At 40.6% G+C, this 144,179-nt stretch overlaps 2 protein-coding genes across 2 annotated transcripts in view; one reads left to right on the forward strand and one right to left on the reverse strand.

The window, feature by feature from the left end:
• Positions 1–8,964: 8,964 nt before the first annotated feature.
• Positions 8,965–73,466, reverse strand: LOC306865138 (very long chain fatty acid elongase 2-like). Its single transcript, XM_079409541.1, has 8 exons — positions 73,331–73,466; positions 60,996–61,059; positions 22,944–23,131; positions 22,756–22,833; positions 22,412–22,583; positions 12,144–12,268; positions 11,841–11,975; positions 8,965–9,325 (listed from the first exon to the last, which is right to left on the reverse strand). Exons 1-8 carry the CDS (start codon positions 73,331–73,333, stop codon positions 9,206–9,208), a joined length of 885 nt encoding a protein of 294 aa, XP_079265667.1. The 5' UTR covers positions 73,334–73,466; the 3' UTR covers positions 8,965–9,205.
• Positions 73,467–124,576: 51,110 nt separating this feature from the next.
• The window catches only part of LOC306864742 (guanine nucleotide-binding protein G(olf) subunit alpha-like), a 306,051-nt gene continuing 286,448 nt past the window's right edge, over positions 124,577–144,179 (forward strand). The window contains exons 1-4 of the mRNA XM_079408947.1: positions 124,577–125,053; positions 125,234–125,306; positions 126,046–126,100; positions 126,198–126,317. Coding sequence (XP_079265073.1) covers positions 124,915–125,053; positions 125,234–125,306; positions 126,046–126,100; positions 126,198–126,317 — 387 coding nt within the window. The 5' untranslated portion in view covers positions 124,577–124,914. The remainder of the gene's footprint in view (positions 125,054–125,233; positions 125,307–126,045; positions 126,101–126,197; positions 126,318–144,179) is intronic.

Genomic DNA, 144,179 nt, shown 5'->3' on the forward strand with positions numbered 1-144,179 from the left:
ATGGCTGGAACTGGGATTAAATGTGTTCAAATATTGGAGCCATGTCAATTTTATTGATGGGAGTGTGCCTTCCTCTACATTCTTGTGGTGGTGCTAGACTTGAGGAGATTGTATTTCCAATGACAGTGACTATCAGTCTATCATTTTTTTGGGGGGATGATAGACCAAGAATGTTAATGTTGTTTTACGGACTTCCTGTTGCTGGCCGAGGTCATCATTCAGATGATAAATGAGTGACTTGGTTCGTATGCTAGAAACAGCTGAGGTGTATTAGTGTGGCACATGGTCTGGCATTGTGAAACCATATGGAAAATAAAGCTCTTTTTCTCACTGTAGGACACATTCCAATATGCTGTAAATGATCTCTGGTGTGACTTTAAATGCAGACCTTGAGCCAAAAACTCATCACCAAACACCAATGACTTGTATAGACACTATAAGGACAAAAGTGTTGGGACACCCCCTTCTTTAGAACAGAAAAAAGGCACTAACAAAATTGTGGCAACAAAGATGGAAACAATGTATTTAAAAATTGTATTTCCATCTCTGTTGCAACAGTTTTGGATGGGTCTAAAATGACAGTACCCTTATGTAAAGTCATTGGTGTTTGGAGTTTTTGGCTCAAGGTCTGCATTTAAAGTCACACCAGAGGTGTTCAGCTGGGAATAGGACTTGGCTTTCTGCAGACCAGTCAAGTTCTTCCACACTGACTGAATCAATCATGTATTTTTGAACCGTGCCTTATACACAGAGACACTGTCATGTTAGAATAGAAAAGCGTCCTGTCCAAACTGTTGCTACAAAATTAAAGCACACAATTCCCTGGAATATCATTAAATGCTTAAACATTAGTCATTTCTAGGAGTACACATCTTAAAGTAGTCAAACATGCTCTAGAAGGGGGTGACCCAATACTTTTGGCAATATAGTGTACATTGTTCAGGAATGGTGTAAAGAAACCTAATGAAGAGTTCAAGGTGTTGTCCTGATCTCCTGGTTCTTCAGATGCTAATCTGATTGAACATCTGAGATGTGCTGGACCAACCAATTCCGCCACTGGTGCCCATTCTCTTCATTGATGAGAGCAGGTTCACATTAAGCACATGAGATAAATTTGAAAGGTCTGGAGATGCCGCACGGAACATTATATGCTACCTTGCAACATCCAGCATGACAGTTTTGGAACTAACCACTTTATAAATGCATCTCATCCAGGACCTAAGAGCAGAATGGTACTGCTGGCTACGTGGAAGTCTGTGCGACCCTCCATGGATATTCCTCCCCTGACAACACTGACGCTATACAAAAAGTGTTTCTTCTATCAACACGAAATGCATAACATTTTTTGTCAGCACAGTCTGAAGATGATCTGACTCTATTTTGGTGAAAATCAGACCAACTATTTAGGAGTTCGAAAAAGTAGTTTTCAACATGAATCAAAATGGTGGACAGGAAGTTTGGCCAATTTTGGCATAATTGGTATCGTTGTTCTCGGCATGACACTAATATATTGAGACCAGTTTCATTACAATAGTCCATTTCTTTAATTTCTTTTAGCCCAATGTTTGACCATGAGGTGGCGCTACCCCCAAATGTTTGAGTACTGTCAGAAATGGTGGCAAACGCATAGAGTTTTGTGATATGACAATGCATTTGTAAAATATAGCATGTTAAGATATTCATATAAGAAATTCAAAATGGCTGACACCCAAAATGGCTGACATGGGAAAATTGGGTATGGTTCGACTCGGCATGCTCCACAGAATCTAAAGAGACCAGTTTTGTGCATTTTAGAAGTTAACAAAAATATGCATTTTTCATATTTCCTGACCACTAGGCAAGGCAAGTTTAGTTATATAGCACATTTCATACACAATGTAATTCAAAGTGCTTTACATAAAAGTAAAATAAAAAACACAAAACTAGAAATATTAAATTTTTTAATTTATTTCAAATGAATTTAGAACAGTTAGAAATAAAAATGATTATACATAAAATACAGTGCAGTCAGTTTGGACATAGCACAGTGCTCATTCAAAAAATGCACTGCTAAACATGAGTTTTGAGTCTGGATTTAAATGTGGCTAATGTTTTGGCACATCTGATCTCTTCTGGAAGCTGCTTCCAACTGCGGGCGGCATAATAGCTAAAAGCTGACTCCCCTTGTTTTGTGTGAACCCTCTGTATTTCTAACTGACTCTATCTTAATGAGTGGTCTGTTAGGTTTATATTCAGTGAGCATATCTGCAATGTATTTAGGTCCTATGCCATTGAGCAATTTATAAACGAGTAAACGTACTTTTAAAATCAATCCTAAATGTAACTGGAAGCCAGTGTAAGGACCTGAGGACTGGTATGATATGCTCAGATTTTCTGGTTCTAGTCAGAATCCTGGCAGCAGCATTCTGGATGAGCTGCAGCTGTCTAATGGTTCTTTGGAAGGCTGGTGAGGAGACCACTACAATAATCCACCCTGCTTGTGATTTAAAGTCATGAACAAGTTTCTCCAAGTCTTGACAGGAAACAAAGCATCTAATTCTTGCAATGTTTTTGAGATGACAGTATGCTGATTTTGTTACTGCTTTGACATGACTACTGAAACTAAGATCTGTCTCCAGAATCACACCAACATTCTTGATTTGATTTTTAGTTGTTTGACCCCTAGAGACAAGGTATGTATTCAACTTGAACTTCATCTTTGTTTCCAAATGCTGAGTTTTCTTGTTTAACTGAAGAAAGTTCTGGCACATCCAACTGTTAATTTCATCAATGCATTAGCAGAGGGAGTCAATGGGGCTGTAGTCATTTGGAGATAAGGCTAGGTAAATCTGGGTATCATCAGCGTAGTTGTGATGGGCAATTTGGTTTTTCCTCGTTGTTTGACTTAGTGGGAGCATATACAGGCTAAACAAGAGCGGTGCCAGAATTGAGCCTTGTGGGACTCCGCACGTCAAGGACGTCCACTTAGACTTATGCTCTCCTATACTCGCATAATAACCTCTCCTTTCTAAGTATGACCTGAACCATTTGAGTACCATCCCAGAAAGCCTGAGCTAGTTTTCCAGTCTCTCTAGAAGCATGTTATGATCGACAGTGTCAAATGCAGCACTAGGATCTAGTAGTACCAGCACTGATATTTTGCTGATTTCATTTATCTTAATGAGTGTGGTCTCTGTGCTGTGATGCGTGCACATTGTCCAGGTATCCATTTGAGTTTTAGTAGTTCAGCTGATTTAAAAAACAAAAACACAAAAAAAACTACCTTTTCAATCTTACCTATGAAAGGAAGATTTGATATTGGTCTATATTTACTTAACATGGTGTTATCAAGATTGCGCTTTTTCAGAAGGGGCTTAACAACTGCAGTTTTCAGGGAGTTTGGAAAAGTCCCAGAAAGAAGTGAGGCATTCAACACTTCTGAGATCTGCTTCTAAATAGCTAAGCATACTTTTGAAAAAAGATGTGGGAAGTGTCAAGATAGAAGGTTGACTATTTAAGGTACTGTACTAGTTCTTCCTAAATTTTGCTATCAATTGCTTCAAAAACAGACATTCACTACTTTTTGAAATTGTGGTTGGATCTGTGTGACCTCTGCATAACACTAGGTGGTGCCACCCAAAACTGAGCTTTCCAAACAATTGCCTCAGGTCATGCTTGTTATAACACACACCAAGTTGTCCTCAATACGCCAAACTGTTGCGGAGACATACCCTCACATCTAGTTTTGTGTGCCCTTCATCAAATTCATGTTATTCAAAAACAGATTGACTAATCAACTTGAATTCCATAACTTTTTGCCAGCATGGTATTAAGTTGATCTGAGACAATTTTGGAGAAAATTAGACAAACCGTCTAGGACGGTTATTCTATCTATTAAAAATAGCTAAAAAAAACTAAACCTTATGATTTTTAAATTTTGGAGTCCACTCCGCATGAGCCAAGGATTCAGAGGGGAAACAAATTTCCTTCTAGACCTTATGGTTCAAAAGTTATTAGCATAAACATGAGCAAAATTTTGGACAAGTGGTAGCGCTAGATAGTTTGAGATTCCAAATTTGCTATGGTGACAGGTCAGACTCTCCTTTATCTGTGTGCCAAATTTCACAATTTTCCCGCAAGCGGTTCGACTCGAGTGGGAGAAACGGGAGAAGAATAATAAGAAATCTAAAGGATACAAGAGGTGCCTACGCACCTTCTGTGTTTGGCCCCTAATAATATAATCGTTGCTAAAATCTAGACAATTTTGTCTTTAAGTGTCCTGTGACCTGGAGCAAGAGAAACAGGAGTGGCTTTATTGCACTGTATGTCACTTTGCTCACAATATTGATAACACATGCTCCACGTCTAACCTGTTCCAGGGCAGGTTAGACGTGGAGTATAAGTTACTATGGCAATGAAAACTGCTAAAAGCTGAGCCATTTTCATGCAGCCTAAAACACAGAAGTTGGCACAAATTAAACTGGGGAAAAAACAAACAAACTGGCTAGCCCCTTAAAGTGGTTTCATGGGATAGGCAAAACTAATTTTATGGCTTAATATTTTAACAATGTACTATTTAGCCAGTAGGACAAAAAATGTTGTCGTTGCATATGACTCAAACATTGTACAAACTTATCTGCAGTTGTGTTAAATGAAAGAAGCAAAACAGAGGGACATACACGAGGGACATTTTTGGGTGAACCAACATCTGATTTGTTAAGTTGTATGGAATTCTTTTCTTTGTGATCCAGAGCAGATATAAGAAGATTGAAGCTAGATCCCTGCAATCTTTAACAGATTATCAGAGAAATGTGACTTCTCTTTTGGGAACTGTACACAATCAAAGCGCTAACAATGCTCTCTTTTAATCAACATGGTTGTAGCTGAGATTCAGAAAACAAACCATGCTGTTCTGCATGTAGGTTGGTGCACCTGGAGCAGTTCCAGAACACGGTGGTGCAGCAGTTGGCATGTTTGGAGCAGGACTGTCTGTCTCTCAAAACCATCGAGAAAGAGACTGTGGTCTGTCTTAGCTTCTTAGAGTACATTGCCTTCAAAAGCATATATAACCTGAGATGTTTATATATTCACCTGAACAATGCATATTTAATAGAACAAGTCAGTGCTGTTCTCTGTCAAATGCACTTGGTAATGTTTCAGAATTTCTGGAATTCGGAGTCTGACACAGTTCGGGCATTCTGTGATAGACAGCAGAAGAGGTAGTCTAAAGCCTGTTTTATGTTTGCATGAAGCGCACGTGCTGGTTTTGTCTGTATATTTGGATTTTTAATGTTGTTTTCTCCTCCCATTGTCCCCAACACTAGGCCAAATTTTGGCATTGTAAAACACCCTAGAAATTTTTTATTGATTAATGACATTTAATAACTTTTAAATGTACAACTCATTTGGTCAAACCATTCAAATATTAAAATGATGTAAGGCCCTTGTAATCTTTAGAGTTCAGGACTTCATAAAAAATTTTCAGACAAGGTTTTCTGGTCACACTTTATTTTAAGGGCCAGTATTTTCTGTTAAAGCATTAACCACGACTTTTGCCTCGAACTCCTAATTTTGTGCTTATTAATAGTAAGGTAGTTTAGTTTAGATATTGGGTAGGATTAGGGATTTAGAATATGGTCATGCAGAATATGCTTTATAAGTACTAATAAACAGCCAATATGTTAATAATAGGCATCCTAAAAAGGAACTAGTTATTAGTGAGAACCGGTTTTCTCAAGCCAAACTTCAAAGTGTGTGTGCGTGCGAGCGTGCACGTATGTGTTGATAAGGGCAATAAGATATTTGACCTAACTGCAGTTCATTTCTGAATTGTATGTCGTAATGTACGTTTCATTGTACGTATTGTTATATTTTCTTTTTTGTCCATTGCATGTTAAGCAGAAATCCATATGACCAAGGCAAGTTCTTGAACGTGAATTTAAAAAAGCCCTCCCATAACAGGTTGGATACTCTCCTCATCGCAAATGTGAGTGCTGAAGCGGCATTTAGTTTATCAACACGAAGAGACGACAATTACTGCGGTGAGGTTTTTTTTTTTTTTTTTTTTACAGCTTTAATTTACCAGCATTGTATGTAGACTTTAGACCTAGATTTATGGACTCTTTCCAGGTTGAGTATATCTGAAATTTAAATGTTAGCATGCAAATTGTTAATAAATACTACTCGGACTATGTGTAAGTCATTTAAAATTGTCATCTTCTCCAGCCCGCCTCTCCTCAAGGTGCCACCACTGCAGATCCTTTATAGGACTTCACACTATGATCCTTTTTTCTTTAAATTTATATCTATTGATTTTAAAAAAAAAAATGTTGTTTGACTTAAATGTCTACTCCTAATTAAAGTAATTTGTTTCTGGTGTGAAATGATCAGATTTATCATTTAACATTGTCTTTATTATAAACTAAATTAAGCACTTGCAAAACTAAATTAAGCACTTGCAATCATTAAGGTTTTCTGTGGTCATTTTAAAGAGCATAAACTTATAGATTCACAACAAAGTCTACCATGAAATGAACATTTAATCTTTGTACTGTTTTTTACCTATTAAAGTTAGTTAACATCTAGCAGATATACACCGTTATCTTCTAGCACAGGGGTGCTTAACCCTGTCCCTGCAGATCTACCTTCCTGCAGAGTTCAGCTCCAACCCTGATCAAACACAACTGAACCAACTAATTAGGATCTGAACAGTGTTGCCAACTGCTTTCAACTGAAAGTAGCTAAAACTGGTAGCTAAATGTCACTAGATGACATCCAGAGCTGGGTATATTACTTACAAATTGTAATCCGTTACTGACTCCAGATTACATGACAAAAATTGTAGTCAGTAACGTAATCCATTACATTACAAATTTTAAGTAATATAATCAGATTACTTTTGGATTACTTTTAGATTACTTTTGATTTAACTTGTTTATCACAATGATTTTAAATAGCATTATCTTGTACCATAATGATGTAAAAAATGCAAAGAGTAAGAAAACTTGTTCCATTCATTGTAATTTACAACATGATCGTGCATTAAACATTATATTAGATCAAGGTTTCTCAAACAGGGTTTGTAAAGGAACTGCAGGGGAATGTTGTTTCTTATGCTCAAATAGCATTTAAAAAGCTTATTTTTCAGGCTAGACCAGCCAATGCTCATGCGGAGTCATAATAACTTAAGACTGCTCATGTGCATTGGCTGGTCTAGTCAGGTTTCTATGGGAAATTTGGCTCTTTCATTTAGAAGGTGGGACTATTCCTCCATATTGTGCGTTGTAGTTTCTCCCATTCATAAGTATAGGAGTGAACCATCTTTGTATTTCTATAGTCTCTGTTTTAAATAAAACACTTACTAAAAAATGTTTTTTTGTTGTTTGTTTTTTTACCTGCATGCCAGGTGATCATTAATCAAAGAAACCGTGAACATGCAAATGTGATACTTAATTATTGAAATATTTATTTTAAAATCTCAGGGGTACTTAAAGCAAATATATTTGGTGAAATAAAGTTTAGATGGCAAAATTTTTTGGAATGCCTGCATTACATGTGACTAAGAAATAACGTGAATATGTGCATTTTAATTAGTTATAATAAATAATACGTTGTTAAAAAAAAAACAAATTCAAATAAAAATGAATGTATTCATCAGTAGTTGATGCAATGTTGAAACCCTTCTTAAACCTGAAATTATTTTTGTAAATCCAGTGGTCTTAATGCTGTCGCCACCTGACTAATGACTGCTCTTTGTGTGAATGTCCACAAAGCTGGACTATATATACATATATAATATGTATATAATCGGTAGGCTATTTTAGAAAGGAACATTTAAAAGATGAAAAAGAGAAATTAGGGAGAATCAATTAATGATGAATAATTTATTGCTATTGTGTGAATTATATGTAATCATGTAATCCATAAAAAAGTAACTCTACTCTGATTACGAGTATTTTAAAATGTAATTTACTCTAATTACAATACTTAATTTTTGGAATCTGATTACGTAATCCAGATTACATGTAATCAGTTACTACCCAGCTCTGATGACATCATAATGGAAAATGCACTGATCTATATAAAGATTAATATAGATTAGTGGGCAAGATGAGAACTTGGATAAGGTTTGTCCAAGAAGTTGCTATATCTGTCCCTAAACTTTTGAAAAAGGTGATGGGGAAGTCACTAAATCTAGCTACAAAATTGCTAAATTGGCAGCACTGGATATGAAGGAGCACTTGATAATTACAGACAGGTTTGTTTTATCAGGGTTGGAACTGAACTCTGCAGGAAGGTAGATCTCCAAGAACAGGGTTGGGCACCCCTTTTCTAACAAAACAGACCAAATACTCTGACTCAACCTATATATCTAGAAAAAAAAAAAGTGTTTTTTGTTTTTAAAGAACCAGTTTGTCTGTTAGCATTTGCCAAGACTTGCAATAGGGTGTAACAAATTATGGCTCGGGTCTGTACCATTAATATACAGGTTATTGGCTATTTAAACAAGTGGGCAAACCCTTTGCTATGCCCACTGGTTGCAGTAGGAAATATGTCAGGGGTGGGCAACTCTGGCCCTTGATCCACTTTCCTGCTGAGTTTAGCTCCAACCCTTATCAAACACACTGTAGCAAGCTAATCAAGTTGCCCAGCCCTGACACCATCAAAAAAAAAAATTGTCAAACATTTTCATGGGGTATTTAACAGGGTTACAAATGTATTTTATATAGCATTTTTCATGGGACTTGACATCTATACCTAAGAATCCATGGCTGATAATGAAGACTTATTAGTGCTATGACCTGTTATAAGATCCTACATCTCATTCAATACATTCAATAACACACTGAATGGTTTAATCAGCATGTCAGATTAAGATAAGGCGTCTTTTGTCGATCAATAAATGATTTTAGGGGATATTACAGAACATTTTCTTGTCATTATTACACATATTTGGCAATTCATCTCTAAAGTAGATACTGTACTCTATAACAGAGGTGTTTATTTTGAATCAGAGTATGACAAATGTTTTTCCACAATTATTGTTCAGCATTTACATTTGATTCAGAGGAACATATGTAAAACAAAGATACAAAACAGTTAAAAAGTTATATTCTAATTTATAAAATTGTATTTTGATTATCAGATTATTATGGCTGCTATTGCGCTAGTGTTCAGCATAAGTGAATTGAGAAGAGAAGAGCATTCCATTGGCCATATCGTGGCATCACTGCAGCTTCTGTTTGGAGTTGGCTCCGTTGAGAGAGGATGAAAGGCCATTGGAATGACTGTTTTTAAGTTCTCCAACCTTAGCAATTCTGCCCTCCAGCTTCCTCTTTCTGTATGTCTGCAGAAAAAAAAGCCATTTTTGTTTAACAGCTGATAAGACTGGAAGCATGATCCAAACAACAATAGGCAGCATTTTAGGCAGAGCGATTAAAATGTGCTGCTCTAACCAATATCAACTTCATAGGAAACCTAAAGGCCTTTTCACACCGAGCATGAAATGATTGCTCGCCTTCCGCTAATTCACGTCTGCACGCTAGGTGGCGCCGACCAATGCATTTTTCCTCAGATATGTTTTCTATATTAATTTAACATCACCCGCTGCTCAATATAGCATTAAATTAAGATAAACAAAGTTTGGTTCTATACCAGAAACACAAACTATCTATAATGCTTACAAGAAAATTCTACATCCTAAAATATAATTAGAAGTACAATTAGCATCAAGCTACACTTGAAAATGTAATTAATGTATTTGCTTACCCACTTTAAACTATCATCGACTGCTTGTAAGAACTTCCGATTGTGATCTATTGATTTTGATTCTATAATAAGCAGACACATGCACTTGCTAATATTTGTCATAAACATCCTTTATTGCTATAAAAATACCATGACCTGCATACAAAATGCATAAAGAAAATATATTGCCATAATCATGTCTATTTGCTTTCATATTTCATGTGTAGAAAAATGTTTCACTTTTTTTTATTTTTTTATTTTTTAATGCGGAAGATCTTGAGCGTGACTGGGCTCTGACCAGGTGTGTCTCACTCATACTGGAAACTGAAGCTGCGGGCTCTTTGATCGCCCCCTGGTGGCTGGCTGCAGTTCAGGTCATAAACCCCACCCTCTCCATGTAAACGAATGGGACTTGAGTCATAACAAAAAAATTACACTTCCAATACAATTTTCCAAAATATGATTTTGGTCATTTAAGGTAGTTATCACGCTGATATATATTCAATTGTTCGTTTTTGTGGTAAGTTTGATTTTAGCTAGTAATTTGATGCTATAAAAATGGGGCGTGTCGTTATGGTTGATTGGGTACGTGGGAGTTTGATTCCGCGGCTCCACCCCATGACTCTACTGCGCAGACTCGGGCTCCAAACGAATCTCTACTGCGCAGACTCGGGCTCCAAATGACGTCATTTACTCACGACGGCAACGGCCATACTGAGATGTTTTGGCTTCACTTTTCTATAGTGGAAGAAAGCGGAGGCGCGTCGTCCATCTCTTTTTATAGTCTATGGCTCTGACTCATAACACTCGCGCACGTGGAAGAAAATGGGCGCTGTTCGAGAATTAATAGAAATGTTATTAGAAATGTTATTAGAAATGTTATCACTCTTCCAGTGATTTTGGATTGACTTTACGGAGCCCTTCCGTGTTTTCTGAGTCTAAGTTTAAATCTAGTTTATCTCATTTACCGCCCGAGTCATTCGTATCTTTATCCTAGCCTGTGTATCTCGTTTCTTGTCTGATCTCTGCCTGCCCTGAAGTTTATAGCCTACCTTGGATCTCTCTTTAGTCTTGTCGTTTTGTACTCTGTTTGCTCCTGCCTGGACTATTACTCACATTATCGGATTACCCCTCTTGTCAAGCCCTCTGTATACTGTTCGCCGATCGGAGACCCACGCTTGCCCTAGGAATACACTTTGTCTTGCCTGATATGTACCTGTTTGCCACTGTTTGAACCAAGCCTGTTATGACCAAATAAATCCTCAAAGTCAAATAAATGCCTGCAAATTTATCTCGTTCGTCCTGTAACAATAGCACACGTACGTCTGCAAGATGTCTGTTAAAGATCGCTTTATCTGGAAAGCATCTGCTGTGTATAGACATCTAAAAGACACCTTTAAAGTCCGCGTGAACCGGAAGTTTGCGACCGTTTTTGCTTCCATATTGTGACGTACTTCCGAGAGAAACAGAATATTGAATGAGGAAAATAGAGGGCATGGCTTGTTTTTTCTACTGCGAATTGATTGGATGTAGTAAAGTAGGCGTTCCATTCAGAAATTAACTGACCGTTGGAGTGACGTGGTTAAGGATGTTACACTCATGCCCAAGCCTTCAAACTGATGTCATCAGAGAAGGCCCGTCATTTTAGAGGGGAGGAGTATTTTCAGATTTTGATTAAAGATTACCAAGACAAACTATTTTTTTCAGCGGTTTAACTTGCACGGATTAATTTTTAACATCAAGACTAGCAATGTGCGATAGTAAAGTAAATAAAGTCAATTTTGATTTCATGCCGACTTTAAGATGTCAGTTTTACATACATTCTAAATCTTAAAACATCTTTAAAACATTTTCTAAATGTCTATTTGACATCTAATAAGAAATGTCCTATAGACATATTAAGGATAAGCAAACACTCTAAAAATAAGTCTTGCTGATGTAAATGCACCACAGACGTGTGCAGCATTGAAACCCTCGTGGAGCTAAATTCTCCAGGACATTGGACCTTGAGGGCCAGAATCATCCTCAAGTTTATATTTACTAAAGAATAGGTCATTTTAGATTACAAAAATAGATTACAATTTTTTTAAATTAGTGGAAGTTCTGAGTAGTACCTGCATGTAGAAGTTGGCAAACAGGACAACAAGTGTGCACATGTAGAAGGTTTGAAATTTCAAACAACCCAGAGGGAAGCCACAAGGAATGACCCATGCGCTTACTGTGTGTGTAATAGTCAGTAAAAACTGAACCTGAGGTAAAAAAGAGAACATTATTGGGAGACAATCATAGAACACATGGAATACAATAAAAATAACAGAACAGAATATAAAGTCCCATGAGGACATAAGCATAAAAATGTGAAGGGCAATGGAAATGTAAGAGAATAGTGTAGTTGGATAGAACGGTTGCACACTGACCAGCTGAGCTTGCGTGAGGTAGCGTTTCCACCACAGATATTTATGCATGGATGGAATGGTTGACAAACCATAGTAAGAATACATGAGGATATGGATGAAACTGTTTAGCAGTGGCCCAAAGAAACCTGGACAAAGATTTTGCATTAAACAGTTTGAACTAAAAAAATAAGCTATATATATATATATATATATATATATATATATATATATATATATATATATATATAAAAAAAATACTTTAAGGGGTAACGGTGCACATATTTGTCCCAAAAATGTTGGTATTACATAGGGCTGAGTTTTGACACAAATTTCACGATTCGATTCTCATTCACAAGCTTTCGATTCGATTACCAATTTGATTCGATTCAATTCAATATCGATTATTTGGGATATATATCAAGTACAGTACATGCCAAATTTCCACAAGGAAAAAAGATCTCTCAACTAATGGTGTAAAATATACATGAGAGTCAGTTGGTACTAAAAACTGACTGATTTGAAGGCTATACAACTACTAAAATTACATTGAATGAAGTTTTTACAATAATAAATTTTTATATATATATAAATATAAATGTTTAAATGGTGGCTGTCATAAAACCTTGATGGATTTATTCAAACATAAATTAAACATTGAAGAATAGTAAAAATTATAATGAATGTTATATGGTGCATATATTTAGCAAAATGCCCCTTTCTACAGTTTATTTTTCTCTCTGACTAATGAGTTTATGGTCATAAAATATATTTTTTTCTGAGGTAAATGTGACGTTACGTGACATTGTTTAAAAGAGATTCATGTATCATACATTCATTATAGTAATGTCTTTGCGCGGCTGAAACAGAGATTGAGCGATTACATGAGACAGGATACAGATTGTAAAGTTGTACACTTTCTTTTAACTTGCCTTCGAATGTTTAGTTATGTTAATTTGTGCTGAAACTATGGCAAAACGGCTTGCCATACAGAAACTGGTATTAATGTGGAGGAGGTGATCAGTTCGAGTCTGTCCTCGCTGCAGCCTGTAGCACAATGACGTACTGGATCAGATCCAATACGTAGTGGATGTTTTAAGCGCATGCACAGTATTTGATTTTCATGCACATGCGCAAAGTGGGGCTGTCATTAAAGTTAGTATTACATGTAAATTAAACTGTAATTACGAAATATATAGGTGTGTTTCACAGGCTTACGCAAATTAAAGTATACTGTGATTTTAAACCTGTAGCGCAACTTTTTGTAGTTTTGAATGAACAAGTTTAATTTTTATTAGTTTGCTTCGTTTTGGAAATACAAATCTACTAATTACAATTTAGTTTGTTCTTTATGAAACAATGGGTTCTATTGTCTTTTTTTTTTCCATTATAGTCTTATAGCTCTGTCAATAATTTGTTCATGAATCAAATATTATTTTTCGTTCTCACTCTCTGTGCTATAGGCCTACGTGACAGAGTATAAAAGTTATAGGCCTACTAAAATATGCGGACATCTTTTTTTATAACGTATAAAAATGAAAAGAAGAAAAACAATCCTGTCAGTCAGGGTTCCGTTAGCCAGGTCAATCCTATGTCCTACAAATAAATACACACATGGTCGGGGACAAGCTAACAAAGATGACAATTTAAATATTTTGTGTGTTATTCATATGCAAGTTAAATCCCTGGAGATAGATCTAATGGCTAAAGACATATTTATTTTACTAGGGCCATTACTTTTCACGCTTTACTTGTTACTCTTGGGAGATATTATCAGGAGACATGGTGTTAGCTTTCACTGTTATGCTGATGATACTCAGCTCTATATTTCTTTGCGGCCCAGTGAAACACACCAAATTGAGAAACTAACGGAATGCATAGTCGATATAAAAAACTGGATGACGAGTAACTTCTTATTGCTAAATTCTGAAAAAACAGAGGTGTTATTTATCAGACCTAAAAAGCCCACATGTAATAACCTAGAACACCATCTAACACTTGGCGGCTGCTCTGTCAATTCTTCTTCATCAGTTAGGAACCTAGGTGTGCTGTTTGATAGCAATTTTTCATTTGAAAGCCATGTTTCTAGCATCTGTAAAACTGCGTTTTTCCATCTCAAAAACATATCTAAATTGCGACCTATCCTCTCAACGTCAAATGCAGAAATACTAATTCATGTGTTTATGACCTCAAGGTTAGACTATTATAATGCTTTATTGGGTGGTTGCTCTACACGCTTGATCAACAAATTACAGTTGGTCCAAAATGCAGCAGCTAAAGTCCTTACTAGAACCAGGAAGTACGACCATATTAGCCCAATTCTGTCAACACTGCATTGGCTCCCTATCAAACATTGTATAGATTTTAAAATCTTGTTAATTACTTATAAAGCCCTGAATGGCTTAGCTCCTCAGTAACTGAGCGAGCTCTTATCACATTATAGTCCTCCACGTCTGCTGCGTTCTCAAAACTCTGGCCATTTGATAATACCTAGAATATCAAAATCGACTGCGGGCGGCAGATCCTTTTCCTATTTAGCACCCAAACTCTGGAACAATCTACCTAACACTGTTTGGGAGGCAGACACACTCTGTCAGTTTAAATCTAGATTAAAGACACATTTCTTTAACCTGGCTTACACATAACACACTAATACACTTCTATTATTCAAATCTGTTGAAGGATTGTTAGGCTGCATTAATTAGATCAACCGGAACCGGGAACACTCCCCATAACACATGATGTACTCGTTACATCATAAGAAGAATGGCATCTACGCTAATATTTGTCTGTTTCTATTCTGTTTCTCAGTCCGTGTCCGGATCAGATGGTGGATTGGCACCGGGAGATGATGTATGTAGCCCTGATCGTCTGCGGAGGCCGGACACCTGGATGAGCCCTGGGGACATATCCCCAGTGAAGACCTCAGCTTAAAATACAATAAAACTTAAAATAAAACAAATAACTAAAAATATTATAAAATACCAAACTATATCATACTATTATTGTTAGAAATTGCAACAATATAAAAATAGAAATATAATACATTTATACATTTCAAATTTTAATTAAAACAATAAGTAAACAATAATATCCTGGCCAGAGGAGAACTGGCCCCCCGACTGAGCCTGGTTTCTCCCAAGTTTTTTTTTCCCCATTCTGTCACAGAGGGAGGTGTGGTTCCTTGCCACTGTCGCCTCTGGCTTGTTCAGTTGGGGACACTTAATTTCTAGCGATTATCGTCAATTTGATTTCACAGATACTATTTAAACTAAACTGAGCTAGACAATAACATCTCTGAATTCAATAATGAAATGCCTTTAACTGAAAATGTAATGTTTAATCTTATTATTATACATTACTGACACTCTATCCTCCAATTTGATACTGTTAAGTGCTTTGACACAATCTGTATTGTTAAAAGCGCTTTATAAATAAAGGTGACTTGACTTGACTTGACATACCATCCATTCCATTACGAGAGCGCTCTCTCTCTCTCTCTCTCTCTCTCTCTCTCTCTCTCTCTCTTTGAGTGTTTTGTATTGTATCATCAGACGATGTGTGAAAAGCAACTAATAAAACATTTATGTTGCCTGACTGAGGCGTTATTAGCGAGGTAAAGTCTTATTATAAATGTAATGGTTTTTTAAAAATTATTATTAGCCTATTGAAAATGTTTGTAATAGCTATATAAACAAAATGGATCGGCATTAATTTAATATCCCCTATGCAATTTAAATAAACATGACGGATACAATCAAAAAGACATTTAGTTAAGTCTGTCAGAGTGATGTATATCTTTATAATTAGCTATTTACAGTGCAACATCTGCATATTAAGAGTTCATTTGCAAAAACAGATAACTATGTTTTTAACAATTCTCAAAAATCATGTTTCTTCATTGTGCATTCCAATTAATGTCAATCAAACTGCAGTTGGGTTATTTTGACTAGGTTAAAAATAACAAAAAAAACCTGCTAATTAACACAACAAAACACAATAAAAACATAATATAATAAAAAACATGATTTTTTAAAATTTAAAGAAACGGAGGTATCTGTTTTTGCAAATAAACTCTTTGTATCATGTTACAGTGCTTATTGTATCCTTATAATAATGAATACAGCACTGATTTGGGCTTCCTGGCGATAACATATGAAATGAAAAAAAACAACACCAAAAAACTTTGAAGTCGCCAGTAAAAGCACCGTGGATGAATTTAGACATTAAAGTTTTAACATTGTAATGTAATGTAGGTCATCGCGTATTGTAATGTAGATCAAAAACCCTTAATTGCTACATGTACTGCGTTAGACTTCACTTAGACTAAGTCGCTTTGGATAAAAGCGTCTGCAAAATGATTAAATGTAAATAAAAATATGAATTTATTTGAGACCTATACAGCGCATGCACGTAAAACATCCACTACGTATTGGATCTGATCCAGTACGTCATCGTGCTACAGGCTGCAGCGAGGACCTCTTGATCAGTTCACGTGCGCCTCGCGCTGCCATGTCTGTTGAACTGAGACGCTACAGCGATCTGTCACTCCACATTTAAACAGCGCCAAAACGGCATTTATTGTTTGAATACTGCAATACAATGGACAGCATTTGAAATCTGAGACATTGTTTCATATTAAAAGTACCAAAGCACAATGCTTATTGCGATTTATTGGATGGGAGGTGCCCTTCAATGTTCAGTCCATTAAATGAAAACAGGCTAGACTAATTGATTCTTGGGATTTAAGAATCGATATCGTTCCGTAAAAATGAGAGTCGATTAATATCGAGATATCTATATTTTTTATCCAGCCCTAGTATTACAGGACTTTCAGTTCAGTATGCATGAGTACTAAACAAATACAGCACTGTTTTAACCACTGCACATGGAAATTTAGATACTGATATTGCATAATTGATATTGAAAGTCTAAGCTGTTTCAATTGATGCATGAATGAAACTTCTCTAAACATTTAGTGTGCCTCTCATCCAATTATAGCAATAAGATTTGTGTTTTGTTACTTTCAATAAGAAACAAAGTCTCACCTTTCAAATCCTGTCCATTTTATCAGGAAATTCACACAATAAATGCCATTTTGATATGTAATGTGACTGATATGTAGCGATATCAAAATCTCACGTACGATAATAGGAAAACAGACTTAACGAAGGGATTAAGTCATATTGTGCTTTTGATTTGAGTTCGTTTGACAGATACTGTGACCTTTTATGTTAGAATAAGAAGTTTAAATATATTTTAAAAACTACACTTTTTGCCTAGAAGACCTATTGTTTCATATCGTCATGTGGCCGCGATAATATCGAGACCGTTTTGTTATCGCGATATCACAATATTAATAATATTATTACATCCCTAGACATGACAGATCACTGTATAAGCTCCTTTGTTCAAATGGCAGCATATAAACCTTCTTGTTTACTAGAAGTTGTAGCATGAAACAAACATTAATAACTATCTCAGGTCTCATGAAATAACTCAATGGGTGTTTCAACCGTGGAAAGACATCAGTAAAACAGCTTGTAAACAATATGCCATGGTTATCAATATATATACCGAAAACATACTGAACCGTGACTTCAAAACCAAAGTACGTACCAAAACGTTTGTGTACCAGTATACCCTTTTAATATATATCACGTCAAAGATGAAAAGGGGTTTTCAAGCCTCAATATAATAAATTTAATACGGCTTCTACGGCATTAATATGGCTTTTTATGTACATTAGAATGTGTCCTGTTTAATTATAATTTTTTACTATGATTTACAGAAGGTAACAACTGTTACTAAATTTAACATATAATATAAAAAATGCTGTCCATTTATCAGCAACTTTTATATAATACATTTTGTATGAACACTTTTTTTGCATTTAATATGCTTTATATGTATATAAAATCACTTTAATAAATTGTATTTTATGTGGACACCAAAATGTCTTGTATTATAAACAAATAAAGTCTTCACATTTCTTTCAATACTATTCCAGAGAAAAAGAAAAACAAAACTATATAATGTATATCACAAAAAATACTTTAACTTTTTAAAAAAGTATTTATCATATATTAATATAAATATACACTATTAAAGGGTTAGTTCACCCACAAATGAAAATTCTGTCATTAATTACTCACCCTCATGTCGTTTCAAACCCGTAAGACCTTCGTTCATCTTTGGAACACAAATTAAGATATTTTTGAAGGACTCTGAGAGCTGTCTGACCCTCCTATAGACAGCAATACAACTGAAATGTTCCAAAGTCCAGAAACGTAGCAAGGAGATCGGTAAAATCGCGTCTCGTACTGTATCGCGTATCTTCTCAGTGTGTGCACTTGCTTGGCCATTTTTAGTGATAAACAGGAAAGTGGGTTCAAGCACCAGCAAAAGACAGTGTAAAGAAATAGTCTTTAAGAGAAGCAGTCTATCAGCGGAAGTTAAAAACAGCTCGTAAGTGTATTTACTTGTCTCATTAGTGTTTAGCGCATTTGCCGTTGCTAGGAAACGCTTATTTTGTTTACTGTATTGAGCCTTGCTGAAATCGCGTTTGGTCTCGTACTGTATCGCGTATCTTGTCAGTGTGTGCACTTGCTTGGCCATTTTTAGTGATAAACAGGAAAGTGGGTTCAGCTGAATTGTAATAGTGATTTGTTAGAAGGGGTATAAAATTGGTTATTATACCGCGGCAGCCCTTGTGTAAAGCCCTCCTAGTGTGAAGACCATCGACTCTACCGTACGACTCCACCGGACAGGGACACCGGCAGAGGACATAAGTATCGACTTTTAATTATCCTATATTATTCCTACTACTTGTTTCACTTCTGTTTTAGTTTTTATAACCTATTCTTACTATGTGTTTCCAGATCAATACTATCACTACCACTCGCAAGCCACGCATCACACACTGTAGACAGCACAATCCTATCAACCTGCGCACTTTGCCTATGTCTGCTAATACATTACTTTCTTTTTCTATTGGTCTCTGGAATTGTCAGTCTGCTGTCAACAAAGCTGATTTCATTACTTCCATTACTAGTCATTCAAGTTTAAATCTCATGGCCCTGACAGAGACCTGGATCAAACCAGAAGACAATGTTACACCTGCAGCACTCTCCAATAATTTCTCCTTTTTCCACCCCCCCACCCCCGTTTGACTGGAAGAGGTGGAGGTACTAGTCTGCTCATCTCTAATAATTGGACATTTACTCCTTTACCTTCTCTGAGTATCAACAGCTCTTTTGAATCACATTCGGTTACTATTACCTACCCTCTAAAAATAAATTTTGTAGTTGTTTATCGTCCTCCAGGATCACTAGGTAACTTTGTGGATGAATTAGATTTATTGCTCTCATCCTTTCCTGAGGATGGTACTCCCTTTGTCTTACTTGGAGACTTCAACATCCACCTAGATAAACCTCAGGCTGCAGACTTCCACACTCTGCTTCCTTGATCTCAAGAGAGTGCTAACTACGGCTACTCACAAATCAGGCAACCAACTGGACCTTATTTACACACGACACTGCTCCACTGATCATGTGCTGGTTACTCCACTACACCACTCAGATCACTTCCTCCTCACTCTTAACCTAAACATGATTCCTGACACATCACATACCCCTCCACATGTCACTTTTCGACGTAACTTGCGTTCACTCTCACCCTCCCGGCTATCTGCTATGGTTTCATCACTTCCTCCCCCAAAACAGTTATCCTCTCTTGATGCTAACAGTGCTACTGATACTTTCTGTTCCACTCTGACGTCTTGTTTAAATACTTTCTGCCCCTTATCTTCCAAGCCGGCCCGTACCACCCCTTCTGCCCCTTGGCTATCTGATGTTCTCCGCGAACATCGTTCTAAATTCATCTGCCCCTTGGCTATCTGATGTTCTCCGCGAACATCGTTCTAAATTCAGGGCCGCAGAAAGGGTATGGCGCAAATCACGAAATCCTTCTGACCTTAATTTATATCGATCACTCCTCTCTGACTTCTCTGCTAATGTTTCCACTGATAAAAGGACATACTATCATGACAAAATTAACAATTCGCCTAACTCTCGCATGCTCTTTAAAACATTTTCCTCCCTCCTTTGTCCTCCTCCTCCTCCTCCTTCATCATATCTAACAGCTGACGACTTTGCCACATTCTTCAGTAATAAAATTACAAACCTCACTGCACAATTTTCCACACCACAATCTATCAAACATATCTTTCCAGCAAACATACACTCGCTCACATCCTTCTCTCCACTCTCTGAGGCAGAGGTCTCTAAACTCATCCTTTCCAGTCATCCTACTACCTGTCCGCTTGATCCTATTCCATCTCATCTCCTTCAAGTCATTTCTCCTGCAGTTGTACCTGCACTCACTCACATCGTTAATACATCCCTTCACACTGGAATTTTTCCCTCAGCATTTAAACAGGCTCGTATAACTCCACTTCTTAAAAAACCCACTCTTAACCCAACTCTTTTAGGGAACTATAGACCGGTTTCCCTTCTTCCTTTCATTGCAAAAACACTTGAACGAGTTGTGTTCAACCAAGTCTCTGTCTTTCTCGCACAGGACAACCTCCTGGACAGTAATCAATCTGGCTTCAAAAGTGGACATTCGACCGAAACTGCCTTGCTTTCTGTTGTTGAAGCCCTAAGACTTGCAAAAGCGGCTTCCAAATCTTCATTACTTATCTTGCTGGATCTGTCTGCTGCTTTTGATACGGTCAACCATCAGATCCTCTTGTCAACCCTATTGAGAAAGGGCATCTCAGGAACCGCACTCCAGTGGTTTGAGTCTTACCTCTCTGATAGGTCCTTCAAAGTATCTTGGAGAGGTGAGGTATCCAAGTCGCAACATCTAACTACTGGGGTGCCTCAGGGCTCAGTTCTTGGACCACTTCTCTTTTCTGTCTACATGGCATCACTAGGTTCTGTCATTCAGAAACATGGCTTTTCATATCACTGCTATGCTGATGGCACTCAACTCTACCTCTCATTCCATCCTGATGATCCGACGATAGCTGCTCGCATCTCAGCATGTCTAACAGACATTTCTTGCTGGATGATGGACCATCACCTTCAACTCAACCTAGCTAAGACAGAACTGCTTGTAGTTCATCAATTTGCACTGGCTACCAATAGCTGCTCGCATTAAATTCAAGGCATTAATGTTTGCCTACAGAACCACCACTGGCTCTGCACCCCTTTACCAAAATTCATTAATTCAGACTTATATGCCCTCTAGAAGCTTGCGTTCTTCAAGTGAACGACGCATTATTGTACCATCCCAAAGACACAAAAAAACACTTTCACAGACTTTTTCATTAACTGTTCCCATCTGGTGGAATGACCTGCCCAATTCAATCCGTGTAGCCGAATCCTTACCCATCTTCAAGAAACGGCTAAAAATTCATCTGTTCCATCTTTACTTGACCCTCTAACTCTAGCACTCTCTATTCTAATTTAATTTTATCTGTCTTTTTATAAAAAAAGAAAATAATAATAAAATAAAATAAATTAAAAATAAAAATAAATAAATAAAAATTAATAATAATAATATGTATCTGTACTGTGTTAGGCTAACTGAGACTTGTAATAGCACTTGCACGTTGTCGCACTTTTGTTGGTTTTGATTGCTTCTTATGTCCTCATTTGTAAGTTGCTTTGGATAAAAGCGTCTGCTAAATGACTAAATAAAAAAAAAAATAAAAAAAAAAAAAATCCATGTGACATCAGGGGTTCAACCGTAATTTTACGAAGCTATGAGAATACTTTTTGTGCGCAAAAGAAAAAAAAAAAGACTTTATTCAACAATTTGTCTCCCCAGCGTCACCCTAGCGGCATTTTGGAGAGTATCTGCTGGACGTAAACAGTGTTTGCGGTTCTGTGTCAGCTGCGTCATGGCAGCATGATCTCCTTGCTACATTTCTGGACTTGGGAACATTTCAGTTGTATTGCTGTCTTTAGGAGGGTCAGACAGCTCTCAGATTCCATCAAAAATATCTTAATTTGTGTTCTAAAGATGAACGAAGGTCTTAGAGGTTTGAAACGACATGAGGGTGAGTAATTAATGACAGAATTTTTATTTTTGGGTGAACTAGCCCTTTAATTTTTACATTATTTGCATTATTATTTTATACTGATTATTGCTTAAACATAAAACAAAATCTAAGCTCATTTTTTAAATATCCTAATACTGTTTGACACATTTCCTCACATCAATACTGTCTCTTAAACCTGTTACCTTTCCTTGATGTAACTTTGTCCTTCCCACTCACTTACTCTGTCCACAGGGTATCCAGTTAAGGACACACCACCAGATGTTAAACATAGAGGCATGATGATACACATGCAGGAAACTGATCTGGATGTTTTTCTTCCTCAGCACAATGAAGATGGTGTCCAGAAATTCAATCAGCTTGGAGAAATAGTACCACCACAGAACTTTTGCTACCTACCCATGCAAAATGTGACATTTTTAGTGCAGGTTAAATGCAATGACATATATATGACAATGACTTATTCACATAGTGTAATCTGTATTATTACTGTTTTTGATGTATACCTTGAATATTATTAACTCTACAAGTATAGACAGATAGATATATGCTGTTTTTCTTACTCACCCTGATATCTGCTTCACCAGCTTCATGCAGTCCCTGACATTGAAGATGATAACCGGCCGACCAAACTGATGATATCAACTACCAAACATATGAAACACAACTTTAGGTAAGAACAACAGACACCAACAGACCTACGTTGCTACTGTGAGACACAAACATACATGTAAACATACTGTATGCGCACTTACCTCGACCAGCATGTATAAAGACAACATAGTAATAGAAAAGTTGTACAGCAGTAAAACATTTTTCAGTGAGTATGCTGGTCTGTTTCTCATATATTTTGTTCCCAGGTAGATTGTTAGGAGGTAGGTGATGGTGAGCAAGAATGTTGGTGTGTAGGAATCCAGCAGGAGCCATCCTCTCACACGAGTATCTGACATCAAACACACACATCATATACTGTTTACAGCATCTTTATTATATTTTATAGAATTTACTTAAAATTATTATAATAACTTTGGCTTAATCTAGTTAACAAAACTGATTCTTCTTCTTTAGGTGACATGCCATATTGTTATATTATAGGCATTATATTTGGTGATGTAAACCAGGTCAGCTTTAGCATTTAGTCCCTGCTGGCAGATGACTATATAACCATAAGTATATGACTACGGAAGCCAAAAAGCTATTTCTTTATCTTTAAATGATGTAATTTGGTAGAAGACGGACCAAATAAAAGGTAAAACTATAAAAAGATTAAAAAATACTAGCATCAGTCGACATTTTTTACTAATAATCTAATCTTTACAATGTTCACACTCCAGAGAAAACACATTATTTTTAATTATTGTTTTTTAGATGATAACATACTAATAAGTCTTCTTATGTCATATTGACATATAGTTTGAGTAACTTGAGCACACTTTATTTGTATTGGCAGTGAATAAGTGAATGTTTAATCTCTTTACACCTCACCACCTGGAAGATTTCTTTCTTCATAAGAAATATCCTGATTTTCAATCGTTTTCAATAATTTATAGTTATTTTAAGGCCCCCTTTAAACTATGCTGAGGCCTCCTAGCATCCCTAGCCTCCTGGTTGAGAATTGCTGATTTATTGTCAGATTAGATCAGATTTGACCTGCCCTGTTGCTTCAGTGTGGAGAAATATTAAGAATGTTAAAAAGAAAAGATTACCTACATTTCACTGCTGGTTATACTCTGTATAATTGTGTATGTGACAAATAAAAAATCTTGAATCTTGAAGAAAAAAATCATAAAAAAAAAAAAGTGTAGAAAGAAAATTCATGTTTTTGGTTCATCATGTAATATTTTTGATTGTTAGGACGATGATCACTTTTTCACCATGTTTGATGTTTTCCTCCCTTATTTGTTGAGTTAATTTCCATTTTGTTTAAAGAGTACAGGTCAAGAGCATGGTTTTATGTTAAATGAGTCCATGTTTCAAATACAAATATAACTGCACAATTGTAAACTGTAGTGACTGATAATTTGTTTTTGTTTTTTGTTTTTGTTTTTTTAAATACAGCTAAATCTAACAATTGAATATTTTATTTTCCAAATGACATTGTTTATTGAAAAATGCAGAAAAATGATTGTTTAATGTCAAATGATCTAATCGGGTTTTGATACGTTTTTTAAAAGCTATGCTACTCGCTTACCATATAAATGGGTAGTTTTTAGGTGTTGTGTTTTGTTTTCCTCAAAAACAAACAAACAAACAAATAAAAAATGCAGCTTTTTAATGTTTAAGGTCTGTTTCAGTGTAAGTCACATGGATTTTTAATGTTCTTGTGTTTCCTGTTTTCTTCCTGTTTACATTGCTTATTGCTTTGTTCCCCTTACTTTTTTTACCCCATGGTTAACCAATATGTTCACCAATATGTTCAGAAAGGATTGCAGAACTAACTGTGACATCAGACTCTGAACTTATGTAAATTCGGATATCATCAGCATAAAAATAATGCACAAGACCATATTTCCTAATGATTTGACCCAGAGGAAGCATATAAATACTAAATAGTATGGGACCCAAATCAGAACCCTGAGGGACACTGTATTGGACCTGACTAATGTATGATTTGTTGTTTCCCAGAACAACAAACTGGGATCTATTTGTAAGGTAGTATCTCAACCATTCAAACACAGTGCCAGAGATACCGAGCCATGTCTTTAGTCCTCTTATGATCAGTGGGACCCCTGTGGAGAGGGTGAGTAGCTTCAAGTACCTCGGTGTAAACATCTCCGAGAACCTGACTTGGACTACACACATCCAAACACAGGTTAAGAAAGCCAGGCAAAGACTGTACCATCTACGACAGCTGAGGAAATTCAGGGTCTCACCAGCAATCCTGAAAACTTTCTATTCAGGGACCATAGAAAGTGTATTGACTCAGTGCATCTCAGTGTGGTATGGAAACAGCTCAAATCAGGAATGCAAAGCTCTACAGAGAGTTGTGCGCTTAGCTGAGCGCATCTCAGAGTCTGCTCTCCCCTCTCTGTAGGACATCTACCGCAAACGCTGCAAAAATAGAGCTGTCAAAATCAAGGACTCAAATCACCCTGGTAACCGACTATTCACTTTGCTTCCATCTGGTAAGTGCTTCCGTAGCCTGGTGGCAAAAACTGAGAGACTTAGGAGGAGCTTCTTCCCCCAGGCCATCAGGCTCCTAAACTCTAACTCTGTGTCATAACATCACTTGACTCCATGTAAATCTTGAATCTAGTCTTTCAAGTAATATAGAGTGACACAATGTGTCAAATGCAAACCAAAGCAGTCTCAGTACTGTGCCCTGATCCAAAACCAGATTGGAAAGGTTCTAAAATCTTGTTTAATGACAAATGAGAATGTAGTTGTGCCATAACAACACATTCCAGGACTTTAGCCAAAAAAGGAAGATTTGAAATGGGCCTGTAATTTGTAAGATCAGACATATCACATCCAGGCTTTTTAAGGACTGTGATAGCTGCAGCCTTAAATTCACACGGATCAATCCCAGTGATAAGAGAAGTGCTAACAATATTTAATATGAGGGGACTGAGACCTAAGAATGGTAGTTGGAACAGGGTCAAGAATACAAGTGGTTGAATTCATTGTCAACACTAATTTTGAGATGTCATCAATGGTAATTGTTGCAAAACTAGAAAACAAAATCGTAGGAATACTAGGTGGAAGAACCTCAGGGAGGACTAAGCTGGGGGAAGAACCAATAAATTTATAGACAGATTAAATTTTATCCACAAAAAAAAGAAACTTGTTACACTGCTGAACAGAAGAACATGTGGGTGGCTTGTTTGGTTTTAAAATGTTGTTAATTGTCTTAAAAATTGGAAACATTGTGTTAGTTTTCACTGTTATGCTGATGATACTCAGCTCCATATTTCTTCACAGCCTGACAAAACATACCAATTCACAAAACAGAATGCATAGTTGATGTAATAATTTGATGACTAGTACTTTCCTACTGGTAAATTCTGACAAAAAACCAACAAAAAAAACAAAACAGAGGTGTTAATTATAGGACCAAAAACCAAAGACCACCTTCATCAGGAACCAAGGTGGGCTATTTGATAGCAATCTTTCATTTGAAAGCCACGTTTCTAACATTTGTAAAACATATGCTTTCAATGTCAAATGCAGAAATGTTAATTAATGCATTCATGACCTCAAGGCTAGATAACTGTAATGGTTTATTGGGTGGTTGCTCTGCTTGTTTAATAAACAAATCCAGCAAATCCATTAAAGTATTTTTAGACTGCATTAATTAGGTTAATTGGAACTGGGAACACTTCTCATAACACCCAATGTACTTGTTTCGTTGTAAGAAGAATGGCATTTATGCTAAAAATAGTTTAGTTCTTATTCCGAGGTCACCATAGTCACCCATAACCAGATCAGATGGTCTCCATAGTCACCTGCATTCAGTCCGTATCCAGAATAGATGGTGGATCAGAATCTAGAGATGAACACAACAGCCCTAAATGTCAGCATAGACCATGATAACAAGATGAGCCCAAGAGATAGATCCCCTGCAAAGACCTTGTCAACTAGACAGCCATCGGCACAAATCCTAAGCTCCTAACAGCTCCTCTGTATCACATTCAGTCACTATTACCCACCCTTTTAAAATCCATTTTGTAGTTGTTTATCAACCCCCAGGACCACAAGGTAACTTCTTGGATGAATTAGATGTGCTGCTCTCATCCTTTCCTGAGGATGGTACACCCCTAGTTATGCTTGGAGACTTCAGTATCCACCTAGATAAACCTCAATCTGCAGACTTGACACTAGACACTCTGCTTGCCTCTTTTGATCTCAAGATTGTGTTAACTACGGCTACTTACAAATCAGGCAACCAACTGGACCTTATTTACACACGACACTGCTCTACTGATCATGTGCTGGTTACTCTATTGCACACCTCGGATCACTTCCTCCTCACTCTTAACCTCAACATGGTTCCTGACACAACACATACCCCTCCACATGTCATCATTTGACATAACCTATGCTTACTTTCACCCTCCCGGCTATCTGCTATTCATCTTCGCTTCCTCCCCCTGAACAGTTAGCATCTCTTGATGCTAACAGTGCTACTGATACTTTCTGCTCCACTCTTATATTTTGTTTAGACACTGTCTGCCCCTTGTCTTCCAGGCCAGCCCATACCACCCCTTCTGCCCCTTGGCTGTCTAATGTTCTCTGCGAACATTGTTCTAAACTCAGGGCTGCTGAAAGGGTGTGGCACAAATCAAAAAAATCCTACTGCCCTTAATGTGTATCAGTCACTCCTCTCTTCCTTCTCTGCTAATGTCTCCACTGCTAAAAGGACATAATATCATAAAATTAACAATTTATCTAACTCTTGCACGCTCTTTAAAACCTTTTGCTCCCTCCTTTGTCTTCCTCCTCCCCCTTCTTCATCAACTCTAACAGCTGACGACTTTGCAACGTTCTTGATAAATAAAATTAAAACCATCAGTGCACAATTTTCCACACCACAATCTGTCAAGCACATCTTACCAGCAAACATACACTCGTTCACATCTTTCTCTTCACTCTCTGAGGCTGAAGTCTCCGAACTCATCCTTTCTAATCATCCTTCTACTTGTCTGCTTGATCCTATTCCATCTAATCTCCTTCAAGCTATTTCTCCTGCAGTTGTACCTGCACTGACTCACACCATTAATACATCCCTTCAGACTGGTGTTTTTCCCTAAGCATTTAGACAGGCTCGTATAACCCCAGTACTTAAGAAACCATCTCGGTTACGTATGTAACCATGGTTCCCCGAGTAGGGAACGAGATGCTGCGATGACGTCATCGCTTTGGGAACACCCTCGGTGTGACGAATGTCTGAAGCCCTTATACCATCACGCCAATTTATTGGCCAAATAGCGCATGGCAACGCCCCTACGCATACGTACCGTATGCTATATCAGCGTTCCGCGCGCTATTTCATCAGATTTCCAAATGACGAAGGAAGCGCTATCAAGGTACGGAACGGCCCTCATCGCAGCATCTCGTTCCCTACTCGGGGAACCATGGTTACATACGTAACCGAGATGTTCCCCTTCCTAGGTTCACTCAATGCTGCGATGACGTCATCGCTTTGGGAACGCTATACCATAACGCCTGACGTACCTTAGATAGCTGGAGACCAAGGAAGCGTCTGCTCAAGCGGATAAGACCCGGGAGCCAGGAGCCATCCTCACATCCAAACTGTAGAACTTGATGAAAGTGCTAGGAGAGGACCAACCTGCCGCAGCACAAACATCCTCTATTGACGATCCTCTCAGAAGGGCCTGAGAAGAAGCCACTGCTCTTGTGGAGTGAGCACGTAATCCCAGAGGCGAAGTCAAGCCACGCGCCTCGTAGGCAAGCGAGATAGCCTCAACTATCCAGTGTGACATTCGCTGTTTGGTGACAGCGGAGCCTTTGCTCTTACCACCAAAACACACAAACAGCTGGTCAGATCCACGCCAATGAGCTGTGCGGTCTACATAGATTCTTAATGCCCTCACCGGACAAAGATCCATGTTACCTGACTCCGCGTCAGCATGGGAGAAAGCCTCCAAAACCACTTGTTGGAAACGAAATGGATTCGAAGCAACCTTAGGAATATAGTCCGGCCTGGGTCGCAATAAAACCTTCACTAGCCCTGGGGCGAAGTCCATACACGAAGGGCTGATAGATAGAGCCTGTAAGTCCCCTACTCTTTTGAGGGAGGATAAAGCCAGCAAAAGAACGGTCTTGAGAGTCAACAACTTGACTGCCACAGACTCCAATGGCTCAAAAGGATGGCCCGATAGGCCTTCCAAAACTACTGAAAGATCCCAAGAAGGTACTCGCGTTGGGCGGAAAGGCCTAAGCCATCTCGCACCCTGCATAAAGCGTGATACCAAAAGATGACGACCCACTGAAACACCTCCTACAAGTGCATGTCCCGCGGATATGGCCGCTACATACACTTTGAGAGTAGCGGGGGTCACTCCTTCAGAAAAACGACTCTGAAGAAACTCCAGCACTGAACCAATGGGGCAATGAACTGGATCCAGGGCACGTTGTCTACACCACGAAGTAAAGAGTCTCCACTTGAAAGCATATAAGCGTCTCGTGGAGGGAGCTCTAGAATTAATAATAGTGTCAGTAGTCTCAGCTGAGAGACCAGAACACACTAACGCATTCCGCTCAGGGGCCACACCCATAGCTTCCATAAATCCGGCCGAGGGTGCCAAATCTTGCCCCGAGCTTGAGTCAACAGATCGTGTCTGAGGGGAACCTCCCAAGGAGGGCCGACCGACAGACTGACCAGATCTGAAAACCACGACTGGGTAGGCCACCACGGAGCCACCAACAACAGGCGCTCCACTCTGTCCAATCGTATCCTGAGTAGAACTACTGGGAGCAGCCGGACAGGGGGAAAAGCGTACAGACTGGTTCTGGGCCATTCGTGGGCCAAAGCATCCAGACCCAGAGGTGATGGGGGAGACAGGGAAAACCAGAGCGGGCAGTGCGTAGTCATGCTCGAAGCAAATAGATCCACTTCCGCTCGTCCGAACTTCTGCCATATGAGATTCACCACTTGAGGGTGAAGTCTCCATTCCCCGTCGTTCAGTCTCTGCCTCGAGAGCAGGTCTGCTCCTGAGTTCAGGTGACCTGGGATATGGACTGCTCTGACTGACAGGAATTTGGTCCGAGCCCAAAGAAGAACACACCTCGCCAGCCTGTACAGGGGGCGAGAATGTAATCCCCTTTGACGATTCAGGTATGAAACTACGGTCATGTTGTCCGTCCTGACCAACACATGACAGCCTGTCAACTGTGGTAAGAACCGCCTGAGAGCCAGGAAGACTGCTAGTAATTCCAAACGATTTATGTGCCAACTCCGCTGCTCCTCTGACCAGAGTCCCCGGACTGGGCACCCTTGATGGACCGCCCCCCAGCCCGTCAGTGTCGTGATAGTCTTGCGACGAGGACACGTTCCCATCTGGACTCCTTTCTGAAGGAAATGGGGTCTTTTCCACGGTTTTAGAGAACGAAAACCTCTGCGTGTCACCGTAATTCTGCGTAACGGATGACAATGAGGTGAAATGTCCTGGCTCTTGGTCCACCACTGAAACGGTCGCATATGGAGCAGGCCCAGCTGGACTACAGGGGACGCTGCCGCCATCAGACCCAACAACCTGAGACACAAGCCTACATGGACTAGACGTCCCGTCTTGAAATGACTGAGACAGGTCTGTAATGACTGCACACGTGCGGGAGACAGACGTGCCTGCATCGTGCGAGAATCCATGTCTACCCCCAAAAACGTTGTTTGCTGGCGAGGCAGCAGAACACTCTTTCGTGGGTTCGTTCGTAGCCCCAGACTCCGTAGATGATCGAGCACCGAGTCTCGATGTCTCAGTGCCTGATCCTGGGATTGAGCTAATATAAGCCAATCGTCTAAGTAGTTCAAAATTCGGACGCCCCGGAGCCGTAACGGGGCCAGGGCTGCGTCCATACATTTTGTAAATGTTCGGGGGGCCAGAGCCAGTCCAAACGGAAGAACACAGTACTGGTAAGCTTTGCCCTCGAAAGCGAACCTGAGGAACTTCCTGTGTCTCTTGACGATCTGGATGTGAAAGTAGGCATCCTTTAGATCGATGGTCACAAACCAATCTCGGGGTTGGATCTGAGACAAAATGGACTTTACTGTTAGCATCTTGAACTTGCTCACTCTGAGCGCAAGATTCAAACGACGCAAGTCCAGAATTGGACGCAAACCACCATCTTTTTTGGGAACAGCAAAATACCGGCTGTAAAAACCCGACTCCATCTGAGTGGGGTGTAATTCCTCTATAGCCCCTTTCTCCAGGAGTAACACGATTTCCTGACGTAACACCGCGGCCTGCCCAGGACGTACAGTCGTGGGAAGAATCCCGCTGAAAGGGGTTGGCCCTTTCCGAAATTGTATGGTGTAACCGTGTCGAATGGTGCGTAGAACCCATTGCGAGACGTTGGGCAAGCATTTCCACGCGGCCCAAAAGTCTGCTAGAGGTTTTAGATGCTCTATGTCTGGCTGTAGTTGAGCTACAGGTGTCAGGACATCTGACTGCGGAAAGCTTCTCGCGTCCGCGAGAACAGGTAGCACAGGTGGAGCTGATAACAATCTCTCCTGAGTTTCTTGCATAGGGTCCCGAAGCAACTGAGTGGCGGGAACCTCTATAACAGGGTGTCCGAGAGCCCTGTCGGGCCGGCCCAACACCCCAAGGGTACGGGCTTTGAAGGCCGTCATAAACGGGCCATGCTCGCATGGCCCTTGGGCTTTTGCTCGAACTCTGAAGGCTGTGGCGCGCAGAGTGTCTGAGGAGGTGCTCGCCTTGAGGACCCAGTCTAAAACCGCCCGAGGCGCAGAAAGCGGCGGAACAGTTGAGATCTGAGTCGGGAGGCCACATTGAGAGAGGCGGATACGCTTGTGCGGTCCAACCAAACTCTCCGAAGGAGGGCCTGGCCTCCGAAGACGAGCGAAGGAATCAGGAGCTGCTACTAGGAGCCTGAGAACGAGAGGCCATGGCCGTCGAGCTCAGGTCTATCCGTTTGCGCTGACGTGGGCGAATGGGTGGACGAGACCTAGGACCCCAATCCTTCCGAGGGGGTGCCATAGGCGATGGTTCCCTACGCTGAACCTCCTGATGACGGTGTAGAGAGGATGAACGTGAACGAACCATGGGTGGTTGACGTTCTGCTTCCCTGGGCCTACGTGGAATGAGCTGGCGAAAAGCGGCAGACTGTTGTTTTGCTGCCCGAAACTTTTCCACCACAGTGGTGACTGTAACCCATCTCTTTTGGAGAGTGAGAGACCAGTTTCCCTTCTTCCTTTCATTTCAAAAACATTTGAACGAGCTGTGTTCTACCAAGTCTCTGCCTTTCTCACACAGAACAACCTCCTCGACAGCAACCAGTCTGGTTTCAGAAGTGGACATTCAACCAAGACTGCCTTGCTCTCAGTTGTTGAAGCCCTAAGACTAGCAAGAGCGGATTCCAAATCTTCAATACTTATCTTGCTGGATCTGTCCGCTGCTTTTGACACGGTTAACCACCAGATCCTTCTGTCAACCCTATTGGCAAAGGGCATCTCAGGAACCGCACTCCAGTGGTTTGAGTCTTACCTATCAGATAGGTCTTTCAAGGTATTTTGGAGAGGTGAGGTGTCCAGTCGCAACATCTAATTACTGGGGTGCCTCAGGGCTCAGTTTTTGGACCACTTCTCTTCTCCATCTATATGGCATCACTAGGTTCTGTCATTCAGAAACATGGCTTTTCTTATCACTGCTATGCTGATGACACTCAAATCTACCTCTCATTCCATCCTGATGAGTCGACGATAGCTGCTTGTATCTTAGCTTGTCTAACAGATATTTCTTGCTGGATGAAGGACCATCACCTTCAACTCAACCTTGCTTATTCAAAAAAAAGAAATTGTGAGCTCAAACTTGATTTTTACCACTATTTTGAAGTTACTGTACTCTGCTTTTGCATTGTCTGCAAAAAGTGAGAAGTCACACCAAGGCAAAAGGCAGTAACTTCCACATTATCAACATTTGGTTGCTGATCACCATTTACAAAATCATTACAGTAACACCTGTATAAAATCTAGTGATCATGGGCTATCTCATATAGGCTATTGCATATAGTACTGTATTATTATTATTATTATTATTATTATTATTTGACTGTAACAAGCAGACAAAGTTAAACATGTGAGTGGATACCGTTTTGCAACCAATTTATTTGCTATGCTCAGTAACGTAAAAGAATGCTAGACATAGCATAATTGCTTTTATATTGACTTGAATGAAATATCCTAACCTAAAAGTACGACTTGTGGATTTATGTGAATGGCAGCAAGCAGGAATAATGCTCAGAATGCTTGTGGATTAAACATCTCCGATGACTTTCATCGCCATGGATTGATTTTATCAGGTTACAAGAAAAGGTGGGATATGGATTTAACTGCGAACACAGCAAAAAAAAAAAAAAAAAATGGCTTATCGTACTTAGTATTTTTGTCTTGTTTCTAGTCAAAATTTACTTAATTTAGTTTTTTTCCCCTCGAAACAAGACTAAATATCTTACGTCATTTTGCTTATCTAGTAAAATTATCTTGATTTAAGAATTTTTAGATATTTTGACTAGAAACAAAAATACTAAATAAGATAAGCCATTTTTTGCAGTTAACTGCAACTGATTTTATGATTGATCATGCTTCATGATATGGCATTGGAGTCCACACATGTCCAACTAGAAGTGACAGCCTGGTGAATAATCTGCATTATAAAAAGGAAAAAAAAAATTAAAGGCTATTCACGATTACGTTTTGGTGTCAAGGTATCTAGTCTTTACAGTGCTTTGTTATACAGGTATTACGTTGTTTGGTAGACCATGATCTACCAAATTCATTTGTCTACACTGTAATTTAAATGCGGACTTTAATGGACAGTAAAAAAAAAAGGCAGAAGACAGTATAACTCCAAGCCGGCACCGTAACTTAATTTTGACACACAGTTAAACAAAGTCAGGAAGCCATAACTCAATTTGAGCGTTCCAAAGCGAAAGAGCCGTAACTGGTGTTATGCGGTGTCCTGCCTTGGTTTCTCTGGGGCTTTTCGAAGTTACGGTTGAGACCACCCATTATTTTCTAGGAAAAACAACAAAATTGACTCAAGATACTTATGCACATGATAAAGGATGTCTTGAATGTCCCAAAAATGTCAATAACTAATTTTCGACCAAAATCAAGTTAAGGTATTTTGCCTTTGCACGGCAGTATATGTAGTACATGGCGTTGATTGACTGGGAGAGTGAGTGCATCCTTCCGATTTCTGTTCCCTGCATTGAGCCTGTCCCTGTTCCCAGCACTAAATTGTTAGAATCTGTGTTCCCACCCTGTCTCCCACTCTTTGTTGCAAATGTGAAAGCAGGTGCACTGGAAAGGCAGCGGCAAGACAACCCCAAAACAGGGAATGGAGATAAGCTGTTACATAAGGAAAGCTGGACAGGACCATAGAATGGCAACAACCCAGTATCAGGAATGGTATCTGCTCCATTGTGCAAGGAGGAACAAGCAGGATACTGGTATGTATGTTTCTAACCAAACTGTCACAAACAGACTCCATGAGGGTTTCAAGAATGCCCAACATCCTGTAGTGGGACCTATGCTCACAGCCCAGCACTGTGCAGCTCAATTTGCATTTACCAGAGAACACCAGAATTGGCAGGTCCACCTCTGGTGCACTTTCTCTTCATGGATCAGTGCAGGTTTACACTGAGCACATCTGACAGACGTGAAAGAGTCTGGAAATACTGTTGGAAACGTCAACCAGCATGATCGTTTTGGCAGTGGTTCAGTGATGGTCTAAGGATGAATACCCTTGGAGGGTCACACATACCTCCCTGTGCTAGCCAACAGTATCCTTACTGCTGCTAAGTAATGGAATGAAATCCTCAGAACCATTGCCTGGTGCAGTGTGTCCTGGCTTCCTCCTATAGTGCATGAAAATGCCCAGCCACATGTGTAGGCAGTTTCTAGATGACAAACTGACACTGATGTCATTGACTGGCTCTTATGTTTCCCAGACATGACTCCAACTGGCAATCTCTCTATATATCAGGACATCTGTAGGCCACATACTGTCCAGGAGTGCACTGTACACTGTTGCCCTCTTCCAGTTCTGGAAGGAGATCCAAAGACACCATCTGCCATCTCATCCGGAGCATTCCTAGACGTTGTCAGCAGTGCATACAGACACATGAGGGCCATATACACTGCTGACTTTATTATGAGTTGCTTTGATTAAATTGATGCATGTTCAATCAGCCTGTAATTTAAATATTTACTTAAAATTTGACTTTTCTTAAAAAATATAAGATTTTGAATCCAGTCCTCAGTGGGTTGATTCCATTGACCATTGTTGCATAATTTTGTTTTCAATTAATTACACAATGTTTAATGTAAATAAGTAAAGATTTTCAACTTGAATATTACATTCATCAAAATCAAATGTGTGATTTAAGTAATCCCTTGTATTATTATTAAGTAGGGTTGCCCTTAACTAAAGATTTTTCTGGTCGACTAGTAGTCGTTTATTTTAAGCATTAGTCGAATAAACGCACGTTTATTAATATACCATTTAAATCATATGAACCTTTAATTGCCTTCATAATAAACGATCCAGCACACACATAAAGCTTGCCACAGCACACTGGCAGAAGTAATGATTATGAATGTGTCAGGAAAAAACAGTAAGGAGGCAGCATTAAGATTTTAATAATAATAATAGTTATTAATAGAGTTAATAACTAATAGTATTATTTAATAATAGTGTTTTCGGCTTAAGAGATGATGCTGGCAACACTGACTCGTCATCTCCGCAGTACTGGACGTGCATATATACACATTTCATACAGATTACATAATCTGAGAATATTTGTTTTCCATTTGAATTGGTTCATTTGAAAGTAGACATTTCACTCTCTATAGATATATTTTTCATGTCTGTAAGGCAAGTATACATAGAGTTTTGCGCTCAAGTTCACAGAGACCAAGACGGTAGAAAGTGCATCCTGGTTGCTTTCATTATTTTACAAAAGCCCAATGTTTTGTTGTTATTGTGAGTGCACACAAATAAACGTAGAGTCTTTACAGATTTGAAAGGAGTATTCATCTTATCTGTATAACCAAAAATGACATGGTATTTTAAGAGCAAGTGACCGTACTGGCGCCTCACGCAGTCATGCAGTGAGCGTGCTACTGTTCAGCTTCCACACTCCACACAGACTCTTTAATAGTGCACATTTCTAGGTTAACATTAGATTGAGCGGCCATGTAAAGTTGCTACTACTAACATATTTCAGATGATAAGCCATATTTGAGGTCGATGAATAATGAGCATTTGGATGTCCTGCCCGATGTACTGTCCCATAGGAAACATTTACTCCTCAGTAGTTATTCTTCCTAAGCTCAGAAGACTTAGACGACATTCTCATATATCTCTTATTTTAGTATCAACAGTGTTTCAGATGTTTCTCCTAAAATTCTTTAGGAGAAATAGAAGTAGACACAAATGAGACATGAGAAAGATTTGAGAAAAAAAGAGTCAAAACTGAAAATGTGTTGGAAGAAACATAGAGATTGCCACAAGACAATAAAGAGATATTATATCAAGACTCCAATATTGAAATATGTTATTGCTCAGTGGTTACTCTTTCTAAGCTCATGAGACTCAGTTGTGATTCTCATACATGTCTCATTTTAGCATCAACAGTGTCTCAGATGTTTCTCCTAAAATTATGTAGGAAAAATTAAAGTAGACACAAATGAGACATGAGCAAGTTCTGAAAGAAAGGAATCCAAAATGACAATGGGAGAGAAATGTGAGAAACGTGGGAGATCTCTTTATTGTCTTGCTGTAATCTTTTTCAAGACTCCATTATATATAAAAAATTACTGCTCAGAGGTTTCCTTTTTATTATTGTAATGGGTTTTTTCAACTTTAATGGTCAGGACAGTGGGAGTAGAGACAGGAAACAATTGGACAGGTGAGAATTGAACAGTAGCAGGAAATTACATTTAGCTGGGATTTAAATTCATGTTGTCTGAGGTGCAGTTGTGCTTTTACGTCAATGTGCTGCCCACAAGGCTATGTCTCTGACAAGGGTTTCTCTACGCTCAGGATACTAAGGGGTGATTCTCATAGTCTTGAGATATCAGCTTTGTCTTAAGATCTCTTCAGTTTTATTTTAGGAGAAACATTAAACTTTTACTTATATTGTAAATACTAAAACTGTCATTTAAATAGCATTAAACATTTCATAATATCAAGGATTACTAGTTTAAATGTTTAAATTTATTTTCAATGTCCAGCATTGTATATACACCACATGTATATACAACACACTAGAAAGGACTTAAAAGTGCAAGATGTTTAGTATAAGAGCAAGACATTTTATAAAAATTAAATAACAAATGTAACACTATTGTACCAGAGTTTGTTTGTTTATTTTGTTTAGTTTTTTCTTTGTTTAGAATTAAAATTTTGTCTTGTACAGACAATTTTTTTTTGCATGCAAGTAAATATAGGTTATGGTTTCCTCTGTTAAATCACTGTGCAATAAAATACTGTCTACATAAAACAACTTCAAATATGACAATGCATGTATTGTCTTTGATTGAAATGGTGTGGATAAATGACATTGAAGCTAACCAGAGGGAAGAAAAATAAAATAAAAAAGACAACTCTAACGCTCTCACAATGGTGTCATTTAAAGCTTTAAAAGAGATCTCAACAACATCACATGCTGTGGTCAGATATTTCTCCTAATCTAAAGACTCTGGTAGTCTCATATTTGTCTCCTCTAATGTTTCAAACAAGATCTCAACAACATCACACATTGTGGTCAGATATTTCTCTTTAGTTAAAGACTCTGGTTGTCTCAAATTTGTCTCATTTAAAGCTTTAGAAGAGATCTCAACAACATCATATACACTGTTCTCAGATTGTTCTCTTTAGTTAGAAACACTGGATCTCTCACTTTTGTCTCCTAAAAAGTTTAGAAGAGATCTCAACAACATGAAACATTGTGCTCAGATTTTTCTTCTGCACTAAAGAGTCGAGAGCTCTCACATTTGTCTCCTCTAAATTTCCGAAGCGATCTCAATAACTTAAATTGTGCACCAAGTCAAATGCCTCAATATGAAAAAACTTTTCTACCAAATAATATGTATGCATAGTCAAAATTAGTCAATTAATAATTAAGACTGGGCCATAAGTCATTTATGTGCCTTTCAGCAAAGAAAGCTCCAGGGTTACATTTTCTGTAGATGTTTTAATTAAGGCATTGGGTAGAACAAATTATGTGCCTAAGTACATAAACATTGTCCTCTGTAGAATGTTTGGGAGTACATAAAATAACCCTCTGGTTGTTTTTACCCCTTTATTTAGTGCCTTTCAAGTACTTGACTTGGTGACCCTTTGTAAAGTTGTTGAGATCTCTAATCTATACTTTTGAGGAGACAAATGTGAGCGATCCAGAGTCTCTAGCTAAGGACCACCAGTGCCTTTAGATTAGGAGAAATGTCTGAGTCACAATTCGATCTTAAAGTAACCTCATTTCTGTATAGGAGAAATATTGAGATGTTGAAGAGATCTCACTTTTGATTTTTCTTTCCTATGGGTTATTACCACAAAGAGCAGCCGTTAACGATCTGTCCATCATGGATGGTGTGACTTCGCCTGTGGATTTTTTGTATATTTTCTGCAGCTAATAGAAATTTGGTAGACCAAGCCTCTTCTTGTTGACTAAATTTTATATCCCTTCCCCTATAAATCCCCTGAAAATATTTCCCTAAGAATTGGGACACCACTACTATACCACCACACGTCATCATACGTCGTCTAGCTCCTACAATAAACACAAATATACTGGTGTGCATTAGAGCCTTTAATTACCATTCTATATTAATGTGCTGCTGACTGACACACATTCACACACACAGATCAGCTCACACATCCAGGAGCAAAGAAATTTGTCAACGTTGCCCCAAGACTTTTATTAATAACAGTTGAAATACTGAATCGCTACATTATATTTTCCAGCATCGAGAGGATAAATTCACTGATTTTGAAGTAAACTCACTTAATGTAAAGAGAGACACACAGACACACATAGACGCAACTTTCATCTCTCTCTTTCTCTCTCTCTCTCTCTCTCTCTCTCGCTCTCTCTCGGTTTGGCAATATTTGAGAAAAGTGTTTAGCGATTTCTAATTATTGGGGGGACTAGCCCCCCCAATGTCTATGGTGGTTGTCGCCCTGATAAGACATGAAAATATGTTGTGGCACTGTTGTGCGGTCTGTAATGATATGACGTTAGCAAACTTTAGCGATGTTTTGCAAACATTTCTTTGAATAACATGACCGTTAATATGAACTCATGATTGCATGCATCATAAAACAAATGATTACTTTTCATTAAAATCTTTATTAATGCCAATATACAGTTGCCGCTGTAGCTGGTTTATTCTTGAAGTGTGGTCCTGAAAAATCTTCGTTTGAAGGGCTATCTGGCCCTTACCCTTACCTCTACCCCTTCACGTGAATGCGTGAAAAGGAGGGGTAGGGGAAAGGGGAAGGGCTAAGGGGTAGAAATTTTGGGATTCAACCTTCAAATAATTATGTTCAGTTATGCACTCAATACTTGGTCGGGAATCCTTTTGCAGAAATGACTGCTTCAATGCGGCGTGGCATGGAGGCAATCAGCCTGTGGCACTGCTGAGGTGTTATGGAGGCCCAGGATGCTTCGATAGCGGCCTTAAGCTCATCCAGAGTGTTGGGTCTTGCGTCTCTCAACTTTCTCTTCACAATATCCCACAGATTCTCTATGGGGTTCAGGTCAGGAGAGTTGGCAGGCCAATTGAGCACAGTAATACCATGGTCAGTAAACCATTTACCAGTGGTTTTGGCACTGTGAGCAGGTGCCAGGTCGTGCTGAAAAATGAAATCTTCATCTCCATAAAGCTTTTCAGCAGATGGAAGCATGAAGTGCTCCAAAATCTCCTGATAGCTAGCTGCATTGACCCTGCCCTTGATAAAACACAGTGGACCAACACCAGCATCACTGACTGTGGGTACTTGACACTGGACTTCAGGCATTTTGGCATTTCCCTCTCCCCAGTCTTCCTCCAGACTCTGGCACCTTGATTTCCGAATGACATGCAAAATTTGCTTTCATCCGAAAAAAGTACTTTGGACCACTGAGCAACAGTCCAGTGCTGCTTCTCTGTAGCCCAGGTCAGGCGGTTCTGCCGCTGTTTCTGGTTCAAAAGTGGCTTGACCTGGGGAATGCGGCACCTGTAGCCCATTTCCTGCACACGCCTGTACACGGTGGCTCTGGATGTTTCTACTCCAGACTCAGTCCACTGCTTCCGCAGGTCCCCCAAGGTCTGGAATCGGTCCTTCTCCACAATCTTCCTCAGGGTCCGGTCACCTCTTCTCGTTGTGCTGCGTTTTCTGCCACACTTTTTCCTTCCCACAGACATCCCACTGAGGTGCCTTGATACAGCACTCTGGGAACAGCCTATTCGTTCAGAAATTTCTTTCTGTGTCTTACCCGCTTGCTTGAGGGTGTCAATGATGGCCTTCTGGACAGCAGTCAGGTCGGCAGTCTTACCCATGATTGCGGTTTTGAGTAATGAACCAGGCTGGGAGTTTTTAAAAGCCTCAGGAATCTTTTGCAGGTGTTTAGAGTTAATTAGTTGATTCAGATGATTAGGTTAATAGCTCGTTTAGAGAACCTTTTCATGATATGCTAATTTTTTGAGATAGGAATTTTGGGTTTTCATGAGTTGTATGCCAAAATCATCAATATTAAAACAATAAAAGGCTTGAACTACTTCAGTTGTGTTGTAATGAATCTAAAATATATGAAAGTCTAATGTTTATCAGTACATTACAGAAAATAATGAACTTTATCACAATATGCTAATTTTTTGAGAAGGACCTGTATTTGCATTTAATTTGAGTTTTTGTAAATAACGATCTCTTATTTTTGTTCTATAATTTCAGAGTTTCCTTCTTAAATGTAGTTAACAGACTTATTTTTTCTGCAAATTGCATAAAACTGATAACAATGTTTAAAAATACCATTCACTTAAGCATACTCTAGCAGTGATTCATATTTCAACCACAGAAATTAGATATTTTATTTTAATTTTAATACAGTTATTGCTATTATTGGTCGCACCACATGATGAGTGGTCGCTCCAAATGAAAAAGATACCTTATATCATTAAAAATCTATTTAAAGAGACGTGTGAAAAGTGCAGCACGTGGCATTAACTGCAGGCATTTCTTTAGCCCGTTATTTCTGTACTTTGCCCAGTATTGGCTGCTCAATTAACCCTTTTGCCAGGAGTTTGATTAACAGGCAGTCTGACATATTATAACGCCGAAAAACAAACCAGACAGGAGAGTAATTTAACATTAGTGGGCTTGAACTTGAAAAATGGTGTGTACTTACATCTTTTCACGGTTGAAACAAGTTCTGTTGTTCTGATGTTCATTCATGTTTATTTCATGCTATGACTAGTAAAGATGAAGAGATGATCGGTTCATGTGCCGCTTGAACTGAGGCGCTACAGCGATCTGTCACTACATGTTAAAGAGCCACAAAACAGTATTTGTTGTTTGAATTTCTTTGAAGAAAATTACAAAATTTGAACACTGAGGCTGTCTGTCTTGTCTGTCAGTGTCCTCTTTGCTCCGTGATGTGATTTCAATGCTTGAGAACATGATGTGTGGCATAAAAGTGCCATGGTTTGTTGGACATAACGACAGTAACTAAGAGTAGGAGGAGGTTGCAGGGTCAGGTTCTGAGATGACAACATGAACATCTTTCTTATAGTAGAAAATGACTTCTGGAGTTTGTGCTAGACTGCAGGGTCAGAATTAACATGCTGCCTATGGTGAGTGTTTACTTTACTTTGCTTGACAGTATAATCTGGTAGAATAGATTAAAATAGTTATTAATAACATATTAGATTTCCGGGAGATGCGAGTGTTGCGTTTATTTTCGGTCCGCCGGGAAAGAAAGATGCCGTGGTGCCAAACACCCTCACGAAAGAAGAAAGCCGCCGTGTTTACAAATGTGACGACGAACGCTATCAGGGTCAACTAAACGCTGGATTTTCAAAAGTATGTGAAATATTTAAAGTTCACAGCATAAAATCTTTAAAATACATCCGAGAGTTTTACACACCGGTCTGTTATTGTGGCGACATTTCCACGCCCGAAACGTGACGCTAAACGAAACAAACTATGATTGGTTGTTTGACATTGTGGTCAAACAGCCTCATGGGCGGGCCTTGGCCAATGAAAGCGGACATCTATTCCAGACCTTCAGCCGTCAGTCTGAAGGTCTGGCTATGCGAGTCTAAGCTGGAGTGTCCATGAGCTCCTCTCGAGGGCACTCTATTCCAAACCTTTGCCACTGTTTCTTTGGACTCCATTTCCCTTAACACCCCATGCCTAGGAATTATTGCCTACACCCTTGTTTCCTGTTTGGAGTACTATAAAAGACTCACACAAACACACTCTGACCATAAAATCTTGTTAGCTGTTAGCGAACACCACTGAGTGATACTCTCTGTGTTCATTGTCTTGTTCGTGCCTTGCCTTGTTTTGCTTTTGATCTTGGACTATTTTCTTGTTTTATGATTGTTTGCTGCTTGCCCTGACCATTGCCTGTTTTTGGATTACTCTTTTGCCTTGCCTTAGATACTTTTGTTTGCTGGTGTTGGACCATGCCTGTTCTGACTACGAATTGTTTTAATAAAAGCTTGCACTTGGATATTATCTTCAGTGTCACGCCCAGTCAATTACAATTATCTGTAGCGTGAAGGTGACCCCAAGTTGAGAATATGTGCAGTTTCTTGATAAATGGCAAACAGAACCAAAACATGACATAAACACAAGCACTAGAACTGGACATGTACTGACTTGAATGTGACACAGGCTTGACCAATCTCACCAACCACTGTATATATACAAGGACTAATGACTAAAACCCTAAACACACTGCATGATTTTAGCAATCCTATAAATTCATTGCATGTCACACTGTGCGACATGGATCTAATAAACTTGGCTATGATGTGTGTGTAGACTGTACGATGATGACACGTTGACTTTCCGATGACGCGCGTTCCTATAGAAGGATAAAAGGTCATCAGCATGCACTAGTAGTAAACAAAAAACATGATAAATCACACTTTAGCAGTTGTATTTGTTTATGTGTGCTGCAAAAAAGTGGAAGAGGCTAAAGAGGAAGGCATAAGAGCTTGAGGTAAGCAGTTATATGTTTTAGTGCCTTGTAGCATTGATTTCATGTTGTATTTTTATTGTTTGGTCAGTAACCATCAAACACACTGCAACGATCATGCTGTATCGTAGGCTATATTTTTTTAGTGTATTTTGTACAGTGAATGGCACGTAGTGAACTATATAGGGGACAGGGAACGATTCAGACCATGTAAATATGCTTTCCATTGAGGAAAAAAAAGTCTGGTTTCACGCTGTGTCACACAAACCACCGCACCACACTCTGCTCCGGTCCAGAGACACGATAGCACGGAGCGGATCACATGCGCGAGTCGGCATAGACCACAAAATGTATTGGACCTATTTGAATTCTACACAGAATGCTATATTTTATATAAATATGGATGAGATTGTGGCTGTCATACCCTGTCAAATGCAGCTTTACGGAGCTCAACGGCTCTGAACTGCTTTATGAACGTTATTGGCTATTTTAAAAAGGGGCAGGGCTGCTTGGCCGCCCTGTCTTCCTGTTTCAATTAAAATGACGTCAACACATAGAATAACGCTGCATGTTTCAAACCATTTCAGGGGGCCTTTAATTTGTAAATGAAACATTGCTGGATACAAATCAGCAGTTAAAAGGCACCGTAACCGACACTGACAATGCAACTTCAGTTTTCCCAGAACATTCAATGACATCACTAAATGGTGATAACACAACTATAAGAGCATCGTTCACAAGTTTCTGCATGGACCTAACTATACAGCCTAGTTTTTCAAACCCTGGGTCAAAAATGGGGTGCCAGGATGATATAAGGAAAATATACGCAAGTTACATTAAAACAAAATTTGTTTTCAAAAAAATTAAATACAATCATAATCTATACAGAAAAGGTATAAGGTAACACTTTATTTTGATAGTCCACTTTAGACATTATACTAACAGTAAGTAACTTTGCAACTACATGTTAACTAGCAGTCATTAGAGTATTAGTAGACTGTCTGCTTCATATCTTCTAACACTTTATCTCGATGGGTCCACAACATACTGACTATCAGAAACTTTGCAAGTATATGTCAACTTACTCTACTAACCCTAAACCTACCCTACTGAGAGTTAGTAGACATGTAGTTGCAAATTAATGAGAATTAGTTGGCATGTAGTTACTAAGTTACTTATAGTAAGTAGAATGTCTAAAGTGGACTATCAAAATAAAGTGTAACCAGGTATATAAAACAGATGTGAGGCGTGGATTATGCAAGGGAGCACGAGGGCGAGCTGAGGCAGGACTCGGGACATTTAACTGACTAGTTTTCTGAGTTACCCAGTCTTCCATCATCTTCCTGTCCTGATTCGGCCATGGAGGCCTGAATGAACTGTCTGCTTGCCCTGAACTGTCTGTCTGCCCTGAACTGTCTATCTGCCCAGAATTCTCTGTCAGTGTGATATCGACCACGGAGGTTGTTCCCCTTTCGCTGGCGCTCACGGTGCTGGAAGTAGCCTTGTGGTGTGTGTGGGCAGCACACACCGTTCCTAAGCCTCCTCCTGTCATCCCTGCCTCAGCTTTGCCACCACTGCATCCTGGCAGCCCCTCTGCTCACCCTCAGCCCACCATCTGTGCGGTGAGATCCCCACGGGTTTGCCAGTCTCCATCGGCGTCGTGGCTGGAGGATCCCTTGTCTTCGCCTCCAGCCTCTGAGTCCTGGACTCCGCCTCAGCCCTTCGACCCAGCGGCTCCACCATGTCTCCTAGCTCCCTCCTCTCTGCCGTGACCCGTCAGTCCACCAGCTCCGCCGGGCTCCCTCATCCCTCCGGCTCCGCCTTGGTCTGTCATCGACCATCCGCTGCCTCAGGACTCCACTCCTCCGGCTACACCTCGTCCCTCCATCCCTCTGGCTCTGTCAGGCCCCTACTTCCCTCCGGCTCCACCTCGGTCCTCTGTCGCTCCGACTCCACCGTGGCCTTCCGGATCCCTGCCTCGGTTGCCTGCGCCATCTGCTCTGCCTTGGCCCTCCGGCTCATCGCCCTGGCTCATTGGTTCCCCGTCTCCGCCTCGGGCTCCTCCACCACCTGCTCCGTCGCCGTCGGTCGGCCCCTTGGAATAGGCAGGCCTTCCTCCATCATGGCTCCTCCCTCCATCGGCTCCACCGTGGGTCGCCTTCTTGGCTGTGGCCTGGGTCCCGCCTGTCTCCTCCGCCTTTCCTCCCTGGCTCCTTCCTCCATCATCTCCACCCTGGACTCTGTTCGTCGTCCTCCGCCCAAACCTCCACCTGTACTGTTTGCCTGCCAGCCCTTTGCAATCCCTTCACCATTCCACATTCACTCCTTTGTCCTCCTCCTAAGTCCCCCTCCGTCCCTCCCATTGTCTCCATGGCGCGAGGTTGTGCCTTCCAGGAGGGGGGGCGAACTGTCACACCTCATGGACTGTTTGTTGGGTTTTTGCCCTCTTGTGCCCATTTTTGGTTATGTTCCTGTTCCTGTTTTCTTTGAGTCATTATTAGTTAATCCTCCTCAACTGTCTGCCCCTGATTAGCAGCCCTACTTAGTTAATTCTGTGCATTCAGTCTTTGTTTGGTATTAAGTTGGAATTGGTGTGTGTCAACCCCTCGTCTGTGTGGATTATCTTCTTCCTGGATATTATTAAACTACTTGTTGAATTTATCATCGTCTGCGTGTGCCTTCCTCGACACAAACGTTACAGTAATAGCCCTATAGTGTCTTATTATTCTAATTAAATGTATTTATTAAATATAAGAAAAGTTCTTCTTATTATTATTATTGTTGTTATTATTATTATTACTATACCAGGAAAATGTGTCAACATTATGTGAAACTGGAACATTACATTTACATTGGGTTTAAAACAGTGAGAACTTTCCCTATTCTTTTCACAACATCACCCCCACTACCATTTATGTAAAATATAAAAACTGCATGGATTATTTAAAAAAAAACTGCACCGGTTTTTGTCTAACCGAACCAGTCCAGGCCCAGGACAAAAATCCAGTTGTCACCACTTTTCTACGGCCATGGGCAGGACTAATATTACATAATAATTAGTGCTGTAAAAATTAGCGTATTAACGCGTGCGATTAATTTTTTCAGTTTAATGCAATTAACGCAGAGGCGGGGCTAGGATTGGCCACCCCTCTCACAATTGCTGTTTCTGTCACTATTTTTTTCTGTAAAAAAATGTTTTACAGTCTAATGGAGAAACTAGCTGCATGCATTGTTCAGATGTGATTTTGGCCCATTCTTCCACACAAACAGTCTTCAAATCTTGAAGGTTCTGTGGGCCTTTTCTATGAATTTTGACTATAGTTCTTATTTTCTATTGGATTCAAGTGATTGGCTGGGCCATTCTAGCAGCTTTATTTTCTTTCTCTGAAACCAATTGAGAGTTTCCTTGGCTGTGTTTGGGATCATTGGCCATTTCTCAATATGCGTTCTTCAGCGATCTTGCGTCATTGTATTCTCGTTTTACATCATCATCAACCGTCAAAGTTCAGTTCCAATACAAGAACACAAGTACAGAGGACGCATGCAAGTGCCCGGATGTGTTCTTGAAATAGAGGATGCATCGAGTGCAGACTTGAGAGAATCGAGCCGTTATAAATCCCAGAAGATGCTGTGGGCAGACGGTGTATGGAAGCCTGTAGGCTTTAAACTCTTGCAAATACTTGACGGTTCTTGAAATTAAACATTTATCATTTTGCTTTGCTTAATTTTAATAAAGTTTTAAGACCCGGAGAAAGTCTGTAGTATTTTTATTGGCATATTCAAATTAATCTTAACATAGTCTTAGTTAAAAATATAATGCTGTAAAATAAAACAATATACAATTTAAAATAATTATGAAAATAATTAAAAATAATAATTATTATGAAAATAATAGGCTATCTATAATTGTCACGAATCTGGTCCATGCTCTTCCGGACAATCACCACCAGAGGTCACCCGTTCACCACATTGACTCTTACACTACACAGCACACTGGACTACAGTTCCCACAATCCATTGCACAGATCACAGCTGTCACCATTCACACACACCTGATTATCATTTCACGATCACGCACTCACTATTTAAGTCTGGGACTTGCTCTTGCTCAGGGCCGAGTATAGATCTGCGTTTAGTGCTCACCTAGCGCTAGCTGCTTTACCGTGCCATTCTGTGTTTCTGTTTTGTTCCTGTAATTGTTAGCATTTATCACTCACCTAGCGATAGCAACTTTACAGAGCCATAGTCATAGTCCTAGTCCTAGTCTTAGTCTTGCCGTGTCTGACCCTGCCCGTGTTTACTGGATTTACCCTTAGCCTCTGCCGTTTGGACTCTGTTCGCTCCCCGTTTGGTCTTTTGCTCTCGCTTTTGGATTATCTCTCTGCCTTGGCCTTTGGATACTGTTCGCTGATCGTCGACCCACGCTTGTTCCACGGATTGCTTTGTCTTGCCCTTGCCATACCTGTTTGCCACTGTCTGACCCTGCCTGTTTACTGACCATGTTTTATAATAAAGCTTTGCATATGGATCCGCACGTCTCACGTCTTGTCAGCCCCGTAACAGAATACTCGGCCACACAAGGACCCAGTGGCTTTTCAAGTGGACATTGGCCAGGTATGGAGTCTGCACGACTGTTATTAACCCTCGAGCAGGGCTCGCGACCGCTCAAGGATTATATTCAGGAGTACTTAGACCTCGCCTATTTTTCTGATCTGCCGGACTTTGCACTCATAGATTTTTTTTGTGAGGGCATTAATCAGCCGCTCCGGTCACAGTTAATCCGCGAGGGTCCCCGTTCATCTCTCAGTCAATTTATGGACTATGCTTTGCTGTGTGTGGGCTCTTCTTTTACTGTGGGTGACGCGGAGGAACACGACACCGCACTCACTCGGAAAATGGCGGACACAATAGCATCCCGTTCTGTCACAGCTGCCAACCACGAGTCTCACCACGTCTCCGCTGATCTGCCAGAGTCTCTTCACGTCTCAGCTCCTCAGCCAGAGTCTGTTCACGTCTCAGCTCCTCAGCCAGAGTCTCTTCACGTCTCAGCTCCTCAGTCAGAGTCTCTTCACGTCTCAGCTCCTCAGCCAGAGTCTCTTCACGTCTCAGCTCCTCAGCCAGAGTCTCTTCACGTCTCAGCTCCTCAGCCAGAGTCTGTCACACCCAGAGATTTAAGGTCAGTCCTTCGAGTTCCCTGTCTGGTTTCCAGCATAAGGGACCCACCACTGATATCGGTGCGAACAGCTGGCATTCCCAGGGCCTCAACCCTGGCTGTTACAGAGACTGTTCCCCTGACCTCAGTGCTTCCCGTTATGGCTATTGCCATTTTGAGTGTGTGGGCTGCACACTGTGCTCCTGAGGCCTCTCCTGTCCACGAGTCTGTTCCTGAGGCCTCTCCTGTCCAATAGTCTGCTCCTGAGGCCTCTTCTGTTCACGAGTCTGCTCCAGTGCCTCCAGAGGTGGCGGCTTCCGCTGCAGAACCTGCCGAAGTGGTGGCGCCCACTCTTGAACTCACTGTCTGCCATGTCACGGCCAGGAGCGCCGATCCCGTATCACGAGAATCCAGTTCTCAAGTAACGGCCAGGAGAGCCGATCCCAAATCCTGAGAATCCAGTTCTCAAGCGACGGCCAGGAGAGCCGATCCCAAATCCCGAGAATCCAGTTCTCATGTCACGGCCAGGAGTGCCGATCCCGAATCCTGAGAATCCAGTTCTCAAACCACGGCCAGGAGTGCCGATCCCGAATCCCGAGAATCCAGTTCTCAAGTCACGGCCAGGAGTGCCGTTCTCGACCCCCAAGTGCTCGCTCCTCCAGAGCGCCCCCAAGTGCCCGCTCCTCTAGAGCGCCCCCAAGTGCCCGCTCCTCCAAAACGCCCTCAAGTGCTCGCTCCTCCAGAGCGCTCCATAGAGCCCGCTCCTCCTGAGCGCCCCACAGAGGCCATTCCAGAACTTCCTGTAGCTCAAGTCACGGCTAAAGTGGCCGTCTGTGAACTCACGCCCTGTCCTGTCATGGCTAAAGAGGCCGTCTGTGAACTCACGCCCTGTCCTGTCACGGCTAAAGAGGCCGTCTGTAACTCCTTGCCCTGCCCTGTCACGGCTAAAGAGGCCGTCTGCGAATCCTTGTCCTGCCCAGTCACGGCTATGAAGGCCGTCTGTGAATCCTTGCCCTGCCCTGTCACGGTTAAAGAGGCCGTCTGTGAATCCTTGCCCTGCCCTGTCACTGCTAAAGAGTCCGTCTGTGAATCCTCATCCTGTCCTGCCACAGCCATAGAGACCGTTTACGAACTCTCGACCTACCCGGTCACGGCCCCTGTGACCATAGGGACTCTCTCTGTGGTGTCTGTCTCTGTTCTCCCCAGATCCCTGATCCTGCCATGACTTCCTGACCAATCCGCTCTGCCGTGGAGATACTCTGCCCTGTCTACGCCACACTGGTGGACTCCGGCTCGGTCTACTCCGCCGTGGTGGTCAGTTGTTTGGCTCTGGGGGTCACCTGCTCCGCCCAGGTGGGCTCTGGTCCCGTCCTGCCCTGCAACGAAGACTCTCCCAGTGTTGTCTGTCTCTGCTCTCTCTGTGTTGTCTGTCCTTGTTCTCCCCAGATCCCAGTCTCTGCCATGGGTTCCTGCCCTCTCTGCCTCCCTGTGGTGGTCTTCTGTTCGGGTCTGGTGGTTGTCTGCCCCGCCGCGGTGGTCTTCTGCTCGGGTCTGGTGGTCATCTGCTCCGCCGTGGTGGTCCTCTGCTCCGGTCTGGTGGTCCTCTGCTCCGCTGTGGTCTTCTGCTCGGGTCTGGTGGTCATCTGCTCCACCGTGGTGGTTTTCTGCTCCGGTCTGGTGGTCGTCTGCTCCGCCCTGGTGGGCTCTCGCTCTGTCCTGGTCTCCGGTTCCGGCTGGATGTCCTGCTCTGCCCCAATCCCCGGTCTTCCCACTTCCCGGCCCTCCGTCCCTCCCCCTGTTTCGCCTCCGCTCCACCGCCCTCCTGGATTGTTTAGGAGCGTCTGGAAGCCGCTCCTTGGGGGGGGGGGGGGGGGCTATGTCACGAATCTGGTCCATGCTCTTCCGGACAATCACCACCAGAGGTCACCCGTTCACCACATTGACTCTTACACTACACAGCACACTGGACTACAGTTCCCACAATCCATTGCACAGATCACAGCTGTCACCATTCACACATCACACACACCTGATTATCATTTCACAATCACGCACTCACTATTTAAGTCTGGGACTTGCTCTTGCTCAGGGCCGAGTATTAATCTGCGTTTAGTGCTCACCTAGCGCTAGCTGCTTTACCGTGCCATTCCGTGTTTCTGTTTTGTTCCTGTAATTGTTAGCATTTATCACTCACCTAGCGATAGCAACTTTACAGAGCCATAGTCCTAGTCCTAGTCTTAGTCTTGCCTTGTTTTCCTGCCGTGTCTGACCCTGCCCGTGTTTACTGGATTTACCCTTAGCCTCTGCCGTTTGGACTCTGTTCGCTCCCCGTTTGGACTTTTGCTCTCGCTTTTGGATTATCTCTCTGCCTTGCCCTTTGGATACTGTTCGCTGATCGTCGACCCACGCTTGTTCCACGGATTGCTTTGTCTTGCCCTTGCCATACCTGTTTGCCACTGTCTGACCCTGCCTGTTTACTGACCATGTTTTATAATAAAGCTTTGCATATGGATCCGCACGTCTCACGTCTCGTCAGCCCCGTAACAATAATAGTATATGTTTTAATAAGTTATGCAATTTGTTTGTAATGTTATGTCATATTTATTGTTCATTGGCCGCTGCTTATGCTGAAACTATGCGGTCAGTTAATCAAGAACACAGTCCATCTTACTTCTCACAAGAATGTGTTCTGTTCTCGTGTCCTTCCGAGTTTGTTCTTCCAAGGAAGCTTGGCAAGACCGGTCTCCAAAACACAAGTCCGTTCTCTGCATTCTTGGAATTGAGAAATAGCCATAAGCCCTATTCGAACGGTAATTCTTTCTCAGGGGGACGTAAGTGATTTTCACCAGTTGGCAGGGGTGTGGAGTAACGAATTACAAATACTCACGTTACAGTAATTATTTTTATCAGTAATTGTACTTTTTTGAGTAGTTTAATAATTGTGAACTTTTACTTTTTAATGTTTTGTATATATGCTTGCCTATCTACACGGCCTGAAATTTGGTGTGAGGTTGCGGGCATTGCGTTTAGTGTGATGCGCGCTGTAAAAAAAGTGTTGGAAACACTGTAAAACGATTTGAAATAATGTTCTCAAATTGAGGACCAATCTGCACCTTATTGATGACCTGTGGCGTTAATACACTGCATCTGTGTCAGCGCGTGATGTAATAAAACTGCAGCTCATTAATTAACTTTTTTTTTTTTAATCCATTTTATAGCCTACAATCCGCCTTAATTTAGCAAGTGCATTCACGCATAAACAATTTTCAAGGTCAACACTTTTTGTTCCATTCAGTTGTGGATGTGGTTTGTTTTCTTTTGAAAAAGTTTCCCCAGAAATACTTTGCCATTTAATGCATTTTTCCTTACAAATTGTTTTATCACCATAACAATTTGAGTAAATGTATAAAAGGTATGGCATGATGCCATCCTTCTAGAACAATGTGCATTTATGTTAAAATTGTAACATAAATTATCAAGTTTAGGTATTCGTATTTCTTTATTGCAAAACGCTGAAAACTGGCACCGTTTTTGAGAGAAATGGGCTCTAATTTTAACCCATATCATGGTGTGTGATGCTGAACTATGAGTTTCTAATTGTGTTTGTATTTGCACTATTCTAAACATTAATATTTTATGTGCAACAACAGCATGCCGTCTCAGTGGCCTTACACATGATTTTAAATCTATTTTTCAAACTTTATGATTTAAATGGGGATGATTGTACTGAGAAAAACCTTCATCGTTTCTTCAACTGCAGTATTCAGTTGAAGAAAAGATTAAAGTTATTCTCAGTACAATCATTTTTTCTGTGCTATTTTGATGTGTTTAAAAGAGTTAGCAGTAATTACAGAATGTACGTTTCTTAAATGTATAAATCATCCTATCATCTCATCCTACAAAGTATATTTGCACGTAATATTTACCATCTCATCATCCATTGAATACTCAGCTGTCAATAAACACCACTGCTTTGAAATAACCCTTTGTGCGAAGTCTGCTTCCTGTAACACGCGTATAATTATATAAAAATATAGTGCGTCTATTTTCCTATTTTTAAACAAGAGATTTAAATAATCAAATAATAAATAGGATTATAGGCTATATTATAAAATATGCTTGGAATAATAAGAATACATTTGACATAATAAAAAAAATAGATTTTACACAATAATAAGAAGGAATTTGTATTTACAGCAGACAATCATGTGACTGGCCACGTGAGCAGCATGTTCCCGAGTGCGCAGGATCACAGAACTCTCTCCTCCACTGTGAATAAATTGCCATCTGAATCCATGAGTTCTATCACTGAGGTGATATATAAATTTATTTTTACAGACGTCTATATTGCTGAAATGTCTACCCTTGTTTCATCTTCATCATCCTGGTAGGTGTTGGGACTGAACCAGCTAATATTAATTTCCACTGACAAGGGGCAGGATTGCTTTCAAATTACTGATAGATTTCAGCTGGTGTCTTGGCTTTCCATGCCTTTTTGCACCTCCCTTCCTTCATGTGTTCAGTACTTTTTCCCTGTGTCATTCCATTGTATTATACATAGCTTAATTTCTGAACTGATCTGTTTTGTTTTCTTTATATGTATGGATCACTTTGGTTGTTACCAACATCTGGTGAAAATTTCATGTCAACAGCACCTTTATATATATTTACTGACAAAAATGGTGACGTGTTCAATACTTGTTTTATCTGTACTGATACAGTGCAGTACAGTACAAAGTTCTCTAGTTATCTAAGTACTATTAACAAGTGACACAACAGAGATTCTAACCAAACTGATTATGGACTATTTCACAAGATCTGAATCCAAGTAACCTTTTTGCACAAAGTTGAAGACAATCAAGACCTTGAACAATCCTTAGGGGACTTATTAAACTGTTTGTGTCAGGTTCATACATAATATATATTATAAATACTTAATTATAAATATTATATTTAAAATATGTTTTCATATATAATATTTTATCATAATTATTACGTGCATACAGGGTTAGGTTTACAATTAGGTTAATCTGTGCTTCTAGATCTCTTCACTTTTATATGCTTGCAGACGAAGCAGCTCCTCTCAGTCCCGAAAGTATAGTGTGGCATGACAGGAAGTAGTAGAGGGGAAAGCACGGTGGTATCTAGGATAAAGTAACGCGAGTTCACAAGAGCCGGCTATTCCAACCATCTTACTCGCCAATTTATGCTTTCTGGACAATAAAATGGACCACATACAGTTACTGAGATCTGCCCAGCGGAGTGTCAAAGAATACTTTGTCTTTATATTTACAGAGACGTGGCTCAACAACAACATTCCAGACTACACTGTTCATCTTCATTGACTAACATGCCACTGAGCGGACAAGAGTCTTGGTCAAGGGCAGTAAAACCCGCAGTGGCAGGGTCTGTGTTTACATCCATGATGCTTAGTCTGCAGACACTGTTCACCCCGGTGGAGTTTATAATCGTCGAGTGCCGACCTTTCTACATTTCAAGGGAATTCACAGTGATCCTGCGGGTTACTATTTACATTCTTCCCAGCTCTAACAACGATGACAGGAACAAGGCACTTAGCTAACGGTACCATACCATCAGTGAGCAACAGGCCGCACACCCAGGCAGATTTCTCCTCCCACCCTGATCAGCTTCTCCAATCACATCACTGTTATGCTAAAGCCAGCATACAGACCAAGGGTGAAAGTCACCAAACCACTTCAAAGACCTCACCCCCAAACACACACACACCAAATCACACAATGCACCAGCCACTTTTACAACTGCTGCTCTCTTTTGCATATTGTTTGCACTACAATGGAAATATACAGCGCCCTCCACATTTATTGGCACCCCTGGTTAAGATGTGTTCTTAGGCTTCTAATAGACTTCTTTTTTTTTAAAGACAATATAGAACCACAATGCAAAAAAAGAGAAAAAAAATCCATCCTTTAATTGAACTACATTTATTCAGTGGAAAAAATTCCTACATTAATCCTATATTTTTTTTTTTTTACATGAAATCATGTGTGCCACAATTATTGGCACCCCTGATGTTAATACTTCGTACAAACCCCTTTTGCCAACAAGACAGCACTTAATCTCCTCCTATAATATTTCACAAAATTGGAGAATACAAAGAGAGGGATCTTTGACCATTCCTCTCTTATGCACTCTCCTCTTCACCCCACAGGTTTTCAATTGGGTTGAGGTCTGGGGACTGAGATGGCCATGGGAGGAGCTTGATTTTGTGTCCGCTGAACCATTTTTGTGTAGATTTTGCCGCATGTTTTGGGTCATTATCCTGCTGAAAGACCCAATGACGACCCATCTTCAGCTTTCTGGCAGAGGCCATCAGATTTTGTTTTAAAATGTCCTGGTATTTCAAAGAGTTCATGATGCCATGCACCCTAACAAGGTTTCCAGGGTCTTTGAAAGAGAAACAGGCCCATAGCATCACAGATCCTCCAGATCCTCCTTTTTTTTTAATCTTTTCATTTTACATTATTGACACACTATTTTCCTTTTTTGATATTGTGCAGTTGCTTTGACACAATATACATTGTAAAAAGCGCTATATAAATAAAGGTGACTTGACTTGACTTGACTCCACCATACTTCACAGTGGGCATGAGGTGCTTTTCCGCATACTCATCTTTTGTTTTACACCAGACCCACTTAGAGTGTATGTTGGCAAAAAGTTCTATCTTAGTCTCATCTGACCAAAGCACAAGGTCCCAGTTGAAGTCCCAGTACCCCTTAGCAAACTCAGGACTTTTACGTTTGTGATTGTAGGTGAGAAAAGGTTTTTTCCTTGCATGCCTCCCAAACAGCTTGTTGGCATGTAGATAGCGTCTGATGGTTGTTATGGAGACTTTGTGACACCAAGATGCCACTCTTTGATGCAGTTCTCTAACAGTGAGCTTTGAATATTTTTTTTACTTCTCTTACTCCTCACTGTGCATGGTGGCAAGATAAACTTGGGTCCTCATCCAGTCTTGTTTGTCACTGTTCCAGTTGTTTTAAACTTTTTATTGATTCCTCTGTCTGGAGATATGGGCAAATTTAGGCGAGTGGCTATTTTCTTGTAGCTATTGCCTGACTTATGAAGGTCAACACACATTTGCCTTACTTGAATGGGGTGTTCTCTTGTCTTTCCCATGTTGAAGAGTGGATAAGAGAAATAGGCCTCTGTATCACGTCATATTTATACCACAGGGAAACAGGAAGTCATGAATTACTAATTAAAAGTTTCTAGATACTCTGATCAACTATAAAAACTACAGTAAAAATGACAAAAATGCTTCAATTACATGTATTTTATAGGAATTGTTAGGGGTGCCAATAATTGTGGAACAGGTGATTTTATAAACAAAAACAATAATGTTTTTAGTCATGGATTTTTTTTTTATTCACTTGAGTTAAAGGTTAGATTTTTCTCATTTTCAGTGTGAGATTATGCTTTTGCAATAAAAATTGGAATTTATTTTACGGCTTTTAACACATCTTAACCAGGGGTGCCAATAATTGTGGAGGGAGCTGTATTTAAACTCTCATGTACCATGATGTCTTTATTGTATGTATTGTATCTTATTTATTTTAAAATAATAATAATAAAAAATAAAATAATTAATAAATAATAATAAAATATTAATAAAATATATTTTTGGTGTTGCTAGGCAATTGCTAGTTACACAGATCATTACTATGGAGGTTTATATATTTATTAACATGTTCTCAGCCTGAATTAGCACTTAGCTAATGACTATTAGCATGTAGCTATTCACTGCTAGCATGACTAGCATGTTTGAAGTCCGATTTGCTAACATGTTGCTAAGTGGTTGCTATGGTATCCAGGGTGGTTGCTAAGGTGTTGCTACGCGGTTGCTAGGATACCTGGGGTGGTTGCTAAGGTGTTGCTATGCGGTTGCTAAGGTACTCGGGTGGTTACTAAGGTGTTGCTATGCAGTTGCTATGGTACCTGGAGTGGTTGCTATGGTGTTGCTATGCGGTTGCTAGGGTATTCAGGGTAGTTGCTAGGTTTGTTTGGATAATTGCTATAGTGTTGATAGATAGATAGATAGATAGATAGATAGATAGATAGATAGATAGATAGATAGATAGATAGATAGATAGATAGATAGATAGGATGGTTGCTAGGGCCGTTGCTAGGGTACTTAGGGTGGTTGCAAGGGTGTTGCTATGCGGTTGTTAGGGTACATAGGATATTTGCTAGGGCCGTTGCTAGGATACCCAGAGTAGTTGCTAGGGGGTAGCTATGTGGTTGCTAAGGTACTCGGGTGGTTACTAAGGTGTTGCTATGCAGTTGCTATGGTACCTGGAGTGGTTGCTATGGTGTTGCTATGCGGTTGCTAGGGTATTCAGGGTAGTTGCTAGGTTTGTTTGGATAATTGCTATAGTGTTGATAGATAGATAGATAGATAGATAGATAGATAGATAGATAGATAGATAGATAGGATGGTTGCTAGGGCCGTTGCTAGGGTACTTGGGGTGGTTGCTAGGGTATTGCTATGCGGTTGCTAGGGTACACAGGATGGTTGCTAGGTCCGTTGCTAGGGTACCCAGGGTGGTTACTAGGGCCGTTGCTAGGGTTCCCAGAGTGGTTGCTAGGGTACTTGGGGTGGTTGCTAGGGTGTTGCTATGCAGTTGCTAGGGTAATCAAGGTGCTTGTTAAGGTACCTAGGATGGTTGCTAAGGTGGTTGCTAGGGTTCCCAGGATGGTCACTAAGGTGTTGCTATGTGGTTGCTAGGTTACTTGGGGTGGTTGCTAGGGTGTTGCTATGCGGTTGCTAGGGTACACAGGATGGTTGCTAGGGTACTCAGGGTGGTTACTAGGGCCGTTGCTAGGGTTCCCAGAGTGGTTGCTAGGGTATTGGGTGGTTGCTAGGGTGTTGCTATGCAGTTGTTAGGGTAATCAAGGTGGTTGCTAGGGTACCTAGGATGGCTGCTAGGGCGGTTGCTAGGGTACCCAGAATGGTCACTAAGGTGTTGCTATGTGGTTGCAAGGGTACTTGGGGTGGTTGCTAGTGTGTTGCTATGCGGTTGCTAGGGTACCCAGGATGGTTGCTAGGGCCGTTGCTAGGATATCCAGGGTGGTTGCTAGGGTGTTACTATGTGGTTGCTAGCGTCATCAGGGTGGTTGTTAGCGTACCCAGGATGGTTACTAGGGCCATTGCTAGGGTAACCCAGGGTGGTTGCTAGGGTGTTGCTATGTGGTTGCTAGGGTACATGGGGTGGTTTCTAGGGTGTTGCTATGCAGTTGCTAGGGTAATCAGGGTGGTTGCTAGGGTACCTAGGATGGTTGCTAGGGCGGTTGCTAGGGTATCCAGGATGGTTGCTAAGGTGTTGCTATGTGGTTGCTAGAGTACTTGGAGTGGTTGCTACGGTGTTGCTACATGGTTGCTCGGGTACTTGTGGAGGGTGCTATGGTACCTGGGATGTTGCTAGGCAATTGCTAGTTACACAGATCATTACTATGGAAGTTTATAGATTTATTAACATGTTCTCAGCCTGAATTAGCACTTAGCTAATGACTATTAGCATGTAGCTATTCACTGCTAGCATGACTAGCATGTTTGAAGTCCGGTTTGCTAACATGAGTAAAAAGAACCAACTCCTATGCCTGTACGATATTCTGATGCAAAGATATGGGTCTTGTTAGACGGTTGCTAGGGTACACTGTCTGGTTGCTAGGGAGTGGCTTGGCAGCTGTCAATGACTATACTCCAAAGTTTGAATGATATAAACAAACCCCCATATCTCTATGACATTCAGATTTGAAGATACACCTCTTTGAGTTTAGGTGGCTAAGGTCGTCAATAATGGTTACTAGGGTGTGGCTAGGAAGTGCCAGTGGTGGTTCATCATTGGTTGTTTGCGGTCCTGAGTCAAAAACACCCACCCCCATATCTCTACAACACTGTGATCTAAAGATATCCATCTGGCCCTTTATAATGGCAGTCTATGTGATCAGTTGCTAGGGTGCTCTAAATGGTTGCTAAGGCATGGCTTGACAGCTTCACAGTGATCCTGAGAGTCTTTATGCTGAGATTGATTTATGCTAAGCCGTTGTAGCCTAAACGTTTTTGTGTAATAAATTTTATGTTGAATCAAATAAAAGATTTCTTTTTAAAGCTAGTATTTGTAATGTCTACTTGATACTTTCTCAGTTAACACAAAAATAACTTGAAATGATCTTCTGTGAGTAATTTCACAGCCAAATTGATTTTACGGTTAATTAGATTAATTTACACATCATGTAATTAATTATGTTACAATTTTTAATCGACTGACAGCCCTAATTCAAATACACAGAGTCAGTAATCATAACTTTTCAGGTAAATGTCAGTTAAAACATTATCATGTTATGACAAGTTAACAAATAAGTTTTGCAACTAAGCACCTAAATACAGGTACAGGCAGTGATGTGCATACAAGTATTTAAGGCTTGAAGATATAAAGTGCATAAATTAGTTGTCATAAACGCAGAAACCAAGATCCACTTACTATGCATAATCCATTATGATTTATTTGTTATTAAATAAACTTACATTTTGCTAGATTGCCCCTCATTCAAGTCATAGTAGGCAATCATGTACTGTTCGGTAGCTTCACGCTTAATCATGCGCAGTATCATCAGCTCATCGGTTCTCAAATCGGACATGTCCGAAAGAAACAGTTCTTGGTTCAGTGTACTGGTGATCCGAAAACCGTTACAACCGATTCTTGACTCGAGAACGAGAACTGCTCTAGCAGTGGGCGTGTTCAATCGTTAGTTCTCGGCATGCTGCACACACTCATGCCTTGTCCAAATACCCACACTTGCGGTCTTGGCCACTTGAGAGCGTGTGTGTGCGACAGGAAGTAAGTGTGCAAGCATGTCCCAGTTCTTAAAAAGTGCAAAGATGAGTAGTGGTGATATTTATTTTGTACAACATTTGCAGCTGCTTTTTATCACTTAATTAGAAGCACCACAAATTAAAATCGTGTCATGTTATAGGGACTACTGAACAGACATATAGAAGTTTTTTTTAAATGCAAAGTATTTCCAATTAAAATTAAAATAAAGCAATGTAAACACTTGCATTTTAACAACATTGTAAGCGTGTTCCATCTGGTAATGAAAAGTTCGACACACACTTGTGGTCTTCCTCCTCACTTGAACACTTGGGCCAAATACAGGAAATATGTCATATAAGTTGTCAAATGCAAAGATTGCAAGTGTGGGTATTTGGACAAGGCATCAGAATATCAGCTGCTCTGCTTGTGCTCATCATCAGTTCTCTTTTCACAGCAGTTCAGTCAGTGTACTGTTTGAGTAACTGAATAACTCCCCTTATATTGGTTTATTTTGACTCAGAATGAGTGCCAGGCACATTAAAAAAGTTAACTTAAGTAATTTGTGGACTAGTGCTTACTGGAGACCCGGATTCAACTTTTCAAACGATTCAGTCCGATTTGGTGAACTAGTTCGACCGGTTCTATAAGAAGAACAAGTTAAATCGAATTATTTGTTCGCGAACCGGACATCACTACATTATAGAAGTGACTTCCAAGGAAAAGAGATGGCAGAGTAATTCATTGTAATTCATTTTGGGTCAGGTGAATTAACAGCTCATGAGACACAGTGTTTCCCATTCATTAACTATTAATCTGTACCGCAACGGTTTCATGATGAACCGAAAATATATTTAAAATTGTCATTATAACATAAAAATTATTTAACATTGCGTTTTGCGCCATTGCTTTGGAAGAATATGTCAAACTAAATAAAACCGAAAGCTTAAACAATATGGCTTAATCCCCTTATAAAACTGTTTGCCCTGCGCGTTTTAAAGAGGAGCACGAACTTCGTTAACGCGATCAGCTCGTGATCCAATGTTTTCTGTGTCTCAGAATGGCTCAGTTCACTGCATGTGCTATGAGCTTAGTGCACGTCTGCATTCTTCCCCCTCTTACCTCTGTTTAATGCTTATTAAAGCAGTGTTTAATAAGCACAGCACTGCTTAGTTTACAGCGGTGACCAAGGAAACACTGTATTATTGGTTCCATAAGTGCCACCTGCTGTCAGAGTGTGAATTTGCATCTCATTCAGCCTGTCTGTTTGGTCTAGATACTGTGTTTTTTGTAGCATAAGACACTAGACTCTGTTGACAAGACACTATATCACTACTAAAAAGAGGGTTGAGTCCCCTCGGTTGTATCAGGTACAATTCAATTCACCAACTCTTTTCTTTGCTCAATTTGCATGGTGAACCTGGGCTGGAGATCTTAATTTTGAACTCCCAAAGTGCACCAGATAGATGAATTTAACTTTAAAATGTAAAAACAAAAATTCAAATATTCCCGGACCCCCCTAGAGGGACTGAGGCCCACCCACCACAGTCTCACAAAATCCTGTGGAAAACATTGAGACATACATAACTACTCAGGTTCCTCTGATATAATTTATATTACTAATACTACTGTTTTTTGACCTGGTGCAGACTGACTCTGTCCACCGACAAAATGCATTAAACATCTATAATACATGATTAAGCTTCTGTTGCACATGGACATGTTCTATGAATATATAATAAAATGAATATATAATAAATATGGATTCTGCAGATGCTAAGAGCAGACTGTATGTTTTTAACTGAATTAATGCACACAGGAGATAACTGCATGGCACTAAACTACATGGCACTATTTGCAAAGGCACAATTAATAACATCAGCATAGAAAAGTGATAAAAAGTACAAACCTCTTTCTCCAAAAAGGCTGTCCACTATAGAATTAAACAGCCTGTCAATCTTCTCAAGGTGGTTCTAAAACACAAGAAAAGAGCAGAAAAGCAAAACTAAGTTTTCACTTAAAGATGTATGGAGAATGCAGGCTTTGACTGTGTCTGCTCAGGTCTTAGTGACCTTCCGTTACCCCCTGATTTATGTGCCTGACATAGTAACACATACACAATCAAATGACAAACTATGCTTTCTTCAAGAAAAATGATACCTTGTGAATGCAGAGAGCTCAATAAACATTACACAACCACAAGTCACCTGCTCTGAGAGAGTACAGTGGCACTAGAATTGACATACGTGCATGAGTTATGCAAGTCAGATGAACCAATCAAATATTGTAAATTTGATAATGGAAAGCTTGTGTTGTTGTCAAATTCTTTAGCACTCAAACCCAAGTGCCTGAACACAAAGGTTTTTCCTCAAAAAAAGAAAATAAAAAAAGCATCCTCTAATATGACTTAAATTTCTCTTTAATCGGCAGAAAGAGATGAAAAGCAGAAAGAGCTGAAATTAAATGCTAACGCTCTCTCTGTACTAAAACAATAACAGTGACCTTTCTCGTTTTACAGGTCATTGGTTCTCTCTCTGCCTTTCACTGTCTCTTTTTGTTTGGATCTGACTAAGAGGCCACTCAAATAGTAAATTAAATTGAGATAAACCATGATGCTTAAAGCACCTTGATGATTTGCCATCATGAATAACTTAGAGAAAATAATCAGATGGGTGAGCTAGAAATGAGCTGGAACATAAGCATTTTGAAATACAAAAGTATTGAAATACAAAGTAAAGTCAAGTCAGAATATGTCTAGTCAGGATAAGTCAGGATATATCTATATGAACACTGAAGAGAAAGGCTGGTGAATCCAAACAGGATATTTTATTAAACGAACTGGATTGGAATGAGCAGTGTGTGTGTGTTTGTGTATATGTTACTATGCCAGGCACAGTAAAAAATAATAGGGATGAGGATGACTTTGATAATTATATCAAAGAATTTTGTATTCTGTTTCCCCATTTCTTTGAGGGTGGTAGCCGGAAGTCAGACTCATTGTCATACCAAGGAAGGAGAAGAATGCCTTTACAGACCTGGGAAATAAGCTGAGGTCTGCAGTGCGATATATATACAGTCATGGCCAAAAATATTGGCACCCTTGGTAAATATGATCAAAGAAGACTGTGAAAATGAATCTGCATTGTTAATACTTTTGATCTTTTATTTTTTTAAAAATCACAAAAATCTAACCTTTCATTGGATAATAAGAATTTAAAATGAGGGGAAATATCATTATGAAATAAATGTTTTTTTTTTTTTCTCAAATACACGTTGGACACAATTATTGGCATCCATAGAAATTCTTATGAATAAAATATATCTGAAGTATATTCCCATTCATATTCACAATTTTGAGCACTCCAGGGTGATGTCACGGTCAAGATCTGTTTTAGTTAAGTTGTATGTCTTCATCATCCTGCCTAGTTTGTTTCCATGGTTTTTGATTAATTAGTTCCACACCTGTTTTCTGTTCCTCCCTGATTACGTTTGGTATTTAAAGCCTGTATTCTCTTAAGTTCCTTTGTCTGCTATCGTTTGGATTTGTTTTTGATTGTGCTACTTTCTTCCTGTGTATTATTAAAAGATTATTATTTGAAGATACTCCCTTCGTTGTGTGCTTTTACAGCACACCAGCACATAACAGATGATTATGAACATGAAATTATCCAGCCATGGCTTCCTGTTTCACAGAAACATAAATAGGAGGGAAAACAAAGCCCAAATTCCCTTAATCATCCATCTCAATGAGAAAAACCAAAGATTATATTTCTGATGTGCCGCAAAAGATAATAGAGCTTCAAATTAGTGAAGTGGCTTTAAAAAAAGAGCTGGAACAGTGAAAATTCAGATTTCCACCATCAGTGCAATAATTAAGAATTTCCAGTCAACATAATGTTACAAAACTGCCTGGAAGAGGATGTGTGTATATATCGTCCTAATGCATGGTGAGAAGGAGAGTTTGAGTGGCTAAAGACTGAAAATAGTTGAGTCTCGGGGTCAGTAATCCTTGTCAAAGGATGTTTTTTTCCAAAGAAAAAATTGTCAAACAGCACCTACATCAATACATGTTGTTTGGGAGGGTTTCAAGAAAAATTCTCCTAGCTCATCCAAAAACAATCTCCAGCATATTCAGTTATCAGACACGACTGGAACTTCAAATGAGACTGGTTTCTATGGTCAGATGAAACAAACAAACAAAAAAAAGCTTTTTAGCAGCAACCACTCAAGATGGGTTTGGTGAGCACAGGGATAAAAAGTACCCCATGTGTACAATGAAATATACTGCTGTATTTTTGATGTTGTGGGCCTTTATTTCTGCTGGAAGTCCTGGACATCTTGTTTAGACACATGGCATCATGAATTCTATCAAATACCAACAGATAAAAAAATCAATATGTAACTGATTCTGTTAGAAATCTTATAATGGGCCATGTTTGGATCTTCCAACCGTACAATAATCCAAAACACAAACCTCAAAAACAAGACAAAAATGGGTCACTGAGCACAAAACCAAGCTTCTGCTATGGCCATTCCAGTCCTCTGACCTGAGCCCTGTAGAAAATGAGTGGGGTGAACTGAAGAGAAGAAGCACCAACATCGAGCTGGGAATCTAAAGGGTCTGGAGTGATTCTGGATGAAGGAATGGTCTCTGATCTCTTGTCAGGTGTTCTCTAACCTCCTCAGGCATTATAGGAGAACATTTAGAGCTCTTGTATACTGTTATCATTAACAGACAAAAGTCACAAACACATAAAAAAACACCTTAAAGTTTTCGTGCACTATTTTTCAAGTTTTCTGAAGCTGTTCCATAGTTTAATGTGAGGTACAGATGAATACTGAAGTCAAGTTCTCTCTGCTGCAGCTGTCTTCAGCATTCAAACTGCATGTCGCATTCGGTTATTTGAGTCAAGACAAGATAAAACTCTCTGCAAGATTATTAAATGTTCCTAATATTATACTTGATCTGTAAATAAAGATAAATAGTTTTGCATAAAAAGACTTTATCTTGCAGCACTGTTTTCAAAATCGTGTTAATTTCTATCGGTTGTCTGTTAGATTACAACATTGGACTAGAGAGCACTATGTTCTTAAAGAGCACAGTAACTGAAATTTAAAACTGTTAAAAGAAAAGGCTCAATAAACTATCACACAGATTTAATACACTACGCATTAATATCTCTTCACTTTGCGTTTCGAACTTTTTCTACGCGGAGTGCTGCGCAGCCTGCCCGCTATGTCGCTTCAAGCACATCATTTTGCGGACGCAATGCGCATAAGTGCTTTGTGCCTGCTCGCTGAGAATCTGTGTAGCTTCAAGCGCATCATTATGCACACAGTATGCGCATTTGCGCTTTGTGTCGCTCTGTATTTGGAGCCTTTTGCACAATTAAATATTATTATTAGCCTTCAACTTTGTTGTTCGTGTGTTTAGAACACGGTAACCTGTGACAGAAGACCCAACCTATAAAGGGTATAAGGGGTGTGTTTTCCCATGTTTGTTTTTTTATTTTTTTAAGTTTTTATTTTATTTGTTATGGACGGTCATGCCGTCCTCGTCCTCCTGCTTTAGCACAAGAACCACATGAGAGACTTTGTGGACCTCGTTAACTTAACACACTATCAAGACGTCTGGTGTGTTGAAACAAGAGCACGACAAAGGAGTACAAAAAGGAGTTATTTTAATTATCCACTGACTGAGAAAGGCACAACCAAACATAAATCCAAAATAATAGCAGACAAAGGAACATGGGAGAACACAGGGTAAATACTAAACGTAATCAGGGAGGAACAGAAAACAGGTGTGTAACTAATTAATCAAAAACCATGGAAACAAACAAGGCAGGAAGACGGAGAAATGGAAACTAAACTAAAACAGATCATTCATGTAACACCTTTCTACGAAAAGCACTTTTTGTAAATGACATGATCACCGATCATAACCTAGATCAGAGCCGGCGCCAGGTCACCTCCGTCGGGGGAGCATTTAAATTTCCAGGGGGGGGGGGCAGAAATCACGCAGTCACAATGTCTATAATTTATAGCAATATCTTCAGTATTTCTTAGAGGGCGGGCTTCAAGTATAACTCATTTGAAGTTATTGTGCTTCATATAACTGTCAGTCCTCTGTCGTGTGTGTCATGTTTTCCTGCCTCTTGTGTCCATATTTGGTTTGTTTCCTGTTCTTGTTAAATGTAATCATTAGTTAATTCTTGTCCAGCCGTGTTCGTCTCATTGTCTATGATTATGCCTTGTATATTAGTCCTGTCTGTTCAGTTAGATTTTGGCTGGTCAACTCGTTACTCCCTGGTTTTCCTGTCTGTGTCAGCCTTGCCTTGTCTTGCCCTGCCTTGATGTCTTCAGTAAAGACTGTTATTTTGAGTTACATCCTCGTCTGCGAGTTCCTGTGTCCTCCTCGTGTGTGCACCGTGACAGAAGACCACCCCTTCACCCCGTATGGTTTTTCAGTTTTTTTAGAAAGTCTTTGTTTTGGTATCTGTTCCTGTCTGTCCCGCGGCAAGGAAGTCGCCACTCGTGAGTCCGCTGGCCGCGAGCCCTCCAGCCCGCCGATCGCGGGAGTTATCCGCCGCCGATCGCGGCTATGCCAATCCAGCCGCTCACTCCAGCCTGCCGTTCGTGGGAGATCACGCCATCGTCCGTGGCTCACCCAGCTCAGCGTTCGCGGGAGATCACGGCGCCATCCGTGCGGAAAGCCAACCCACCGTCGGCGGCTCCTTCACTTCACGCCGCCGTCCGCGGCTCGACCCCAGCCTGCCGGATCGCCGCTGTTTCCTAGTTCCGGCCAGGAGTGCCGGTTTTGTTGTTGTGTCCACAGGAGCAGTTTTAATCTAATCTAGTCTTGTCTTGTCTTGTCCACGGAGACTCGTTGAGGTCAGGCGGCTCCTCTAGTCATGGCCGAGGAGGCCATTCCCAGCCACCTGCCCCTCTTGTCGCAGAAGTGGAAGCGGTTGCTGAGGGACCATGTGAGGGCCTCTGATTCATGTCATGCCCAGGAGAAGCCTCAGCTTCCGAGCTAGCCCAGGAGGGCTTCCTGTTCCTGTGGGTTGTCCTGTCCCAGTCCTGTCATGTACTGTTCTGTGTGTCTAGCCCCGGAGGGCTCCTGATACCCCCTAACTTCCCCAGGGAAATTTTTGGGGCGGGTAAAAGGGTTCCGGCTGTAGTGGCCGGGACGAGGCCACGGCCACGATGACCACCTGCCATGGCCTCCTGAGCTCCTAGCTCCACCATGGTCCGTCTGTCTGTTCCACTCTGCAGGTCCCCGTCCTGTGTTCCTGTCCGTGTCTGTCCTGAGGGGCCTCCAGAGCGCCCCCCCCCCCCCCACCCCCCACCCCCCACCCCCAGTGGAACCGTTAAGGCTCGGGACGAGCCTTTCGGGAGGGGGGAGTTATGTCAGTCCTCTGTCGTGTCATGTGTTCCTGCCTCTTGTGTCCATATTTGGTTTGTTTCCTGTCCTTGTTAAATGTAATCATTAGTTAATTCTTGTCCAGCCGTGTTCGTCTCATTGTCTATGATTATCCCATGTATATTAGTCCTGTCTGTTCAGTTAGATTTCGGCTGGTCAACTCGTTACTCCCCGGTGATCCTGTCTGTGTCAGCCTTGCCTTGTCTTGCCCTGCCTTGATGTCATCAGTAAAGACTGTTATTTTGAGTTACATCCTCGTCTGCGTGTTCCTGTGTCCTCCTCGTGTGTGTACCGTGACAATAACATTATCAGAGAAACAAGTGTTAATGACAAATCCCCTGTGTAGTTTGTACTGGCTACTGTTTACAAGCCACCATATAGGCTTTATTAAAGAATTTGCTGATTTTCTATCAGAGTTAGTGCTGGCTGCAGATAAATTCTTAATTGTTGGTGCTTTTAATATCCATGTTGATAATGAAAAAGATGCATTAGGATCAGCATTCATAGACATTCTGAACTCTATTGGAGTTAGACAATATGTATCAGGACCTACTCATTGTCGAAATAATACTCTAGATTTAATACTGTCACATGGAATTGATGTTAATGGTGTTAAAATTCTGCAGCAAAGTGATATCTCAGATCATTATCTAGTCTTGTGTAAACTCCATATAGCTAAAACTGTATATTATACTCCTTGTTATTTATTCAATACAGTGGCTATATTATTGAAAAATAAAGCTTCAACAGGTGTTGACATTTCCCAACAGCACAGCAGTAATAACTTTATGAACTACTTTACTTCCAAGATCGGTACTATTAGAGATAAAATTGTAACCTTGCAGCCGTCAGCACTGGATCTTAGCACTGCGTTCTACACTAAAGAAAAACACAACATTATTTTGAATAGACTAGTAAACTTTGTTGGTATTAGTGGAAGTGCATTAGCATGGTTCAAATCCTACTTATCTGACCGCCATCAATTCGTAGCAGTGAATGAAGAGGTATCATATCGATCACAAGTACAGTATGGATTACCTCAAGGCTGTTACTTTTCACGCTTTACATGTTATAACCTAGAACATTGTCTAACACTTGATGGCTGCTCTGTCAATTCTTCGTCATCAGTTAGGAACCTAGGTGTCTTATTTCATAGCAATCATTCCTTTGAAAGCCACGTTTCAAGCATTTTTAAAACTGCATTTTTCCATTTAAAAAATATATCTAAATTGAGACCTATGCACTCAATGTCAAATGCAGAAACATTAATTAATTCATTCATGACCTCAAGGTTAGATTATTGTAATGCTTTATTGTGTGGTTGTTCTGTTAAAACACAAACTCCAGCTGGCCCAAAATGCAGCAGCTAGAGTTCTTACTAGAACCAGGAAGTATGACCATATTAGTCCGGTTCTGTCAACACTGCACTGGCTCCCTATTAAACATCATATAGATTGTAAAATCTTGCTAATTACTTATAAAGCCCTAAATGGTTTAGCAACTCTTGGCAACTTGATAATACCTAGAATATCAAAATCAACTGCATGAGGCAGATCCTTTTCCTATTTAGCATCCAAACTCTGGAATAATCTACCTAACATTGTTCGGGAGGCAGACACACTCTTGTCAGTTTAAATCTAGATTAAAGACCCATCTCTTTAACCTGGTTTACAAATAACACACTAATACATTTCTACTATTCAAATTTGTTAATGGATTGTTAGGCTCCATTAATTAGGCTAACTGGAACTGGGAACACTTCCCATAACACCCTTTACATACATACATACTTGTTACATTGTAAGAAGAATGGCATCTACGCTAATATTATTCTGTTTCTTTCTTATTCTGAGGCCACCAGATTCAGTCTGTATCCAGATCAGATGGTCACTGCAGTCACCCAGATCCAGTCTGTATCCAGCCCAGATGGTTGATCAGCACCTATAGATGACCTCTGAATGCCCTGAATGTCTGCGGAGATCAGGACAACTAGATGAGCCCCAGAGATATATCCCCAGTGAAGATCTCATCAGCTAGACGGCCATCGGGACAAGACCACAGGAACCAGATGAGTCCTCTGCATAATCTGACTTTGCTGCAGCATGGAACAACCTGCTGGTTCGTCTGGCCAGAGGAGAACTGGCCCCCCGACTGAGCCTGGTTTCTCCCATTCTCCATTCTGTCACCGATGGAATTTTGGTTCCTTGCCGCTGTTGCCTCTGGTTTTCTTAGTTGGGGACACTTAATTTCCATCGATATTATCGACTTGTTTGCACAAATACTATTTAAACTGAACTGAGCTGGACGATGACGTCACTGAATTCAATGATGAACTGCCTTTAACTGAAAATTGAGTGTTTACTATTGTCCTTTTGCATTATTGACACACTATTTTCCTATTTCATACTGTAAAGCTTCTTTGACATAATCTGTATTGTTAAAAGCACTATATCAGTAAAGGTGACTTAACTTGACTTGACTATGCTGATGAGGAACTCACCAGCCACACTCCTGACACAGAGCCTAGCCAAACACCACCCCGCTGCACAGAGCATCAGCCAGAGCCCACCGCAGACAGAGAGCCGGGACAGGAGCCTGCCATGACCAACAAGCCATCGCTAAAAGGAGCAACAGAGCTGAGGATCGACCCAGAGCCAGAGCCTTGCATGATGTCTGACCAGGTGCATGAGCTGGCAACATGGCACGTGATGGTGGATGTAGCAGTGGAGAGCGAGAGCGTGGAGGAAAGCCCCGTCCACTGTAACACGGCTGGGGATGAGCTACCGCTGGACTTTGATTTATATGCTGAAATGCCCCCACTTATTCCACCTTCATCATTGTCTTTCAGCCACATTACGACCATGGAGGTCTGTTTTGAACTGTTAGTCTGACTGGAACTGCTGTTTGTCCCATCACAACCATGGAGGTTGGTTTTGAACTGTCTGCCCTCCCTGAACTGTCTGTCTGTCCTGTCACAACCACGGAGGACATTCCCCTATCCGTCGCACTCCCTGGCTCCTTCCTTCATCGGCTCTTTCCTGACTCCTTCCTATGTCTGCTCCTCCCTGGTCATCTCCTCCACCTGCACCTCCCTGGATGTTGTTTGTTGTCAAACAAACTCCTGGTCATCCGTCCACCTCCTAAGGCCCTGTCCACACGGAGACATGTTAGCTGTATACATGAAAATTTTGTATTGTATTGACATTTCGTCCAGATGATCTGGTGTTTTGGGAGCTTGAAATCGCTGTTTTTTGAAACCGGGTCCTGAGTGGATAAATCTGAATACTACACCTTTCAGAGTGGATAAATCTGAATACTACACCTTTGCGTTTTCATGTGTAAAGCCAATCCGTTTATTTTGTCAAACGATGATGTCATCACCCCACGTCTCGGCCCTAGTCAGACACTGCTACGTCATGTAACAGCAATAACAACATGAACAAACATTGAACGACTGTCTTTTTATTAACTAACATTAACAGAGATTAATAAATGCATTGTTCCATGTTCGTTTGTATAGAGCGCGCAAGGTTTATGCGCATAGTCCAAGTCTTCTCCGTTTTTAGTGTATCTCTGTGGCAGAATTACAGCACCACATACTGGTCTGGCATGTATACTGCATAGTTTTGTGTTGGTTTCATGGTTTTTCATGTGTACGCATATATTTCTCGAGATTGGATAGGGAAAGCTCTGGCTTCATGTGGATGTGGCCTAAAGCGCCTCCTGCATCTCTCCACCAGGGTGCCATCCTTATGCCAGTCCTTTCACCATCCCTTCTTCATCTCCTCATCCTCATTTTTGGTATGAGGAGTTTGTTCCATTTTCACTGAATTGTTGTCGTGGTTTCTAATTTGAGTTCTTCATTATGTTCAGGTGTGTCTCCTTATTTACCCTCATTTGGGCTTTGTCCAAAACCCCACACTTGCGGTCTTGGCCACTTGAGAGTGCATGCGTGCGACAGGAAGTAAGTGTGCAAGACTGTCCCAGGTCTTAAAAACGGCAAAGCGCAGTGCCCTTAAGGCACACTTAATCCACACTATCTCAAATACCGCTCCGGAGTGCTATTCGAGGCTAAGTGTGTCCCATCATGCATCATGTTCTGGAAATAAATCGTGAGACTTTTTGTCGAGATCTCGCGAGAGGTCACGCAAATCTTTTCAATGTAAGTTAAATATTAATATAATAATTAGATATTACAAATAATTTGGTAGAAAAACTGTTTTTACGTTTTATTGGTGCAAAAATGAGTAGTGGTGATATTTATTTTGTAACATTTGTAACTGCTTTTTATAATTTAATTAGAAGCACCACAAATTAAAATGATGTCATGTTATATGAACAGACATTTAGAAGTTGATTTTAACCTCTTAAGTTTTTGGAAAAAAAATAGTTTTTGTTTCATGTCTTTAAATTGTTTAGAGCATTTAGAATGTAATAATAAAAAAAAAAAAAAGATATTTCATTCAAAAGTTATGCTATGTCCTCGGTTGAGGACATCGGGACTCAATTTCTTTGAAAAACTAAAAAAACATGAATGAACATGCATGGGCAAAAACAATTGATTTTTTTAAATCACCAATACATTTTTAGTTTAAGATTTTTCTTTTTTTTACTAAACTTTGTATAAAGATGATTCTCAACTATGTTATAACGGAATGATTCGATATACCTTTTGTCTTTAAGCGAAATGTGTGTAAAATGGCCATAAATGGGTTTTCTCATTATATACAATGTATCTATAAACTAAATCTAATTTGCTTATTAATGTGTTTTTGGGGCAACATGTAAAAAAAAAATAAGTGTAATAATGGGAGTAATAATTGACCAGATTGTCATAATAATATATATTATTTTCATAGAATATTGAAATATAATTTATTTCAGTATTCATTTGTTATGTCTCCCAAAATGCGTAATAAACATGCTTTTAATCCCGGTGTCCTCATATGAGGACATGTATAAAATCAACGTCCTGTTTTGTAAAAAAGTCATATTTTGATTTGAAACCCAATAACATTTTCCTGAGATGTTGATTTATGACACAATTCAAAATTAGACAGATTTAAATGATAATTACAAAATATTATCATATTTCCATAAGAGTGTCACTAAATTAATTTCAGACATTTTTGAAGACCAAGGACAGGGAGTGGTCATGGTGAAACATCCAATCATTTGGTACCTCTGAAAAGTACTCTGTACAGGACATCCAGTGGCATGTATAGTCCCAGAGAAATTCACTAAAATATAATGTCCTCATATGAGGCCTCAGGGTATTAAGAGGTTAAAAATGCAAAGTATTAAAATAAATTAAAATTAAAATAAATCTATGTAAACACTTGAATTTTTACAACACTATAAGTGTGTCCCATCAGGTAATGAAAAGCTTGACACACACTTGTGGTCTTCATCCTCACTTGAACATCATTTAAGTAGTCAAGTGGTCAAGTGCAAAGACTGCAAGTGTGGGTATTTGGACAAAGCCGTTTGTCGGGTCTTGAACATGTTACACATATTACAACCTTCCCTCTATGTAGATTTGCCTATCTGTGGATTTATTAAAGACTGTTTACCTTCATCTTTGTCATCTGTGTGTTTAGAACATGGAAACCCATAATATATATAGTCAGGAGCTGCTACTGGGTTTGAGTAATTAATGGGTAATTTAACTCCAGTCTAAAATAATTATGTAATATTATTTGTGTTATATTTCATCTGCAACAACATTATGGATTTTTGTGAAGATATATCCGTTTTAACAGCATGAACTGTACAATAGCAAAACAGACATGGTTGTCCATTAAGTATTAAATGCATCATTATACAAAAACGTGAAAAGAGTTCTCTGAATGAAACCCCATGTCTGGCAGATCTTTCTGTAGTATAAATGAAATGTGGAGTATAAGGATGTTAACTGTGACGAGATGATTGACAGGTCAGTTTATAGTGACAGTAATAATAGTAATAATATAGGTCAAACAAGTACACACACTGTACATTGCATATCCTGATGCAGTTGAGTCAAATTTAGGTTGACTTGTCAAGGTTTATGATGCAATGCTGGTTTCTATCCTTCAGATGGATCAAGGGATTTTTTTTAACTCATTGATACTGTGGAAATTTCAGTACACAATATGGGTGCTATATAAAATGTGTTTTAACCATACAGTGACTTATGATATAGCTATACACAGTATTTTCCTTAAGTGACACTGTATTATGTATTTTAAATATATTTATGCTCCTTAAATGGATAATTTGGATTGGTGCCAGGTTACCCTGACATCAAACCTTTGTAACCTGGATTCTTCAGCAGAGAGTGAACAGTTACAGTGTATAGAATTAACATGAAATTATAAGCAATGAGAACTGTTCAGAGTTGTATAACTCACATGCGGTAATAAGAGGTCATTTCTGATATATAAAGTACATTAAAAATAGAATTACAATGATTTTTTTTTTTCTACAGGATTTGAATAAAACCAGTCAATTTAGATGTTAATAACGCATAAAGCAACATAAAGCAAATTTGTTAGTTTACCTAACAAAACATTTTTACAGCATGAGTTTAGAACTGCAGTGATGTAGTCAGTACATAAACTGAATAAAGTTAAGTCATAGATAGACAAAATAATACAGTGGACAAAATAATACTTGAATAATACACGAAGAGAAATACAAGTAGTGTTTTAGGGTCGGATGTGATTTTACTAAAGCACTAGTTTTCTTGATCACTCAGCTTCCACCGGCATTTTAAAGTTCTCGTCAATGAGAAAATCCCACGCAAAACATGTATTACATATGAAGATGGCGGTCCTTACCATATCTCCTAGTTCCACAAAACAATACGGGACAGCTGGAAAATGTAGACCGATCGAGACCGCCCGCTCCTCTGCTGTGGAATGAATGAGTTAAAGAACGAACGAATGTGCGTCCGATCCCGAAAGCGCTGTAGAGTGACGCGAGGTGGCGCGGTTCTGCTAAAAGTGTAACGGAAGTGAGGATGACCAATAAGAGCTCAAGTCTTGGCTGTTACGATGACATGGACAATCAGATGACGGGTTCACAGTCTGAACCAAAGCAACCCTGCGAGGGCCCTCATGGACTTCAGAAAAGAACCCAAACACCCCGAAAAAAAAAATTCCAAACGGTAATGCAGTAAATATAATGAAAGAAAACTATTTGAATGGTTTTATTGAATTTCTCGTTCTCTCGTAGTTTTCTTTTTCTTCCTTCCCTTCTTTCTTTCTTTCTTTCTTTCTTTTTCCCCAAGTTTTGAATAACCACATTCTCACTATGTTCACAACTTTTCTGTAAAACCCCATTGTGTATCTGAGAGATACACCCACTTATAAAAACCCATGAATGATGTACATTTTCATATGTAAAACCCAGTAAATTATTTCAGATGCAGCTCAGATCTACACATGCCCCTGCAGTGCCCCAAATACTGAGAATAGGGCTATTCATGTTTGCATAGTCTGAAACACAAACAGAATTTTACCCTTCCAAAGGGCAGTGTTTGAGAATGACCTGCATGCCACTCTGAATTCTTTGTAAATTTGGCTTATCTTAATTCATTAAATAAATTTTTAACAATTTCTGCAGTACACCATGTACACAACAAGCCTGGCTATTATCAATAGAAATTATTAGTAATCTGTAAATCTGTAAAACTTTTACTAAAATATAGGCCTACACACTTTATTAATAAATATTAACTGTTTACCATAACAAATAAAAATAATAATAATAAAGATTTAAGCTCTGATTTCAGTATATCACATTTTTCACCCACGAATAGTTCACCCACGAAATTAAAATTCTATCACAATTTACTCCCCCTCACATCCTTCTATCATCTCTGCTTTTAATACACATGTATGATTTGCTGCCATCTAGTGTATATCTAGGAAGTTACAACGACACAGATAGGTGGCAGATGATGTATCATAACTTTTTTTTTTTTTTTTTTTTGTCATGAGCATGGACAATGTATGGGCATGGACACCCTTAACTGTAACATGGAACAAAAATAGTGCCTTAAGTCCTTTTAGGTCTTTTTCTCCCCCAAAAACTTTGGGGAGAGACTTTCTTGTTCTATCCTCAAAAACTTTTTTCTCTTGCATTAATGTAAATGACAAAATATTTCCCTGATTTCCCTTATTATTTATTAAATTGTTTATTTATTATTATTATTATTTGTGAACTAGCATGTAAGCAGTTTCGTCAAAGCCTAACTTATCTGACAATTCAGACAACTGTGTCACCTATTCGTCTACTTGGGCAATTACATGCTTGGACACCCAAGCTTGTAATATATTTTATATATTATTATTTTAAATATTTTTATTTTACTTGGACGTTTTACACAGTAAAAAAAGGTAAACGCTCTCTTTATTTTCTTTATCATAATTGTAGTTCTTAGGTTGCTTCATCCACACATAAAGCTGGCTCAGTAAGTCAGGCTGCAGGATAGTGTGATAAAAAGAGATGTTCTTTTTGATAATCCCCCTAATTGCACAATGTACAGTTACATAAGACAGAAAGAAAGAAAGAAAGAAAGAAAGAAAGAAAGAAAGAAAGACAGAAAGAAAGAAAGAAAGAAAGAAAGAAAGAAAGAAAGAAAAGACTAGATCTGGAAAAGTCTATTATGACTAAAACTGGTTTTAAAACAAAACCTTTCAAATTTGTTGTCAAAATCATTATCATTCATTATCAATCCACTGATAAGGCAATGTCTGTTCAATAAGTTTCACCTGCTGCTATGTCACATCACCATGTGGATGCACCTGTTCCAACAGCAGACAAAAATTGCTGATCAGGCATTGTCTTATCAGTGGATCCTTTACATAAGCTTAAAGTCCGTGTAAAGTCAATTTTGAGAATTGTTTTTTAACACATTATAAATGTTTATAACGTCCATTCAAATGCATTGCTGAAACATGCTACAAAGACTGTGAACTATGTAGTACTTAATTGTGAAGTTAGACTGTTAAACAGTTTTTCACCATTTTCATGTTCAGGATTTTCTGGGTGGGGTTAATATCATGACTCGATGACGAAACAGATTCACTGAGCATGGCCCCTCCCCTAACACTATTTATGAGAGGTGTTTGACTTGAAGCAGCACTGACTGCACAGACCGATCAGTGTGTGTCAAAGTACAGTGAACGCTATAGAGAGCAGACGGTTCCTTATGCTTTCGGATTGCTCTCGCGGTACTTTGTCAACATAAACCGATCGATCTACACAGCACTGCTTCAAGTCGAACACATTTAATAACTAGAGTTCACTGTTGAATTAAGTGCGTCTTTTTTAAAGTATTGAGTGTCAACCAGACATTGGTGGGTGGAGCTAGTGTAAATAGTGTTTGCCAACAAGCACGCTATTTGCACTTAATAAACACTCCTAATTTTTTTTCTTCCCCTTGCTTGGGTCCCAAGTGTGCATGGGCCCCTGGGCCTGGGCCTGGGCCCGGGCCCATGCCCATAATGCCCACTGGATAATCTGGCCCTGGCTAACGATATGTACCACTGTGCTGTATCAGATAAGCAAAGCTAGTATTGGTCATCTATGACCATTGATACTTACCAGTAATAGAAAATAATAAGTGTTGATCAGGCATATGTCACACTTGTTAATATCCATCCACACTAACGTTGCGTGATATAGTGGTTTTTCATCACCCCAGGAGAGGGTGATTATCTTATGCCATTGGTATAAGATAATCAATATTGATATTTTGTCCCTATCTCCGATTCAGAGCATACAGACAAGTTGTCCGCTGGGCCTATGGCATTCTGGGCAGCCCTTACCTGCATGTGTTGTATCAGCCATTAGAAGACAGTTTCCAGAGGAAGGAGGACCTTTATAAAGGTTTTGAATGGCCCCATTTTGGTGACAATCAATAAAAAATAATCACAATCACAAATGTTATTAATGTATAAAAACCTGTTTATGAAGTTTAAATCAGGTATGTATCAATCAGATCTGCATTTATGGTTTATTCAGTTTTTTTAATATAGCACTAAATCATAACAAAAGTTATCTCAAAGCACTGTTAATACTGTTAGATCATGCCTCCATGCCAGATAATTAAAGGGTTAGTTCACCCCAAAATGAAAATTATGTCATTAATTACTCACCCTCATGTCGTTCCAAACCCGTAAGACCTTCGTTCATCTTCGGAACACAAATTAAGATGTTTTTGATGAAATCGGAGAGCTATCTGACACTCCATAGACAGCAGCACAACTGAAATGTTCCCAGGTCCAGAAACGTAGTAAATACATCGGTAAAACAGTCCATGCGACATCAGTGGCTCAACTTCAGTTTTGCGACACTATGAGAATACTTTTTTTTGCACAAAAATAACATAACTTACTCAACCATTCTTCTCCCCCGAGTTAAGTCTTCCGGCATTCTGGAGAGTACCTCCAAAATTGAACGTATTTGACGTAAGCAGCATTGTTTACGTTCGGGGGGAAAGCGCGCGCATGAACGAATCTGCGAAATAAACACTGTTTACGCTTAGGCAAAAGCATGGGCAACATTTGATTCAAGTCAGGGGGGGCAAGAAAAAAATAAAAAATAAAATAAATAAATCATATTTTTCGTATGTAGCCTATGCATCAAAACAATGCGCAACTGTACTGCAACGTATTGTGTTAATACAGTGCAATGAAAAATAACCTGAAGAGTTTGCCTGCATTTACTAAACTGTGGAATGTTGACTCTTGCTGCCGATTTGAATGACGATGTCTCCCGTTTTAAGTGTCAGTTGATGGCCTTTTATTTTTAACCAGAAATGTGCGTGCTGATTTTCTGATGTTCATTTAAGTTTGAAGAGGTGACACTTCATTGTGTGAGATGCGAGGAAAAAATAAACGATCAGTCGTAGGACTATTCTGTCATAAATCGCATACCATTCATTTTTTAACTTTCTACCGTCCGTTACTAGAAATGAAATTACTGGTTGATATGTCCTGATCTCAATAAAGTTTACACACGCTTTTAGTCCGTGAATTGGATCTCTCTCAGGACGCATGCTGTCTGTGGAAATTTGGCCAGGACTGGTTCCAGAATAAATCACTGAGGCATTTTTGTCCCATCCATTGCTTATCACTGATATTTAGAGAATGAATCCTACATCATTCCCGAAACTTTGCAGCATGTAGGTGTCTGAAAAACAAAAGTTTTATTCAAATTCTGAATGGATTATAGCCTAGAAAACACACAAAGTGCGCTCCCTTTATTATCACTAAAAGCATCCATCATCAAAGTTCATCGCGGTCTCACAAAATTCGGTTATTATCAAATTCTCTGAACTACACAATAAATCTCTTATTTACATCACATCTGCACTTAGTTACTCATGAGATAATTCACAAGCGTGCAAAACTCCAGCTCTTTCAGCGGTGAGTGAATTCTGAAAACTCAAACGTATGTGATTGGCCATTGCTTTAAAGAAATCAACAGATATGTCTTTGATTGGCTGCATTACTCAATGCTGCAAAAACACGTTAGATAGTTCGCCAAATCTTTTAATTGATTTTGGTTTCGTTTGAGGGTATGTAGCACCATCTTGCTGCCCGCTAATGTCACCCATGGGCGAAAGCGTGCATGTGCGTTGTGATACTCACTAAAATGGCGGACGACGTAACTTGGGGGAGAAGAATGGTTGAGTAAATTGTTATTTTTGTTTTCTTTGCCCAAAAAACAGCACAAATTCAACATGTACTGTTATACCAAAACTGCTACAAAACAACATCCCATAAACATTAAAAAACAAGTTTCCATAAACATCCCGTCATATCTTTTATTCATGAAGACAAATAGCCCTGGAAACCACACAGTCATAACAGTCACAAGACTAAACAATGGTAAAATATTATAAAAAACAACAATATAATATCAAATAAAATAATTAATATATAAATGACTATAATGATTATTATAAATGATTATATGATTAAATGGAATAATAAAACAATTAAATGATAAATGATTATAAATTAATGAAAAATAAATGAATGAATATAAAAGAACGTAAGTAAAACAACACAAATGTATGGTTGCGCTCTTACGGCAAAACACACACAGGCTGCATTTGAGGATCCTCAGATCCTTTAATACCTAACTCAAAACACAACATTGCAACTGTTAAAAAATATATATATGTAGATGTAACCAAACATATACTACTAAAAGAAAAATATACCATCTGACTCATTAAAAACATTTAACAATCTTTTAACATCCGTGCGGGTATCACACTAACATATTGTTAACGTGTGTTAAATCGTGAATGCTATGCTAGATAAATGCCAACAGCCTCATCCTTGTTGATCCTGTGAAGGGATCAGGAAAGGGAAGCAGGTGAAGTGGAAGACAGTGCTGCATTCTCATAGAGCCTGTGGTGACCTGGAGTATTCCACTCTCAGAGACTTCATGAGGGCTGATGCTAGGAGAAGGAAGCAAAAGTTTAGATCACATTCATTTCTGACTCATGGTCTGACTTACTTATATTTAGGAACTGGCTGAAACTGCTAACCATGTGATGGCTTTTCCTTCACAGGACGGACTACCCAGCCACCTTTGCGGAGCCCTGGGTAGCGAACCGCATAACACCTCACCATCACTGGTTGAAGACTAGGTTTTTTTTCCTGTTTTTTTTTTTCTCCATTCTGCCATCGATGGAGTTTTGGTTGCTTGCCGCTGTCGCCTCTGGCTTGCTTAGTTGGGGACACTTATAATTTCCAGCGATATCATCAACTTGATTGCACAAATACTATTAGAACTGAACTGAGTTGGATGATGACATCACTGAATTCAATGATGAACTGCCTTTAACCTGTTAACGTTCACCAGAGCGACCTCGCACTGAACGATCTTTGTTTGCATGTGTCATTGTTTTCTAATAGAATAAATGAAACGGGACAAAGTTAATCTTGTCAAACTATATATCATTCTGAGGGTCTAAGCCTCAAGCATCGACAACAGATCGCTGTTTTTCGATGGAAAGCTTATAAGGAATGAGTGGCACAAATTTGCTACATTTGTGTAAGCAGTACACATCCAAACACGCAGAATAAAAAAGCAGTACGTACCTTTATCATTGTAATAACGAGCCACAAACGCGTCCACTGCTGAAATCCCAGTTTAGTTAGAGAGGTAAGGGTCCACAGAACAACATCCCAGCGAGCACTTTTAGTCCAACGAAACAATAACGTAGTAATAAGGATGAATATTAATTTGTTTACATTTCATTTCTTCGGGAGAGTTATTGTTCGCGTCCGTTATGGAATAAATTAAAATTAAGTGTTTACTATTGTCCTTTTGCATTACTGATACTATTTTCCTATTTGATATTGTAAAGCTGCTTTGACACAATCTGTATTGTTAAAAGCACTATATAGATCAGGGGTGGGGAACGTTGATCCTGGAGGTCCACTCTCCTGCAAAGTTTAGCTCCAACCCTGAAAAACCCTGGGAAAAAAATACCTAACTGCATCCTGAAGACCTTGATTAACTGGTTCAGGTGTGTTTGATTAGGGTTGGAGCTAAACTCTGAAGGGACACCGACCCTCCAGGATCAACATTCCCCACCTCTGGTATAGATAAAGGTGACTTGACTTGACTTGACTAGACAGAGAAGAGAAGTGGTCCAGTAATACCCCAGTAGTTAGATGTTGCGACTTGGACACCTCACCTCTCCAAGATACCTTGAAGGAACTGTCTGAAAGGTAAGAATCAGACCACTGTAGTGGGTTACTGAGATGCCCTTTGCCAATAGGGTAGACAGGAGAATCTGGTGGTTAACCGTGTCAAAAGCAGCGGACAGATCCAGCACAGATTAAACAAGATAAGTATTGAAGATTTGGAATCCGCTCTTGCCAGTCTTAGGGCTATAACAACTCAGGACAAGGCAGTCTCGGTTGAATGTCCACTTCTGAAACCAGACTGGTTACTGTCCAGGAGGTTGTTCTGTGTGAGAAAGGCAGAGACTTGGTTGAACACAGCTTGTTTCTAGTGTTTTTGCAATGAAAGGAAGAATGGGAAAATGTATTTGTTTATTTATTTAAAGTCTGTTTATGAAGTATTTACATAGACGTTTAATGTGGAAGAGCCTAAAGAGTGCACACTGAGCTTAATTGGAGTGGCAACAATTTTTAATAAATTTAATGCAATATTCATTAAAATGACAAGATTTTGCAAAATATATAATCTAGGACATGTATTAAGTGTATACATATTTTCATACGTACAACTATTATTAACAATGACTATGAAATTATGCTTTTTCTTATTGATGTCACACTGAAGCTGTGTGATTTTCATAGTAGTGCACCCTTTACGTTCACCTTATAATAATGTGTGACCCTGGACCACAAAACCAGTCCTAAGGGTAAATTTTTTTAAATTTAGAGTTATACATAATCTGAAAGCTGAATAAATAAGCTTTCCATTGATGTATGGTTTGTTAGGATAGGACAATATTTGCCGAGATACAACTATTTGGACATCTGGAATCTGAGGGTGCAAAAAAAAATCTATATATTGAGAACATCGCTTTTAAAGTTGTCCAAATTAAGTTCTTAGCAATGCATTTTACGGTTTCACTTTATTTTGATGGTCCATTTAACACATTCTGTTGACATTAGTAACATTGACATTAGTATCATAAGTAACATTGCACCTACGTTTCTACTAACTCTCATTAGAGTCTCAGTAGTGTCTTAGTAAACTGGTAGAGTTAGAATAAGTTAGCATGTACTTGCAGTTACTTACTATTCTGCCCTCGCATGTACGACGTCTGATTTGTACGGCTAGACAGATAGTTAACAGCAATGAAGAGAAACTTCGTAAATCTTGTTGAGGATTGATGTCTTATCTTTTGTTGCCTTTTTTCTTCCTCAGTTTTATTTCTCAAGTTTTTTCCTCATTTAAGTCTGTAAGACTGAAAGAGTAAACAGAAAATAAACATTACAAAAGTGTAACGTCTGTTGTCTTTTTTACACAATAAACTACAGACGTTCTTATTGCATAGAAATTAAACAAACATCCTCAGTAACACCAAACTATCTGCTAGACTGTTACCTGTATAATCTATATGAATCAACAGATGTAAATAAATCAACTAATTAATCTGAGGCGAAGCACCGCGGCTCGTTGTTGAGCAGATAAATCAGTGAGTCGGAAAACAAAAGACTTCAATCTAGAGCCTACGCGATGAAACTAATAAGAGTCACGAATGTAATAACACACATTACTTAAATGTAAACATATGCATCATACAGAAACCACAATTCTGACGAAAAATTACTTACAGACAAAGATTTGACCAAACTCTGTAATGACGCAGACTCGTAGGTGATTTCAGCGCTGTAGCTCGGCTCGAAACTAGGTCCGTCACCAAAACGGGTCCGACTAGGAAACGAACTAAACGCCGATGGGCGGAACACTCCTCGCCTGGTATATTATTATACCACTATCAACATCTTAATTACTCCAAGATTAATCAACCAAACAAATATACAATCAATCACTAATTACATTTATAAACAGTATTAGTACGTATCAGAATGTCCATCACTTTATGAGTCCTTAGACATAAGAAAAACAAGCTCTGAGATGGGTCTGATGAAGGTTTTTGTTGTTCCTTGCCTTACAACTTTAACTTCAACCTTGCGGACTTTGTTGTCTTTGCTAGGCAATGTCTTTACCACAAGTCCAATTGGCCAGTCGTTCCGTTTAGCCTGATTGTCTTTCATCAGAACTACATCATCTACTTGTATGTTTGGCTTGTCATCAGTCCACTTATGACGTTTCTGGAGAGTCACCAGATACTCCTGTCTCCAACGTTTCCAGAAGCTCTCTGCCAGACACTGCACTTGTTTCCACTGATTTTTGTGAAGAACCTTATGATCAAAGTCACCTGGAGGCGCTGTCACTGGAGTTATCTTTTGAGTGAGAATCATTGCAGGTGTCAATATTGAAGGATTGTCAGAGTCAGTTGACACTGGAATCAATGGCCTGGCATTAAGAATGGCCATGACTTCTGCCATCAGTGTCGTCAACACTTCATGTGTGAGGTGTTTCGTGTCAGACCGCAGCAACATCCCTTCCAGAATGCGACGTGCTACTCCTATCAGTCTTTCCCAACAACCTCCCATATGGGATGAATGGGGGGAGTTGAAAGTCCACGAGCATCCCTGCTTGTCAAGGAAACTTGTCAGTTCTGGATCACTGATGTTGAATTTTAACTCTTTGCACGCTCCAATAAAGTTTGTGCCTCTGTCGGAGCGAAGCTGTTTAGATGACCCACGGATAGCAAAGAATCGGCGTAAGGCATTTATAAAACTTGAAGTGGACATGGATTCTAACACTTCGATGTGTGTCGCCCTCGTGCTCATGCATGTGAATAACACTGCCCATCTCTTACTTTCAGCACTACCTCCACGAGTGCGCCGAGTGACAATGCTCCATGGTCCGAAGACGTCCAGACCGACATGGGTAAAAGGGGGTTCTGAGGTGAGTCTGTCAGCTGGTAGTGGTGCCATTTTCTGCTCCATTAACCTCCCTCTCAGTTTTTTGCAGGTCACACAGTTATAGATGACACTTGACACCAGCCGTTTACCTCCCACTATCCACACTCCTGCTGACCGGACGGCACCTTCCGTAAAATGACGACCTTGATGGAAAACGTCCTCATGGTAATGTCTCACTATTAGAGATGCAATGTGATGAGTTTTGGGCAGTATGACAGGATGTCTCTCGTCTCTGGGTAAGTCAGCGTTGGTAAGGCGTCCTCCAATCCGAAGGAGTCCATCCTCGTCGATGAAGGGATTTAACTTTCTCAGTGGACTCTTTTTTGAGAGCTGAATCCCATCTCCCAAACATTTGAACTCTTCTTCATAGAATTCTTGCTGGACACAACGAATGACGACTGTTTTAGCTTGCCAACGTGCATCAACTGCGTCCACCTTTTGGGTCTTGGAGTATGTTCTTGTTACTTGAATAAGTTTTGTGATGGCTTGCAGTAATCTCTTCCAGCTAGAAAATCGTTCAAAGCGTGCTGAGCTGAACTGACCTTCTGCAGCTTTGGTGTAGTTGACAGCAACTTGGGCTCGAACTTCAACATCAAGTTCTGGGTCAACAAGATCAAAGCTGTCGCTTTGTGGAGGCTCACTGCTGCTTTTCAAGAATTCAGGGCCTGAGAACCAGTTAGAGGCTCTGAGGATGTCTACAGACGTGGGTCTGGTGGCGTGATCTGCCGGATTCTGTTCAGTGGCAACATACTGCCATTGTTGTGAATGACTTGATTTCCTGATGCGATTGACTCGGTTGGCAACATACACATGAAATCTTCTGGAGGTGTTATGGATGTACCCGAGAACAATCCTGCTATCAGTGAAAAATCTCACGGCATGCATCTCAATGTCCATCTCACAGCAAATTGTGTCCGCCATTTCGGCTGCCAGGACAGCGGCACACAACTCTAAACGTGGAACTGTATGGGCTGGATGCGGCGCCAACTTCGCTTTGCCCATAACGAATCCTACGTGGCACTGGTTTTCATCATTGGTGACACGCAGGTAGGCTACTGCAGCGATAGCCTGAGTGGAAGCATCAGAGAATAAACAGAGTTCTCGACTTTGAGATGAGACAAGAGGGATAGGCACATACCTTCTCTTGAAGTGTAGCTTCTCTAGTTCCAGAAGAGACTCTTTCCACAACTTCCAGGACACTTGCTTGTCTGATGGGAGAGGATCATCCCAATCATATTCTTTGGACGACAGTTCTCTGATGAGAACTTTTCCTTGGATTGTGATGGGAGCCACGAAGCCTAGTGGATCATAGAGACTCTGAACTGTTGACAAGATGCCTCTTTTTGTGAACGGTTTCTCTTCTTGGGATACTTGGAAACCGAAACTGTCACTCTCCAGATTCCATATCAGTCCAAGGCTCCGCTGAAGTGGGAGTGGATCTGCACTAAAGTCGAGGTCTTTTAAGTCTTTTGCAAGGTCCTCTGGGGCAAATGCTGTCATGACTTTGCTGCTATTGGAAGCGATTTTGTGGAGTTTTAAGTTCGACGCTGCTAACATTTTTTGAGTCCTCTGTAAAAGATCAATAGCGTCCTCTTCTGTCGGAACCGACGTCAAACCGTCATCCACGTAGAAGTTCCTCATGACGAACTCCTTGCTGTCTGTGCCGTACTCATCCTGATGCTCTTGTGCAGCTCTCCTTAGACCATAAATGGCAACTGATGGTGAGGGGCTGTTGCCAAATATGTGCACCTTCATTCTGTATTCAGTGATGTTATTGTTCAAGTCGTTATCCCGGTACCAAAGGAAGCGCAAATAATCACGATGATCCTCTCGAACAACAAATGCGTAGAACATCTGCTGAATATCAGCGGTGACTGCGATGTTTTCTTTCCTGAAGCGGATTAAGATACCCAGCAGGGCATTGTTTAAGTCTGGCCCACTGAGCAGCACGTCATTCAGCGACACACCGTCATGTTTGGCGCTTGAATCAAAAACAACTCTTATTTGATTTGGTTTTTGAGGATGATAGACCCCGAACAGAGGCAAGTACCACCTTTCTTGATGTTCCTCGAGTTCGGGTGCCAGTTCTGCGTGGTCATTCTGAAATACCTTTCTCATGAACTCTAGGAAGTGTTCTTTCATGTCTGTGCGTCTGTCTAGAGTTCGTCTGAGAGATACGAGTCGTCGCAGAGCCATCTCTCTGTTGTTTGGAAGACGACGGCGGGGTTTGCAGAATGGCAGCGGAGCTACCCAGCTGTTCGCCTGATCCACATAAACCTCTTTGTCCATGATGTCCAGGAATGTTTGATCATCTACTGACAGAGCTACTTTTTCATCATCAGGGTGGCTGTCGAAGACTGTGGCTCCAAGTTTTTCTGTCTCCTCGCCTTGGAATGCGCAGTCCAGACTTCTTGGTTGGTGAGTGTTTTTTCTGTTAAGTGTCTCTTTCACTTGAATTTTGTTAGGACAGGGACTTAACATGGATGTCCGTCCATTAGGCAGTGTGTGTGTCTTGTACACTCTGACACTGGGTGGTTTGTGAGCCCGGTCTAGACATACATCTCCTACGATAACCCACCCGAGATCAAGACGTTGAGCGTAGGGGTCTTCATGGTCTCCGTTATACTGCTGCCTCACTTTATGCACTCGCAAAATGTCTCTTCCTAGCAGGATAAGGATCTGAGCATTTTCGTTGAGTGGTGGTATCTTATCTGCTACATGTCTCAGATGTGGGAAATAGCGAGCAATTTCGGGTGTGGGGATTTCGGCTCGGTCGTCTGGAATCATTTCACACTCAATGAGGGTTGGAAGCTTGATCTTGATCTTTCCATCATAGGATTCCACCACAAAGTTTGTTGCTCTCCTCCGCGAGGTTTCCATAACACCAGAGCAAGTCTTTAACGTATAGGGAGACGCCTTTTCATAGAGGCCAAAGTGATTGAAGAACTCAGGGCGAGCAAGTGAACGATTGCTCTGGTCGTCTAACACTACATATGTCTGAATTACCTTTCCTGGATGACCTTCAGGGTAGACTTTAACCAAACATATTCTGCAGCAGGATTTGGCATTGGTGTTTCCCCCACAAACCTCTGTACATTTTGATGTTACTGCAGGGAGAGCTCCAGGAGGAGTCTCGTGGGTCTCCTCCTCCTCGCCTTGATCTGCTGGAACTTCTGAGAACCAGGGTGCTGGACCAGGATGTAAAGCTGATGTGTGAGTCTTGCTGCCACATTCCCTGCATACCACTTCTTTATCACAGTCTTTTGCTCTATGTTTGGTCGAACCACAGCACCTGAAGCAGATGTTCTTCTCCCTGAGGTAGGTTTTACGCTCCTCTATTGGCTTGCTGCGGAAGGTACGGCATTTTCTGAGTGCGTGAGGTTTGTTATGCAAGGGGCATAGTCGGTCTGGATCTGTGGCTCCTTTTTCAACAGAGCCTGTAGGAGCTGCTTTAGCTTCAGAAAACACGTCAGTCTTCCTCACAGACACTGGTACTTTGTTATATCTTGTGGGTCTCTCTGTTTTGGTTGGACCTGAGTAGTGAGCTTGAGATATCATAAAGCTAGGGTCGTTTCTGGTTTTAGCTTCAGAACGAATAAACTGTGAAAAGAAGGTGAAAGGTGGATAGGGGACATGGTTGCATTCTTTGTACTTTGACCCTTGGGAAATCCACTTTTCTTGAAGACTAAATGGGAGCTTTTCTAATATGGGGTTCACTCCGCGTGATGTATCGAGATATGCTAGTCCAGGGAGGTATCCTCCTTCCTTTGCATATTCGAGTTCAAGCAAAAGGTCTCCAAGCTCTCTTAATCTCACATTGTCTCTGTTTGAGATTCTGGGGAATTCCTCGATCCTCTTCAGGAGTGCATGTTCAACTGCCTCTGGGGTTCCATAGGTCTCTTCTAGTCTTTGCCAAACCATGCTAAGCCCTGCAGCTGAGTTGTGGCTGTGTATGGCTCGGATTCTTCTTGCTTGTTCCTTAGACGCTGGCCCAAGCCATTTAACCAAGAGGTCTAACTCTTCTCTTGGAGATAAGGTGAGTTCATCAATGACACTTTGAAAAGAAGTTTTCCATGCCCAATAGTTTTCTGGGTGGTCATCGAACTCCATTAAACCAGATGTAACCACTTCTCTTCGCATTAGGTATTTTGCGACATCTGGCGTGGTTGCTGTATGCTTTACAGAATTGTCAGAGTCCCACCTCTGCTGTGCAGGCTGTCTCAGGTAAGTTGCATCTACCTGTGGATTGAAATGTCTCTTTATCTGTGTTTGCACAGGAGGGGCATTTCCTGGAGTTTGTTGTATGGTGCTCACTGATGGTTGAGATTTCACATTTGTAGGAGCTATTTGTAGGTGAGTATCTTCATTGTCAATTCTGAGGTTACTCATTTCTTGTTTGACTGTCTCTACTGCAGGTTGTGAAGATGTGTGCATAGGTATGGGTTCTGATGCACTACTGCTGTGTTGCAAAACGTACTCACTTGTCCGTTGTGCAGCATTGGATGGCGAGAGTGGTAAGTCAATGTCATGATGAGAATCTATATCTGCATTTTCCACAGCAGCCACAAACACTGCTTCTTCTGCGGTGGCTGTAGCTGCCTCCTTTTCTATCTTTAGAATGTGCATTTTTGCTTTTAATGTTGCTTCTTCGACCATCATCTCTGCTTCTTTCTGAGCAAATGAAACCTGCATGCGGGCAGCTTCGGCTCTGGCTCGAGCTCTGAGTGCAGCAGAGCTTGTTGTTGATGATTTTCTACTTGATTGGGCGATGGATCTAGTCACCAAGGACTGATACATTTCTTTGTTGTTACTCCGTTTATCCATCCTAGTTGCTTGGATGACGATGGGTCAGCAACGCTGAATCAGTGTTGAGTGTTGAACTGCTTCGTGTTGAACTTGGTGTATTACTGTCTTCTTACTATTCTGCCCTCGCATGTACGACGTCTGATTTGTACGGCTAGACAGATAGTTAACAGCAATGAAGAGAAACTTCGTAAATCTTGTTGAGGATTGATGTCTTATCTTTTGTTGCCTTTTTTCTTCCTCAGTTTTATTTCTCAAGTTTTTTCCTCATTTAAGTCTGTAAGACTGAAAGAGTAAACAGAAAATAAACATTACAAAAGTGTAACGTCTGTTGTCTTTTTTACACAATAAACTACAGACGTTCTTATTGCATAGAAATTAAACAAACATCCTCAGTAACACCAAACTATCTGCTAGACTGTTACCTGTATAATCTATATGAATCAACAGATGTAAATAAATCAACTAATTAATCTGAGGCGAAGCACCGCGGCTCGTTGTTGAGCAGATAAATCAGTGAGTCGGAAAACAAAAGACTTCAATCTAGAGCCTACGCGATGAAACTAATAAGAGTCACGAATGTAATAACACACATTACTTAAATGTAAACATATGCATCATACAGAAACCACAATTCTGACGAAAAATTACTTACAGACAAAGATTTGACCAAACTCTGTAATGACGCAGACTCGTAGGTGATTTCAGCGCTGTAGCTCGGCTCGAAACTAGGTCCGTCACCAAAACGGGTCCGACTAGGAAACGAACTAAACGCCGATGGGCGGAACACTTACAGTCAGTAGAGTGTCTGTTGGGAGACCATCACAATAAAGAGTTAGCAGTAGGGCTGTTGCGGTGAAGGAATTTCCCTTGCAGTAATTTTGAGTGGCTCAATAGCACGGTATGCGGTATTAGCACCATATACAGTGTATGTGTGTGTGTGTATATATATATATATATATATATATATATATATATATATATATATATATATATATAAAATCAAGTTTCAAACCTTTAGTGTCATTGTAACATGTACAACGAAATTAAAGTGCATCCAATCAGTGCATCACACATAATCTGTGTGTATATATGCTATGATGTAAGGAATTCAGAAACCGAAACTAAATCGCGTTGAAATAGAAAGAACATAAACCTGACAATAAAATCGTTAAGCTATTGTTAGCCTATATAGTGCTGATCCTCGATTCTGACTGGACAAGAGACTTTCTGTTGATATTTCTCTTGAGTGTTCTAGACGGGCTGTCGGTCAGTGCAGTTTCACTGTTACGCCACAAGGTGGCGGTAAGGGACTGTCTTTGAGTGAGTCTTTAAACATTCATTCAACTACACGTTCAAGCTGATTCATTCAAAGAGATATGTTATGAAACACACCTGATTCTTTCAAAGAGATATGTTATGAAACACACTGTTGAAATCATTTTAACTTTGAGCGCCACTTTTAAAGCCTCAGCTGACCAGCAGAGCATCGATGCTAAGACCGAGATTTCGCTTTCCTTGGACATGACAACATATTTTCTCAAATATACATGATTCGGCCTGAAGGACAGATGCAGGTAATCGCACGCGCTCAGTCGATCTCTCTCATTTGCTGTCTGTTCAGGGTTGTCAAGTGCAAATCTACTGAACCTCTGTACAAATCAGATGGTACACATTGTTATCATTACTAACCTATTTAATATTCAGTACACATGCACGAAGTGTAAAACGAGAAGCAGTCTACTGAGGATTTCGCGGGACTTTTTTCTGGGAAATCCTCCAGGATTTCGCGGGACTTTTTCCTGATTTGTGCGGCCTAAAATTACTGATTTTGCTGCGGCTTTTCTCAAAATTTGTGGTGATATTTGCGGCATTTCTTATTGTTTTGCAGTGAAAATATACCATGGACAACATTCTTCTAATATTGTTATAACTTTTCTGACTTGGAGAACCATCGTAGGGCTCCAGACTAACATTTGAGGACACCAGTGCCATTAAGTTCTACAGAAGGTGGCACCAGCACCTGAGAGTAAAGCACTCACCCTAATCGCACATGTACATCTCGGAGATGTCTATTTGATGTCTGCATTTACATATGCAAGACATATTTTTTAGGGTGTTTGCTCATCTGCAATACGTCTCCAAAACGTTTCCTGTCAGATATCAAATAGACATTTATTAGAATGCATTTAAAACTGCTTCTGAGACGTTTATCAGATTACAAGGCAGATGTTTCCCAGATCTTTAGCAGACGTCTTACAGATTTACTTGTGCTGTCTGGGTAGTTGAGATACAGATAAAATTAACTTTTATTACTGTCATTCATAATGTCTGTGTATAAGGCGTGATCGAGAGCAGCCCGGCTCTGGCCCGAGCAGATAAACAGTCTTCCGCTTTCGGTTCATTTGTCCAATGTAGCTCTTGTATATCGGGCATGACGAGAACGCAAGGCTGTTCATTCCATTTTTCAAACTAAGAAACAACCTTTCTTTGACTGAATGTGCATTGCAATGACGTCACGGGACGCGTCTAAGCCCAAAAAATTAAAAAAATTGCGGAGTTTGCTTGATTTTGTGATAAATTCAGTGATCGCAGAATCGCAAAATCCTGGAGGGACTGGAGAAGGGCATAACCTTACGAAAAAAGAATACTGCTAAAATAACTTTTTTTTTTAATAATGTCTAAGTTAATAGGGTAAACGTACCTATTAAGCTCACATACCCATTAAGCACACTTCCATTTTTGAGATCAGATTATAAAAAGAAAAAATAACCAATTGATATATTTGTTACTATATACCTCCTACAATTTCAAGTCAGTCAGATCATTAAACACTGAAATATGAGTCTCCATGTATTCACACTTTCTGGCGGCCATTTTGAAAGCTGTCTAAAAACTTTCACCAAAAGAGTAGCTCTTTAAATGTGCGTTTTTTTTATTTTTATGTTTAACTTACCTTTATTTTGGGTAAGTTTCACTACTTATTGTAAAATTAAGAGATTAATGTTCAGACTTTAACATATTATAACCTGGAACTTGGATGTGGGAAATAATTACATTAGATACAAAAGATAGTTTTAGCAACATAGCGCATTCGTTGTCAATAACATATGCCTGCCCATATCATAACCCCACTGCCACCATGGGCCCCTCGATCCACAACGTTGACATCAGCAAACCGCTCACCCACACGACGCCATACACACTGTCTGCCATCTGCCCTGTACAGTGAACACCGGGATTCATCCGTGAAGAGAACACCTCTCCAAAGTGTTCGCCATCGAATGTGAGCATTTGCCCACTCAAGTCAGTTACGACGACGAACTGCAGTCAGGTCGAGACCCCGATGAGGACGACGAGCATGCAGATGAGCTTCCCTGAGACTAGTTTCTGACAGTTCGTGCAGAAATTCTTTGGTTATGCAAACTGATTGTTGCAGCAGCTGACTGGGTGACTGGTCTCAGACGATCTTGGAGGTGAAGATGCTGGATATGGAGGTCCTGGGCTGGTGTGGTTACACATGGTCTGCGGTTGTGAGGCCGGTTGGATGTACTGCTAAATTCTATGAAACGCCTTTGGAGATGGCTTATGGTAAAGAAATGAACATTCAATTCACAGGCAACAGCTCTGGTGGACATTCCTGCAGTCAGCATGCCAATTGCACGCTCACTCAAAACTTGCGACATCTGTGGCATTGTGCTGTGTGATAAAACTGCACATTTTAGAGTGGTCTTTTATTGTGGCCAGCCTAAGGCACACCTGTGCAATATGCTGTCTAATCAGCATCTTGATATGCCACACCTGTGAGGTGGATGGATTATCTCGGCAAAGGAGAAGTGCTCACTAACACACATTTAGGCAGATTTGTGAACAATATTTGAGAGAAATAGGCCTTTTGTGTACATAGAAAAAGTCTTAGATCTTTGAGTTCAGCTCATGAAAAATGGGGGCAAAAACAAAAGTGTTGCGTTTATAATTTTGTTCACTGTAGGTTATTACATGCAAACGTTTTTGGTCCAATAATTAACACCTCTGTTTTTTATTTTATTTAGTAGTAAAAAATTGCTAGTCATCCAGTTTTTGATATCAACTATACATTCCATTTGAAATGTATAGCGAGAGAGAGAGAAGAAGCAGTAGAGAATGGAGATGCGATTTACAAGCTAATAGGCTAATGGAATGCTAACGCACTGCTGCTAGCGGTTTAGATTAAGAGATTAAAGGTGGATGATGTCAAATTAGTCTTAAATCAGAAATATAGTGATTAAATTATACTTTAGCGATTTAAACAACAGATAAAATAAACAAAGCTACACGGAGCAACAAACAGCAGCACAGCAGGCAGGAACCAAAGCTTTCAGCACCTGGCATTCCCAGGCGGTCTCCCATCCAAGTACTAACCAGGCCACGAGATCGGGCGCACCCAGGGTGGTATGGCTGTAAGCAAGAATTGTAGGGTACAAGGGGGATCAAAGGCGCCTTTGATACTATTTTCATCTAAACAACTAGATGGCACAAAAACATGGCTTAGCACTTTCCACATTGGCTTTTCAAGATGCACGACTATATTTATCTGATCTTTGACGCGATCGCTTTCATTATCAAAGGCGATATATCTTCGATAATGAACGCGATATTGCGCAGCTTGTCAGTGAACTACGGCTCTGTGTTTCAAATGCCACTTCATTTGAAAACAGGTGATGGAGATTTAGCGCTAATCAAGGAACCGGCTTTACTGACGAGATGCGCATACATATTATATGCGATATATCGCCCAGCCCTATCACACGCAACAGCAAAGTTGATTCTGTGCTTACTTGATCTAATATTTTATGTTTTTGTGGTGGAGGGGAATATGCCACCACCTTGTGGGGGATACTTTGCACTTAATCTAAGGAAGACTGAGTGAGAAACAGGATCCTAGTCCCCCCACCCAATGCTTTTAGTCTTTGTACAAGTGTCACTTGTATGTTGTGCCTGTCGTGGTGCAATATGGATATGCTCAAGAGGTGACGAGGTGGTCTTCAGGATTTATTTAGTACGCTGCAGCCATTACTCACAGTCTGTACAGAAACTCAGGAATAAATGAACAGGACAAAAGAACTCCCTATCTGGACATGGTCTAGGATGACCGTTTAACGCATAATTCAATAATGAGAGACCATTTTACGAGAAGAAGTCAAAGTGTTGAAGTTTTGCAGATGCACGCCCAAATTGACTTCCTGACCTCCCGTTTCTCTCCTGCATTCCAAGAAGCGCACCTTTTCTCTTTGGCAGAACCAAGAAAATCAGACCTTTATAAAGTATTTCAAAGGGACAAGTAATAATCGCCACTGCTATTAAAGCAATATACTCCAGAGACAATATATATATATATATATATATATATATATATATATATATATATATATTCAGGTTGTATTTTTATTGTCATTTATAAGCTGTAATAATATTTGGACCGAAGGTAGTTTTGTAATCTTTGGATGTATAATTTGTCCTGTAAAGGAATCACTGGTGTTTAGTATCATATGCATGATGTGTTATTTATAATCTTTAATTTGAACCCTTTTTGCTGTTTTAGCAGGAAAAGACATCAATGTGTGTGGAATATCTTGACTTTAGTTTCATATGGATGGGCATGATAATTGCAAATCAATGGTGCAACTGACATGGTGATATTATAAACGGTATGCATGTGATAACGCTGTATATAAGTTAACCAAACTTCTAGAGGTGTTTTTCCACATGGTGATTTGAGTATGAAATAATTTACGCATGGAAAACTGAGCTGTGCGGGGAAGAATCCGAGGACAGGAAGAATCCGATTGGGTCAGTCGCCTGTGGGTGGATCCCGAATCGGGTCGTTTAAATGGACACAAGAGCTTTGTTTATTGCTTGGGCTGCTTGCTCGCGCGCTGCTTGAAAATCTTGGCTTCGTCTCATTGAGTCACACCAAAAGCGCTCCCAGCCATTAACATCTGGCCTAGTATCGAACAACTACCAATACTTAGTCAAACTTCTGAAGAAACCCTTGAAAGTCTGAAGCTAAAGGAACTAAAGGAAGAACTTCGAGCGTCATCACGTCACAAAGAAGCCAACCAACCACCGAAGGGCATTCCTTGAAACGCGTCAGACGATGACACATCAGCAGCCAATCAGTCGGAGGTTCCCTCCAACCCCTCGGACACTGCGCGGAAACACCCGATCAGCTGTCAAACTCAACTTAAAGCAAGTAATCAAACAATTCTCCATAATTCTGCTGGAAACTGGTTGAAGTAATTTTAAGAGTAAAGATAGACAAGTTCTCTGCTTGAAACCTCCTCAGGGAAAGTTTCAGCAACTAGCAAAAGAGTGCTAGTTTTAAGCTTTCTTCAAGTTCATTGTCTGCAATGTGTGAGTTTGTGTGTGGACGTGTGGACGTGGCCACGGAAGTAACCGGATTGCTAGGACATAACGTTACTGATTTTAACGATCCGCAGGACGATCGTAAATAAGGTATAAGTTGGACGTTTTGATTAATATCAATTAATCATATCAATATCGAATCCATATGACTCGATTTCCAAAAGCTAAAATTAAAATAGTTCTAAAATTATTACACTTAACTAATAAAATGTTTATGTAAACTGAATTTCAATTGTTTTTGTTGTTTTTGTCAGTCCTTGTCTTGTGTTTCCCCTCCTCCCGTGCCCATATTTGGCCTTCCTGTTCCTGTCCTCGTTTGCCATCATTGTTTAATTAGTCCCTAGCCCTGTGTTTGATTAGTCCACACCTGTTCCTCGTTAATTTCCCAGTGTTCTTAAACCCTGTGTTTCCCTGCCTCTGTGTCCAGTCTGACCGTCAAACCCCTCTCTTCAGTTGATGTCTCCACGGTTCCTGTGATTCCTAAGTTTGCTTCATTAAAGTCTGTGTTGAAGAGAAGTTGCTCGCCTCTGCCTTTCCCTGCTCCCAGAGGGAGCGTGACAGAAGACTGGACCTATACAACTCAACTATGGCTGAAGACAGGCTTTGGTGTCTGCGGCAGGATGGTCGGGATTTGGTAAGGTATGTTGAGGAGTTTCTTGAGCTTTCCAACGAGGTGAGCTGGATTGACGCCTCGCTCGGTGTGTGTTTTCGGTTTGGGTTGGACAAAGATGTCATCAGCTGCGATATCCCCACGGCCAGTTTTTCCCTTATCGGGCTGATAAATTATGTCCTCAATGTACATGGCATTGATTTCGAAGTCGAAGAATGTCAAACCGATCTTCGTCCAACCCAACCCGAGAACAACCCGGCCTCACCAGCTCACCGCTCGCCAGGACCCTCCACATGCCCTGCCAAATGTTCCGGCCACCCAACTCTTCCCAGCACTGCTGCTGTCCTCAGCCCAGAGCACCCCCGCAACCCCGCGCTTCAAGAGCGCCCTCCTGTACCTGCTCCTCGCAAGTGCCCTCCTGGGTTCCCGCTGGTTCCGTCCAGCCCTCCTGAGTTCCCGCTGGTTCCGTCCAGCCCTCCTGAGTTCCCGCTGGTTCCGTCCAGCCCTCCTGGGTTCCCGCTGGTTCCGTCCAGCCCTCCTGGGTTCCCGCTGGTTCCGTCCAGCCCTCCTGAGTTCCCGCTGGTTCCGTCCAGCCCTCCTGAGTTCCCGCTGGTTCCGTCCAGCCCTCCTGAGTTCCCGCTGGTTCCGTCCAGCCCTCCTGAGTTCCCGCTGGTTCCGTCCGGCTCTCCTTCGTCTCCGCTGGTTCCATCCAGCCCCGCGCCTCCCGAGCGCCCCCAAGTGTCCGCGCCTCCCGAGCGCCCCCAAGTGTCCGAGCCTCCCGAGCGCCCCCAAGTGTCCGCGCTTCCAGAGCGCCCTCCCGTGCCGGCTCCACGCCCGTGCCCTCCTGAGTTCCCGCTGGTTCCGTCCAGCCCAGCTCGTCAAGAGCGTCCCCAAGTGGCTGCGCTTCAAGAGCGTCCCCAAGTTTCCGCGCTGCAAGAGCGCCCTCCAGTGCCGGCTCCACGCACGTGCCCTCCAGTGCCGGCTCCACGCACGTGCCCTCCCGTGCCGGCTCCTCGCACGTGCCCTCCCGTGCCGGCTCCACGCACGTGCCCTCCCGTGCCGGCTCCTCGCACGTGCCCTCCCGTGCCGGCTCCACGCACGTGCCCTCCTGCGTTTCCGCTGGTTCCATCCAGCCCCGCGCTGCAAGAGCGCCCGACAGAGTCCGCGCTGCAAGAGCGCCCGACAGAGTCCGCGCTGCAAGAGCGCCCGACAGAGTCCGCGCTGCAAGAGCGCCCGACAGAGTCCGCGCTGCAAGAGCGCCCGACAGAGTCCGCGCTGCAAGAGCGCCCGACAGAGTCCGCGCTGCAAGAGCGCCCGACAGAGTCCGCTCCTCTGTGGCTCCCAGGGGGGAGCTTCCCCAAGAAAATTTTGGGGGGGGGTAAGAGGGTCACAGCCTGTGTGGCCGGGCCAAGGGCCAAGGCCACACGACCCGAAAAAAATAGGCCGTGGCTTCCCGAGTCTCCAGATCCGCCATGGCCTCCCGAATCCCCTGACCCGCCCTGGCCTCCCGAGTCTCCTGACCCGCCCTGGCCTCCCGAGTCTCCTGACCCGCCCTGGCCTCCCGAGTCTCCTGACCCGCCCTGGCCTCCCGAGTCTCCTGACCCGCCCTGGCCTCCCGAGTCTCCTGACCCGCCATGGCCTCCCGAGTCTCCTGACCCGCCATGGCCCCTGGAACGGGCACCGCCCTGGAGGCCTCCAGAGCGCCCACCCCCCCTCCCCATTGGATGGTGTTAGGCGTGAGGACACGCCTTCCGGAGAGGGGCGTAATGTCAGTCCTTGTCTTGTGTTTCCCCTCCTCCCGTGCCCATATTTGGCCTTCCTGTTCCTGTCCTCGTTTGCCATCATTGTTTAATTAGTCCCTAGCCCTGTGTTTGATTAGTCCACACCTGTTCCTCGTTAATTTCCCAGTGTTCTTAAACCCTGTGTTTCCCTGCCTCTGTGTCCAGTCTGACCGTCAAACCCCTCTCTTCAGTTGATGTCTCCACGGTTCCTGTGATTCCTAAGTTTGCTTCATTAAAGTCTGTGTTGAAGAGAAGTTGCTCGCCTCTGCCTTTCCCTGCTCCCAGAGGGAGCGTGACAGTTTTCTGTAACAAAAGAAGAGAATCAATTACAAGTTCAATCAACTCTGAATGAAATAAGTGAAAAAAATTAAAAGTACAAAAAAAAATTGTGTCAGTTTCAATTCAGTCTCAACCAACAAAATGACAATCAGTGTCTTCTTTTCAACCACACAGTTCCACAGTGTAAATTTACGTTGAAATTTCAAAGTAGGTTCACTTTAAAGTCCAATTAAAAAAAAGAAATCCAGGAAAAAGAAGGAAAAAGTTATACTCTGTCCATTCTCATGCTCTGGTATCCAAAGGTTCAAGGAAAGTTCACTACTTACAGTTCCATGAACGATAGTTGTATTATTCAACAGTTCAGGTCTGATTACTCACTGACAGAAAACAAGTTTGCTTACCAGTGTTCAAATAGAAAAAGAGAAAAATAGTGCACATTACCACTCTTAGTTTGTGGATGAGGTGTTGAATGACGTCTCGTGGATTGCAGGGTAATGTCTATTTACTCAATGGCTGTGTTCGAAATGGCATACTTTCTTACAGCCCAGTACACAGTGCATACTGCCTACTATTTTTTAAAGAATAGTCTGTGAAATAAGCAACAAATGTTTCAGAGTAGTATGCTTAATTGTCACATGACAAACAAAAACATTAATTCACAGTTAACAGTATAAAATTGGAGGATAGAGTGTCAGTAATGTATAATAATAAGATTAAACACTCAATTTTCAGTTAAAGGCATTTCATTGTTGATTTCAGGGATGTCATTGTCTAGCTCAGTTTAGTTTAAATAGTATATATAGTATATTAAATAGTGTAAATTATTATAAATTTTATTTGAATGCCACTTTATTGGGACAAAAACCTACCTACAGCTAAGCACACTGTATTATTAAGGAGGCGTTTAATCTCCACTTTTCAAATATTTACTTAATTTTTTTATTGGAAATAAATGCCTTTCTGATCTGGTATGTGATGGAAAAATGAGTTGCATGAGTTTGACAAAAGCCAGAATCGAACTCGGATCGCTGGCATCAACAGCACACATCACATGTCATTTACTCCCTGCACCACTGATATTACAGAAATATGCGTGTTTTTTGTAGTGCTGTTTATCGTAGCCAGGCATTGGTGGGTGGAGTTAATGTAGCCTCTGCTAACAAATTGGTCTATTTGTCCTTAGAGTAACTCTAAGTTAACTTTAAAAAAGTTTATTTTTAAAGCTGCTTGACATTGGAATTTAATTCTGTTTGCTTAATTGAAATATTAATTATTTGTATATAATTTATTTATATATTATATTACTGCAATATTAATATTATTATGTAATATCTTTGAAACAATGTATAAAGTGCTATAGAGATAAAGATAACATAATTTGACTTGATCGGAAAAGTGCCGTAGAGATTAAAGTACAATTTAGGTCCTACAAATGATATTGTTTTTAGATGCACAGCGATTGTTTGTAGTTTGCATGTATATGTATATACGTACATATACAAGTGTAACATTTATAATTGCTATTCCCCGCCTCCAGTTCACACACGGGTTTGAAGATGAAACGTCACATGGAGCGCGTTGCGTTCTGGGAAACAGTATCCCACGCAGCGTCTTCAGATGCATATTTCAAATTTCAGCAAATGTAGCAGGTAATCCACGCATTCCATGCATACAGAAAATTCACATACTATTCACAGTATTCACACAGCATACTGGGGTATAGTAGGAGTTGTATGATAGTATGCAATTCGAAACATAGCTTCTGTACTGATTTCAGTTTACTTGTTATATTTAGCAGATTCTGGGAAAATATAGTAGGTCATCCGGGTATTTCATGCATACAGAAAATATGCATACTATGCGCAGCACACATACTGCATGCTGCAGAAATAGTAAGAGTAGTATGATAGTATGGCATTTCAAACACAGCCAATAGCCCTATTCGGACGGGACTAGTTTTCTAAACTACGTATGAATTTAGTTTCTTATCAACTGACGGCTGCGATTTTCATGTACCAATTCGGACGGGACTAACATCTCCGTGTTTATTACAGAGGTGGGAGGGTCTGTTTTGGACACCTGGGCGTTTCAGAGATCACGCGCTCTGTATGCATGCATTGCGTAAAGTCAATCGGATTGATTACCATAATCACACAAATACTATGGTGAAGCTAAATGGCTAGTATAGCAAAACCATGTTAATGTGTGGTTACTTTACTTTTAATTTAGTTATTTATTTGTAGTAAACCCGGGTTTAATTTTCATAAAGGTACATATGTAATTAAAACATTATATAATTGAGTGCAGAAATGAACGTGGATCATTTTACCTGATGCTGATTTAATAGCCAGAACAGCTTACGTGTTCTGGCTCTTGATTTTATTATTGATTTTTGGGGTTTTTTTCTCTTTGCCGGGAGGCAAATATATCAAACATGAGCGCGGTAAGAGCGTCTACGGTAATTCACGTTGGCCAAAACACACAAGGATACACGTTGTGGAAAAAAAAATCACCGGCAATCACAGACATCGCATTCGGACGAGATTAGTTTTCTCAGAGGAACACTGAGTTTGCTGAAAAACAGTAGGTAATTTGCTCTGGAATTATTACAGAGGTTGTCTGAGAAAAACACAGACACAGCAGATTCGGATGGGATTAACATCACCAAGTACGTCTGTGAAACACAAATTTCATTAAAACGACCCCCTGTAAAACTAGTCCTGTCTGAATAGGGCTAATGACTCTCAGCGATCGTTCCCGAGATCCTGACGACGGCAGCTTGATCTCACGAGGCCGCAATCCCAGCTGACAAAGGCGTATTGAGAAGACGAACAATGCACGGTCCTATCCGATGACTCAGCGAATCCTCTTCACACGATCAGTAACAGCACTCACTGTGGTTTAAGTTTGTTTGAACAAATGAAACAAAAACTGAAAGCAAATACAAAGAAAACACGAGAATATTCGACTACTACGGCGTATCACTAGCAGGCCATTTGCACTGCTTCCCATGCAAACATGGAGAAAACTCGTTCTGTTGCGTACAACAACTGTCGTTAGCACGATCAGACACTTTAAAACATAATTACACAGTTCCGATGTCTATCACAGGTCTAAACGTAACTTCTTTCATTATAAACTACCCAAAGACCAACACATTCTTCAGCGTGTTGCAGCTTTTTTCCCCCGTCTGCTTCTCTTGTGCGCACACACAATGGCGGCGCCCCTAACACCAGTCAAAATAAAAGCCTCCACGTAATAGAATTTGTAGATCCCCTACATTTAAAAAAACAAAAAATGTTGTAGATTTAAGTAGCAAATGAGAATCGCTAAAATGAATGCATATATTTTGAAACAAAGGTCTTCTTTATGATTTTAAGTTTTGTTTAAGATAATTAAAGCAAGAGTTTTTAAAAAACAAAGAATATGCAAAAGTATGGAATTTGGGGTAAAAAGCGCCCCTGCTGTTGGGGCTAAAGGCAGACAGTAATTACCATGATAATTAATAGATCGCTGACTTTTCCATTTGTTGACATGACATGGTTAGATTCAGATGGTAAATATCATATATTATGTTGGGTGTCCATATTAGAGATAATCATCATGTTTAGAATGAAACCATCATATTTAAAACATGATATTAAACATATCATATAATAAAATATAATTTGTTGTTACTACTGTAAATATGTGAAGAGGTATCATACGAATCACAAGTGCAGTATGGAGTACCTCAAGGCTCAGTACTAGGCCCCTTACTTTTCATGCTTTACGTGTTACTCTTGGGAGATATCATTAGGAAACATGGTGTTAGCTTTCACTGTTATGCTGATGATACTTAGCTCTATATTTCTTTGTGACACGATGAAACTTACCAATTTGCAAAACTAACGGAATGTTTAGTTGATATCAAAAACTGGATGACTAGCAATTTCTTACTGCTAAATTCTGAAAAAAACAGAGGTGTTAATTATTGGACCAAAAACTTGTACATGTAATAAGCTAGATCACTGTCTGGCAGCTCTGTAAATTCTTCGTCATCAGTTAGGAACCTAGGCGTACTTTTTGATAGCAATCTATCCTTCAAAAAACGTTTCTAGCGTTTGTAAAACTGCATTTTCCATCTTAAAAATATATCTAAATTACAACCTATGCTCTCAATGTCAAATGCAGAAACATTAATTCACGCGTTCATGACCTCAGTGTAACATTCAGTGCAAGTTCGTATCAGCGCTAAGAAAGGATATTCCCTGTCAATACTTCACTCGTACTGCGTCGTTAGACGCTATGGGGAAAACTCCTTTTTCTCCGAGGACTGAAGACTTTTTCAATCATGCAGTGTGACTGCACGGCCATTGGTTCGTGCAGTAAATAAAAACGAACCAATGGCTCGTCAGCGGCGCTGCACGAGCCTATGGCGGCAAAGCCCGCCAGAAAGGGCGGGGCATCTGGCTATATAAGCGGGCGTTTCGCCATTGGAAATCAGATCAATTCTCCTGCAGCGACGACTTCTTCGCTGATCCCAGGACTCCAGATGCTCACCGTTGAAACGCCTCGCTGCAGATTGGAAGCTGCCTTTTTTCCTGCGCCTCCCCGCTGATCAAGCCCGCTTCGCCGAGCCGCTCAGCGACCAAGCAGACGTCAGCTCGTCCCCTGCTGCCATCCGGCGAGCATATATTAAAGCAAATTTCTCTAAAAGAGCTGCGGCGTTGTTGCAAATGCCGCGCCGTCTTTGCGCGTCGTGCAGGATCTCAGACGGCCACTCAGAGTGTGTTTCATGCCTGGGTAAACCCCACGCAGAAGCCGCTCTGACTGAGATGGAATGTTCACACTGCCTGAACATGAGTCTCGTGGCTCTGCGCGCTCGGATCGCTTTCTTTTCAGAGAGCGATCCCGCTCCTCGCGCCCTCTCGTTTTCTTCCTCCCAGGGATCTGTGGGGGAAAAACGGCGGGGTAAAGGGATTAAGCGCTCAGCGGCGAGTGAGCTCACGCCGGCTCAGACCCCGCGTGACTCGCCCCCGCTATGCAGAGAGGATTCTCCCGTCCTCTTTGAGCACAAGAATCAACATCCCTCGGTTGGTGCGAGTGACGTTATCTCGTTCGGAGCTGTTGAGGACGAGCTATTAGATGACAGCATGTCTCTAATAGCGTCAGACGCAGAGGAGATGTCGGGCTCCACTGTTGACCCCGCCCCTTCATCGTCTGCCGAACCCAGCGACGTGAAACCAGGGATGGATGCCGAGCTCTTCCGCATCCTCTCTAAGGCCATCGACGAGCTGGGTTTGGAGTGGTCTACACCCAACCTCTCCGTTTTTTCCAGAGGTCCATGACGAGCTTACGAAGTTGTGGTGTGCTCCATAGTCGCCCGCCTTCGCTCTAACTCTTCCTCTGCTCTCTCCGTAGTGGATGGCGCCGAGGAGAAGGGCTACGAAAGGCTGCCCACTCTCGATGAGGCAGTGGCTGCGCACCTTTGCCCACCCTCCTCCATCGGATGGAAAGCAAAGGCCGCTTACCACTCCAAGCCCTGCAGGATGACTTCTGCCCTAGCTGGACAAGCATATTCCTCCGCCTGAGCAGGCCGCCTCAGCGCTTCATTCCATGGCTGTGCTCCAGGTCTTTCAGGCCAAACTCCTCCAGACCATGGACGAGTCCGGACCTGATCCTGCAGTTTCCAGGGAACTGCGCAACGCCACCGACCTGGCTCTGAGGGCTACCAAGGCTACAGCACAGTCCATAGGGAGGTCAATGGCCAACTTAGTGGTGTTGGAGCGCCACTTATGGTTAAACCTCACCAAAATCAAGGAGGCTGACAAGGTCCCTTTCCTCGACTCCCCGGTCTCCCCTGCGGGGCTCTTTGGACCTGCCGTCGAGGGCTTTGCGGAGCGATTCACCGCGGCTCAGAAGTCGTCCCAAGCTATGCGACACTTCCTGCCTAAACGGTCCAGCTCTGCAGCGGCCACTAGTCGCCCCAAGCCTGCTCCAGCGCAACAGCCAGCTAAACCTGCGCCGTCACCTGCTCAGCCTACACGGAAGCCTGAGCCTCAGCAGCGCTTCCGCCCTATGAGAAGCGTCAAAGACCCTGGCCCAAGCAGACCTTGGAACCTGCGCCTCCGGTTCTATAACTTGGATGTCCCGGCCTTACAGGCTCGGATTCTCTCTGCTTAAAGGACACACGCCTATCTTAGGCGGTCCCCTCAGACATTGCCTGATTCTACAAGAACGCTCTTAGCCCCATTCCTGGTGCTGAGGCTGTACTTATGATCGTTGAAACGATATCTAGGCTGGACTGACCTCTAGGAGTGACCTCTCATGCTTCCTGCAGGATTCTTCCTGCTCATAATTGGTCCCTCTGAGCCTTAATTGCTCAACACCAGTTTATATTAGTCGTTTCTCTTCATGGCATGGCGGGATTGTAATTGTTCCCCATAGCATCTAACGGTTACTAACGTAACCTCGGTTCCCTTAAATACAGGAACGAGTACTGCGTCCCGTGCCATGCCATTCAGCTGCACGACTCAGGTCGTCGCTTCAGTCGAATTGGCCTGATTTCCTATGGCGAAGCGCCCGCTTATATAGCCAGATGCCCCGCCCTTTCTGGCTGGCTGTGGCGGGCTTTGCTCGTGCAGCACCGCTGACGAGCCATTGGTTCGTTTTTATTTACTGCACGAACCAATGGCCGTGCAGTCACACTGCGTGATTGAAAAAGTCTTCAGTCCTTGGAGAAAAAGGAGTTTTCCCCATAGGGAACTAAGGGAACCGAGGTTACATTAAGGGAACCTAAGGGAACATTAAGGGATCTAAGGGAACCGAGGTTACATTAGTAACCGAGTACGTTTCCTTGGCCACAGAAAATACTTTCCTATTAATGCATTAGAGCATGTAGCAAGGGTCAAAATTTTAAAGGGACATTAATATGCAAGGCAGAATCAGAAACTCGTGTAATTTGTGCACACAACTTTTATTAACTAAACACTAATGAAGTGAAGTGAAGTGACATTCAGCCAAGTATGGTGACCTATACTCGGAATTCGTGCTCTGCATTTAACCCATCCAACGTGCACACACACAGCAGTGAACACCGTGAACATACACCCAGAGCAGTGGGCAGCCATTTTATGCTGCAGCACCGGGGAGCAGTTGGGGGTTCGGTGCCTTGCTCAAGGGCACCTCAGTCGTGGTATTGAGGGTGGAGAGAGCGCTGGACATTCACTCACCCCACCTACAATTCCTGCCGGCCAGGGACTCGAACCCGCAACCTTCGGATTACAAGTCTGACTCTCTAACCATTAGGCCACGACTTCCCCCAAGACTAGTCTAACAAACAAACAGACTAGTCTAACAAACAAACTAACAAACAAACATACAATCACTCATACATGGGGAAAGGGCTAATAAGAGTTGATGGATGAAACCATCAGGAAAACCAGAGAATGCAGTTATGGAGAAAGTCATTTAACCACCTGAGTAAAACCATCAGCACCATTTATAATGGGGTCTATAACTTATACTAAACCTCTGTTTCGTATAGTTAAATGTTATACTTGCACTGCCTTTGGTCGGGTCGAGTGTCCGGAATGCAGTCTCAGATGAAAGTCTTAATGGTTTCAAAGTTTTGAACTCCCGATCACGTTCTTCCGGGTTGAAGAGTGATGAATTCCAAAGATGTTCTGAGGTAGAAATGTTCTTCCAAGTAGTGAGTGGAAAGAGAGCTAAGAAAGAGATCTGTTGAGGTCCAAGGAGCTTGGTTGAATGGAAAGACAAGGCCGCAAAGCTTGTGCAGCAGGTGTCGAGGCAGTGTCACCTGTCGTTCTGAATTGAGTTGGTCCGGGTCAGATGGTTGTTGTTGATGTTATCCAGTAGGCTATCTGTGGTATCCCGTGGTGTGGAACAGCTGGGTTAGACCCTCGCTGGTGAGAGTGCAGGTGGTTCCAGGGGTCGCGGGAATTGTTATGGAGATTTTATATTATGCGAAGAGAGTTTCAGACTGACCTAGTGATGATGGCAGGAGGGCAGCAGGTGGTTGTTAGCCCTCTGTTGTGCTGGAACGTCATCTAAAGTCTGATGTTTGCGGTATCGCTTTGCTCTTGTGGCGACACTGACTTGAGCTTGCCTGAGTTGTGTTGGTAGAGTTTTTGCTGTTGGGCCTGTGGGCCCTTTGCTCCATCCAACGTTGTCTGGCTGCTTCTGGGGTGTCGACTGGTTTTAAGGGATGCTCCTCCCTTGGAGGGGTCTGATGCTGCTGCATTGCGTCAGGCAAGGAGTCAGAAGTTTGTCCTTCGCAGTTCTCCTCAGTTGAGTTTTGTTCAAGGAGCTCTTCTGCTAGTTTCAGCATCTCCTGTAACTCAGAATTAGGCGTGTTCGGCTGTCCTTGTGCAACATCCATTTGGCACCTGTGTGAAGGGTGTGGAGGAGGATGTTATGAGGGACTATCGCTGGACATGCCGTAGTGTTCGCAGGATGAGGATGGCTTTTTCCATGGTTTCTGCCAGTGGTGGTGATGCTGATGAGGGCTCCGCTTTTCTTGGCCCTAATTCCTTTTCAGGTGGTCTTCCAGAGCATTTATTTTAAAGTCTTTGTTTTAAGGTCACTTTGGCTATATCTAGTAGCTGTTCTGCAGACTGTAGATTTCTTCTCCTGTCTTTCTGGGAAGCCTTTAGTTCTTCTCGGTCACGTTAAGCAACTGCAAGGGCTTCTTGGAACTGTTCAGATTTTTCCTTTGTTTCCAGCTCCACTCCGTCTGATATGAGTTTATCCTGGGTTTTCACTTGGAGCTTGTCTGTGCAGCGTGAGATGTGCAATAGCTCTCTCAGGAACTCAGTGGTCTGATGCCTGAAATCATCTTGGACTTTGACTGCCAGCCTGTTTATGCGGCTTTGGGCATGTGTCAGCTCCTTCTGAGGATGGGTGCTGTGCTCATCGCTTAGTGTCAGCTGGGCTGTGATGGCATAGCTTAGGGAACTGATGGTCTTGTTTAGCTCCCCGTGGTGGTGATTCTGGCTTAAGTCGTGTGTCAGGAGTCTCTTCCGAATCGTGACTATTAATCAGAATATTAAAAGTTCAGTGGTCTTGTGGGTGAGAACTATCTGTAATGCCTCTTAGGCAGGTGTTCACATCTCCTCCTTGGGTAGCGGGGTTTGCAGTCTGTGACATGCTGGCAGACCGGAAAGTGAGGACTGACACAGATCTGTATGGTCTTATAGGCCCATATGTGATGAAACAGTAATTTCAGTGATTGCAAACCCAGAGTGGAGTGTGTTGTAGTGGGGTTTTGTGGTTCAGGTTTGCTGTTCGGAATTGACAGCAACCTGACATGCTCTGACATATTCTGCCACATCTTGCTGTATGCTAGCTCCGTATGCCACTTGTTTTAGTGTCTTATAAGTGTCTCTGGTACTGTGGTGTCCAGCACATGGTGTGTTGTGGGCATACATTACATTTACATTTACATTTATTCATTTAGCTGACGCTTTTATCCAAAGCGACTTACAATTGCTATATATGTCAGAGGTCGCATGCGTCTGGAGCAACTAGGGGTTAAGTGTCTTGCTCAGGGACACATTGGTGTCCCACAGTGGATTCGAACCCGGGTCTCTCACACCAAAGGCATGTGTCTTATCCACTGCACTCCACAAGAATAAGTGTCATTGATCAGTCAGAGGTTTGTTTAGGCAATGCCATCATGGATAGTCGTTAGGTTAGTGCCAGGACTGTGATGTGGGTACCCTGGAAGTAAAAGTTGGTCTCCTGTTGGTTACAGCTGCCATGTCATGGGTGGGTGGGTGGGTCTTGGTTAAGACCATAGCTCACCACGCAATGCTCTTGTGATGTTGTTGCACGCCTGAGATAGGTGTTGGTGCTTGACTGGCTTCTTGTTCATTGTGGCAAACTCATCTTCTTCCTAGCCAAGGAGGTGGTGTGTGAAGCTGAGTTGGCATAATTTGAGGAGTTCACTGATGCAGTTCTTGTGGGCCGATGCGTTTTAAAAGGTGATCAGGATGGCTGTCACTTGTACTGTGATGACTGGGACTCCAGCTTGAAGTGTTGCTGTGGGAGAGATTTGCTGTTAACCTGTTAACGTTTACCAGAGCGACGGCGCACTGAAGCGTTTTTTCCCCACTAGTTTAATGTTTATGAATGAATTTAACGTGAAATAATATCATTAATCTTGACAAACTATATATCATTGTGAAGGTCTAAGCCTCAAGCATCGACGACAGATAGCTGTTTTTCGATGGAAAGCTTATAAGGAATGTATTTGCTACATTTGTGTAAGCAGTACACATCAAAACATGCAGAATAAAAAAGCAGTTCGTAACAGATTCATTGTAATAACGAGTCACAAACGCGTCCACTGCTGAAATCCCAGTTTAGTTAGACAGGTAAGGGTCCACAGAACAACATCCCAGCGAGCACTTTTAGTCCAACGAAACAATAACGTTGTAATAAGGATGAATATTCCTTTGTTTACATTTCATTTCTTCGGGAGAGTTATTGTTCGCGTCCGTTATGGAATAAATTATGCTCAAAAACAGCGTCTTGGTGGTAAAAAACAACAACACAGTGCTGTAGCATACAGTGTTACAAACAGAATGAGAAAATGTCTCAGAAAAGCGGAATATAGATTATTTGAATTTGGCGCTCTCTCCTGAAAGCGTGACGCACGTCGCAGCTGTCATCTGAGCGGGGCGTAACTTGGCGATCTGCTTTATCCATAAAAAACTGTTTTTTTTTCTTCTACATTTTTTATATGTGTGTGTGTGTATTGTATGGGGAATGTGGCCGTATCTGCATGAGTATCATATGTATGGATGGACATCAGCGTGTTTATTACCGACTCTATGACGGCTATCATTGTGATTCAATGATCAGTTATTATTGATTATATGGCCCATCTGTATGATTATCATCTGTATGGAAGCACATCAGCGTGTGATTACTGACTGTGTGACCATGTCTGCCAATATAACTTCGTGTCTGGCAATCAGAATATATACTTCAGTATACATACTATACAAAGCATTTTTTTCCTTTTTTTTTTCCTTTTTTATTACTCAAATAATTATTTTTGTATTTTTTAGTGCTCAAATAAATCACTTATATGATGTGTAAAATTCTGTCTATTATTTTATAATTGAAAAACTATGCAGGAATATGTATAATGACTAAAATAGTTTGTATAATTCTGCAATACATTTGGTGGTTATTTTTCCTCAAACAGGGGGGATGTAGGACTATAAATAGTTTCAGAAAAAATATTGCAGGAATCTCATTTTTCATGGTATCTTCTTCAAATTTGAAATATAAACTCATGAGACATGTGGCTTTCAATCCATTACTTTTCTGGATTGCTCCAGGACTTATTTCATGCATATGTATATGAAATAAAAAAAACATTCAGTGTGGAAAAATATTTTTCAAGGCACGTCAGTGTCTATAACTTTTTATCTTTTTGAGCATTATCAACTCATTATCAACATTATCAACTACATTATCAATGGATAGTAAAGCCTAGAGTGTCTTCTTTCCAAAGATACCTAATTTGTTTGTGTAGCACACTTTTGTCAGGAACTGTTACCGTTTTAACCCTCTGGGCCCTGACGGTGTTTTGGGGGCCTGGAGAACTTTCGACATGCCCTGACATTTGTGCTTTTTTCAGTTGCTTATAAAAATATAAATGGCTAAAGTCTAATAACACTGTAAACAGCACAAACTCGGCTACAATGTTATGTTAGCAGCATTTATGTACATGATTGTGTTTTTGAGAAAACAACGTTTATGCGTGGTTAGTAAAAAACTAAAATTTTGAAGTCACTGAAATAAGACCATGAAACACATACAGAACAATTGTTTACAAGACTTTTGAGTAATCACTCTTGTAGGCTAGAATATTTACCTCACAATTATGTGAAAATCATTCTGCTTACTCATTCACAGAAAACAATATATTGATTTAAATTTTTAAAGACATGTTTTGTGATTGAAAGCCAATATGCGAGGGAGTGGTAATAGCCTTGAATATTAAGTGATTTTCACCTGAGAAACAAAGGGCCCTCCCCTAAATGCTGCTAATGGCCCATCAGTGTGACTGTGACTGAGGCAGGTAAGAGAGTGTGAGGAGACTGAAAAAATGTGTTTTTTAAATTATTTGTATTTTATTTACAACACAGTATAATCAAAGCATACATAATGAATGTCAAAGACACATTATTGGGCACACTGATCTAACCACAGAGATGTGAACAGACTTTGAGTCATTCCTGCAACAGATTCTATTCAACAAGTGAAACAAATAAATCATACCTGATATTTACGTGTTATTTAAGTGTTTCTGCTACTTTCCATGGATTCAAGAAGAAACTTCTGATGTTGGTGCAGCGCTCTCAGAGGAAAACAGTTGGAAGAGACTGAAAGTCAGCAGGATTCATCATCTGTGGTGCAGGTGTCTGATTCAATAAAATACAAACAACCAAAAAAAAGAAAAAAACATTTGTGAACGTGTATATCAGGAGCATATATATATATATATAGGTTTTGTAGTCATAGACTCATTCATGCTTTGTATTATCGTAAAAAAAATACATTTTATTTTTGAGAAACTAATTATTATTGTTTAACATGCAATTATACTCTATTTTTGAACAGAGTAGACTATTAATCATAAACATGTTCTAAACATACTTAGACTCGTAGCATTCATCATGTTACAATGTACTCTCATATTACTTTTATTGTTTTATAAAGAGCATGAAAACATACTCGTGCCGTAAGAAATTTAAATACAATGAATTGCCCATCATATTCAAAATGTTTTACTGGATTTCAAACATTTTAGTCAGGAATTATAGTTTGGGAAAACCCAACTATGATTTTGTAGTCATATAGCCATCCTGAACATCATGTATGATTTTATAGTATAAAATATATGATTCTGCAGTCATAGACTCACGCATGCTATAAAAGGATGAACTTTGCACTATAAAAAATATATCTGAGGACTAATTGTTATCGTTTAGCACGCTATTAAAATATATTTGTGAACAGATTATTAATAATAAACATGGTCTAAACATTCTTAGATGCGTAGCATTCATCGTGTTGTAATTTGGGAACAACCCATCTAGTAATGTGTTCAAGTTTATGTCACAATAACAGGTTAACTAATGCAAAATATAAACATTACTTACTTATCAGATCGATCTTCTCTACTTGATGAACTCTTGCTGTTATTTTGAGGGAAATCCAGCCTTTACTCAGCGCGTCGTCTTCCAGGAACTAACAGTATAGCAGCGATGAACAGTCTCCGTGTTTATGTTGTGTGTCTCCACGTGCGCAGGTCACGTGGTGATTTACATGTGAACACGAGGGGGCGGGATCTCATTAAAAATAATGAGTTAGACGGGACAGACTGAACATCGTGTTGGTTTCATACGGATTACTTCATCACAGAATATTTGTTTTCGTTATGACTTACTTCATTTGAAAGAAGACACTTCAAGCTTTCTATAGAGATAACTCATGTCTGTATGCTGAGTATTCGCTGAGTTACACTTCATTTTAGTGACGCATTTCTGAAAACAGATTGCGGAGACGGAGAAGACAGAGAGCGCACCCTGTTTGTTTTCTTTATTCTTCAAAAGCACAAAGTTTAGTTGTTATTTTGAGTGAATACAAATAAAAGAAGACCCCTTACAGATTCGAATGGTGTATTGCTCTTATCTGAATGATCAAAAATGGCAGAGTAATTCAAGCTCATTTCTGCCTTATCAGGAAAATCTGCCCCAAAACGCGTATTCGCGTTTGTCGGGCTCAGAGGGTTAATTTAGGTAGGTTATTTTCACCCGTGAGGCCCAAAATGGGGGGCGAAGGTTAACAGGTTAACCCACGAAACACCTGCTCTGGCCACACTGTGCCTCAATATTGCATCCTTAAAAGGCCATTTACCGTGTGGCTTTGAGTGTGGTGGTCCTCTGTATGGATGCTTTGGCTGTTGAAGGCCATTACAGGTTGGTGGCACATCTCTGTGATCAATTTCCATGTTCCATTGTAACTGGAGAATCGCTGGATGGTTCGTCAAGTGCAGAGCAGGGCTCTTTTGTCATCTGAGTAGTTAGTGCTGCGGTGGGAGCAGTGTTCTGCTGAAGTGGGCAACCCCCCTTTAGTTCTGGCCATGTTATTGGTGTAGACCAGGACTAAGGCAGTAGTTGGTGAATCCAGCTGTCAGATGAAACTCCTTGAGATGAGGGTAAATCAGGCATGGTGTAGAGTGCAGATGCCATTTGAGTTTGATGATGCAATGTGGTCTTGAGTGAGTCCACATAGTTGACATTAGCTCTGCATCGTTGCCTCTTGTGAAGAGCAGCTTTGACACTGGCCGTTGTCGGCAGGTGCAGAATGTCTCTTAGAAAAGGGGGTGTGACTCTAAAGAGTCCTTTGAAGGTGTGTGGATGAGGGTTTGGCCACGCTGTCTGTGTGTCACACTGTCGCTGTCCATTCCCCTTTTGTGTATGCTGGTACTGCAGTCTCATATTTTTACCAGAGTACACATCTGGTGTGGTCTGACCAGAGGTTCTTGCACTTTACAGGGCTTCCCCAGGGGGCTGCAAGGTTTGCTAAGGCCGGTCTGGTGTGTGCTCAGTGAGTGCCTTGAAGCGTGTGAGAGTTCAGGCCATGTCCTCATGGCTGGCTGTGAGATTTTCCCGTGACCTTGGTGACCTGACAGTCTGTCTGGGTGACCTGTCTGGCTGGAGTGGCAGAGTTTCTCGCACTTCAGCCGAGGGTTTCAGCAGTCTCAATTTCCACAAAGGGTCAATGTGACCCAGCAGCTCTTTATTACTGAGAAAGAGGTATGCATGTATGACTGCATGTTCAGTGCACACCTTTGGGCCTTAAGAGTTCAATTCTGTATCTGAGCTCCAGCTTGGGGTCTGCCAAAGTATTGGAAGTGACATACAAGTTGGATTTACTCCAGTGTCACCAGGGCTCCAAGTCTCACCTTGTTTTCCAACATGCTGTGTCCTCAGGATCTCTGTTGTTGGCCCGTGTGCCCTCTAGAGTCAGTTCCTATGATTTCTGATTTCATGATTTCTGATTTCTATGCATAACTCCATATTATGTATGTAACCCACACATTAGACTATCATGTTTTAATCACATATTATGTATGCCTTTTTAATAACTAGGGAATAGCTTAAGGGTTAATATTCATGTTTGGTATGTATGAGTTTGAAAAATCATGCTTTAAATGTTTCTTCCAATCAATTCTTTGTCAAATGTATAGTCTTGTTATAGAAATCATGTCCAAATTCATACTTTACAAGAGCGGAAAAATTCGGACCATGTGAATGATACATGATTTTATGGATGGGGAGGAGAAACGAGCTAAGATCATATCTAATTAGTCAAGACACCCATTGGGATGGGTCCAAAAGCCGAGTTTAAAAACTCAGGACACCATCAAATCTTCGCTCTCTTCTCTTCTAATTTTTAGCCATGCTTTTTGTCATCACTTTCTGTGCTCTTTGAGCGCCATTCCAGCGTGCTTCGGCCTGCACGCCAGCTGCTACCACGATGAGAAGAAAAAACACCTAGTCTCGTTACATAATTTTATTCTTTTACTTCCTTTCTGTTGAGTTTCACTTTCAAAAGTTTCAAGTAGTGCACTCAAACTTCAACTAGCAACAGACTCTGAAACCTTTCTTCAGCCAACGTCCAAGACTTTCAGCCAATCTGTCAGCCAATCAGCAACCTTGGGAAACCCCCTTTCCTGCAACAAAGAGACAGAAGGGAATCCCTTAACACAAAGGGAACGCAAGTAAAACAACTCCCGATTCTAACTGAGCTGGTGCATTTAAAATATATTCTAGCCTCATTGAGAAACCTGTGTGTTTTGGCCAAAGTGAATTACCATAGATGGTTTTACGTGCGGCTCGGGCATTTTTGATATGTTTGCCTCCCGGTAAAGAAATAAAAAAATAACAATAATAAAATCAAGAGCCAGATCGCATAAACTGTTAAGACTAGCTACTGTAATATCAGCGTCAGGTAACATAAACGTTACTTCACCTTAATTTCTGCAATCAATTACATAATATTTTAATTACATATATACCTTTATGAAAATTAAACATGATTTTACTACAAATAAAAAAATAAAATAGTTAAACTAAAGTAACCACACATTAACCATGTTTTTGCTATCCATATAGCTTCACCATGGTATTTGTAGTAAAACTGTGGTTATACTATCAATCTGAATGACTATGCATGCATATAAAGCGTGTGATCGCCGCAGTGCCCAGATGTACAAAACAGACCCTCCCACCTCTGTAATAAACAAGGAGATGTTAGTCCTGTGCGAATTGGTACTGTACATGAAAATCTCAGACATCAGGTCATAAGAATCGAAACTCAAACATAGTTTAGAAAACTAGTCCCGTCTGATTATAGGGCTATATACACTGCTCAAAAAGGTTAAGGGAACACTTAATAATCACAGTATAACACCAAGTCTTTTAAACTTCAGGTTAGGAAGCATAAGTGATTGTAAATCAGTTTCACCTGCTTTAGTGCAAATTAAAGTGACAACAGGTGCACTGCAGAAGCAACAGCATGACAACCCCCCAAAAAGGGATGGTTTTGCAGTGGTGGCCATAGACAATTGCTCTCTCTTTATCATTCCTGACTGATTTGTCTCTATGTGCAGGACTGAATTGATTTAGATTTTTCATTTAATTTATTAATTTGTATATGTCTACTCAAGCCAGGACTTTAATTTTGAAAATCAATCACATGGTTCAAGAAGCAGGAAGTTCAACTAGTACTGCAGTGGGGGGTGGCGCAAGATGGTGACTTATTTTGTCCGAGCTCTGAGACTTTTTTCCCATCGAGTTCGTATCCTCTGGCCAAATGTATGATTTAATTAACAGGGTAGAGTGTGAAATTTCCCTTTAAAGTTACAACGCATATTTTTTTAAGAAAAAAGGGGAACAAAGAGAAAAAATGGTGGATTGGCCAATTTTCAGAAGTGTAATGTTCAGCTTGTGTGCTAACTTACGATAATGCCTAAAAATAATGACAGAAAATCCCTTTCCTCACTTTTTGAGAGGTCATCGGCCGATTGTGATATGCCCTGGGAAACTCCAAAAAGTAGCCCTCTTTCAAAAAAATGATGCCAGGTTGAAGACCCCAAAGTTTCTAACGCTGATATTCTCTGAACTGTTAACATTCTCACTGACCACTCATATGGAGCGAATATTGTGACTCGATATATTGTTATACCCCTGCATTGTTCTGAATGTTGAACAATTGTAACAATATATATATATATATATATATATATATATATATATATATATGTATGTATATATTCTATACCCCGCGATCCAACAGAGGATAAGAGGTACGGAGAATGGATCAGTTTTTATAGAGAAAGACTGCCTAGTTAAATGTTTAGCCATGTCACTCCTGATTTTTGAGCTAATCAATCATGTTAACAACTTTACAGCACTTGTTGTGAATTACACTGACATTGTAGTATGGTTGCTTTGTGAAAACATCTAAATGGTTAATTATAGAGACAGTAAGACAGAAACTCACCTGTTCCCCACTCATATTGGTCTGAAAAGATAAAGAGGTGTTTTGGGTCTCGGGAGACTAGCGTAAATTGACCGACAGCGCCATCTGCTGTTTTTGGAAAAGAAAGTTGCTCATTTGCACGTGAGAAAATCAGCCTGCACGCATTTGTGAGAAAATCTGCCAACACGCATTTGTGAGAAAATCTGCCAACACACATTTGTGAGAAAATCAAGCCAAGTTTCCTCATAAAAAGGCAAATTGAGTCTCACAGTTGTAACACACAATACATATATTTGTCCATACATCTCCATATTGTCCATATTTCTCTCAAATAGAGTTTTGTATTTGCAAATCACTTTGTGTTTGCTTGAAAGTCGAGTTTTTCTTTGCAAAGCAGATTGTGTTTATTTGCAAAACACTGGAATTGTTGGATGAATATTGGCACAAAATTCGCTCCATACACTCATTAATTTAAAGCATTGGTCTCAAACTCAATTCCTGGAGGGCCACAGCTCTGCATAGTTTAGCTCCCACCAGCTCCAAATCACACCTGCTTGGAAGTTCCAGGATCAGGTGTGTTTGATTAGGGTTGGAGCTAAACTGTGCAGAGCTGTGGCCCTCCAGGAATTGAATTTGAGACCAGCGATTTAAAGCCTAAATCTGTTGGTTGCGATGTCATTCCTCTTCGTCTTCTTAAGGAGATGGTGGATGTTGTTGGTCCAAGTATTACCTCTATTATTAATAGTAGCCTTCAAAGTGGAATTGTTTCAGCCGGACTTAAGCAGGTGGTTTTTCAGCTGCTTCTTAAAAAGCTTAACTTAGATCCTTTTCAATTAAAAAATTACCGCCCCATTTCAAAACTTCCATGCCTATCTAAGATTTTAGAGAAGGTGGTTTATTTACAGCTGATATCATTTTTAAGTAAACCTGAGATTTTAGATAAATTTCAGTCCAGTTTTAGGGCAGGTCAAGAGTCTGCACCCTTGAGAGTTGTTAATGACCTTCATCTAATTAGAGATGCAGGTAATGCTGCAGCTCTAATTTTATTGGACTTGAGTGCAGCCTTTGATACAGTAGACCATGTGGTTCTTATAAATCTGTTATCCCATCTGACTGGAATACGTGGGACGGTGTTAGAGTGGTTTAAGTCTCATCTTGCTGATAGAGCTTTCTCAGTAAAATATGGTAACTATGTTTCAACAACCGTGCCTGTCACTTGTGGGGTCCCTCAAGGTTCTGTTATTGGCCCCATCTTATTGTCTTTGTATATGTTGCCTCTGGGTTTGATTTTTAAAAATATGGCATGTTGTACCATTTGTATGCCAACGATACGCAGATTTATCTCCGTTTGAAATCAGTAGAGCATTGTGGTTTTAATTCACTCTTGGCATGTCTGGAAGAGGTTAGGAGCTAGATGTCTCATAATTTGGTTCAGTTAAACCAGAGTAAAACTATCCAAACTATACTGTCGAGGAAAGATTTAGAGAAGATTATTAATGCCTTTGTTCTGTCACATCTTGACTATTGCAATGTTTTGTATGTGGGGTCCTGTCAGACCACTATATCACGTTTGCAATTAGTGCAGAATGCGGCATCTAGGTTGCTGGTGGGTGCAAAGAGAAGTCATCATATTTCTCCTATTTTGGCTTCTCTTAAATGGCTACCAGTGGACTTCAGGATAAAATAAAAAATTCTGCTGTATGTTTTTAAAGCAGTGCATGGGACAGCTCCTGCTTGTGTGTCAGAGCTTATTGCTCTTTACCAATCACCTATGTTTTTAAGATCAAATAATAAGTCATTACTTGTTGTTCCTCGAACTCATTTAAAGTCAAAGGGGGACCAGGCCTTTGCTGTGGCGGGTCCAAGGCTTTGGAATAGTCTGCCTCATGAACTTAGGGAGATTACTTAATTAAATGTTTTTAAAGCGTGCATTAAAAGTTATTTTCTGTCTTTAGCCTTTGAGAGTTTGGACTAGTGTTCAAAGTTTTACTTGGTTGTGTATTGTTTTTATGTGTTTGTTTTATGCATTTTATGCTGCTTGTACAGCACTTTGGCCTGCAGGTGCAGTTGTAAGGTGCTCTATAAATAAAAGTGTATGAATGATTGAATCACAAATTGAGCTAGTTGTCCGAATTGTTCAAATGTGATCAAGCCAAGACCTACACTAGGCACTGGAATTTGAAGATGAAGGATCTCAAAGAAACAGACGGAGAAAATATCAGAGCCAAAGTTCTTGAAATTCTCAGAATCCTCACTCCAGATGAAGCAGACAACATTCGCTTCTACGTTGACACAATTCATAGAATTGGATGTTCCGGAGGTGAAAATAGTCGCCCTAGACCGGTCATCATCCAGTTCTCGATGCGTACTTACAGGGAGAATTCGTCTGGAGGAAGATTTGACATTTGCTGAAAGACAACAGAGGAAGATGCTATGGCCAAGAGTGAAAGCAGTTAGAGACGAAGGGAAGAGAGCCTACTTTCATGGAGCCAACGCTTTTATAGACGGAGAAAAGTTGTCTGTCAATGAATACCAAGAAGAATACTAACTGAAACTTTATGCACACTGGCTTTTGTTAGACATAGTAATGCAAATATAATATTCTTACAAGAGACTCACTCCTGCGAATCTGATGTTAATTGGTGGCGTTCTCAATGGGGTGATCAAATCTTTTGTTCTCATGCTTCTCATCATTCTGCGGGTGTCGCTATTCTTTTAAATAAGTTTAAAGGTGACATAATTCAATCGGTTAGATCCAAAGAAGGTACATGGTTACTTATAGTTGTTAAATTGGATGATACTGTGTTTGTTTTATGCGATATCTATGGATATAATTTTTCAGTTTAAGCTAAAAATATGTCCATGGAGGTCTCTCATTCTGTTACAGCGTTAAAGGGATAGTTCACCCAAAAATGAAAATTCTGTCATTAATTACTCACCCTCATGTCACCCTCACCTCCGTTCATCTTCGGAACACAAATTAAGATATTTATGATGGAATCTGAGAGCTCTCAGACCCTCCCATAGACAACAAGTGTCCTTACACGATCAAGGTCCAGAAAAGTACCAAGATGATTGACAAAGTAGTCCATGTAACATCAGTCTGTCAACTGTAATTTTACAAAGCCACGAGAATACTTTTTGCGCAAAGAAAACAAAATTTTTTTATTAAACGATTTTATTCCACATTTTCATCTCTACTGTTTCTCTTGTGGACGTGCGTTCACGACAGTATAGGCATGTGTTCAACATCATCACGCTGGATCTGGATCAGCACTTGCGCCACCACGCGCTTCCGTCATGTACTGTCGTGAATGCGCGTCCACAAGAGAAACAATAGAGTTTCAGTTGAGTAATTAATGACAGAATTTAAATTTTTTGGTGAACTATGCCTTTAATGGGTTAATATCAGGGTACTGTTTTGATAATGGGGAGTGACTTTAATGATGCCCCAGATGATTTTTTAGATCATCTGGGGCATCACTCCGTGGGCCCTTCGTGGGAACAGGAGCCCTCCTTGGGCTAAACTCAGGAACTGTGTCCCTCCCTGGGCCAGACGTAGGAACCACAACAGTCTTTGGGCTGAATGTGGGAATAAGGGCCCTCTATGAGCTAAATTTAGGAACAGGAGCCCTCTCGGGGCTAAACTCAGAAACTGGAGCCCTCTCTGGGCTGGATCCGGGGACTGGAGCCCTCTCTGGGCTAGACTGGAGACCAGGAGCCCTCTCTGGGCTGGACTGAAGACCCAGGAGCCTTTTCTGGGCTAGACTCAGAATCTGAAGCCCTCTCTGGGCCTGACGTGAGCACAATAACCCTCCTTGGACTGGACGTGGAGACAGGGGCCCTCTCAGGGTTAAACTCAGGAACCGCTTCCATAGAGGCAACAGAAGAAGCAAGCGGCTTGGGAATGGCCTCTGCGGCCATGACGAGAAGCAGCTAGCTTCAGAAGAGTCTCTATGGACAAGACAAAACTTAAGCACGGCTTTAAGGGGCATGACTCGACTCTGGTCAGGGGCTGGAGCCTGCACTGGAGCGAACTCTGGGGTTGGAGCCCACAGTCTCTTTCTCCACAATTTCCTCCTTTGGGATGAGGAGAGGGAGATGACCGTTGGGCTTGACTTTGGAGCCGGCGGGCTTGTGGGAGCCATGGCCGGCGGGCTTGACTTCGGAGCAGCCGGCGGGCTTGACTTCGGAGCAGCCGGCAGGCTTATTAGGGGTACAGATGCCAGTGAGCTTGACTTTGGTGTCGCCGGCGGGCTGGATTGAGCCGTGGCCGGCAGCCTTGACTGATGATCCCGCAGAATTCCCACTCTTACTCCACAAACTGGAGATCTTTGCAGGCTAGGGTGGAGAAGTGAGCAGCGACTTCCATGCCGTGGGAGAGGAAACAAGAAACTCTTTCAAAAACAGGAAAACAAATGAGGAGCAGGGGTGCCACTCACGGTTTAGGTCCGGTATTTTGTCACGGTTGCCTTCTGTGGCAAAACGAAGAACAAGGAGACAAGGGCAAAACTAAACAGTAAACAGTCTTTAATTCTTCAAAAACAGGGAAACACAAGGCAGGCAGAGACACACAGGAAACACAACATCGACGTTCAATACCAGACGCTGGACAGTGGAAAACACAGGGCTTAAGTAACAAACTAAACAAGGTAATTAATCAAACACAGGTGGAAACTAATGAACTAATAATAAAACAATGAGGACAGGAATGATTGGTGTTGCGTCATGACGTAACATGTGACGGCATACTCGGAAAATACAAAGGGCACACAACAGAGTCAGCTTTTTGCTCTTCAGCAAGCCCAGAGTCCTCTCCTCACAAGCGCCCTCCAAAGCCTGCTCCTCGCAAGTGCTCTTCAGTGCCTGCGCCTCGCAAGTGCCCTCCTGCATCTCCGCTTGTCCCGTCCAGCCCTCCTGCGTCTCCGCTGGTCCCGTCCAGCCTTCCTGCGTCTCCTACGTCTCCGCTGGTTCTGTCCAGCTCCGTGCTGCCCATGCGCGCCCAAGTGTCTGCGCTTCCAGAGCGCCCTCTTATGTTTCCACCGGTCCCATCCAGCTCAATGCTGCCCGAGCGCCCCCAAGTGTCTGCGCTTCCAGAGCGCCCTCCTATGTCTGCGGAGACATAGGAGTCCCGTCCAGCTCCATGCTGCCCGAGCGCCCCCAAGATTCCGTGCTTCCAGAGCGCCCCCAAGTGTCTGTGCTTCCAGAGCACCCCCAAGAGTACGCGCTTTCAGAGCGGCCCCAAGAGCCTGCTTCTCCTAAATTGTTCCCAGAGGGGAACCTCCCCAAGAAATCTTTTTTTGGGGGGGGGCATATAGTCACGGCCTGTGTGGCCAGGCCAAGGCCACAGAGCTCCCTGATCTGCCATGGCTTCCTGGAAATATAATATGGCCATGGCTCCCAGAGTCTCCTGTCCCGCCATGGCCTCCCGAGTCCCCGGATCCGCCCTGGCCTCCCGAATCTCCTGATCCGCCATGGCCTCCCGAGTCCTCGGATCTGCACTGGCCTCCCAAATCTCCTGTCCCGCCATGGCCTCCCGAGTCTCCTGATCTGCCCTGGAGGCTTCACTTGTCTCCTCCCTGTCCTGTCCCTGCTCCAGCCTCCAGGGAGCCCGCCCCTTGGAAGCACCTTCCGGGAGGGGGGCGATATCTGTCACATGTTGGTTTCAGTTTAGTATCTGTTTGTCCTTATTTGGTCAGTTTCCTGTCATTAGTTCAACATCGTTTATTCCATTCACCTGTTTTGTATTAATCATCTTGTTTCCTCATTATTTTGTGTTCTTTATAAGCCTTGAGTTCAGTAGTCTTCGTCGTGTCTTAAAGTTATGTTCACGCTGTTATTCCTGTTGTTAAATAGGTTTACTCCATTAAAGAACCTGATTATTCTGCATCCCTCATCTTCCTACCTTCCTACATCAGCATCTTGTAACACTCTGTTCCACTTAACATATTTTCTTATATAATTATACAGTTAAACACCTGATTGAGATTGAATTTTTTTTTTGTAGATTGCCATTATTACCAACAATTAATAATTTGTATTATTTGTATAATTTATGTTTTTCAGCACTAACAATGTAAAAAAAAAACAGTGAAACAATAATTAAATCATTTTATATATTACAAATTTCTCCTCCACCTCCGTGAAGCCAAAGCTAGGGTACTTTTGAAGATTAGTCTTTGGTAGCTGAAAGAATAGCTTCAGCAGATTCCAGGTAAGGCGACTAGTCATAGCGTAAAGTAAAGTGCATTACCCAGACCCCATAAAAAAAGCCCTTGACTGCCTCCAAGAGAACATGACCACCCACAAAATTGTGAGAAATTATTTATATACAGTTGGGCAAAAAAGTATTTAGTCAGCCACCAATTGTGCAAGTTCTCCCACTTAAAAAGATGAGAGAGGCCTGTAATTTTCATCATACACTTCAACTATGAGAGACAGAATGGGGGGAAAGAATCCAGGAAATCACATTGTAGGATTTTTAATGAATTAATTGGTAAATTCCTCTGTAAAATAAGTATTTGGTCACCTACAAACAAGCAAGATTTCTGGCTCTCACAGACCTGTAACTTCTTCTTTAAGAGGCTCCTATGTCCTCCACTCGTTACCTGTATTAATGGCACCTGTTTGAACTCGTTATCAGTATAAAAGACACCTGTCCACAACCTGAAACAGTCACACTTCAAACTCCACTATGGCCAAGACCAAAGAGCTGTCGAAGGACACCAGAAACAAAATTGTAGACCTGCACCAGGCTGGGAAGACTGAATCTGCAATAGGCAAGCAGCTTGGTGTGAAGAAATCAACTGTGGGATCAATTATTAGAAAATGGAAGGCATACAAGACCACTGATAATCTCCCTCGATCTGGGGCTCCACGCAAGATCTCACCCCGTGGGGTCAAAATAATCACAAGAACGGTGAGCAAAAATCCCAGAACCACACGGGGGGACCTAGTGAATGACCTCCAGAGAGCTGGGACCAAAGTAACAAAGGCTACCATCAGTAACGCACTACGCCCCCAGGGACTCAAATCCTGCAGTGCCAGACGTGTCCCCCTGCTTAAGCCAGTACATGTCCTGGCCCATCTGAAGTTTGCTAGAGAGCATTTGGATGACCCAGAAAAGGATTGGGAGAATGTCATATGGTCAGATGAAACCAAAATAAAAAACTCAACTCGTCATGTTTGGAGGAGAAAGAATGCTGAGTTGCATCCAAAGAACACCATACCTACTGTGAAGCATGGGGGTGGAAACATCATGCTTTAGGGCTGTTTTTCTGCAAAGGGACCAGGACGACTGATCCGTGTAAAGGAAAGAATGAATGGGGCCATGTATCATGAGATTTTGAGTGAAAACCTCCTTCCATCAACAAGGGCATTGAAGATGAAACGTGGCTGGGTCTTTCAGCATGACAATGATCCCAAACACGCCGCCCGGGCAACGAAGGAGTGGCTTCGTAAGAAGCATTTCAAGGTCCTGGAGTGGTCTCAAGGTCTCTCATCTTTTTAAGTGGGAGAACTTGCACATTTGGTGGCTGACTAAATATTTATTTGCCCAACTGTAATTATAATTTACATTATACTTATTTATGTTTATTTATACACATTTTCAAACAAAACACCCATAAACCTAGAATTACACCATGTATATAGAACAACAACTGAGTAAAACAAACAACAACTGAGTTTAATTCACAGTAATAAAGATAGAGATCTATTAATTGCACATTTTGCTATGTCTAATGTCCACCAGGGGGTGACTCAGGTTCTTTATCATAATTAAAGTTAGAGTTTTCATTCTACACACAAGTATTAAATCATATTGAATGCCAGTACCCATAATTTGCATTAATTGCTCACTATTCGTGACCTTGGAACCCTTTAAGATGAATTTTGCATCTCATTTTCATATATTTTACATTTAAAAATCTTCCCATTGTTCAAGCCAGTGTTCACTTCTGTGTATCCTGGTGTGATAAGAATCATCCTCCAAACATTCAGAACATATATCACAGTGTATGTGCTTGCATTTGAAGCCATTAACTAGCAGTAAAGTTGCATTAGTTTGAAGAAGGTACTTGCCAACTTGAATGCTTCATGTTCATATGCTTCAGTACCCTTTACATTTGATTTGTGCTGCAGTTGGGATCAGAGGTGGGTAATATTGTCATCAAAATGTTTATTTATATATTGATTGCATGTATAATTCTATTTTACTTACTAGCCTCCTATTTATTATGACATCACATTTGACCAATATGTAGCTGTCTCTATTTTTAGTTGTGCACAGTGGTTTGGCAATATTATGCAAAGTAAAAACTTAGTTTGCATGACATTCATTATACTTGCAATGTGCCATTCCCCCCAAGACATAACTGACGTTGGTTTTGGAACTGTACCTTGATATCATCCCCACAGACTGTATTCTGTTCTCTTTAGACCTTATAGAGGATATAGGAAGCTGGGGCCAGATGTCACACAGGATATATCTCAATAGGTATAAGTATAAGTTAAATTGAACCTAATTACACAAAAGATTGTAGCTAGTTTGTTAGCTTCAGACAAAGAAAAAGTTTTCAAAAAGTAAAAACTTTAGTTGGCTGTTGGATAAACATGTAAATACAAAATACCACCCTGACAGTCAAATTTGGATCCCACTTTATATTAAGTGCCCATAACTACTATGTACTTACATAAAAAAAAATAAGTATAGTGTTCTTATTGTGTTCATATTGTATTGCAAAATACTTTTGCTGCTATTGAGGTGGGATATGGGTATGGTTAGGGACAGGTTTGGTGCTGTGGGTAGGTTTAAGGGTAGGTTGAGGTGTAAGGGATGGGTCAACAGTTTAATTATAAATGTATTTACAGAAATTAACTAGATAAAAAAGTTTGTCGAGACGAACTTTAAGTTGGCTTGGGAAAGCCGGACCAGAAAGTTTGAAGTTTAAGAAGTTTAAAAAAGTTTAAGAAGTTTAAAAAAGTTTTAAGTTTGATGTTTAAGTTTTAAGTTTTCAGTCTGAAATAGTTTGAAGTTTAAAGTAGTTTTTCAGGCAATACAGTCTGTCAGAGATAGATAGATAGATAGATAGATAGATAGATAGATAGATAGATAGATAGATAGATAGATAGATAGATAGATAGATAGATAGATAGATAGATAGATAGATTAAACATTAGATGAGTTTGAATTGGTTAGAAATAGTACATAGAAGGGAAGTCTGATTGAGTCTAACGGGCTTCATTGTGTTTAGATTAGAATTTTGACAGTTGGAGTTTGAATAGTCTTGGCTCATCTGAACATTCCGTCAATGTAAGTCAATGGGCTTTTTATGATTTTTAATCTTCAGTTTTATGAAAACCATAAGTCCGATCAGTTAGAAAAGATATAGCAACTCAAGTCAGAACAGTCTGAAGAGTTGGGCTGAGTTTGGAATCTGTAGAGTTAAAGCTCTAGGAGGAGTAGCATTTAGAAATTTTAGTCTCAGAAAAAGAATAATAAGTTTAAATAGGATTTCAGTAAATTGGCTTTCTCAAGCCAACTTAATTACAGATATAATTACATGCAGGTATTTTTAAAATAGTAAGTACAATAAAAGTACAATGTAAAAACATGTATGTAAGCGCATTGTACCAACTGATTAGTTTAAAAGTTGACAACTTGACAATAACCCATATAATGTTACAATAGACCCTGCTATCAGGCACAGCATGTATAACATAAACTGAATTAATCTTATTCCTGGGCATCTTATTCCAGTATAAAGTGTTACAATTAACCTTGTTCACCCAAAATGTGTACAGTTTTGTAATGCTGCTTAGAAAATAACTAAAATGACACGCTCCTTTTTATTATTTAACATCAGTAATGTAGAAAAATCAACTGATGGTATGATTATATTGCACTGTGAAGTAGCTGGAGTAGAGAATTCTGTAACAAACTCACTCATGAATGACGCCTTTTACATGATGAAGTGATTGCATAAGCTTTAAATGCAGTAGCCTAATGTAGTGGTGATATGAGAGGCTGACCTGGGATCAGCAGGTTGAGTGTGGAGTGTCACTTCCTGTAAGTGCAGAGAGAGGCAGTGCTGAGTTAAAGACACACAAACACAGACACTTTACAGCAAAATAGCGAGAGGGAAGAGAGAGGCAGATGATCTGAGCTTCAGTCGCTTGTCTAATTTTCAAACATTGATCATGAATATTTCGAGAGGATCCGACTGAATCTGTCGCTTGTATGTGAAAAGGAGTCAAAGCGAAACCTTTTTTCCCGTGGCGCACGGATTTCTTGCCCTATTAATCAGTCCGATACACTTCAAATCATCATTACAGAAGATAGGCTATTTGAGATAATATTATTATTTACTGTGTATTTGAGAAGAGAGACGCTTTTGAACATGGGATGTTTGGGCAACAGCAAAACAGAGGATCAGCGCATCGACGAGAAGGCGCAACGAGAGGCGAATAAAAAGATCGAGAAACAGTTACAGAAAGAGAGACAGGCGTATAAAGCCACACACCGCCTGCTCTTATTAGGTAAGACAGGAATGTATAACCGATACATCAATAACAGGTAAATGTGTCAGCAAACTTCGAGCAGAGATATGGATATATCGTCATCATAATCATGGATGGATAGATAATTTCTCCATGGCTCTGGAAATACTCTTATTTTAGCTATGTGCCATCGTATGTGTTTTTTCTATGCTTTTTAAGGCGCTGGGGAATCCGGGAAGAGCACTATAGTCAAACAGATGCGGATCCTGCACGTCAACGGCTTTAACGCAGAGTGAGTGTGTTAATTTAGCGTTATTTACTGACACTGGGCCTGTACTGTGTTTATTATAACGGATGCGGTATTTATGTTTTGTATGTTAGAATATTGTCGGGCTTCAGATGTAACTGTTACGCCTCTGCGTCCGGTGCGTTTCGATAGCTGTCGCTAAACCTAGTGAGCTGCCTACCTAGACAGTATTTTTGGTTATCATAAGCTTGTGTAGCATTTTGGGCCTCATTTTTGGTCATCATAGACGCATGCAAATTTTTTCGAGTCTCAAATTTGACCGACCACCTGTACAACATTTTGGGCTATAGCCTAGGTGTGTGCAGTATTTTCAGCATCATTTCTGAACTGCGTACCCGGACATCTGCTGTCCAATTGGCGCATATTTGTGTCTCGTTTTTGTGTTTACCTAGACCGTATAACTTAGTTGGGCCTTATCTAATGGCATAAAACCGTTAATAATAATAAATAATAACTGAATTGATTATGTATCAGAGTAATATGCTGTTATTTCCATGTTCACTATCATGATGGCCAGAAATGAGGTCACACTGTGCAATATGTGCTGTTTAGGCATGTGACTGCTTATAATCACAACTTGCCCATTGATAAGGCCCAACTTTGAGTAATAGTAGGCTATAGTCACGTTAGTACATTATGGAGAATTATTTTGACACTCCTAATTTTGAGATGTCATTCATTCTTTAATGACAGTTGTTCCTTCCTATTTTCCTCCTCTGTTCAGAGAAAAGAAGCAAAAAATATTGGATATCCGGAAAAATGTGAAGGACGCCATTGTGGTAAGTCATTTTTGTAAATAACAATTGTTTAGCAGTTGTGTTTTCTGATTAGTGCCCACATTCAGCATGCTTTAACACCTCTGTTTCCATATTCCAGACGATAGTATCTGCTATGAGCACCTTAACGCCCCCTGTGTCGATTGCCAACCCGTCCAATCAGCCTAGAGCTGAGTACATCAAAAGTATAGCTCCACTCTCAGATTTTGACTACACAGAGGTAAGAGACCACATCTCAATCTGTTACAGCACTAAGCGGAGTAGCTAAAAAGAATTATCAGGGGAAATTTATATCACATACTTGATCATAGAAATTTTGGTTCTTGAGTTGATTAGACAGCAGTAGTTCTGTGTAAGTGAGTCATTATGGTTGAAGTGGTGCACAAATTCCCTTTTAAATCCTGTCAATAATACAGACATATACTTCATAATGTATTCTCTGCAATAGATTCTTACACGTGCTTTACCCATGTCTGCTCATGGCAATTGATGTAGATGTCAGTCAATGTCATAACTTCTGTGGGTTGTTTGTTTTGGTATTAGGAAAGATCACATTAACTAGGGCAGATTAATTAAATATGTTTATGTTAAATGTAACTTATTTTTTTAGTTACATGAATTAAATTGGTTTCATTTTATTCTATTTGACTTTTTAACACTAGTCACAATATGCACACACATTCTTTGTATTATTATTATTATTATTATTATCCAAGCAAAGACTGTGCCAGTATTTACATGTGCAAAATACAACAAACAAACAAACGAAAACAGGACAGACAAGCAGAAATACTACTAGCCAACATTGTACCTGTCTCCATGTCCTCACTATTGCCTCAGGTCAAATGCAATAAGACCATTGCTCTGAACAGTTTTCATATTTGTCTTATGAACCTCAAAGCAAAATGTTTTCATTCAAATTATGCACTCATGATGTGAATTGGTGTACAAATGAATACTCATGAATGTGTTATGATTAAATTATTCATACACCGAATTTGTGTAAACACTGATGTCTAAACAAATTTCTACAGTAACTTTAGAATTATTTTAGTTTCTTTCACCTACAGTTATTCACAAAGTAATGCCAGATACCATGAGAAATAGAAAAATAAACATACAATTGTTAGGTCTGGGTGGGTGATAAATCAGATATTCATAATGATCAGTAGGCCTGTTAATGATTCCCTGACATTCAGTTACATTCAAAAGCATGTCTAATGTATCTTATGCATGAAAAGATCCAACTGCTATCGACTGTTGTAACTTTTGGAAAGACAATACCTACATTACCATTACCTAAGAGTGAAATACAGATAGCGTGTAGACTGACAAGAAAGGTAAGGGTTAATTTTACTGTGTACATGTAAGCAGTTTTCTCTACCAAGAAGGGACCGAAGGGATATATAATGTCATTTCCCTCACCGCTGATGCACAGATCAAATATTCCAAAACATATATTGCTCTCGGTTTTTTAGTGTCTTTAACTTTATATAATGGCTTGTGTGACATTGTGCTTTAATACTGGGTTTAATACTCAAACGTCATACTTCAGGATTCCCCAAGAATGCTTAACGTGAAAAATGCTTAACATGGCTTAATGTACTATTATAGTGATGTTTACATTTAGGCATTTAGCAGATGCTTTTATCCAAAGCGACTTACAAATGAGGACAACAATCAAACCAACAAGAGAGCAATAATATGTAAGTGCTGGGATAAGTCTAGCTTAGCCTAACGCAGTACACATAGCAAGTTTTTTTTTATATATATAATAATAAATAAAAAGAAAACAAGTAGATAGAATAGAAAGACAATAGAGAATATTATTGTTAGAGGGTCTCACTCTCTTTTTTTTTTACAATGAAAGAAAAGCCAAAAGAATAGAAAAAGAACTGAGAATGTTAGTCTTAGAGGCCCTATTTTTTAAATAAAAAATTTGACTCTTGCAGCATCTCATGCATGAAATGGCATTCTAAATGCGCAGCACTCAAGTTAAAAGAAGTTCACTCCCATCTTCTTGCATGTTTTTTCTGTTCCAATGCCTGCGTCGCATCTTGGTGAACACAAAAGCTCATTCTGTGTGAATGGCGCCTAGCCATATGAGTGTGTCAAACGTGAGTGGTTAATCATTCTTTTCTCTTTACTGTTATCACTGGCATATTTTCAAAGTGTCTAATTCTAATGTTTGGTAATATTTCTAATTAAAATCACGATTCCTCGATTTCTAAAATTTAAAATCATGGCAAAACATTAAATTTGAATTAATCGATAAAATCAGAAAAAAATGCCCTGCCCTAGTCTGAAGTAGTGAATTGAGGTGTGTAAAGGGGTGCAGAGTAGAGGTGGGCGATATAGCCTCAAAATTATATCATGATATTTCAAGAATATTTGCGATAATGATATTTATGATGATATAGAAAAAAACATGCGATTGGTGATTGCAGCTGGCAGGCAGCAGCATTTATTAGTGCAAACACAATGAAGGGTATTTTCCATCCTTTTCCAATGAGCTACTGTCATTGATGACAGACTACCTAATTCGAAGTTTAAATCTATTGTCATAAGGTGGCAGAAACACCACTGAAGTGCAATTGTTGTAATAGTTACCAGTGTTGGGCAAGTTACTTTTGGGCAACTTACTCAAAAGAAATTAGTTATAGATACTAGTTACTTCTCACAAATAGTAACTGACTTAGTCAGTTACTATTGTGGCAGCCATATCACCCTGCAGCCCAAGACTGGTTGCCCACTGAAGCTAAGCAGGGTTGAGCCTGGTCAGTACCTGGATGGGAGACCTCCTGGGAAAACTAGGTTGCTGCTGGAAGAGGTGTTAGTGAGGCCAGCAGGGGGTGCTCACCCTGTGGTCTGTGTGGGTCCTAATGCCCCAGTATAGTGACGGGGGACACTATACTGTAAAAAGCACCGTCTTTCAGATGAGACTTTAAACCGAGGTCCTGACTCTCTGTGGTCATTAAAAATCCCACAAGGATGTCCTTCGAAAAAGAGTAGGGGTGTAACCCCGGCATCCTGGCCAAATTTTCCCATTGGCCTCTGACCATCATGGCCTCCTAATCATCCCCATACACTGATTGGCTGCATCACTCTGTCTCCTCTCCACCAATAAGCTGGTGTGTGGTGGGCGTTCTGGCGCAATATGGTTGCCGTCGCATCATCCAGGTGGATGCTGCACATTGGTGGTGGATGAGGAGATTCCCCCCTTCCATGTATAGCGCTTTGAGTACCCAGAAAAGCGCTATATAAATGTAACAGATTATTATTATTAGTAACTGAGCTACATCATTATAAAAGTAACCAATTACCGGGGAAAGTAAATATTGTGTTACTTTTTTTTTTTTTTTATGTTCAAATATGTTAATCTGTTAATGTGTCAAATATGTTAAATGAATGAAATGGACACTACATGGAATAAATTAATATTTTTAAACATTGTACACCAATAAAAAATAATTTAAAAATACTTATTTAACAATGAACATTTTTTTAACATTCTATTCTAGCAGACATTATACCAACAAAGCACAATTTAACTTAAAATTTAATAAGTTAGTAAAATAATATTTTGTGGCCATTTTTGAGACCCCCTTCTTGAATCAGGCATGCAAATAAATGCAGCCTTTCTGAGCAGAAGGGAATTCTTTTAAAACATTAGAAAATATTACAGATCCCAATTTGAATATTATGTGCAGATTTCCCTTGCGGTTTGGACTTTAAACCCTGGCTAACGAGACAGTGCCATGAGCTCGTGCAGCGCTGTTTGAACACATGCAATTCATGCGTGTATTAGAAAACATAACGTTCTGCAATGTATTTAATTGTTTAAGGCCATTTTGTGATTTTAATCATCATACAGTTACCAGCAACAACCACCCTTTCCTCTTCTCATCGGAGACATGAGATGCAGTACTAAACAGTCTCTCGCTGTCGGTGCTTGTAATGATTTTTGCGTCTTTCTCTGACAGTTTTAAATGCTTCCACATTGTCGTCATGTTTGCTGCATTAGTGCGCGCCTCTATTTGATCGTGTCACGTCATTGTTCAGTACAATTTATTCATTCTTTTTGCTTATTTGGCCCAACACGTTTTTTTTGCTATATTCGGCCAAATAATTTCAGCTGCCGAACATTCGGTGCATCCCTAGTAAATACGTCATCATTGATATCATTGATATCGCAATATGACACTTTTTTTATCATGTAAAAATGTATTCCATTATCGTGTACGGTATGATATGGCACACCCCTAGTGCAGAGTTGTTTTGTAGGCAAACACCAATGCCTTGAATTTTATGCGAATTGGTAGCCAGTGCAAATTGATGAACAGAGGTGTGACATGCACTCTTTTGGGCTTGTTAAAGATTAATCTTGCAGCCGCATTCCGGATTAATTGTAGCGGTTTGATAGAACTGGCTGGAAGACCTGCCAAGAGGGCATTGCAATAGTCGATAACTATTGAAGATTTGGAAGCCACTCTTACCAGTCTAAGGGCTTCAACAACTGAGAACAAGAGAGTTTTATTTGAAAATTTAGTTGACGATATAAAGAGACTGAATTTAACAGGCTGATGAACTTTCCCATAGAAAACCATTATTTAATAAAAGTGGCTTAATGCATTAAGGAAAGGGGGAAGGGAAAGGGAAGTGGTGTGTGGCCAAGTATAGTGACCCAGAATTTGTGCTCTGCATTTAACCCATCCAAGTGTACACACGGTGAACATACACCCGGAGCAGTGGGCAGCCATTGCTGAGGCACCCGGGGAGCAGTTGGGGGTTCGGTGCCTTGCTCAAGGGTCTCACCTCAGTCGTGGTATTGAGGGTGGAGAGAGTGTTGGTTATTCACTCCCCCCACCTACAATACCTGCCAAACATGAGACTCGAACCCACGACCTTCAGGTTACAAGTCCATCTCTCTATCCATTAGGCCACGACTGCCCTAAAAAAAAAGACAGTAATATAAAAAGACCAAACTTGGTATACAGCTTATTAGTGATGCAGGCAATCATATGAGGCCAGAAAAATGCAACACACTGCATTTCATGCTAAGCATTTGCTTTATAACAGTTTGCTATGGTGGACAATTGCTTAATATTAAACTTTGGGCATTGCATTAATATTCTGGTCAATGTTCTTAACTGTACATAGTATGGTTTATTAATAAGATAACAAATTTGGTCATTTATTATAATTGATTGAGGCAATAAACCATGCTAAGTGTTTTCTTGGGAAAATGCTGAGAGGCAGCTCATTGTAGCGCCAATTGGCGGAGCTTGACATCCAGCTCCCCCTTTCTGGACGTAATGGGTGGAGATAGACCAACCACACCCTAACTTTAACCATGACCCTATCACTAAACATAGTTCCACCCATTCGGTCCACAGAGGTGGAGTTGGATTAGGTGAAGCTCCACCTATTACGTTTAGAAAGGGGGGACTGGATGGCATTTGTCTCTGCAGTGAACACTACTTGAAAATGCTTAATGTGCAGTTTTGCATGTTCTGCGCTCATCATCTTCCCTCTATATAGTTTACATCATCAGTAAGGTGTATACTGAGGTCTTTTAATATCACTACGTTAATCGATTGAGCAATGTTAAGTATTTTCTTTAACCCTAACCAACAGATTATTGAGGAAAACGCTTAGTGTTTAACTTTGCGTGTTACCATAAAGTGGTAATCCAGTCATTGCTTTCAAAATGCACTGTTGCAAGTAACGTGTAAAACTAATCTCATCTAAGGGTGCTTTCTCACCTGCCTCATTTAGTTCGGTTGAATCGCACTAGAGTTCGTTTTCCCTCTTGGTGCGGTTCGTTTGGGCAGGTGAGAAAGCAGCAATCACACTCGGGTGCGCACCAAAAGCGGACCAAACAAGTGTACCGAGACCTCCTTGAAGAGGTGGTCTCGGTACGCTTTCAAACGAACCCTGGGGCGGTTCGTTTGTGGTGAGAAAGCAATCCGACCTTAAACAGACCCAACCGCAAAAAGAACTGCGCATTTTTGGACTAAACCAAGCCTCAAAATAGCAGTGTGCTGTCTGCTGCATTTTACTCCTGTCTTTGTTTACTTCCGGGAGCACCGTTGGAATTTTCCCGCACGCTCTTTCTGACCAATCGAAAAGCAGTTTAGGGAATGCGTTCAAAGACACATCTAGCCAACAAGTGAAGCAGATGTTGTCACGTGACTGCATTTTGGTTCGTTTCAGCTGGTTCGGACCAGAGCAAACAGTGTGGTGTGAAAAGGAACCAAAACGGCTAAAAATAGCTACAATGTATAATTTTTTGCCTTTGGTCCGGACCAAATGAACCGAACTACCGATGTGAAAGCACCCTAAGATCCCATTGCTAATTACAAAACGCCATTTTAGAGCTAGTATTTTAGTGCATCTCTTAACAGCATTCGGGAGCAGCATTTATAATTTTAGAGTAGCTGTAAGTTTAACTGTTCCAAAAAAATTGTTACCACCTTGCTACTGAGAATATAGGTTTAATTTAATTGCCTCTTTAATTGTCAGTTTTGTGTTTATTACTGAAAAACAGCAGAAAATATGCCTTAATTATTTAACTGAATAGTCTGCCTAGATTTTTTTTCTGTAGCTCACTTTTGAATGTTTTGAATCTTATTTTTTTGTCTTATATTTGAGACTGTTGAGATTACCCTTTTAATTCATTTCTGAATGATTTAATGATACAATCAAATACAAAAGTATACTGTATGAATGATCCAGTCATATCATGCTATAAAGGCATTCAAGGCATAATTAATTTCTTAAAAGTGGCATGAAACCCCCCTTTTTTAGCACTAGTCATTCATACCTCAGATTTGAAAAAGACTGTGGAAAAGCTGTGGAAATGTGGGAGTGAAGAGGGTGGGAAGAGGGGAGAAAACAACCAATAAAACAGACCTACAACACACTCATTATACAGACAAATTAATATTAAAATATGAGCAGAAAAAGAAAGAAAATACAAACATCAACATAGATAGGGGCCACCTTGATATATTTTAAAAATATAAAAATAATGATAATGAACTCACAATAAATCTTATCATTAGAGACTAACAACTATCATGAACAAATCCAATATGTTTTGATAATTTATTATTTGAAATAAATAAGCAGAGATATTGGTTTAAATGAAAAATTAAGAAGAACATTTAAAAGTTCTAATAATATTGTCACATTTACCAGCATTACAGTCTCAATACAAATTACACACATCAGTTTAAAACAGAAAGAATAAAGGCATAGTTACTTTTTGTTCACTCCTCTTTGAATTTTCATTCTATATTATTGTTTGCTGTGTATCAAAATAATCTGTCATGTCATCGCGTTCATGATCAGACATACCACTCTATCAGTGCCCTTATTTGCATGTCTTTCATTTGAAGAAAACATGATATGTGCGCATAAACAGTACTGGTTCATGTTTGGAGCACAGGGGAATATTAAATATTGTTCACATAAACTTGAAGCAGGCTGTTTTCACTGATGTGCAACCTATACATATATGCTATCTCAAAAAATGTGTTTTAGGGTTTCATGACCGTTTAAAAAATATTGGGGAATGTAGAATATTTGCATGTAAGAACAGATGTAAACAGCTTTTTATAGCAAAATAGTTTAGTAGTGAAAGAGCACTATGCAATGCATAAGGCAAGCGTTTCAGCTATTGCTGATAAGAAGTTATGTATGATTTCTAAATAGATGCTTCTTTCAGAACCAAAATAGTTTGTATTTGGTAACTAGCGCTATAGGGGAGATGGCATGAGTGTGCACAGCCACGTGTATGTTTGTGTGTGTGTGTGTTTGCCATTGCCACTGTTACTTAATTCAAATCTCTCTCTATTGAGTTGCAGAGAGCGGTCGGCCTGTCATGTGTTTTATAAGGCTGATTCGATCAGAGTTCAAAGTGGCTGCCAGCTGACAGAGGACACACACACAGAACTCTCTTAAACATTATTTGACTCTTTTTCTGAGCTGTTTGATGATGGTAAAGATGATGGCGATTTTGTCATTATACAGATGATAAACATAATAAACACTGTAAACATTTTATGCTATTAAAGAGTAAGCCAGTTTACCTCTTAAATTACTGTAAATCTAGCTTGAGTTGCAAATGAATGTTTTTTTGAGGTTTGCTATATGATTAATATGATGGGGTTTGTGCTTTTGTATGTGTATATGTATATGTGTGTATGTTTGGGCCGCAGTGCTGTCTTCATTAATTAGGCCCTTTATGTAATGGTGTATTGATTTTTGTTTGTAAACACACTGACCAAGCACTAACAGATAAGAGCTGATGGGGGTCGTCCATCTTTCTGAACCAAACGCATGTGTGTATCAAAAGAGAACATGCTCAGTGAGGTCAGGATGAAATGTGGGGGAAGAGCTTCTAAATCATTAGAATCTTCACCTGGAAGACTGGTAGTGCATTGTGTTTGTGATACTTTAATTAGGGGTGTAAAGGTACATGTATTTGTATGGGTCTTTCAGTTTGGTATACATATGTACCAAACAAATGCATTTTTTAACCACAGCATGTCCAGAAATAAATTTGAAACTCACCATTTTATATATATTAATTTGAACAAAATAATTTTTTTTAAATGAAAAGCCATTTTGATGTGGTGTGACAGATGTTCCTAAGTTCACTGCGATCAGAGCATGAGTAAACATGATCACCCCGTCCCTTTTACTACTATTTTAAGCATGAAATAAACATGAAGGAAAACCCGATGGAAAGACATAAATAAAACAGCTTGTAAACAATGTCACATAATTTTATATAATGCAGAATGTCCACAGCTTGTTTGTTAGAAAAATTAACTAGCATTTCCCTAAAAATATGCACTATATTTCCCTATGTATTCATAATAATTTACGTAACTTGTTAGTGATATCTTAATTGTTTAATGCATGTTTAAATAAGTGCAAATAATAGGGCTCCCTGTATAGTTTACAGCTTTAGCTGAGACAGAATTTTTATCCTTAAGATATATTTAATTATTATTAAATTTATTTAAAGACACAGCTACAACTGTTTAAAAGAAAGACCCCAACCCCAGGACCCTCCATTGTACTGAAAACATACCAAACCATGCCTTCAAAACCCAGGTACAATATGTAGTGAAAAAAAACTGGACAAAAGGAGCATGGCAAAAATTAATTCCTTAATATTCACAATATTTCTTTTTACCACCATTTAGGGGTGTGCGATATGACGATTTTTGATCGTGGACGATAAAAATGTCTCCACGATCTGCTTTTGAAGAAATATCGTAGTATCGTGCTACAGCACACATTATGTCAAATACAGTTCTGGTCTCCGTCTCTATATACTGTACAACACGACATACAGCAGTAGAGTTACTCTGACAGGACACTGCACTTATTCGCGATCGCAAAAGTACATTATTTGCACACAAGCCTTGCTGGTTAAATGTTTCATTCGCGCGCTGGTCTGATGTGCGCTTTTTCTGAGCGTATACACCTGAAGCACGTGCACTAAAAAGCTTGTCTAACAGCGCCTGATTACTCAACTAACTTATTTTTTGCGCTAATACTGTCAAAACACACAAGGTTTACATACAGACTGAGTTGGTTATCTCTAAAATGAAAGTAAATAGTTAAGAGAGAAACGGATGCGTGCCTGTTTATTAGATGCGTGCAGCTCTTAAAGGGACAGGACACTAAACATGCTGTCGATTGTCATTAAAGGGATAGTTCACCCTAAAATTTAATTTCTGTTATTATTTACTCACTCACATGTTGTCCCAAACTTTTATTAATTTCTTGTGCTGAACCCAAAAGAAGATATTTTGAAGAATGAGGGTAACCAAACAGTTGCTGGTCCACATTGGCTTTGATAGCAGGAAAGAAAAATCCTATGGAAGTCACTGAGGACCAGCAACTGTTTGGTTTTCCACCTTCTTCAAAATAGCATTTATGTTCAGCAGAAGAAAGAAACTCATTCAGGTTTAAAACAACTTTTGAGTAAATGATGGTATAAAAATAAAACATTATGACAGAATTGACAGACAGATGACAGAATATTTATTTTTGGGGGGAACTATTCATTTAACGTTAACAAAACAACAAAACGCAAAAGAGAAAAATCACTCACTATTCTTGACTGAAAAACTTTAATACAGTTGCTTTAGGAATCAGTCTATCTAGTGTTTTATTTTTATACTTGTTCATTCAATTTCATTGAATGCTCCTGCTAAATACACCTATTGTACCTGAAAATAAAGCACTGTTTGTTTTATTTGTATATTATGTGTATTTGTAATGTGTATCTTTGTTCTTATTTTTTAATAAGAAAGATAAAATAATGACAACGATTTTTATCTTCGCCCACTTTAGCCTAAATATCTGCCATGCATCTTTGTCTTTCTAGTTTGGCTGTAATGCTCAGACAACTTGTAAAACTAACATGACAAAGAATCGTGATTTAAAATCGTGAATCGTGATATTTCTAAAAAAAATCGTGATATGATATTTTTCCCATATCGCCCACCCCTACCACCATTCTGATATTACATAATAACTGGTTCTGAACTAATCTTATGCCTGTAAATCTTGAGTAATCTTGTTAGAACTGCATGTTCTTTATTTGCAAAGAGCTGAAATCTAGAGTTGATTGGAGTAAGTGGGTGGAGTTAGCATGTGTAAGTGGAAGAAAACGCTGTGGTGTGAGTGAGTTTTTTTTTTTTTTTTTTTCTTTAGCTATTGTTGCTTGTTAGTGAGGAGGTTTGGTTGGGCAGACATTTTGTAAAACAACTAGAGGTGTTCAACAAGAGAGCTGTTGATTAGCGGAGCTTGTCGATATGGCAGCGTGTCAAAGTTTGGGTAATTAAACACAGAAACATGCCATTAATGTCATCTCTGCGGAATGCTGTTGTGTTGAGAAATGTACTATTGCATGTACTATTTTCTAGGAAATATGTAATATGAAATATGTAATATTTCTAGCATGGCCGTTGCTAGGAAACACTTATTTTGTTTACTATGTTGAGAGTTGCTGAAATCGCGTTTGGTCTCATACTGTATCGCGTATCTTGTCAGTGTGTGCACTTGCTTGGCCATTTTTAGTGATTAATAGGAAAGTGGGTTCAGCTGAATTCTAGCAGTGATTTGTTAGATAGGTATAAAAAAGGTTATTATACCGCGGCAGCGGTCGCGGCAGCCCTCGTGTGAAGCCCTCTTCGTGTGAAGACCAAAGAGTGTAAAGACCATTGACTCTACCGTTCGACTCTACCGGGCTAGGACACCGGCAAAGGATATAAGTATCGCTTTTTATTTTTATTTTATTTATTTATTTTTTTCCTTTCTATGTTTACTATTGAAATGTTGTTGTATGCATTTGTCAATTTTATTTTATTTCTGTATTTTCTTAAATGGGTGTGTATAGAGTATTTACAGTGTGTTAACTTTTAGTTTTAGTTACTTTTTCTTATTTGTAAGTCGCTTTGGATAAAAGCGTCTGCTAAATGACTAAAAGTAAAGTAAAGTACTATTTCTATCTATCTATCTATTGTGTGTATACACACACACACACACACACTATAATTTAAGAATAATACTGTTTTGTGTCACGGAATGTGGTTTGTTAATAAAGATAACGTCTAGGCCTATTTGAAATTTTGCTTCAGCGTTTTCGGAGAGGAGAGCTCCAGGACGTCAGTGGCCGTTCAATGCTTATAAACCCTCCAAGAGCACCTCACCTCAGCCAGATCTTCTGGAATTTACCACTGGCTCTGATGTGTCTATACTGCCCTACAAAGGCAAAAGACCTTAAGTCGCTAGAGTGTGAAACTGAGAAAAATTACTTTAAAGTTTTTTTACTAGTGAGCTCTGCTTAATCCGCCCCTCTCTTCTGTGGAGTGACGAGCAGATCATAAATATGTGTAGATTCCCTATTCGACCACTCCAGATACGTTGACGTGTCAGCCATCTCGCATTCACCATAATAATCAATGAATATTCAAAGATATACAAGCATATAACTTGCTGTTGTAGACACACACAATCAATGCGCTCAAAGATTCGCAGACCGCTTTTAAAACAGGCATTTAAAAAAAATAAAATCTGTCACATAGACTAGCATTCTAAATTTAAAAATACAATACATGTAAATGTGTTTTGTTTTGTTTTTTTGTCCAGACCTCTGCTAGGAAGAAAATATAGAAGCCGCACTTCTTGGAACTTTAATTGAATACCCCTGACTTATATCATAAAGAAATACATTATTTATATGTTTTTGTAATATCTGTGTGACATATTTTCTTATGAGTCATGGTAGATCAGACTCTTATTCTAGAATTTGATTACAGAAAAACTGCTTTGAACATAGTACTGGATTAAAACATAAGTAACAGGCTGGATGTACATTAACCTGACATTTTAACACCTCTTTTTTTTTTTTCTACAAAGCAGATTATAGATCATATATTTTGTCTATAGCCTATAACACAGCTTCGTAAATAGGAAGATTTCAATACATGAGGATTCTAAATGGGATTTTTTTTAGCATGCCATTAAATGACTTGAGACTTGACTCAGACTCCAGCAATAAAGACTTCAGGCTTGACTTGGACTCCAGCAATAAAGTCTTCAGACTCTGACTCCAGGTTAAAGACTCGTGAACTTCATGACTTGGCAGGACTTGACTTTATCACAACTGTAATTAAATGGTGATTTTTTTTTTTTTTATTAATAAATACTTGCGACTTATATTATTAAGCAAAACGTAAGACACAGAATCAGTGGCAGCAGTGATCTGAGTCAAAATCTTGTGCAGTTCATGACGCTGCACGAGCACAGTGTTACAGTGCACCAAATACAGAAAGTAAGAGCATCTCCCAGATCTCCTTGGATCTAAAAACTTCGAAACAGACCATACACATAAAAGTGTGTATGTATATGCAAATCCATGATGTCGCCACTTCAAAAAGAAAGGTATGTAAGCTGTCCTGTTAATTATTTGTTTTAAAATTCAGCTTAAGTCTTGTCATTAAATTAAAGTGATTATAAATGATTAATCTCATGTTTGTAACTAACGATGTCAAACTTTAAATTCGCTGGGGTCTATCTCTCAAAACATAGTGCTTTAATGTCAAGTACATCTCTCTTTGTTTTGCTTATTCCACTGGCTCCACAATGGAGCATAGGGCCTCAACAACGGTTTTCCAGCGGACTTCGTTTTGGGCGATTCTCTTTAGCTGGGCCCATGATAGGGCTGCACAGTTTTGCCATGCGCATCTATTGCATGCGATTTTCATGCGCATTTCATCAGTAAAGCCGGTTCTGCGATTAGTAATAAATCTCCATCACCTGTTGTCAGACCTCTGTTGTGTGTGTCTTGTGTTTCCACGTGCTCCCTGTGTTTTCATGCCCATATTTGGTTTGTTTCCTGTCCTCGTTTCATGTCATTAGTAGTTTATCCTTGTCCAGCCGTGTTCGTTTATTTACCTGTGTATTTATAGTCCTGTCTGTGCAGTGTTATTTCGTCTGGTCTACTCGTTACTTCCCGGTGTTTGATGTCAACATTAAAGTCTGTTATTTGAGTTACATCCTCATCTGCGTGTTCCTTGTTCCTCCCTGCTGTGTGCACCGTGACACCTGTTTTCAAATTAAGTGGCATTTAATACACAGAGCCGAAAGTACTCCACTGGCAGATAATTTTTCCCCTGGAAACAAGACTAAATATCTTAAATCATTTTGCTTATCTAGTAAAAATATCTTGACTTAAGAATATTTGACTAGAAACAAGACAAAAATACTAAGTAAGTGCCATTTTCCGCAGTGCATTTTCAATATCCAGTCCACTACCAGCAAAAAGATAGTTGGTGACAGCAAACAGCCCTGTCTCACTCCAGTCCTCACTTCAAAAGTTTCTGTAAGTTTTCCTTTATGTATGACCTGGCATGTGGGGTGGCTGTACTGCTGGATAATGGAGACAAACTTTGGTGGGATCCCATAGTGTGACATTAGCTTCCTGATGGCTTCCCTGTCCCTGTTCCAGATAAAAGCATGATGCCTCTCCAGTTATTGCAGCTGGACAGATCACCTTTCTTGGGGAGTTTTACTAGATGTCCTTGCCTCCATTCTTTGGATACATGTTCTTGCATCCAGACTTTTTTTAGCAGAGGGAGAAGCATGTTGGTTGTTATTGAAACTTCTGCTTTCAAGGCCTTGGTGGTATGCCGTCTGGACTAATGATCGACCAATATTGATTTATTATAACCGATTCCAATGCCAATTATTTGCATGTTTATGTGCCCGATAACCGATATGCAGATCCGATATTTATTTACGGTTATAAATTAAATAAATAACTGTCCTAAGATGGCGCCGGTGAGATCGGCTGCCGTCACGACTGCTCCGACCAAACTTTGTCTTCTTTTGTTATTTTTTCGTATTGTTAACTATAAACACCGGTTTCTTTTTGTAAGATGGCCATTCTTACATACGACAGGGCCACTCTTATTTCTATTGGTGCACAATGCACTAACCTTTCGCCGTTTTTGAACCCGGACCCATCCTGGCCAAGCGAGATCCTGAGGAGGAACAAAGGACGCGACCCGTACCGGCGTCCTCGAGGGAAACGAGCCGGCGTCAGGAACAGGCTGAGGGCACGCGCACACCGCGCTCCCTTACCAAGTGTCCTGCTCGCCAATGTCCAGTCGCTGGATAACAAACTCGATGACCTCAGGGCAAGAGTCAGGTTCCAGAGGGACATTCGGGACTGCAATCTTCTCTGCTTCACCGAGACATGGCTGAACCCAGCGGTACCAGACCACGCCATCCAGCCGGCCGAGTTCTTCTCGGTTTACCGCATGGACAGAACGCTGGACTCGGGGAAGACTAGGGGAGGTGGAGTATGTCTGATGGTGAACAAACACTGGTGCGACAGCGCGAGCATTGTACCCCTCTCACGCTCCTGCACACCGAATCTTGAACTTCTGACCATCAAATGTCGCCCTTTTTATCTCCCTCGGGAATTTAGCTCGGTCATCGTCAGTGCCGTTTATATTCCACCTCAAGCGGACACGGACACTGCGATATGGGATTTACATGAAACACTACACCTTCACCAGACACAGCACCGGGACGCCGCATTCATTGTTTTGGGAGATTTCAACAGTGCCAACCTCAAGCGTGCACTGCCGAACTTCCATCAGCACATCAGCTGCCCCACCAGGGGCGAAAGGACATTAGATCACTGTTACACCCCATACAAGAACAGCTACAAGGCACAGTCACAACCACCGTTTGGGAAATCGGACCATGCCGCCATCTTCCTCATGCCTGTTTACAAACAGAGGCTGAAACAGGAAGCCCCGGTGCAGAGGGAGGTCCAACGCTGGACGGACCAATCGGTGGCCGCTCTGCAGGACGCGCTAGATGACGCAGACTGGGACATGTTCCGGCGCAGCTCTGATGACGTCAGCTTGTTTACGGAAGCGGTTGTGGGATTTATAGAGAAACTAATGGATGATACGGTGCAGAAAACCATCATCAGGACGTTTCCCAACCAGAAGCCGTGGGTGGATAAAACCATCCGCGACGCCCTGAGATCCCGCTCCGCTGCCTACAACACAGGGCTCATCACCGGGAACATGGATGACTACAAGGCTGCATCTTACAGCGTGCGCAGATCGGTGAAGGAGGCGAAGCAGCGCTACGGGAGGAAACTAGAGTCGCCATTCCAACATGGCGGCTCTAGGAGCCTGTGGCAGGGACTTAGAACCATCACGGACTATAAAACACCACCCTCCAGATCGGGGAATGCGGACGCTTCTCTGGCTGACGAGCTGAACACTTTTTATGCTCGCTTCGAGGCTGCAGCTAATCACGCTAGCGGCGCTAGCAGTGCTAACTGCATGCACGCTGAGGAAGCCGGTGAGGACAATGTGTTCACCATCACGGAGCATGACGTGAGGAGGGCATTCAGGAGAGTGAACATCAGGAAGGCAGCAGGACCAGATGGCATCACAGGTCGGGTTCTGAAGGCCTGCGCTGACCAGCTAGCACCGGTGTTCACCGAGATCTTCAACCTCTCCCTGGAACAGTCCATAGTCCCCTCATGCTTTAAGCAGTCCACCATTGTTCCTGTTCCCAAGAAACCGCAGCCCACCTGCCTAAACGACTATCGCCCTGTAGCCCTCACATCAGTGGTGATGAAGTGCTTTGAGAGACTGGTCAGAGACTTCATCATTGCATCACTACCAGACACAATGGATCCACTACAGTTTGCATACAGGCATAACCGCTCCACGGAGGATGCCATCTCTCACCTCCTCCACACCACAACAAGTCACCTGGACTGCAGAAAAGGGAATTATGTAAAAATGCTGTTTGTGGACTACAGTTCAGCGTTTAACACCATAATTCCCTCCACACTCACCTCCAAGTTGGAGGTCCTTGGTCTCAGCACACACTTGTGCCAATGGATCTCCAGCTTCCTGAAGGACAGACAGCAAGCCGTACGGATGGGTAAACACACCTCATCCTCCATCACCCTAAGTACTGGAGCCCCTCAAGGTTGTGTTCTGAGCCCCCTGCTGTACTCACTGTACACTTATGACTGTGTGGCCACTTCCAACTCCACCACCATCATCAAGTTTGCTGATGACACTGTTGTGTTGGGCCTGATCTCAGACAACGACGTGACGGCCTACATACAGGAGATTAAGAACCTGGAGAGTTGGTGCCAGGTGAATAGTCTACACCTGAACATCAGCAAAACTAAGGAGCTGATAGTGGACTTCAGTACGAAGCAGGAGCGGTCATACCAGCCGATCACGATCAACGGGACTCCAGTGGAGAGAGTGGACAGCTTCAGATACCTGGGTGTTCACATCACGCAGGACTTGACTTGGTCCTGTCATACCAGCACCCTGGTGAAGAAGGCCAGGCAGCGTCTGTACCATCTGAGACGCTTAAGGGACTTTAGACTTCCCTCTCGGGTGCTTAAGACTTTTTACACCTGCACCATCGAGAGCGTCCTGACGGGCAGCATCACTTCCTGGTTCGGGAACTGCACTATGCAGGACAGACGAGCCCTCCAGAGGGTGGTGCGTTCAGCAGAACGTACCATTCACACCGAGCTCCCTGACCTGCAGGAGATCTACAGCAAGCGGTGCCTGACCAGGGCCAGGAAGATAGTGAAGGACCTCAGCCATCCCAACAATGGACTCTTTTCTCTGCTGCGTTCAGGGAGACGCTTCCGCTCCATGAAGGCGAACACAGAGAGAATGAGGAGGAGCTTCTTCCCGCAGGCCATTCGGAGTCTTAACCACTCTCCACTCTAATCACATCACCCCACACTTCCACTTTGCACATTTTCAAATACAATCTGCACTAATTTGTAGAAGGTTACGTAAGGATAAATGAGTGGGACTTACATACCATTTGTCTTTGTCTTTAGTATTCCTTTTACTCACTTATACACTTTACTGCACTGCACAGCACACGGACACTTTATCACGGACATACACTTTACTTTTTATAGAATCTATATAGAATCATATTCTATTTTTATTCTTCATATCTATTTTTATTCTCATATCTATTTATTTTATTTTATTGCTAGTTTATTTCTGTATATATGTTTACTGTACTTTTTCTATTTGTATTTTGTAAACTTGAGGTTTTTCTTAATTTTGTTGGACAATTTGTTGGACAGTCGTACAATACATTTCACTACATGTCGTACTATGTATGTATATGTATGTGACAAATAAAATTTGAATTTGAATTTGAGTGAAGTAAGTCCATACTTCACTTAGGGTTTTCCTCCTTTCAGTCATCTTAACAACAAAATGTTTTAATTAAATTTAAATTAAATGTTAAATTTAATCTTCATATTACAACAATAAAAACATTTTATTTATAAAAAGCATAATCAGCAACACTGATATTAACAATAAGCAAAAGAATGTCTAATGTTTTCAAGTGGAGAAAATAATCATATCAACTTCATTTTTAAATACAGTATTAGGTTTATAAGCTGTTTAAAAGGCTAAAGAGTGAAGAATAATTCACTGGATAATGTTAATTC

The sequence above is a fragment of the Barbus barbus genome (genome assembly GCF_936440315.1).
Source record: "Barbus barbus genome assembly, chromosome: 46".
NCBI classification, from domain to species: domain Eukaryota; kingdom Metazoa; phylum Chordata; class Actinopteri; order Cypriniformes; family Cyprinidae; genus Barbus; species Barbus barbus.

Bases quoted from the DNA above. Each gene is read 5' to 3' on its own strand.
- LOC306865138 (XM_079409541.1), bottom strand. The intron at 23,132-60,995 runs GTTTGTACTTTT...GTTTGATGTCAG, and splicing joins CAGCCTTTTTGGAGAAAGAG to ATACTCGTGTGAGAGGATGG. The intron at 12,269-22,411 runs GTAAGTGAGTGG...ATCTTTGTCCAG, and splicing joins CTGGATACCCTGTGGACAGA to GTTTCTTTGGGCCACTGCTA.